Raw genomic sequence first — 144,179 nt, forward strand, 5'->3', positions numbered from 1 at the left:
CTGAGGATGTTAAAATGTGCACAGCTAACATAAACTGGGGAATTGTACGCCAATCAATATATATTGCTGATGTTATGCCAGTGCTGACATTTCAGAACACGGCGCTTCTATCTGCAAACTCTCTAAAGCACAATACATGTGCATCAGTTCTGTATCAGAAACCACCCTTCATCAGTGCTGTTTAAAAGTAGTAACTACATTCTATTTAGTTGCTGAATAATCTCGACTAGATATTTCTGTATTTTTACAAATTTCCAGTGCTTTCTAGAGTTCATTAATATTATAATCAACAGGGATTATTTGTCAGGTGCTGAGGGGCTCTAATCGGATTTTCATTTGACTTCAAGGCTTAAAAACACACCCGTTACAGCCAAAGGTGTGCACATTAGCAAGCTGTCTTTATGGACTTGTGAGAACAGCTAATACACGAATGAGGAAAATTTTATTTTACTTATTTGTTTATTTATTGAGGTACAGCACGGAATAGGCCCTTACTGCCCTTCGAGCTGTGCCACCCAGCGGTCTCCCAATTTACTCCTAGCCTAATCACAGTCACCAATTAACCTACCAACCGGCACGTCTTTGGACTGTGGGACGGAACTGGAGCACCCGGAGGAAACCCACCCCTTCACGGGGAGAACGTACAAACTCCTTACAGACAGCACTGGGAATTGAACCCGGGTCGCTGGTACTGTCAGGCACTGTGCACAGTAGAATAGTGGTTACAGTGCAGGCGACCCGGGTTCAATTCCCATCCCTATCTGGAAGGAGTTTGCACTTTCACCCCATGACCGCATTGGTTTCCTATGGGTGCTCCGGTTTCCACCCACAGGCCACAGACCTTCTGATTGGTCACCGTAAATTGTCCCGTGATTAGGCTTGGAGTAAATCCGGTCACAGCTGGGTTGTGTGGCTCGAAGGGCCAGACAGGCCTATTGCACGTTGCATCTCAATAAATAAGTCAGTATATTAAGGAGAAGGACAAGAAGGGCCATCTGCAACTTTCCTGTTTTGTGAAATTCCTGTTTTCCTTTTCCAATGTGTGAAAAGGAACAACAATTAACATTTAACCAGCTAATTGCCGGTGCCTAGTGGCGTTCTGCGGGAGTTTCTGTTGGGACTGCCTCTTCTTACATTATGCGTGAATGAGTTGGATGACGGAATTGATGGCCTTGTGACCAAATTTGTGTATGATATAAAGGCGGGTGGAGGGGCAAGTAGTCTTGAGGAAGCAAGGAGCCTGCAGAAGGACTTAGACCAGTGGTTCCCAACGTGGGGCGTACACCCCACAGGGGGGTAATTTGATTTTCAAGGGGGGCAATTCGAGAATGAGTTATTAACAGTGAATTTTTTCTAGTAAGTCTGTGTGAGTATGAGTGTGTGTGTGCAAGTTAATACATATGTGTATATACAGTATGCATACATAAAAATACTTGTGTGTATGTACATGTGTAATTGCGTATGTACTGTATATATAGTGTATCACCATCATTACAACCATCAAATGGCTTTCATAATTAAATTAATGAATTGACTGATGTAGGAAGGAACGAATGAACAAGTCCAAACGCGTGAGAAACTCGTACGAGGTCGCGCCAATGCTGCTTTTTGCAGTAGCTTTCGGTTCTTGGTGGTGTGAAGGTGTGTACATTGCGTCATCTCTTTTAAACGGTGTATCTGTCTTTGTATGCTGTAGAAACGAATCGGCATTGTTTTATTTATTTATTATTATTATTATTTTAATATCACTTAATGTTCTTTTTTTTACAATTTCTTAGTAATTTCTTCCTCAGAACTTTAACAGTCCTTTGGTTCTTTTATTTTTCTCTTTCATGAATGCCATGTTCTTTGGAAGCTTGTTTAAACCAAGTTAATGGTCTTTTAGGCTTCCTCCAGGTGAATAGGAGTTCACTTTTTGAATAATCACCACAGGGGGCATCAGGATTTTAGAGGTGATTAGGTGGGGCATGGCCAAAAAAAGGTTGGGAACCACTGACTTAGACAGATTAGGAGAATGGGCAAAGACATGGCAGATGGAATACGGTGTAGGAAAGTGTATGAAGGTCAAGGCACTGAGTATATTTAAAGCAGAGTTTGATAGATTCTTGATCAGTCAGAGCATCAAAGGTTACGGAAGGAAGGCAGGAGAATGGGTTGAGAGGGATAATAAATTCAATATGATGGAATGGCGGAACAGACTCGATGGGCTGAATAGCCTAATTCTGCTCCTTTGTCTTATGGTCTTACCTCGTATGCATTATGCTTCTATTGGAAACACATACCAATGTTTATTTAAAACTCCTATTATTGGCCCTCCATTATATCACGATTAATTTGCTACATTTGTAAAAGCATGATTGTTTAAATGAAGAAAAAATAATTATCTAATTTCTCTAGATAATGCAACTTGAAGATTAAAATATAAAATAAAACAAGTTATTTTACTCTTGTGGCTACATATATTGCAATGTATTGCAAAAATTCATTTTTTCTATCTGAATGCCGAAATTATGGACACCCTTATATATGAATGACCATTTGGAGGCCACAGGGATGGATGGGGATGGAATTTTCGGCTGCTGTGGGGCGACGGACATCTTCTGCCAGGTGGGAATGGAGCATTTCCACATAACTCCCCCCTCCCCCCACCCCACCACCCCTTGGCTGCAACAATTGGGAGCACTGAGCAGACTGATCGGGTCAGTGGTGGTCATTCCCATGCCAATTCCCTCGCCTGTTACAGCAGTTCAGTGATCCTCTCCCCCACACTGCTTCTGTTCCTTTATGACTGACAGAAATACTGTGTTGCAAACAGTCCTCAGTAACGGAACTTGGGGACTGTGTGTACAGCAAAATTATCTTGTACAATCTCTGACATCAGTAACATATCTGCTGCAGTTTATAAGCTGATATCACGATTAATTTGCTACATTTGTAAAAGCATGATTGTGTCAATGAAGAAAAAATAATTTATTTAATTTCTCTAGATAATGCAACTTGAAGATTAAAATATAAAATAAAAAAAGTTATTTCACTCTTGTGGCTACATGTATCGGAATGTATTGCAAAATTTCATTTTTTCTATCTAAATGAAATCATAACATTATTTGTACTGTAATAAGAAAATTCATTTATAAATGCATCTATTATGATTGGAAGGCTATATATGTCTCCTATTAAAATACATTTCTGATTACTTTGCTCCATTTTCTGGTCTAATGGAATACAGAGTGCACTCACAAAATGACAATGGCATGACAAACCTGAAGGAAGTCACCATTGCTTCTGTGGTGAGATTATGTTGACAGGTCCTATAAGTCTGGCATATCAAACATGTGTCTATACAGTTGAATTGGCCCAAGTGTAATTTGTTCAGACTGAAAGAGAGTACGTGTCAGGCTCACTGTCCCCTCGAAGCTATGCGGGTGCATGGCCACACTGTAACTGAAATGCTCCCACACAAGTAGCCTTTATTGCAGCGCAGCTGGAATTCACCTTTATATGATATGCCGCACAGTTTATAGACAGTGTAAAACAAAAAGTCCTGCTCAGAGCAATGTTTGGTCCCCTCAGCTGTAAAAAAAAACATTAAGTGCATCTTCGGTCAGGCTGCACTTAAAAGTTCTGGTCCTTGGCAACATGTAGGTCTAAAAGAACAGCCTGGAAAGATCAAGATCTCACTTAGCCAGTATTTCAAGAATAAGTTTCACCTTTCCCACAAATGCTTTTGAGACATTAACAATTGACAATTGTTTGGCTGCTTTATGCATCGTTCAAAGTTCAAAAGTTTATTACTAGCTAAGTATGTATGCAATATACAACTCTGTGATTGATTCTTCTCCAGGTGGCCACGAAACAAAGAGAACCATGGTAGTAAGTTCAAAGAGAAACAGCAAACCCACCACCCCCTACACACACAAGAAAGAATGACAGCGCGATATTAACCCCTTAAACTCTGTTCCCTGTACGGAAACGCAACGAGAACACTCCTCCTTCCACCACACTAGACACAATAAGAACGTCAACCCCCAAATACCCGTCCTGCACAAAAATCTAACAAAGGCGCAACAAGAACATCAGCCCCCAAAACCCTCTGTCCCCACACAAAAAAATGAGAAAGAACGGGCAACAACCAGAATGTAAAAACCATAAGGCTGAAAAAGTCCATAGTCCATAGTCCAGATCCATAAACACAGAATCTAGGTAACATTCTACAACATCATGGAGAGAGGCCTACCCTCCAGGTACAGTGATAGGCCACATAGGCTCCTCTGGCAGCAGAGGGATCAAAAGGCAGGTAGCCAGCGCTGAGCTCTCACTCGCCTTTCACATTCACCTCGATGTTTCAATCTTCCTCGTTGCTTTAATCAGTGAATAATGGAAGCTCATTGGCTCGCATCCCGAAGTTTCTTAAATAGATTATTAAATTGATTTGTAGGTATGTTAATGGCTTTATATAGAAATATAAATCATTAATATACTAGATGACCATATATGGGCGCCATGGTACATAGCAGTTAGCGTGACTCTATTACAGCTTGGTGCATTCCGAATTTTGGTGTTCACTTCTGTCAGGAGTCTATACGTACTTCACATGGAATGTGTGTTTTCCCCAGGCACTCCAGTTTCCTCCTACAGTCCAAAGACCTTTTGGGTAGGTTAATTATTCATTGTAAATTGTCCAGTGATTCGATTAGGGTTGGCTGGGTTTCTCAGTGGTTGTTAGGGCGGTGGGCCCACAGGTCCATAAGGACCTACACCATACTGTATCGCTGATTAAATAAATATTTTGCAAGAAGCTTGCTAGGTTCAATTCAGATCGTTGTCTGTTTCCAAATGTAGGCTTAAGCTGATTCCAGGACCGGACAGACTGTTTGAAATGGATCTGCCTATCACATCAATCCATTTTTAATGTCAAAGATGGAAAGGTTTACAAGGTTGATCTCGCAGAGCTCATAATCTTTAAGGGCAGATCGCGAACAAACCCCACATATGTAAAGTGCAAGCTCAGCAACCCTTCTTATCTCAGAGTTCAAAGCAGATTGAAATCCTCCTGCCCTGACCCGAGAAGCTCGCCCATTGGTCAACACCTGGCAGTATTTGGTAATATCACACTTGAAGAAAGTATCACTTATCATATTTATGCAGCGCTGACGTAAATCTGTTGTGACTTCCTCATTTCCAACAATTCTGTATTAAATTGTTTGGATGTACGTCCTCATCAGAATTGAAAACATTGAAGGAATTATGGAGCCAAAAATAGACAACAAACTGATGTATCAGTGGTTTATTTTTGTTGCAAATTCAATATCAGACTAAATATTCTGCTATTTAGCCTTCTGATAGTCCATTCGCAGGGTTTGAGCTTGTGTTGAAAATTTAAGAACTCAGACATTAGAAAAAGAGCTTTTTTCCACAATGCCTTGTGGACAATCCATGCTTGATTTTTCAAAAGCATAGAATACAACATTGCTTAAAAATGACTGATTCACGTCTTAAAATGGAAAGCAGTTTACAAACTTTAAGAACTATGAGTTAAACAAGGCTGAGTGGTGCAGTGATATACTTGATATCTTTTTTCATAAATAAAATATCTCATATGAAATATGTGTGGGTTCACATATGATAAAAATACTTGCATGTTGTGGCTAAAGATAAATTGCCTTTATCTTTACTTACAGTAAGACTATATACAGTATGTGATGTTTCATCAAAATTGTGTTTGGTTTCAAATCAAAAGGTAACAGCTCCTCTGGTAGATCAAGGCTGAGGTCCAGCAAAAAAAACTGATTGAAAGGAGATGGTGGGTGGAAGGAGTTCTGGAGGCTCAACTACTTTCCGATAGACAAGATATGAATTGATTTTCTGTGCCGTAAGCCAAAGCCCTATACAGCGTTGCCTCTATTTTTTTTACAGTCGAGTGGGCCAACTATTGCTCTGAGCTGGAAATTTTTACATGGCCTGAAAACAGCTTGGCACTTTAAATATTTTTAGTAATATGCATACTATGAATATTCAGAATGAAAATGAAAAAAAATCACATAATTTTGATTTTATTTATTAATTGAGGGGGATAACGAAATACAGTAGAACAAAGAAAATCTTTCCTGTTTGGTAAACATCTTCCAGCTGTGCAGCAACAAAGGCTGTGTGCGCAGGAGCATTTCAGCTATTGCATGGCCATGCAGCTTACGGGGAACAGTGACTCCACTAATGGAGCTGAAATGATCAGGGACAGGAAGGCAGTCAATGATTGCTTCAAGAAACACTTTGAAGGCCTCAACCACAACTTTGTCCTTGATTTGAACATCTCTTATTTTGGCCTACACTTGTTACTGGTCCCATAAAACCAAAGTTTGAAGATACCAAATCATATTCCAACTGAAAAATAAGAAAGCCTCAAGGTCAGACTTAGTAGTGGATAAGGCCCAGTCCATCATGGGTAAAGCCCTCCACTCTGTTGAGCACACCTACACAAAACACTGTCACAGGAAAGCATCAGGGACTCCCACCACACAGGTCATGCTCTCTTTTCACTACTGCCATCAGGAAGGAAGTACAGGAGCCTCAGGACTCACACCACCAGGTCTAGGATCAGTTATTACCCCTTAACCATCAGGTTCTTGAACCGAAGGGAGATAACCACTCAGCTTCACTTGCCCCATCATTGAAATGTTTCCAAAATCTATGGACTCACTTTCAAGGACTCTCACCTCATGTTCTCTATATTTATTTCTTATTTATTTATTTATTATTATTTCTTCCTTTTTGTATTTGCGCAAATTGTTGTCTTTTGCACACTGGTTGAATGCACAAGTTGGTGTAGTTTTTCATTGATTCTGTTATAGTTATTATTCTATGGATTTATTGCGTACACCCGCAAGAAGGTGAATCTCAGGATTGTATATGGTAACATATAAATTTACTTTGAACTAAGAAAGCTTCATGATCTGAGAGATTCCTGTTAAACTTCTGAAACTTGGTTGCTGAGCAGCTTCAGCCATGCATCTGGAGATCCATCAATCTCATGTCTACCTCTAAGAAGAGAGGGATAAGTAAAGGACCGTAGATTCTATAATTGTGACCATCTTCAAGACATGAACAAGTCTGAATGAGGTATCTGCACAAAGTAGGGTGCTCCATGCTATCTGCAGTTGTGAAAGGCATTGCCAGGGTCATTTCAGCTACTTCTTCCCAACTGCCAGAGTTATTCCTAACTGCAGTCCTGATTCTGCCTGCGCAGAGGCACACAGGACATTATTGGTGTAGTGGTGTATTGCTGTAGTGGTGGATAACTGTTTGTCAGGTTGGAGGCCGGTGACTAGTGGTGTGCCTCAGGGATCTGTACTGGGTCCAATGTTGTTTGTCATATACGTTAGTGATCTGGATGATGGAGTGGTAAATTGGATTAGTAAGTATGCAGATGATACTAAGATAGGTGGCGTTGTGGAAAATAAAGTAGGTTTTTAAAGCTTGCGGAGAGATTTAGGCCAGTTAGAAGAGTGGGCTGAAAGATGGCAGATGGAGTTTAATGCTGATAAGTGTGAGGTGCCACATTTTGGTAGGAATAATCCAAATAGGACATACATGGTAAATGGTAGGGCATTGAGGAATGCAGTAGAACAGAGTGATCTAGGAATAATGGTGCATAGTTCCCTGAAGGTGGAATCTCATATGGATAGGGTAGTGAAGAAAGCTTTTGGTATGCTGGCCTTTATAAATCAGAGCATTGAGTGTAGGAGTTGGGATGTAATGTTAAAATTGTACAAGGCATTGGTGAGGCCAAATTTGGAGTATTGTGTACAGTCCTGGTCACCGAATTATAGGAAAGATGTCAACAAAATAGAGAGAGTACAGAGGAGATTTACTAGAATGTTACCTGGGTTTCAGCACTTAAGTTACAGAGAAAGGTTGAACAAGTTAGGTCTTTATTCTTTGGAGCATAGAAGGTTGAGGGGGGACATGATAGAGGTATTTAAAATTATGAGGGGGATAGATAGAGTTAATGTGGATAGGCTTTTTCCATTGAGAGTAGGGGAGATTCAAACAAGAGGACATGAGTTGAGAGTTAGGGGACAAAAGTTTAGGGGTAACACGAGGGGGAGCTTCTTTACTCAGAGATTGATAGCTGTGTGGAACGAGCTTCCAGTAGACGTGGTAGAGGCAGGTTTGATATCATCATTTTTAAAAAAAATTGGATAGGTATATGGACAGGAAAGGAATGGAGGGTTATGGGCTGAGTGCAGGTAGGTGGGACTAGGTGAAAGCATTCAGCACGGACTAGAAGGGCCAAGATGGCCTGTTTCCATGCTGTAATTGTTATATGGTTATCCTCATTGTTGAAAAACTCAACAAAAAGTACAGCAACCAGCAATAGCTGTCTTTGATTCACTTACAAAAGCATATAAGAAGATAGGCCTTACACTCAACATGTAACTCTACCAACCTGCCTCCTCTGGAAAATGGTGCCTCTCTCAATAAAGATTCAAGAAGGAAATGCTCCCATATCTCAGACACTCCCTCTTGGTGAAGATGGGTGCTAGTGATGAAAGTCACTATCATCTTCAATGTTCCAACTGAGAAAAGCAGGACCTCAGATCTGAAGCATATCTCCTGGTCTACATCGCTCCCTTTGTCCATTTGTCCCTCCCCACTACTCTCCCTCCCAGCACTTAACCCTGCAGGCGGACGTAGTGCTACACTTGTCCATATATCTCGTCACTCATCTCCATTCAGGGCCCCAAACTGTACTTCCAGCTGAAGCAACACTTCATCTGTGAATCTGCTGGCGCTGTCTATTATATTCATTGCTCCCAATGCAGCCTCCTCTATATTGGAGAAACTAATTGTAAATTGGGGGAACCACTTCATCAAGCACCTCCATTCCATCCACCAAGCAGAGCTTCCCAGTGGTCAAACATTCTAATTCCCATTCCCATTCCTGTTCTAACATGTTGGATCATGGCCTCCTCTTGTGCCAAGATGAGGCCTCCCTCAAGGTGGAGAAGCAACACTTTATATTCTGTCTGGGTAGCCTCCAACCTGATGGTATGGATATTGATTTTTTTTCTATTCCCCACTCTGGCCTTTTACCGCTTCTCACCCACCTGGCTTCACCTATCACTTTCCAGCTAGTCTTCTTCCCTCTCCACACTTTCTCTTTTTTCTTTCTTTTTAAATCTTTTTATTAATTTTAAGAAAAACATAAGTGAAATATGAATACAAAACATTTGAGAGTACATAATTAATAGTTTAAATAGACAATCAGATATATAATAATCAATATATAAGGCCTCACAAACTCATAGTATTAATGTAAAAGAATCGAAAAAGAGAAAAAAAAACCCAAAAAAACTAAAAAAAACTTTTTAAAAAACTAACCAACATGGGCGATTGCATAATGTTAAATACATACAGTAGTGACGATAACTCCGAACCTCCATCCAAATACTTAAGGATAATAACAGTAAGGTTCAGGATCAGACCATTTAACTCATATGAAAATGTTGAATAAATGGTCTCCAAGTTTCCTCAAATTTAACTGAAGAATCAAAAACCACGCTTCTAATTTTTTCTAAACTCAAACAAGAGATAGTTTGAGAAAACCACTGAAATACAGTTGGAGGGTTAATTTCTTTCCAATTCAGTAAAATAGATCTTCTAGCCATTAATGTAACAAATGCAATCATTTGTTGAGATGAAGCGGATAGACGATTATTATCTATCATTGGTAAACCGAAAATTGCAGTACACACTTTCTTATTCTGACATCTTCCCCCTTCCTTTCCGGTCCTGAAGAAGGGTCTCAGCCTGAAACATTGACTGTTTATTCATTTCCATAGATGCTGCCTGACTGCTGGGTTTCTCCAGCATTTTGTGTGTGTTACTGGGCAGCAGTATCTCCAGAACTCCCATATGCTCTGAGACATAGACTGCCTACAACAGGCACCTCATGGAACTGCATCAAATGACAATTGCAACTAATTTAAAATATCAAGTGACCTTATGTTTATATGTAACTCTTATACACAAAAGAAGACAAAAGTGAAGGGAATTATGGTTTGTACCTGGTCAATTTTACTATCTTGGACAATATTCTCTGTGCTTTCCTAGTAATTTATCCCAATGCCTTAATGTTTCTATGTTACAGCATTGAGGGTTGGGTGTCTATTTTTCTCTGGGTAGTTGATCATAGGTCCATGTTGATATAACACATGGAATTCTATGTTCGGCGCACAGCTCTTGCTCTTTCAGTGGCATTCTGAATTGTGGCTGAGAATTCAACGATATTGACTGCTGGAGCAAGACTGCAAGCGCGAGTATTTAATAGTTTAAGCAATGGAGGCGAGTGTTCAGCTTGCTGCTAAGCGAGGATTACTCATCTATGCATGTAACTAAGGCTGTGGCCTGCAACTGACAGACTCCTGGATTGGCTGCAGTTGATGACTGGCTCCCTGCCTGTGAACTCACTTTCAGCCCGGAATGTTAATTGCTCACTTTTATTGTTTCCATGACTTGTTGTTTTTTATTCTCTGCACATTGGGTGTTTGATGTTTTTTTTTTAAATGGGTTCTTTCGGGTTTGTTTTGTAACTGCCTGTAAGGAGACGAATCTCAATGTTGTATATAATATACATACTTTGAATTTTGGATAAACTGTGTTTATATATTTGTATGTTCAGTGTCCAGTAAACTGGATAAATAATTTATTTTAGACTGTTTGACTATTATTTACTGATAAAGAGATCCCAGAAGTGGAAATCAAAATAGACAAGTTTCATGCATGAAACACTTGACTGTAAACAAAATGCAGTGTTGCATGTATAATTTGAGGACTCTGGAGGTTCTACAAGTAGTCACATTAACACATAGAAGAAAACTGTGTGGTGTTTCATTCAGGCAATGAACCGTGACTTGCATCTCTAATCACAACTGCATCATGGGTCTTTGAAACAGCTGTCCTGATGACAGCTGGTAAACAACAACAGTAATGTTAACATTTCAGTGTAATAGTTCTCATCATTGTAGTTAAAGTGATATGCCAATTTCTCTATTGTTGTGTGTATGCTAATAAAACCTCTATTTCACACATAATGAACAAAAGTACATTTCAATATCCAATTTTATCTTAAGCATGGTTGGATTTGGCCTCTAGTTATTTATTTATTTATCAAGACACAGCGTGGAATATGACCCTTTAAAGAATGCTGCCCAGCAATCCCTCGATTTAATCCTCGCTTAATCATGGGACAATTTACAATGACCAATTAACTTACCAACCAGTCCACCTTTGGACTATGGGAGGAAACCCACACAGCCATGGTGTAAACATACAAACTCTTTACAGCCAGAGACAGGACATCTGAAAACACAGGACTTTTCTAATACCCATGCTGAGCTTGTCAATTCCATCAACTTTGCCTCTTAACTTCCACCCTGCCCTTAAATTCACTTGGTCCATTTCTGACACTTCCTCCCCTTTCTTGATCTCTGGAGACAAACTGTTGACTGTCATTTTTTATAAACCTACTGATTCCCAGTTATCTTGATTATATCTCTTCCCACATTGTCTCCGGTTAAAATGTTTTTCCCTTTTCTCATTTCCTTCTTCTCCATCACATCTGTTCCCAGAATGAGGTTTTGTTTTCCAGGGCATCAGAGATGGAAAGGAAAACCTCATCTTGGGAACAGATGTCCTCCTTCTTCAAAGAAAGGGTTTTCCCTTCCTCCACCATTGATGCTGCCCTCTCTCGTATCTCCTACACTTCCTGGTCATCGGCACTCACCCCGTCTTCCCACTGCCTTAACAATGATTGAGTTCCTCTTCTCCCACCCCATGAGCCTCTACATCCAAAACATCATTCTCCACAACTTCCACCATCTCCAAAGGGATCCTACCACCAAACACATCTTTACCTCCTTCCCCTTCTACTTTCCACAAGAATCACTCCCTCTTTGATTCCCTTGACCATTTGTCACTCCCCACTTATCTCCTTCCTGGCACCTCCCTGAAAGTGACAGAAATGCTAAGCCTGCCCATTCACCTCCTCTATTCAAGGCCCAAACAGTCCTTCCAGATGAGGCAATAGTTCACCTGTGAATCTTTTGGCCAACCATTTTAATTCCTATTCCCATTTCTGTACCAACATGTCAGTCCATGGCCTCCTCTTTTGCAATGATGTGGTCACCCTCAGGGTGGAGGAGCAACACCTCATATTCTGTCAATAGCCACTAATCTGACGGCATGATTATCGATGTCTCCTTCTGGTATTTTTTTCCCTTCTTCCCCACCCGTTTCTTGCCTCTTCTCTTCACCAGCTTCCGCTGGGGACCCTCCTTTCCTCTCTCTCATGGTCCACTCTCCTCTCCAGATTTCTTCTGCTCTAGCCCTTTATCTTTCCCAACCAGCTGGCTTCATCTATCTCCTTCTAGCTATCCTTCTTAGCCTGCCACCACCATTTATTCTGTTGTCTTCCCCCTTCCTTTTATAGTGGAAAAGCTGTATGGTGTCCAGATTATATTAGAGATGATAAAAGAGAAAATGCATTAAAATGCAGAATATAATGTTACAGTTAGAGAAAATTCACTGCAGGCAGGCAATAAGGTGCAAGGCCATAATGAGGTAGATTGTGAAGTGAGGAATCCATTTTATTGTATATCCTGGTATTATAGGACTGTTAAATTGCCTTATTACACCAGAATAGAAGCTGTCCTTGAACCTGGTACATGATTTTGTATCTCATGCTAGGGAGGGAGGTGAACGACTATGTTAATAGGTGTTCCTGACTAGTATCAATAGAAATTAATAACTTGTCAACATTTCAAGCCAGGACCTGTCAACTATTTATTCATTTCCATAGATGCTGCCTGACCTGCTGAGTTCTTCCAGTATTTTGTGTGTGTTGCTCTGGATTTCCAGCATCTGCAGAATCTCTTGGTTATGTCCCGTGAGTGAGTTTCAAAACTCATACCCTTAGCATTATTTGAGTATTAATTCAGTACTTGACTTCCTGCTGCCTCAGAAAAGCATTCAACATAATTAAAAACACTATGCAACTTTTCCAATGTATATGACCATAGCAGAGGAGCAGAATAGGCCATTTGGCCCATTGAGTCTGTTCTGTTATTCCATTGTGTCTGATTTACTACTGTATCTCTCTCAACCCCATTCTCCTACCTTCTCCTTGTAACCTGTGACTCCCCTTACTAATCGAGAACCAATCAACCTCCACTTTTAAATGTAGCCAATGAATTGGCCTCCACACCCAGAGTAGCAGATGGATTAGTGCAGGGAAGTGTATGATCATGCACTTTGGGAGAAGGAATAAAGGCATAGACTATTTTCTAAACGGGGAGAAAATTCAGAAGTCAGATGTGCAAAGGGATTTATGAGTTATCAAGCAGGATTCGCTAAAGGTTAACTTGAAGGTCGAGTCTGTGGTGACTCGACATGTCTGAAGGCATATGTAATGTCAGCACTCATTTCAAGAGGACTAAAATACATAAGTCATGATGTAATGCTGAGACTTTATAAGGCATTGGTCAGAGCACACGGAGTATTGTGAGCAGTTTTGGGCCCATTATCAAAGAGCTGTGTTGGCATTGAGGGTTCATGAGAATGATTCAGGGAATGAAAGGGTTAATATGGGAGGTGTGTTTGATGGCTCTGTACTTGCTGGAGGTTAGAAGAATGGGGGGGGGGAGGAATCTTATTGAATATTGAAAAACTTAGAGTGGATATGGAGAGGGCATTTCCTATAGTAGGGAGTCTAGGACTAGAGGGCACAGCCTCAAAATAGAGTATCTGTTTAGAACAGAGATGAGGAGATGTCTTAATCAGAGGGTAATAAATCTGTGGAATTCATTGTCACAGTTAGCTGTGGAGGCCAAGTCCTTATATTTAAAGCAGAGGTTGATAGGTTCTTTGTTAGGTCATCAAAGGTTACAGGGAGAATGAGGTTGAGAGAGTTGATGGAATGTGGTGCAGAGTTGACGGGCCAAGTGGCCGAACCTTGCTCCCATGTTCTATGACCTTAAGATGAAAGTAAAAGCAGTTCTGCCTCATTTGCACATCTTCCTCCACTGTCTGCCTGTTTCAGGAATACAGGCCTCTTAAATCATTAAACTCAAGATTCTGCAGATGCTGGAAATCCAGAGCAGCAACACACAAAAAGCTGGAGGAACACAGTAGGTCAGGCAACATCTATGGAAAGGAATAGAGTCGTTGTTTTGGGCCAAGACCTTTCACCAGTACTGAAGTGTGTTACTCTTTAATTACTAGTGCATAAAGGTAAAAGGGAAGACAAGCCAATGATTTTACCCAACTATCTGACCACCCTACACCCTGAACTGCAACAGGGGAATTTTCTCTGAAAGTTTCAAAGATCTGAGTATTGATCTCATTCCTTTGTTCAAGATGAGTCACTTTTACACAAAATATTTAGACTTTTCCCACGCAAATATCTTTACCACAAATTCGTGATCTGACTGTGCAGTAACGGCTTTCCATCCATTCCATGTCTTTTCTAAGCGAATTTATCTGATAACAGCTAGCTCAGATAACCCACTGCATATTTTTGGTTAAAAAGTAATAATCCTTTACAGTCAAAAATTACATGACACATGCCATTTTTGCAAGGTACTAAAATGGAGAGAACTCCTCCATGGAATGTCCCAAGTCTGGCCGCAGGAGAGTCGAGCATGGGTCTAGCAACCCTATTCCGTAGAAACCTAGTCACAGAAATGCCAACAGAAGCTCCACATCATCCTGAGAGAAGAAGCTTGGCCTAGTAGGCCAAGAAGGTGGGTAACATCTGAGGACACAGGCCCAGGATAGAGGACTCTGGCGGGCTGCTGTTGGTGACCTATGCCCCTGAAGGGCTGATGACTACAGAAAATGGATTTAATCAGTATGTCATGGTAGTAAAGGGAAGAGAAACTAAAAAAAAAATCCTTCATTGAACCACTCCCACCAACTCACTTCCCATTCCTTTCCCAAAAGTTGGTGTTCATTTTAAACATCTTTCCTCCCTGTTTTTAGAAATTGCTTGCACAAAGGTCAATCACTACTTCTAAAGGCTAAGGAGCCACAGAACTGCACCTCGTCTAGCTGCACACTCTGAATTAGCATGGGAATCATTTTGTTGAAGCAAAACGAAAAACTTCAAATGCCTGTAAAGTTGTGATTTTTAAAAGTATTTCATAGCCAAAACAGACAGCAATAAGTAATAGTTAAAACCCAGTTGTGATTTTATTTTTCTTAGAAGGCATATTGTAAATCCAGTTTTCCAACTCACAAGTATGGCTAAACATTAGTAAACATTATGAAGAAACATGTAATCGTATTAAGGTAATCATACCACCATTAAGGCAGTTCTGTTTAGATAATATCTCAGTAAGATGAAGATAAAAAATTAACCGTGTTTATTTCCTACAATTGCAAATGAAATGTGCCATTTTATTAAGGCCACAAACTATTGCATGCCATGTTTTTCTTTCAGCTCTTGAACTTTTTCTATGTAACTCTTCATTGCATCTTCTTTAGTTGTACCTATTAAAGGATAATCAAAGAATTAAAATAATTACCTTCTATGCATGAAAAATAGCTTATTTATTTACAGCTAAGTTGCTGTTTTATAAATTACTGATGAGGCCTCACTTGGAGTACTGTGAGCAGTTTCGGGCCCCTGATCTATGAAAGATTGTGCTAATGTTAGAGAGGGTTCAAGGAGGTTCAGGAAAATGATTCCAGAAGAATGAGGGGTGACCTCATTGAAACCTATTGAATGTTGAAAGGCTTCAATAGAGTAGATGTGGAGAGATTGTTTCCTACGGTGGAAACGTCTACAACCAGAGGACACAGACTTAGAATAGAGGGGCATTCTTTTATAACCATATATAACCATATAACAATCACAGCACGGAAACAGGCCATTCCGGCCCTCCTAGTCCGTGCCGAACTCTTAATCTCACCTAGTCCCACCTACCCGCACTCAGCCCATAACCCTCCACTCCTTTCCTGTCCATATACCTATCCAATTTTACCTTAAATGACACAACTGAACTGGCCTCTACTACTTCTACAGGAAGCTCATTCCACACAGCTATCACTCTCTGAGTAAAGAAATACCCCCTCGTGTTTCCCTTAAACTTTTGCCCCCTAACTCTCAAATCATGTCCTCTCGTTTGAATCTCCCCTACTCTCAATGGAAACAGCCTATTCACGTCAACTCTATCTATCCCTCTCAACATTTTAAATACCTCGATCAAATCCCCCCTCAACCTTCTACGCTCCAATGAATAGAGACCTAACTTGTTCAACCTTTCTCTGTAACTTAAGTGCTGAAACCCAGGTAACAGCCTAGTAAATCGAGTAACAGAGATGACGAGGAATTTCTTTAGCCAGAGAGTGGTGAATCTGTGTAATTCACTGCCACAGGCAGCTGTGGAGGCCAAGTCATTGCGTATATTTAAGGCAGAGGCTGATAGACTCTTGACTAGTCAGGGCACGAAGGGATATGTGAAGAAGGCAGGAGACTGGGGGTGAGGGGGAAAATGGATCAGCCATGATGAAATGGTGGAACAGACTCGCTGGGCCAAATGGCCTAATTCTCCTGCATCTTATTGTCTTAAGTTTTAATTTTATAAATGGAACCTTCTTTTCAATGCAAATCTAAAAGAATGTCAGTAGCAACGTATTGTATTATAAAAGTTCAAATGGAAATGAGCTTGTTCTATTGAATTAAATCAACAATCAGAATCTCAATGCAAGAATCTCCAGTCATGATCACCAGGAAATTAGAAAAATATGTCCACCCCACATGAAAAGGCCCAACGCATTTCTGATTTCATCAACTTAGATAGGTGGTTCAAACATCCTGTTATAATTTGAGCTGTAACTTCCATCTACTCTCTAATGAAAGGTTCCCTCATGACTGCCCACCATGACAGCCTAGAAATTACAGCAGAAATTAATACAAAAACATTAAATTATTGGTTTACATATGATATACTTAATTATGTACACAGGGTAGTTCTAAATATTACTAGCTACTCTTAAGCGATTGTAATTTCAGTTTCCGATTAGTAATGTTAATCCAATTTAGAAAAAAAACTAGTGAAGTTGGATAGATGTTCTATGTACTCTACACTCACTATTAATTATACTAACTAGGAGGCTTTTGTTTAGCTGTACAATACGAACCCTTTTTTGCACTCCATGCATCCCATTTGGCTTTTCCTTTCAGGTCGAACATGCCTGGACGTTCTGGGAAAATAAAATAATTAAAAAAAACTGAACAGCAATCCCACTATAAACTACAAAACAACCCTCATCTGAAAACAGAATACACAATCAAGGTGGAAAACCATTTTCAATTGCTGCAGGATGAAGGAGGCAAATCCTCCTGAGACATAATGAAGGAATCCATGATTGAAGCTACAAAAGAAACCATCCCACAAAAAGAGCGGAAAAGTAAGAAGAAATGGATAACTGAAGATATAATACAATTGATGCAACAAAAACAGACCATCAAATCCAGAGACAGTGAAGAATACAATCAACTTGATAAGACAATAAAAAGAAAATGCAGAGAAGCTAAAGACAGATGGCTAAATGAGAAATGCTCAGAGATAGAAATACTACAAACCCATAACTCTGGAACAAAGATGATGCACAGTAAGATTAAAGAACTAACGGGGAAATTACCTTGCTCAGCAAGTGGATGCATCAAGGCAAAAGACGGCAACTTAATTATGAGCAAAGAGGAAATCCCAAACAGATGGACAGAATATATAACTTTTTGAAGACCAAAGAGGAGAAAAACCAAACATAAAGAAGACTCCTGAAGGATCTATCATTCTAAAATCAGAAAATTCAAACAGCCATAAGTAAAACAAAACATAACAGAGCAACTGGTCCAGACAACATTGCTGTTGAAATGATACTGGCCTTAGAAGATTTTGGAATAGAGAAAATAACAGAAATAGCAAATGAACTCTATGATCATGGTATACCTGATGATTTACGTAAATCAGTGTTCCTCACACTTCCAAAGAAAGAGGGAGCAACAGAATGTGAGTTACACCGTACAACAAGCCTGATGAGTCACGTGGCAAAAATTATTCTCAGAGTAATCTTGATGAGAGCAAGACGCTGTATAAACCAGAAATCAGTAAAGAACAATGCAGCTTTGTGGAAAACACTGGAACTAGAAATGCAATTTTCATGCTACGGATGATCTGTGAACGAGCCATCCAGGTACAAAAAGACATCTACCTATGTTTCATCGCCTATACAAAAGCTTTTGACACTGTCAGACACCAAGATCTCCTGGAAATGGTTCAAGATCTTGATATAGATGGAAAAGACATACGTTTCTTAAGAAATTTATACTGGGACCAGACAGCATCCATCAGAATAGAAGATGTGAGAGAGTATGTGAATATCATGAGAGGAGTCAGGCAGGGTTATGTCTTTTCACCCGACTTATTCAACCTGTATAATGAAAATATCTTGAGAAGTATCAAAGACAAACAATTGGAGGCCACAATATAAATAACATCAGATATGCTGATGACATCGTATTAACAACCGACTCAGAAGCAAAACTTCTGTAGTGGCAGCAGAAAGTAATCGCAGAGGCCTCTCAATCAATATCAAGAAGACAGGAAGCATGGTCATCTCCAGAAAGACAAGCATCCCACAATGTGTGATCAAGATAAACATCAAACAAGTCAACAAATTCAGATATCTTAGCAGCCAAATAACAAGTGATAGCAGCTGCAACACAGATATCAAATACAGAATAGCAATGGTGAAAGAAGCCTTCCAGAAAATGAAGACCATATTAACAGACAGAAAGATAAGCATGTACACTAAAAACAGAATACTGCAGTGCTACATTTATTCTGTCTGACTTATGGAAGTGGATGCTGGACCATTTCCCCAGCAATGGAAAAGAGACTAGAAGCAGCTGAATTATGGTTCTACAGGAGAATGTTGAAAATACCATGGACCACACACACATCAGATGAAAGAGTTCTCAGAAGAGCCCAAGCAGTTAGATCACTCATACCAACAATAAGAGAAAGACAACTCAGATTCCTAGGACACACCATGTGGAAAGATGAACTAGAAAACCTCATACTCTCTGGAAAGATCAAGGGGACCAAACCTAGGTGAAGACCTCGGTCTATGTACATCCAAAGCCTAGCCAGGTGGCTACACATCAAGGAAATGGAAGTCAACCAAAGAACAAGGGATAGATCTGTATGGAAAACCATGGTCACCAACATCCACATCGGATATGGTACCTAGACAGACAGATTGGTACTGAGTCTGATGACCACCTGACCTGTATTCACATCTCCGACAGTTGCCTGTTTGTAGAGACTATAGATGAGCAACATATCCTCATCAGATGGTTTAGTTTTGAGATTTTTGACTTCTTCTGCCGCCTTTTCAAAATCAGCCTAAAATGGAAGAAATAAGATCAGAATAGATCAAAAACATCCTTGGGACATGATTAAAATTTGTCATCCTGCTCAAGATATTTAGTTATGTGCACTCTACCAGTTCCAATTATACACCAGATAAACACAGGGTTAATGAAGGGAATAGTAAACTGCAGCAAATTTACTGTATCAATGTGATCTAACAACAACTGTAACCTTTTTGTGAATGTTACATTTGAAATTGGATGGTAGGGTGGAGATACATCCTTACCAAAAAGGGGTGTAAGGTATTCTTTCCCTTTGTTAGCCTATTAGTCACCCTTAGGCAAAGTGTAGCACCTGCTTAGCACACCCCCCATCCCCTGCCGTAGATCAAGGTCACATGAAGCCATGGGACCAGGTGGTGAATGGCCATATCAGTAGCTGGAGCATAAAAGTGGCACAGAAGTGTAGTGGTTAGCACAACGCTTTACAGTACAGGCAACCCAGGTTCAATTCCCGCCACTGCCTGTAAGGAGTTCGTATGTTCTCCCTGTGACCACTTACACTTACTCTCACAGTTGGTTGGTAGGTTGTTTGGTCATTGTAAATTGTCCCATGATTAGGTCAGGATCAAGTAGGAGGATTGTTGGGCAGCATGGCTCAAAGAGTGGGATGGGCCCATTCAGTGCTGAATCTCAAATAAAGAAATATTACAAATCCTGGTTATGTGACCACTGATGCCAGGCAGACAGTCTCTGAAGAGTTTTGATAATGGCTGGGGTCACCCATCTTGTACAGACACTGCCCAGAAGGCGGCAATGGCAAACCACTTCAGTAGAATGATCAGCCATGTCATACAATATGGCACACGATGATGAAATTTGTAACAGTGTTAGTGTGATCTCACGAGTCAAGTACAATGTTCTCCTAAGGGATTGTCTATTGGCGAGCCCTCAGCTGGCTGTAAAGGATGATCTGGGTTCCATGTATTCTGGTCCAGTGTGGCTGTGATTAGTGGTTAGGTCTGTTGGCTGTTCCTGGTCCTTAACATCAAGCATAGCAAATTCTCATATTAAATTGCTGCTCCCAATCATACATACCAAAACTAATACAATTAGCATTCCTTTTCCATCTGTCTGTAGATGTTCAGCTGCTGAACATTCTACATATTAAAATCAAGTCAAATCTACCTCTCTACAGGCATATCGAAGATCAATTACAGGAAGATGGTTCCTTTTGATGTTGTAGTGTTTGCTGAACTCGGCCATTAGCTTGCAGACGTTTCATCACCAGTTGATGCACGGTTCCTGGTCATTTCTCCCTGGGAGTTCTCACTATAGGACCCTGTTTGCTTGCCTTGGTCCTGATTGGCTACCCCTCCAGGTGACCTTTGAATTCTATTGGCTCACATTTCTTTGGCTGTTAGGGGCTTGTAGATGGCATCTATTTCAATATGTTTGTTCATGGAATTATTAGAAAAGAACCGTGCTTCCAAAAAATTTTGTGCCTACATTGTGTTTCTCTGAAATTGATAGGTTTTAATTTAGTATCCTAATAAGTTTTAGCCCATTAACTGATTGCCAGAAAAGCATTGCAAGTCATAATATTTTTGGCTTTCATCTCATAATATTTGATTATAAAGCTTCAACTACATAAAAGTTCCAACTCTATCTCAACATTAAATACACATAAAGATTAGGTGGTTTTAATTAAACTGCTTTAAGATTAACACAACTTTGGTGATGCCACACAAAGGCACATCAGGTTGTACATAGGTAATAATTAAATGCTGTTCACCTTCATCAACCACCTGTCCTCAAAACAGCTGTCCTCAAAACAGGAGTGTTTTCCTTCACTCTCAAGATGATCTGAAGACAGTACTTTTTTGTATCCATGTGTTACACTCAGAATGATCATAACCAATTGGCAGACGTAGCACAACTCATTCAGTGCTAGCAGTGGACACACACCTTGGCCATCCATTCATCAACTTTCTTGTTGTGTAATAAGATTTTTCAATAATCGACCGAAAACATAGTGCGATTATATTAAATAAGCAAATCTAGTTATTACATCTCTACAGACAAGCTCTGAAAATTAATTACTTTTCTCGATAATTTCAACAAATTATAGGCCAGGCTCTCGGTCATCTTACACGTTGCAAGGCAATTGGTGGGATTTCCGCCAGTGTAATTTCCTGAGTTAATGGTCTCAAGGTCGTTGGTCAATGTCCTTAAAAGGTTGCCAATCTTTCCAATTTATTTTACAGCACAAATGTTACGTCTGGCCTTAGCAAAACCGACTAGGAATGCCAAATCTGCCTCAGTACATTGTCCTTTCCGCCTGCCGGCACCGCATGCTTCCTCTGCAATCAATGGACACTTTACCGCCTCGCCCTTTTTATATCTCAGGAACAAAGGCAGACATTGGAGATTGCAATCTGTAATTAAACACCCAAACTTTCCCTCTCCCTGCCCTGTCCTGTGCTCAGCCGAGTGCGGCGGCCCAGACTCGGCCAGCGAACCGGCATCATTTCGGGGTACAGGTTCAACGCCGGCTCCCGTCCTGGTACCCAGCGCTGGGAGCTGAGTGCCGCGATCGGGGAAGGGTTGCGGTCACCCCGCTCACTCATTCAGAACTCCACCCACAGCGGCTGGTCCGCGGTTTGAGTCCCGGAACCCAGACTTGCCTCGGGACCGAACCGACCCCTCGGAGTATTTCACCCCACATTCAAATCCCCCGTCCCCACTGCAGACCCTTGCAGCGAGCACGTTACCTGAGCCATTGCTGCTGCTGCTGCCGCCGCCGCTGTAGTCGCTCCGCCCAGCCTGGCCTTCCGATGACGCCGCTTCGGGTACAAGGGGAGCGCGGACTCTGATTGGGCGCAGCCTCCCCGAGCCCCGTGCGGACCCTGCCCGGACGTCCCGGGAGCGGTGCCGGGGGGTGCACAGACCGCACACTGCTCGCTGCGCAAATGTCCTCCCAAAGCCACCATTACACGTGCACCCGAAAGCAAAGATCAATTCACAGTACGGCATAATGTATACTCCGCAGAGAATTCACCACGATGCACTATTTATCCAATCATTCGGACAATTTTGGATTCCACACAAAATCTCAGTACTTGATCGAATTCAACAATGTTAATTCAATCTGATTTAATCCCGATGTAAGGTCACGGTCAGAAACATCCACCATCTTAGTGCCTGCACATACGCGACTTGACTACCGGAATTTCACATGAGTGTTTGCTTCAAAATCCTGCATCTGAAGTTTCGGGTGTCTTTTGAGTTATTTGACATCGATTTCATTGTTGGCGTGATCTAGTTTCATCGCATTCAAAAATAGACATAATCGGATTGTAGCCCACACCGAATCATCCCCGGCACCGCTTTGAAATTTCCTCTGCAGAGCAGGAATCTCTTTAATTCATGTTAATATTTCGGGATATAAACTGTGAAGGCATTTACTTTTGTAAGACATCTTGGTTATCTGAGCACTCAGAGCAGAGTTAGTTTTTTAGGGAGTGTCACACCAAACATTAACGAGTGAGGGGGCAGGGGTTGTTATTAACTATATAAGCATATAACAATTACAGCACGGAAACAGGCCAACTCGGCCCTTCTTGTCCGTGCCGAACGCTTACTCTCACCTAGTCCCACCGGCCCGCACTCAGCCCATAACCCTCTATTCCTTTCCTGTCCATATACCTATCCAATTTTACTTTAAATGACAATACCGGACCTGCCTCTAACCATTTCTACTGGAAGCTCATTCCACACAGCTACCACTCTCTGAGTAAAGAAATTCCCCCTCGTGTTACCCTTAAAATTTTGCCCCCTAACTCTTAACTCATGTCCTCTTGTTTGAATTTCCCCTACTCTCAATAGAAAAAGCCTATCCACGTCAACTCTATCTATCCCCCTCAGAATTTTAAATACCTCTATCAAGTCCCCCTTCAGCCTTCTACGCTCCCTTTCCCTGTAACTTAGGTGCTGAAACCCAGGTAACATTCTAGTAAATCTTCTCTGTACTCTCCCTATTGTCTCTATTTTGTGGCTGTTTTTTCTGTGGGGAGGGGGTGGGGATTTAGGCGTCTGCGAGTTCTGTCTATTTTCTTTTTTCCATAAGATAATAAGACATAGGAGCAGAATTAGGCCATCTGGCCCATCGAGTCTGCTCTGCCATTAAATTATGGGGGATCCTTTGCTCAACCCCAGTTCCTGGCCTTCTCCCTGTAACCTTTGATACCATGTCCCATCAAGAACCCCCCTATCAATCTCTGCCTTAAATACACTCAACAACCTGGCCTCCACTGCTGCATGTGGCAACAAATTCACCACCCTTTAGCTAAAGAAATTTCTCTGCATCTCTGTTTATAAAGGGCGCTGCTCTATCCTGAGGCTATGCCCTTTTGTCCTAGACTCTTCCCACCATGAAGAACATCCTTTCCACATATACTCTGTCTAGGCCTTTCAACATTCGAAAAGTTTCAATGAGATCCCCCCCTCAATCCTTCTGAATTCCAGTGACTACAGACCCAGAGCCATCAAATGTTACTCATATGATAACCCTTTCATTCCTGAAATCATCCTTGTGAACCTGCTCTGGACCTTCTCCAATGCCAGCACATCTTTTATAAGATGAGGGGCCCAAAACTGTTCATAAAACTCAAGCTGAGGCCTCGCCAATGTCTTATAAAGCCTCAGCAACATCACATCCTTGCTCTTGTATTCCAGAACTCTTGAAATGAATGCTAACATTGCATTTACCTTCCTCACCACCAACTCAACCTGCAAGTTCACCTTCAGGGTGTTCTGCACAAGGACTCCCAAGTCCCTCTGCATTTCAGATTTCTGGATTTTCTTCCCGTTTAGAAAATAATCCGCACATTTAATTCTACTATGCTTATGGAGTGTTAGCTTTCATAAGTCGAGGGATAGAGTTTAAGAGTTGCGGGGTAATGATACGGCTCTATAAAACTCTGGTTAGGCTGCAGTTGGAGCACTGTTCTGGTCACCTCACTATAGGAAGGATGTGGAAGCATTGGAAAGGGTGCAGAGGAGATTTACCAGGATGCTGCCTGGTTTAGAGAGTATGGATTATGATCAGAGATTAAGGGAGCTCGGGCTTTACCCTCTGGAGAGAAGGAGAATGAGAGGAGACATGATAGAGATATACAAGATATTAAGAGGAATAGATAGAGTGGACAGCCAGCGCCTCTACCCCAGGGCATCACTGCTCAATAAAAGAGGACATGGCTTTAAGGTAAGGGGAGGAAAGTTCAAGGGGGATATTAGAGGAAGGGTTTTTACTCAGGGAGTGGTTAGTGCGTGGAATGCACTGCCCGAGTCAGTGTTGGAGGCAGATACAGTAGTGAAATTTAAGAGACTACTAGACAGGTATATGGAGGAATTTAAGGTTGAGGGTTATACGGGAGGCAGGGTTTAAGGGTCGGCACAACATTGTGGGCCAAATGGCCTGTACTGTGCTGTATTGTTCTTTGTTCTTTGTACATAACCATGCATTTTCCAACACTGTATTTCATTTGCCACTTTCTTGCCCATTCTCATAATCTGTCTAAATCCTTCTGCATCCTACCTGTTTCTTTAACACTACCAGCCCCTCCACCAATCTTTGTACCATCTGCAAACTTGGCAACAAAGCCATCTATCCTATCATCTAAATCATTTATATACAGCATAAAAAGAAGTGGTCCCAACATTGACCCCCTATGGAATACCACTAATCACTGGCAGTCAACCAGAAAAGGATTCTTCTATTCCCACTCGCTGCCTCCTACTAATCAGCCAATGCTCTAACATTGCTCTATCAGTAACATTCCTGTAATACCATGGGCTCTTAACTTGGTAAGCAGCCTCATGTGTGGCACCTTGTCAAAGACATTCTGAAAGTCCAGATATACAACATCCACTACAGCCCCCTTATCTAACCTACTTGTAATCTTCTTAAAGAATTCCAACAGGTTAGTCAGGCAGGATTTCCCTAAAGGAAACCATGCTGACTTTGTACTATCTTGTCCTGTGTCACCAAGTACTCCCACCTCATCCTTAGCAATTGACTCTGACATCTTCCCAACCACTGAGGTCAGGCTAACTGGTCTATAATTTCCTCTCTGCTGCCTTCATCCCTTCTTTAAGAGTGGAGTAACATTTGCAATTTTCCAGTCCTCTGGCACCATGTCAGAGTCCAACGATTTTTGAAAGATCATTTCTAATGCCACCACAATCTCTAATGCTACCTCTTTCAGAACCCTAGGGTGCAGTTCATCTGGTCCGGGTGACTTATGTACCTTTAGGTCTTTCAGCTTTTTGAGCATCTTCTCTCTTGTAATAGTAACTGCACCCACTTCTCTTCCTTCACACACTACAACATCAGGCACACTGCTAGTATCTTTCACAGTGAAGACTGACGCGAAATACTCATTTAGTTCATCAGCCATCTCCTTGTCCCCAGTTATTATTTTTCATGCAGGGATAGGGGTGTTGATGTCTTTTCTTTAATCAACACCCATGGTCTCTGCATTTTGTGGCTATCTGGAGAAGACAAATATCAGAGTTGTATTGTAGATGCATACTCTGAAAATAAAATGAAGTGTAGAACCTTCAATAGAGAATAGACAATAGGTGCAGGAGTAGGCCATTCGGCCCTTTGAGCCAGCACTGCCATTCACTGTGATGATGGCTAATCATCCACAATCAGAACCCCGTTCCTGCCTTTTTCCTTGAGTCCGCTATCTTTAAGAGCTCGATTTAACTCTTTTTTGAAAGCATCCAGAGAATTAGCCTCCACTGCCTGCTGAGGCAGTGCATGATGGAAAGGTAACAGCCAAGTCAGGAAGATATATGACTTGAGGTGGGAGAGTTTGCAGAAGGGGGGCACTTGAGTTGGTAAAGCTCCTTTACATTTGTTTCCTGTGTCCATGGAGGAAGGAGAATACTGGTGAATACTGACAAAGTTGCTTGTTTTCTCGAGGCCCAATGTTGGACATAGTCAATCATGCTTGTTGCATCCCAACTGTCTACGTGAAACGCAAGCCAGGGCAAAAAGATGTGGAAAGCAAGCTGTTATCCATGTAGCAGGCAGCTCCTCTCCATGCAGCTGATGAATCCAAAGGAACAGTGGAGACTGATATAGTTTAGCAAAAGTGGCATTGCAGGAATTGCCAGTCAGCATTGAACTCTGCATTTTTTCCTTGGGGTTTACTTCTAAAGTCTTCTCCATGGTATAGCTACAAGTGAGTGAAATTTTGAGTTCAGAGTTTTCCTTCTTGATGAGCTGCCAACTATGGCTGATTAGCCCCATCTGTCTGAAGCGACTGGTTTTAAGGTGCCAGTAACCCACCTTTGTCCCTTCACCTGTCAGTAGAAATGGTTCTGCTGGACTTACTAGTTAAGCCACATGTGAGGACCAGGAGCTGGACTTGGTTGTCAAAGGGTATCTGAGACACGCACCACTGGGTGTATTTAATAAATATTCCCACTACCACCTCCGGCTAGTTGAATAATATAACTAAATTATTTTAATTTATGAAGTTTTGAAAAGGTAAATGAGATTGTTCATATTAGCTCGCAATTAAATACTCCAATACAGGAAAAGAAGATCATTTAGTGTTTAGGACAGATGATAACGTTTCAACAGCTGCTTCATCTAGTGTGGTGTTGAGCCTCTTGAGAGATGTTGGCACTGTACTTATCTAAGTAAGGGTAAAATATTCCATCATGTTCATTGTTTATGCCTTGTACTGTTATGAGTGCTGAACAGACCTGATGGAAATGGGGTGCAGAGTTAACCACTCCCCCCCTTTAAGAACTATGAACTATTGCTATTGCTATGCTGCTAATGAGAGAGAGAGATGAAGCACAGAGGCAGGGACATCTGCTACAGATAAGAGAAAAAGAGAGAGACATTTGATTTATGTATTATGGCTTCTTCCTGGATTGTTTACCTTTCGCTACAAGGACGTTACTTTGCTCTTTAACATTCCTGAGGGGACAGCAGGAGTGGCCTAGTTTGATGGACATGGTCATTTTAAGTTGATGGATGGCTGATACCCCGTCAGTGGGGATAAAAGACAGGTGTGGGGAGACACCCTCAGACACACCAGTGGACACTGACTGAGTGTTGGGAACCCACAGAAAGGTGGGGGCTTCGAGGACCAAATCAGGAGATCGGTCAACAAAGCTCACAGTGTGACGGCAGGGCTGGTGGGGACTTGTGTGTGTGTCCACTCATGCCAGAGTGACGAGTCCACCACGGAAGAACGGTCTAGCCGAGGACGGAGGGGTCATAACCGAATGACCACAACGGTACGGCGGAATAAGAAGACAACGGAAGGTTTGCCTGCTGCAGCTGTTACATCTTGCTCGCTCTCTCTCTCTCTCTCTCTCTCTCTCTCGCTCTCTCTCTCTCTCCAACGATTGCAACACAACCACAACTACCTCAGCACACATGAACTGAACTGAACTTTATATTCTTCAGTGACAATTCATTTACCCCTAGACATTGATAGAGCTTGTTTATTATTGTTGATTATTATTCCTACACTTATAGGTTTATTGTTGCTAACCTGTTTTATATGTATATTTGCATTTTTGATACTGTATTGTGTAGTTTTACTAATAAACACCTTTAGTTTCAGTACCACCAGACTCCAACGGATTCTTCTATTTCTGCTGGTCTGTAAACCCAGTTACGGGGTACGGAACAGTACAAATACGTTAGGATTCAGAGTGTGTAATTTCTCACAGAATACCCAGCTTCAAACCTACTCTTGTAGATTGGTATGGCAATTGTGGTATTTGATCTAAATGAGTTTCAGGCCACTGATGACACTTGGGAAATTGCCTTGGAAGCTGGAGAGGAGAGGTGGTGGGGTAGGTTGGTGTAATGTGATTGGAAAGCAAGGGTATCGTGCTGCGACTGTGACTCCCGTCTCCCCTTCCCCCACCACCACTATGCAATCCCCTCTCCCTCAGATCCCATCGTCAGCTCCCGGGCCCTCAGAGGCTCCATCTTCCTCTCACCCCACCCCTTCCCTCTCCACTGACACTACCAGCCTCCCTCACCCCTCCGATCCCATCTCTCGTCTGTGCCGGGTCTTTACCATTCCCTCCGACCTTCAACTCTCTGAGGCAGAGTGCTCTGTCCTCAGTAAGGGCCTCAGCTTTGTCCCCCTTCGCCCACACCTCAGTGAGTTCCGCGTACACCATGACACTGAACTCTTCTTCTGCCGTCTCCGTCTCCGAGCTTACTTCTTTGACAAGGACTCTCCTACCCCCACCGATGACCCCTTCTCCCGTCTTCAACCCTCCTCCTCTTCATGGACACCCCGCTCTGGTCTTCTGCCAGCTCTGGATCTCTTTATTGCTAATTGCTGACGGGACATCAACTGTCTCGACTTCACCACACCCTGTTCCAATTCCAACCTCACTCCTTCCGAACGCTCTGCTCTCCCCTCCCGCCGCACCAATCCCAACCTCACTATAAAACCTGCTGATAAGGGGGGAGCCATTGTTGTCTGATGTACTGACCTCTACCTGGCCAAGGCACAGCAACAACTCTCTGATACCTCCTCTTATTTATCCCTTGATCATGACCCCACTAAGGAGCACCAGGCCATTGTCTCCTATACCATCACCAACCTTATCAGCTCTGGGGATCTTCCATCCACTGCCACCAACCTCATAGTTCCCACACCCCGCACTTCCCGTTTCTACCTCCTACCCAAGATCCACAAACCTGCCTGTCCAGGTAGACTTATTGTCTCAGCTTGCTCCTGCCCCACCGAACTCATTTCTGCATACCTTGACACTGTCTTATCCCCCCTTGTTCAATCTCTTCCCACCTATGTTCGTGACACTTCTCATGCTTTGAATTTTTTCAATGATTTTAAGTTCCCTGGCCCCCACCGTCTTATTTTCACCATGGACGTCCAGTCCCTATATACCTCCATCCCCCACCCGGACGGTCTCAAAGCTCTTCGCTTCTTTTTGGATTCCAGACCTAACCAATTCCCTCTACCACCACTCTCCTCCATCTGGCAGAATTGGTTCTTACTCTCAATAATTTCTCCTTTGGCTCCTCCCACTTCCTCCAAACCAAGGGTGTAGCCATGGGCACCCGTATGGGTCCCAGTTATGCCTGCCTTTTTGTTGGCTTTGTGGAACAGTCCATGTTCCAAGCCTATATGGGTATCCATCCCCCTCTTTTCCTTCGCTACATTGACGACTGCATTGGCGCTGCCTCCTGCACGCATGCTGAGCTCATTGATTTCATTAACTTTGCCTCCAACTTTCACCCTGCCCTCAAATTTACCTGGTCCATTTCCGACACCTCCCTCCCCTTTCTTGATCTTTCTGTCTCCATCTCTGGAGACGGCCTAACTACTGATATCTACTATAAGCCTACAGACTCTCACAGCTACCTGGACTATTCCATTTCCCACCCTCTCTCTTGCAAAAATGCTATCCCCTTCTCACAATTCCTCCGTCTCCACCACATCTGCTCTCAGGATGAGGCTTTTCATTCCAGGACAAAGGAGATGTCTTCCTTTTTTAAACAAAGGGGCTTCCCTTCATCCACCATCAACTCTGCTCTCAAACGCATCTCTCCCATTTCCCGCACATCTGCCCTCCACCCCATCCACCCGCCATCTCACTCAGGATAGGGTTCCCCTTGTCCTTACCTACCACCACACCAGCCTCCAGGTCCAACGTATAATTCTCTGTAACTTCCGCCACCTCCAATGGGATCCCACTACCAAGCACATTTTTCCCTCACCCCCCCTTCTGCTTTTCACAGGGATCGCTCCCTACACGACTCCCTTGTCCACTCGTCCCCCCCTATCCTTTCCCATTGATCTCCCTCCTGGTACTTAACCTTGTAAACAGAACAAGTGCTACACCTGCCCTTACACTTCCTCCCTCACCACCATTCAGGGCCCCAGACAGTCCTTCCAGGTGAGGCGACACTTCACCTGTGAGTCGGCTGGTGTGATATACTGTATCCAGTGCTCCCGGTGTGGCCTTTTATATATTGGTGAGACCCGACGCAGACTGGGAGACCGTTTCACTGAACACCTACGCTCGGTCCGCCAGAAAAAGCAAGATCTCCCAGTGGCCACACATTTTAATTCCATGTCCCATTCCCATTCTGATATGTCTATCCATGGCCTCCTCTATTGTCAAAATGAATCCAAACTCAGGTTGGAGGAACAACACCTTATATACTGGCTGGGTAGCCTCCAACCTGATGGCATGAACATTGACTTCTCTAACTTCCGTTAATGCCCCTCCTCCCCTTCTTACCCCATCCCTGACATATTTAGTTGTTTGCCTGTTCTCCATCTCCCTCTGGTGCTCCCCCCCCCTTTCTTTCTCCTGAGGCCTCCCGTCCCATGGTCCTTTCCCTTCTCCAGCTCTGTATCACTTTCACCAATCACCTTTCCAGCTCTTAGCTTCATCCCACCCCCTCCGGTCTTCTCCTATCATTTCACATTTCCCCCTCCCCCCACTAATTTCAAATCTCTTACTATCTTTCCTTTCGGTTAGTCCTGACGAAGGGTTTCGGCCCAAAACGTCGACAGCGCTTCTCCCTATAGATGCTGCCTGGCCTGCTGTGTTCCAACAGCATTTTGTGTGTGTTGTTGTTTGAATTTCCAGCATCTGCAGATTTCCTCGTGTTTGCTGGATGTCAGGGGTAAGTGGTTAGACTCTCAATTGTTGGAGATGATCATCGCTTGGTATCTCAATGACAGTAACATTGTTTGCTGTTTATAAGCTGATTCCTGATGTTGTTATTGCTCAAGCACGGGCTGCTTCATTATCTGAAGTTTCCAGTGGAACTGAATATTGCACAATCTCACTTCTGATATTAGAATCTTCCACAAGAACCACAACCTTGTGGTATGGGGGCTTGTGTGCCTCAATGACCCAGAAAGCTATGTTGGCTAGAGTCAGGGCTTTATACTTTGGCTCTTGGTAGGTGTTAGTAGGGTCATACGTATCAAAGATGTCAAAGGATAGAGGACAGACTAAGAGTGGTCCACCAGTTCTCCAGGTTCTGGGGTTCAGCTCAGGGCTAACAACCCTGACTGGTAAAACAAAATTTTTACGGAAGCAACAATGATGAATCCTTCTACATCGATGGCATTACTGAGTCTACAGGTGGGACTGCAAGACTGACAGTAGTGAAAACTGAGAGGAAGCTACCGACATGAAGGAAGCCCTGAATATCACTAGAGATAAAGGACCTTCATTGCTGCCCTAAATGCCTGCAGCATAATGGGCAGTAAGTAAGTAAGATTATTATAATAGAGGAGCTTAAGGTACATAACTAGGTCTATGCAGAATTGAACTGCTGCAGTGATGTTTTGTAGCTGGCATTCTTGACCTCTAACAACCACAGCCATTTTCCTCCAACCACTGGAGTGCTTTCCCTTGATGCACATAGATATTAATTTCACCATAGTGCCTTGTTGCCATTGTTGAATAAGTATTTCCTTGATGTCAGGACTGTCATTTTTATCTCACTCTGGAATTCAAACATTTGGTTCACATTTGCATTATATCTGTAATAAGGTCTGAAGACTAATGGAACTGGCAAAATCCAATTTGGTGAGAATAAATGCTATTTGATAGCTCTGTTGATGAGAGTATCCATCACTTGCAAATGATTGACTAAAGACTGATTGGACGGTAATTGATTGGATTAGATTTGTCCTGCTTTTTGTTTATGAGGCAAACCTACTTGGTAGATCAAAGCATTATGTTGCAACATACTGAAATAGCTTATAAGAAGGACAGCTAATTTGGAATCAGAATCAGGTTTAATGTCACTGGCATATGTTGTGAAATTTGTTGTCCTTGTTGCAGCAGTACAATGCAATATATAATAGAAAAATGTGAATTACAGTAAGATATATACAACTATGAGTTAAATAAGTACTGCAAAATTAGAAATAAAAACGTAGCAAGGTAGTGTTCATGAGTTCAATGTCCATTCAGAAATCAGATGGCAGAAGGTTCCTGCTGTTCCTGAATTGTTGTGTGCCTTTCGGCTCCTGTACCTCCTTCCTGACAGCAGCAATGAGAACAAGGCATGATGAGAGTCCTTAATTATGGATGCCACCTTTCTGAGGCAGCATTCCTTGAAGATGTCCTATATACCACGGAGGCTAGTGCCCATGATTCTGGAGTTCATGTCCAGCTTGGTGTTGTATGTTCCCATGGTATTCGCTGTATTTGGTGCTCCCAACCATTTCTTGCTATCACATGGAGTGAATTTATTTAGTGGTAACCGGTGATCTCTGTGATGGCCAGCATCTCAGCAGGAACTTGAAATGAATTAACTATTCTAGCTGAATGTGCTTGCACTGTATTTGCTTTGGCCTTTCTTTTAATACAAATGCTAAACCCAGCTATTGTAGAAATGAGGGCTGTTCTTGGAGCTTGCTCCTCCTGTTGGCTGTTCAATAATCCACCAGAATTCACGACTGAATGTGGTATGATTTTAAGAGCTTTGATCTGAGATAACCCAGCTCTATCCCATTTATTATTGGTTGTAGATTTAACAATTATTGCCAAAAGACCGCATTATGACATTCCATCGGTAATGAATAGGTTTTTACGTCTTTGCACTGTACTGCCCCTGGAAAACAACAAACTTTATGCCATATGTCAGTGATAATAATTAGGATTCTGCACACGACAGTCTCGATTTTGCTTGGAACCGCCGGAGCTGAACTTAAACACATACTTTCAATATCTGAGAATTAAATGAAGTAAGTAAAATTACAGGGTAAAAACCCGTCGTTAAGGATAAATTTCATTCCCATTATTACTGTACTTTCCGACCGCTCTCCTCTGCGATTAGACGTGCGGCCGAAGGATCGCGGTCACGAGGAATCTCGCGGGATTTGAAAGAAGCGAGCAGTGCGCAAGCGCAGAGTGCCGTTGGCGGCGGGCTAACATTAAAAATAAGGCTGAGCGGCGGCAGGTTTTCTCTCGTGTGTGGTGGAGAGTTTGTAGTGTGGAGTCTCAGGTGGGTCAGCGGTTCGTTTGCTATTCTGCTGAGGCCAGGGGCGGGCCTGCGGGCCGCAGAAGGCCCATCTCGGGACAGACAGCCGGAGAAAGTGCCGCTTGGTCCCGGGCACACAGATACATGGATCATTTGATATGATTGAAAATGTGTTTCCAGCAATGTCGGATAAACCGTGAGGCCTGTGTCCCGATGAAGGGTCTCAGCACGAAACGTCGACTGTTTATCATTCCCATAGATATTGCCTGTGACTTCCTCCAGCATTCTGTTTGTGTGTGCTGCTCTGGGTTTCCAGCATCTGCAGAATCTCCTGTGGAATATGGTGGATGCTGAGTAGGTAGAGACCAAAGCGTTGCATTTATAGTAGCTTGGAACATGTTCTTAATACATCCCGTGGCCATTTTCCTGGATTTGTTTTCTATGGAGTAAATATTCTTGAATTGAGTTCAAGAACGTTATTTTGGAAACATAGTCATCATGTTTGGAAAGCCTAAGTGGCTGAAGTTTCAAAAAATTACATGAAAAAGTTAATTAAGAGTTGAGCAATGTGATCAATTGACAATTATTTCCTATTGAGAAATAACGCTCTGAGTAAAGGATCCCTCAGTAGGTAATTAAAGAACTGAAGCAAAGGGTGTGTGAACAACATGGATTTGTAATGTTGATTGTAGGAAGCCTGGAAATTAGAAGCTTTAAGAATCATGACGACTACAAAATTTAGAGAAAGTTACTTCAAAAATGCAGAAAAAGTAGACTGAAATATTAAAAATGAAAACCTCAATTGAATTTTATAGAAAGAGAAAGTGGTGGAAGAAATGAAAATAGTCAATAAATGGCAGGGAAGGTTTAAAAAAAACTTATCACTTGGATTCAATTGATGTACAGGAAACAGTGGGAAATAAAGGTTTTAGTGAGTGAGCAAATTACAAATGAGAAAATCTGCAGATGCTGGAAATCCAAGCAACACACGCCAAATGCTGGAGTAACTCAGCAGGCCAGGCAACATCTATGGAAAAAAAGTAGTTGACGTTTCAGACGTTTTAGGAATTGGATGGCAGATGGGAAGAAGCTGTTCCTGAATCGCTGAGTGTGTGCTTCAGGCTTCTGTACCTCTTATCTGATGATAACAGTGAGAAAAAGGCATGCCCTGGGTGCTGGAGGTCCTTAATAATGGACGCTGCCTTTCTGAGACACCACTCCTTGAAGATGTCCTGGGTATTTTGTAGGCTAGTAACCAAGATGGAGCTGACTGAATTTACAACCCTCTGCAGCTTCTTTCGGTCCTGTGCAGTACACAGCTTGTCAGAATGCTCTCCATGGTACATCTGTAGAAGTTTTTGAATGTATTTGTTGACATGCCAAATCTCTTCAAACGCCTCATAAAGTATAGCTGCTGTCTTGCCTTCTTTATAACTACATTCATATGTTGGGACCAGGTTAGATCCTCAGAGATCTTGACACCCATTGAAACTACTCACTCTCTCCACATCTGAGCCCTCTAAGGATTGGTATGTGTTCCTTCGTCTTATCCTTCCTGAAGTCCACAATCAGCTCTTTCATCTTTGCTGCGGCACCACTCCACTAGTTGGCATATCTCACTTCTGTACACCCTCTCATCATCACCTGAGATTCTACTAACAATGATTGTATTGTCAACAAATTTATAGATGGTATTTGAGCTATGCCTGAGAGTAGAGCAGTGAGCTAAGCACACAGCCCTGAGCTGCACCAGTGTTGATCATCAGTGAGGAGGGTATGTTATCACCAATCCACACAGGTTGTGGTCTTCTGTTTCAGAAGTTAAAGAGGTGGAAGTACTGGTGCTTTTAAGAAATTTAAAAGTGGATAAATCTCTGGGTCCTGACAGGATATTCCCCAGGACCTTGAGGGAAGTTTGTGTAGAGATAGCAGGAGCTCTGACGGAGATCTTTCAGATGTCATTAGAAACGGGGATTGTGCCGGAGGATTGGCGTATTGCTCATGTGGTTCCATTGTTTAAAAAGGGTTCTAGAAGTAAGCCTAGCAATTATAGACCTGTCAGTTTGACATCAGTGGTGGGTAATTTAATGGAAAGTATTCTTAGAGATAGTATTTATAATTATCTGGATAGACAGGATCTGATTAGGAGTAGCCAGCATGGATTTGTGCGTGGAAGGTCATGTTTGACAAACCTTATTGAATTTTTTGAAGAAGTTATGAGGAATATTGACGAGGGTAAGGCAGTGAATGTAGTCTATATGGACTTCAGCAAGGCCTTTGACAAAGTTCCACATGGAAAGTTAGTTAAGAAGGTTCAGTCGTTAGGTATTAATGCTGAAGTAATAAAATGGATTCAACAGTGGCAAGATGGGAGATGCCAGAGAGTAGTAGTGGTGGATAATTGTTTTATCGGGATGGAGGCCGGTGACTAGCGGGGTGCCTCAGGGATCTGTTTTGGGCCCAATGTTGTTTGTAATATGTAATAAATGATCTGGATGATGGGGTGGTAAATTGGATTAGGAAGTATGCCGATGATACTAAAGTAGGAGGTGTTATGGATAATGAGGTGGGTTTTCAAAGCTTGCAGGGAGATTTATGCCGGTTAGAAGAATGGGCTGAACGTTGGCAGATGGAGTTTAATGCTGAGAAGTGTGAGGTTCTACATTTTGGCAGGAATAATCCAAATAGAACATACAGGGTAAATGGTAGGGCATTGAGGAATGCAGTGGAACAGAGAGATCTAGGAATAACAGTGCATAGTTCCCTGAAGGTGGAGTCTCATGTAGATAGGGTGATGAAGAAGGCTTTTGGGACGCTGGCCTTTATAAATCAGAGCATTGAGTACAGAAGTTGGGATGTAATGTTAAAATTGTACAAGGCATTGGTAAGGCCAAATTTGGAATATTGTGTACAGTTCTGGTCACCGAATTATAGGAAAGATATCAATAAATTAGAGAGTGCAGAGACGATTTACTAGGATGTTACCTGGGTTTCAGCACTTAAGTTACAGAGAAAGGTTGAACAAGTTAGGTCTCTATTCATTGGAGCGTAGAAGGTTGAGGGGGGGATTTGATCGAGGTATTTAAAATTTTGAGAGGGATAGATAGAGTTGACGTGAATAGGCTGTTTCCATTGAGAGTAGGGGAGATTCAAACGAGAGGACATGATTTGAGAGTTAGGGGGCAGAAGGTTAAGGGAAACATGAGGGGGTATTTCTTTACTCAGAGAGTGATAGCTGTGTGGAATGAGCTTCCTGTAGAAGTAGTAGAGTCCAGTTCAGTTGTGTCATTTAAGGTAAAATTGGATAGGTATATGGACAGGAAAGGAGTGGAGGGTTATGGGCTGAGTGCGGGTAGGTGGGACTAGGTGAGATTAAGAGTTCGGCACGGACTAGGAGGGCCGAGATGGCCTGTTTCCGTGCTGTGATTGTTATATGGTTATAAGTCGAGGATCCAATTGCAGAGGGAGATACAGAGGCCCAGGTTCTGCAACTTCTCAGTCAGGATTGTGGGAATGATGGTATTAAATGCTGAGCTATAGTTGATGAACTGCATCCTGACATAGGTGTTTGTGTTGTCCAGGTGGTCTAAAGCCGTGTGGGGAGCCATTGAGATTGTGTCTGCCATTGACCTATTGTGGCAATAGGCAAATTGCAGTGGGTCCAGATCCTTGCTGAGAGGAGTTCAGTCTAGTCATGGCCAACTTCTTAAAGCATTTCATCACTATAGATGTGAGTGCAACTGGGCGATAGTCATTAAGGCAGCTCACATTATTTTTCTTAGGCACTGTTATAATTGTTGCCACAGTACTGTCAATGGAAGAAACTAAATCGTTGAGTGTGTGCCTTCAGGCTTTTGTACCTCATTCCTGATGGTACCATTGTGAAGAGAGCATGTCCTGGGTGCTGGGGATCCTTAATGATGGACACTGCTCCCTGAAGAAGTCTTGGTTACTAGTATGGAGGCTAGTGCCCATGATGGAGCTGACTGATATTACAAGTTTCTGCAACTTATTTTAATCTTGTTGCATAGCCCCTCGCCCCCCCCCCCCCACTGATACCAGACAGTGATGCAGCCAGTTGCAGTGCTCACCACTGTACACTTGCAGAAGTTTTTAGCTGATAAACCAAATCTCCTCAAACTCTGAATGAAATATAGTCACTGTCTTGCCCCCTTTTTGCTGCATCGATATGCTGGGACCAGGTGAGGCCCTCAGAGATCTTGACACACAGGACATTAAACATTATGTACATTACACTTTTAAACAATGGACAAGAATGAGAACTGAACTAACTTTGTATAAAACATATGGACTATATTTGTAACTTATAAAAAATCTCCCCAATTTCTCTGGTAATTAGTGTTTTAATTACGCTGCCTTGCATTGCTATGTCTTCAAATCGAGGATGCATTAGAACTTGAGGCTCAGATTATTGTTTAGCTTCTCAGATCTTTACTAACAGTCTTTAGTATTGCACATCACCTTTATGACCTTGATGAGTCATTATTAGCCTTCAAGTCTTCTTGCTTTCTGTTCATGAGGTTTTTTTAAGTTAAATTAACATGAAGTACTTCTTTGAATTCAATCTGGCTAATTCTTTTGAGGAATTTTAATTATTTCAAAATATGCTTATTTCATTTTTTCAAATATTTTGTAAGTATAAAATGCATGCAACATTCCCTCTTTTTTAAATGGCTACATGGACTAACTATTGCACTAAGCAAGAAATTTCTACATAGCTTGAGAACTGCGCGGCACTTCAAATGTTATTTTGTGATTTGCATACTATGTATATTTAGAATGAAAATGGAAAAATCACACACCTTTGATTTTATTTATTAATTGAAGAGTATAATGGAATACAGTCCAACAAAGAAAATCTTTCCTGTTTCATAATTGTTTTCTAGCTGCAAGGCAACAAAGGTTATGTGAGCAGGAGCATTTCAGTTACTGTATGGCAGTACACCTGCGTAGCTTAGAGAAACAGTGATTGCATGTAAAAGTGTAACATTTTTAATTTGCAATGTAATCACAAATACCTCATTAAAAAGTGGAATTGATTTTATGCACACAATTTGGTTTATCATTAGTGATTTTTTTCCTTCAAGTTATAGGTTTAAAGTTAATGACTTCTGAAAATGACTTCTGAAAAAATAACTGTTACTGTTCGTCTGGTTCGTTCCTTTGAATATCGCAATTTCAAGCCAGTGGTTTATCATGATGTTAATGTAAACCAGTCTGTAAAGGAATTCCTTGCCTTTCTCCAGAATGGTGAGCTAAATATCTGTTCTGTGTTTTGTTATAATTATGCATTGCTCTTAGTTTTAAGATGATATGCATTCTACTATCAATGTACATTCAAATCTTTTTTAAGGAAAGATGTCTCATTTAAAATCTCTGTACCCAACTACAAAGTAAAATAAGGTTAGTTACCTCTTAACAGCTTGTGCGCTTTTGCACTAAAAGTTAGTGACTGCATGGTCAGTTGCCATGTTTTTTAACAGTGAATTTTTTTTCTCAGGATAAAAATGATAGTTATTGGGCTATGCAGATTGGACATTTTGACCCGGGAGGAAAAAGATAACCAGCTGTCTGCTCTGTCAGTGTTGCTCAGTCTTAAACTGCTATCAGATCTCCCCTCTGCTTCAGAGAAAGTTTGTCCAGCCTTGTAGCACATACCCTCTATCTCTGCATGCTCTCCAAAGTTTCCAAATAACTTCCTATAATGGGATGACCAGAACTGAATGCAATACTCCAAATGAAACCTGATTAAGTTTTATGTAGTTACAACATGAATCTTGAATGCAATCCTTTGACTAATAAAGGCAAGCATGCTATATACCTTCTGTACCACCCTATCAACTTGTGAAGACACTTTCAGGAAGCTATAGACTTGGACCCTAAAAATCCCTTTATACGTTAACACTGATGGGTCCTGTGACTAAAGTTCTGCCCATTTATAGAGCTGTCAGTTTAAACCTTTGGATCCAGAATCATCAGGTTCAAGGTTTGATGATGATGATACTCTTTGCAATAGCATGGCCTCCAGCATTGATCCTGATGGCAACCCATTAGGATCCGTGCAGCTAACACACAAAATGCTGGAGGAACTCAGCAGACCAGGCAGCATCTATGGGGGGGGGGGGGGGGGGGAAATGTATAGATGATATTTCGGGCCAAGACGTCGACTGTACTTTCTTCCGTAGATGCTGCCTGGCCTGCTGAGTTCCTCCAGCAGGTGTTACTTGAATTTCCAGCATCTGCAGATTTTCTCTTGTTTCTGATAGGATCAGTGCAGCCTTTGGGTCTCATTAACTTTAACCAGTGCTCACTTTGTGATCGTTAGTATTGTAGACTTGGTTTACTGCTTTCTCTGTAAGTTTTCAGTATCGTTTGTGAAAATGGATGCATTGTTTTTCTGCTATTTCCTTAATGCAAAATATTATTTCTCATGTCTTTGTAAGGGTCCATTACTAACTTCAGCTAATTTTTCCTTTCATATTTGTATGAATGTTTTTGTTTTATTTTGCTAATTCATTATCATATTTGGCTTTTTGAAACAAATTATTTTGGGCTTGACCTGGCTGCAGAGTTGATTTTATTCCCTCCGTGGGTTGGCGTCAGTCTCAAAATAAAGGGTCCGCCATTGATGACAGATGAGAATTTTTTTTCAGTTTTTAAAAAGGATAGTAAATCTTTAGAATTTTCACCTAAGAGTGCCATGAAGGCTTAATTGCTGAGTCTGGTCAAGATGGGAATGATTGGATATTTTAGTATGAAGCAAATCAAGTGATCTGAAGGTTAGTGCAGTAAAATGGCACTTTGATCTTATTGCATGGCAGAGGACATAAGAGGGATTGTATGGCTTACTCATCTATTTTTTTTTGTTTACTGTTCTTTGTTCCTCTCTTTCTGAATTGTGAAATATTCCCAAACCACAGGCTTTACTACTGTCTCTATTAATATGCTTTTCCTTCATAATACACCATTAGTTAACTTGATAGTCATGCCTAGGCTAGTTTTCCTGTTTTATTTTATCTTAAAGGGATAAGTTACTTATTTTAAATGTTAACCTTGCTTTTTTTTAAGCTGTTAAATCTGTTAAGGTAGTTTCCCAATCTACATAGCCAACCTTGTGACATTACTGTTTGCTTTATTTTGATTTCAGACCCTAGCATGATTAAGCTGCCAAAGGCCTTGAACAGACTGACCATCAATACTTCCTGTATACATTATCTAAAGGCATCTGTTCCCTCACTGGTTTATTGATATACTGATCATTTAACAAAAGGAATTCTTGTATACTTCTCCACACTATTCCTGCTCATTCTGTTTTACCAGTATGTATTAAATTCAATTTGTTTAATTGTCATTCACCCATAGATGAATACAGCCAAACCTGACAGCGTTACTCCAGGGCCACAGTTGCACAGCTCAATGCACACATAGCACATACACGATTTCAAGCACATAAAGATTTAAGTAAGATACAGCCACACAAAAATGATAGTCCAGACCCCAGCCACAATACAGCTTGTCTTCTGCCGAACAAATATGGGGGGGGGGGGGGGCAGATCGACTCTAGTGAGTGCACTGGCTCTGACGCCTCGCTCCTGGCTGCTGTAAATAGGTGACACTGTGGCTTGAGGCCTCATCCTCGCACATAGAAGATATCAGTAAAAATGTATGTAGATTAGTGTCCCAAGTTGCAGCTCTCAATTTTCTGATCTGTCTTGTGTACTGCATGATTGCTGTTGTTAGGGGTCCTGTATACAATCTTCAAATTATTTCTGCCTGTAGGGGCCATGCATCTATATTCCAGTTGCATTGTATTCTTTGTTGCATGTTTATTATAGTAGTTACTCACGTGTGGGGGCATGGTAAAAGCAAAGGGTTTCATTGCATAAGCATGCTGAGTTCTGGAATGTTTAGCGCTGGGGCCCATCGGGAGTCATATCTTTTTGCTGGCTGCTTAATTACATTTGAAATCACTTAACTCTACTTAACTTTGCTTAGGTATGTTTAATATTGCTGGTTTTAGTTTCCTAAGTTGCATCACTTTGAGATTGTAGGTTTTGCAAGTTGCTCATAAAGGATCAAATACATTTTTTCAACTTTTTGAATATATTATTGGATTGATTGGAGGAGGTGTCATACGGGATAACTCCGTGTGCTTGGTTTCTAGCAGCGGTATTGGTTTGTTCGAGTTGTTGCTACACTGTCTTTTGCTGTAGGCTCTACTTAAACTAGGGGTTCCCAGCCTTTTGTATGCCATGGACCAATACCATTAACTGATACTGTCCTTTTTTTAAAAAAAAAATGGGTGGATCCTTCCTCTTTAGATCTTTCATTTTGTTCATATTAAGATTATCCTACTTCCTTTTCCGTTTTGCCTAAAAGTAGCCTGGATTTTCCATGCAACTATGTCTTTGTAATGGTTGTTAGATAGTGCCCTTTCCTGATGATTTATTGCAAAGCTTTGAAATCCTTTGTACTTAAGTATGCAGGGGTTCCCAACTGTTTTTATTCCATGGAAGCCTACCATTAATTGAGGGGTCCATGGATCACAGATTGTGAATCCTCTTCTCTGTTAACTTCACTCATACCAAATTACGGTTGTGGCACTTTTGAGATAACTTCTGAATGGTTGCTATTGCTTGCTGTCACTTTTCTTTTTAGTAGTCTCTAACACTGCTTAAAATGCTTTGTTTTTGCTTTCTGTAGATATACCCTCAAAGCCTGGACTCCCGCCACCTTTTAAGAAGTATACTTATGGTATGTTATATTATAATTGAAGTCACTCAGTAGTTCTTATGAAGTTTGTGTGTGTTGGCTTTGGATTTTAAAGTTCAGGTTCAAAGTATATTTATCAATGTATGTATATATTTCATTCTACTCATTCGTGGTGATTGTTTACCATAATCTTTTACATAAAATGTTATTAGTAAAGTATTTAGTTGTATTTCTTGCTTTTGGAGCCGACAATAAGTAGTCCCTCGACTTCAGTAGCACCATCTTAAACTGGATGTATCTACAGATTTTGTTGTCTTATGAAGTTTGTTTTTTTTCCATAAAGCTGAATAGCTGATCATGCTCCTTAATCGGCCACATAGGATGCACATAACTAAATATGTCATTTGTAACTGATAGTTTTCTGAAATAAAGTATAGTAATATTTTGAATATCAATTTCCTATGAAATATGTCATGTTCCTGGCCTTGTGTGGCTCACTATTTTTCTCTGGTGTAAAGCTACTCATTTTATCTTCCCAACTATGAAAGAATTGTCATCATAAACACCCTTATTGTTGCTCTTGATTAACAGCTGCATCTTCCCACTCACTAGTTTGAGAAACAATGAGTGCTATATTAGCTTGCCTCTCCACCATTCTCCATCTTGACAGCCTTCTTTCTGGTTTTAAACATGAGAGAGGTTGTACAGTATCAGGTTTTTTCTACAGTGGTTTGTCCTTGGACTTCTTTCCGAAGAACTTGGGAGCATAATCAGTTATGAAAAATGAAATGGCTTTTTAAAAGGACATTTTAAGGTGGTCTCAGTTGCATCTTTTTAAAACTTTGAACTGCTAATGTAAGTATTTCATGAAATGTGATTGTTTGAGTGCCCCTTCTTCCTATTTTCTGCTTGTTTCTCCTATGCATGAGGAGAAAAACAGGCAATTTGTGGCTGAAAGGATTGATGTTCTAATACTGGTTATGGAATTAAATAGTGAAAAATTGGGACCATCAGAAATGGTGAGAAAATAGAAACAGATGTAATTTGCAAACAAAATTATGGTTTTATATGACTTATTTTTATCTTCTTTAGATACATTAAAGATTATTCACCAAGCACATGGGGCAAAGGTATGTTTAAATTTTGAAAACTTTAGAATTTTTTCTGCATTCAATCTTTTGATAACATTGCAGTGCACTAATAAGACTATATTGTTTAGTACATCATAAGCAGAGAACAAAAACTTTTTAAATAAAACAAGATGAATGGATAGTGGTATTCATTATCTCCTCCCCCTCACTACCCCATTTGAATGATCATATGCATTGTGTTGTCAAGTGAGGCGTAGTGTTTATTATTATTCTTGGGTTGTGTAGCATTTATTTAGTTTTAATTGAATTAACTACAGGAAAGTTTTGACATTGACCGAAACCATTTTTTGTTGACTGCCTATTTCAAGAGTGCTAAGAGGATTATGATTTATATTATTGAATGTTAGCTGTATCCTTGATAAATATTGTAACAATGAGATTGACCTAGAGCTGAGAATCTGCTTATCTCCAAAGCCAACTTCTAACTTTTTAAGTATTAATCTTGTGAGAATTAAGATACAATGTTACATTCAAAACTCTAATTATGAAGGTACTTAATTTCAAAATATATTGGTGATTTGTTTTTAAGGTCACATTTTTGCATGTTTAGACTGGACCATTCTCTTGATGACATTGGTGTAATCAAGGAAACTACTTGTATAGAAGCAAATGTTGTTTTGGTATATTTGGATTAGAAGGTTAATACTCGTGTAGTGAGTCAAATCTAATGGTCCATTTTTCCAAAGAAAAATAACTTTACCAGGTTTTTGAAATAGGAAAAGAATATAATGCACAGCCAACAATATGCTGAAGGAAGTCAATGTGTTGAGTAGCATCTATTGCAAGGGAACTAGGGGGAGAGGAAGGAAACAAATTTTGTTTCCCAAGATGATAGTGATGCAAAGCACGTAATTAAATACTGGGACTCCCAAAATATTCCACTTTAATGCAGATTAACCATAGTACAGTGCATTTCATTCTTTTACAGACAAATGACCTTGTTGTAAGTTTGGATAATGATGATCAACTTGTATTAAAGGAATTAAGCACACTAAAAGAAGCAGGAGTGGGTAAGTGCTTGCAAAATTTTTTTTCATTGGTTTGTACTTTTGGAGGTGATGATTAACGGTTAAGCGGCGTTGACTGAAGGGCAGTTGGCCTTCTCATAGTCATCTCATAGTACAGTTGACCAATGGCAGTCGGACCTGACTTGATGTCCCATTGGAATCACATGTCGAATCCATTGCATAGTACATGCACCTACAATTTCAAAGGAAACTACAGCTGATGAGTACCCCTCATCTGAAATTCCCAAAACCTTGGAAATCCAAATTTATTTATTTCTTTATTTTTGGAACCATGAGTGATGTTACAAATGGAAAATTCCACAAGGCGTGGGAAGGTTCCCAGGCGATATGCACAGGTGTCTGTGCATCACGCAGTTCTTGGGATAGGACCTCAGGCATGTAATGAGTGGAAGTTAATGAAAAATAGAAAAACAACAGCATAAAGCAAAAAGTGAAGATCTCAAATGCATTTGAAAGAGTGGATTCATCAGATTTGGAGTAATCATGTGCAGCTTAACAGTATGCTGATCATGAAACAAGCAAAGATCTATCACGGCAAACTGAAAATTTAAGGTAATTGTGAACATTCAGCAGGCTGGCTGCAGACATTTAAGAAAAGGCATAGTATAACATTTTTAAGATTTTAAAGATAGTGTTTGCTTATCATGAAGCAGCAGATAAATTCATTGATATAAGAAATTCTGCAGATGCTGGAAATCTAATGACACACACGAAATGCTGGAGGAATTCAGCAGATCAGGCAGCATCCATGGAAATTAATAAAGTAAAATATCGATGGTATACTCTAACCTATGTTTTTTCAAAACACGGCATTGTAGATGGAGACTGAAAGCCTGCCGTTGTTCAACAACTGATTCAGGTTTTCTCCTGATGCTGCTGTGCTGCTATTGTTGCCCTGCGCACTCTATATTTTCATTATGTTGATGGTATGTTATAATTTTTACTGTTAAGTACATGTGTGTCATGAACAGATATAAGACAAAGACTGCTTACCAGGAGCACATAAATTCAGAGATGGAAATGATGGTGATCACAAGCTATCTCATTATACAGTATATTCTAAAGTCTGAAACACTTCTGACCTCAAGTATTTTGGATAAGGGGTACTCAACCTGTAAAATCTCATCTGGACCATATAGTGAGATTTAAAAAGTAGGCATTGAGAACAGTGAAGAAAATTGTTTACCAACATTTCTTTTTGTTTACAAATTGTGTTATTTGGGCAAAGCTATATAGGAATATGTTGGGCCTGATTATGCTGGAGCAGCATGATTTGCAGTCTCAGTTATGGGGATTCAACATTTTTAAAAAATGTTTTCCATAAAATATCCAGAACTACAAATTGTGATAATCTAACTGAGCCAAAGGTGGAACCACTAAGTACATCTAACAATTACAGCACGGAAACAGGCCATCTCGGCCCTTCTAGTCCGTGCCGAACGCTTTCTCTCACCTAGTCCCACCTACCTGCACTTAGGCACTTAACCCTCCATTCCTTTCCTGTCCATATACCTATAACATATAGAATAGGGAAAAAATAAATATCACAATGCTCTTCTACCATTTAATACAATTATAACTGACCTGATTGTAACTTTGGCTTTGCATTGCAGTCTGCCTACAGTAACCTGTCAATTCCAAACAGAAATGGGCTCATCACCCCAACTAGTACATGCTGAGCAAGATGCCCATCTGAGCTAGTGCCCTTTGACCGTGTTTGCCCTATATTCCAAAAATCTTTCCTGTTCATGCATCTGTCCAATCCTCTTCCTCCTGAGGTTGACAAACAGCTCTAAGGTGCATTACTGCCACCTTCAAAACTGCAGTGTGGGTCAGGATATCTAAATCCTATATATTGTACCAAATTCTATTTTAAAAAAAGATGTGCAATATTAAGGAACTGTACTATATATTTAAAGCAATAGTTCTGTGATCCTTTTCTGAAAATATTGTTAATGTTAATTTGTATTTTATTCTGTGATAACTCTAAAACCAGCCATCCCCTCTCTTGATTATATCTTGGACACCTCGCCAGTCTATGCTGAACACTTTCTTGCTGATTACAATACTCACACCTCCTATTTTGTGTCTTCATTAAAAACAATATTATTTAACCCTGAGTGCCCAAACTTCAATCCCGATATTATCTCCTCCTCCCTCCTGCTCTTTACTGCATTCCTTGATCATCCCACTTCTTTCTGGATATGATAAAGATGTCTTCCTGTTCTCCCTTCATCCCATTGTTTTCTTCACATTTTTTGATTTCACTTAATGATGTTTTTCATTTCTCCTTTACTGTAATTTATTCGAATATCCACTTGTCATCTAGTTTCCTCCTTTGCTAATTTATCCACTTGCCCATTCACTCAAATACCAACATGTGCTGGAATCCACATAAAACATAGACAGAATCCCATTGTTTTCAGTTTAAATAAGATTTGTATTATCTCACATAATGTTTTGTCTTGCCTCTGAATGTAAGTCTTTTAGACTCCTGAGTGTTGTGCTTGAATCAGACTATATTACAACTCTCATCGGTCTCACTTCCTCCACCTACTGCAAAGCTAATAATCCAGCTGTCATTTCACCTGTCCACACTGAGAAATCATCATGCATCCTCACCTGCTTACTAACATAAAATTAGGCACTGTGAATCCTATCACTAATCTACTATTACCATTTTTAAAGCATCTGTATATATAGAAACATAGAAAACATACAGCACAATACAGGCCCTTTGGCAGACAAAGCTGTGCTGAACATGTCCTTACCTTAGAACTACCTAGGCTTTACCCATAGCCCTCTATTTTTCTAAGCTCCATGCAGCCATCCAGGAGTCTCTTAAAAGACCCTATCGTTTCTGCCTCCAACGCCGCCGGCAGCCCATTCCACACTCACCACTCTCTGCATTTTTTTTAAAAAAAAGTTAGCCCTTACATCTCCTCTGTACCTACTTCCAAGCACCTTAAAATTATGCCCTGTTGTGCTAGCCATTTCAGCCCTGGGGAAAAGCCTCTGACTATCCACACGATCAATGACTCTCATCATCTTGTACACCTCTATCAGGTCACCTCTCATCCTTCATTGCTCCCAAGGAGAAAAGTCCGGGTTCATTCAACCTATTCTCATAAGGCATGCTCCCCAATCCAGGCAACATCCTTGTAAATCTCCTCTGCACACTTTCTCTGGTTTCCATGTCCTTCCTGTAGTGAGGCGACCAGAATTGAGCACAGTACTCCAAGTGGGGTCTGACCAGGGTCCTATATAGCTGCAACATTACCTCTCGGCTCTTAAACTTAATCCCACAATTGATGAAGGCCAATGCACCATATGCCTTCTTAAGCACAGAGTCAACCAGCGTAGCAGCTTTGAGTGTCCTATGGACTCTGACCCCAAGATCCCTCTGATCTTCCACACTGCCGAGAGTCTTACCATTAATTCTATATTCTGCCATCATATTTGACCTACCAAAATGAACCACTTCACACTTACCTGCGTTGAACTCCATCTGCCACTTCTCAGCCCAGTTTTGCATCCCATCAATGTCCTGCTGTAACCTCTGACAGCCCTCCACACTATCCACAACACCTCCAACCTTTGTGTCATCAGCAAACTTACTAACCCATCCCTCCACTTCCTCATCCAGGTCATTTATAAAGATCACAGAGTAGGAGTCCCAGAACAGATCCTTGGGGCACACCACTGGTCACCGGCCTCCATGCAGATTTGTAAATATTCATAATAATTTTTGTTTACATAAGATTCAACCATATCTTGGTTTTAAAATCAATTCTCTATTTTTCTGTCTCCTGTCAAACAATTTAAGATACACCTCTGGTGCTCAACGCAGTCCAGTTTTTTTAAGTGTTGTACCTGCCACTACCACTTGCACTGGCAGTTCATTGTAAAAGTGGTCCACTTTCTGGGTGGAAGAATTCCCTTTTAATTCCTATTAAATCTCTCCCCTCTTAATAGACCCACTTGTTCCTGATTTCCCCAACCCTGGAGTAAAAAGACTGCATTCACACTCTTTATGCCCCTCACATTTTATTCATCTCTCATTCTTCTAAATTACAATTTTAAAACCCAACCTTACTTGCTCACTCATCCACTAAGTCATTCATGTTTTTTTACAATTTTTTTTTTCCAAATTTAAAAAAGAATCTACCTTTATTTATTTATTGATTGATTGAGATGCAGCACAGAAACGCCTCTTGCAGCCATTGGGGCAGTGCCATCCAGTAACACCAGATTTAACCCTCGCCTAATCATGAGGCAATTTACAATGACCAACTAACCTACCAACTGATACGTCTTTGGATTGTGGGAGGAAACCAGATCACCCGGAGGAAACCAACGTGGCACGGGGAGAACATACAAGCTCCTCACAGGCAGCGGTGGGAATTGAACCCTGGTCGCCGGTACTGTAAAGCATTGTGCCAACCACTATGCTACTGTGCCGCCCTCTGACCCTTGTGAAAGGACTTTCCAAACACTGATTCCTTCAAAGAAAATTGACGAGTCTGTCTTAAATGGACAAACCTCTACCACATGTTTTGGATCTGAAACATTAGTTCTATTTCTCTTCCTACAGTTCTGACTTGAATTGCTGAATATTTTCTGATTTTATTTTAGATTTCCACCATTTGCATGTTTTTTGATATCTTTTCCCCCATCTTATTTGTAAACACTCAACCCATAGTTCCCACAAGACAAGACATCCTCTCTGCATGCAGCTCGACAAGCCCTTCAGATACCTTGTGTCCTTAACTCTGGTGGATTATAAGCTCAGCCTGTCCAACCTTTCTTTCACAAGGCAACCTACCCATTTTGGGTATCAGTCACATAAACCTTCCCTGAGCTGTTTCCTTAAGAAAGGCCAATAGTGTACAGCTCTCCAGTGTGATCTTGACAACTAATGCACCACTTCTCCATCTTTGCATTGAATTCCCCTTATGGGTAAGTAATAGCTTTCCTGCGTTGCCGGATCTATAAATTCTTCAGCAGTCCATTCCTTTTTGTCTACTTCACAGGACTGCAGCCTCTACTATTTAGATAACATTTTCTTTCTTGCAGAAATGAACAATTTTATAACTTCTCATGTATTCCACCATTCAGTACATTGTCTTTGTAGTGTCCTTGTGACCTCTTCACAACTTGCATACCTACACTTTATGCTATCTACAAATTTAGCAGTATGCTTTGTATCTTCTTTGATTTCATTGATGCCCCTGTGCTGTTACTTGTGTAACTTGCCACACATTACATGTTTCCAACCAGGAAAAGACCCACTTCTGCCTGCTGTTTACTGTGAACCAGTCTTCTGCTCACATCAGCATAACTTTCTACACAGTGAGATTGATTTTTCTTCAATAACCTTTGATGCCAATCCTTATCAAATATCTTCTGGTAATCTATATTCTGCATTCACTGTTTTCCTGCATCCACAGTGGAGTGGGAAGGGGTTGGGAGCCAGAGAAGGAGCTGGACACTTGCAGGGTAGCAAGGTAGGGGTCTGAGCAAAAATGTGGGCAGGATCATGTATCTGGGTGCTCAAAGACAATTAAGATGTGTTTAGAATCCATTGACGTGAGCGTTGATGCCTGTGCATTCATGCCTGATCTTTGTTATCTTGGACATCCATGTTACTTGACCAAGATCCTTTAATAATGTGGGGTACTCTTATACACCACTTGGGTTTTTTCATATGGGGGTTGTTCTTCCTCTGTACTAGTCTGGAGGCAAGACTACATTACTCCCAAGGGACTGCCTAAGAGAGCAAAACACTGGCTCACTCTCCTCTCAGATTATTTTTTCTTTAGCCCTTGACCTTTCCCACCTGGCTTCACCTATCACTTTCCACCTAGTATCCTTCTGCCCACCCATCTTCCCCCTTAGTCCTGAAGAAGTTTCTCAGCCTGAAACATCGACTGTTTATTATAATTTCCATAGATGATGCCTGATCTGCTGAGTTCCTCCAGCATTTTGTTTGTAATGCTCTGGATTTCCAGCATCTGCAAACTTTCTTGTGTTTTAAGATTGGAAATCTGAAATAAAAGCATCTTAGAAGTTGTGATCAGGCAGCAGCTGTGCGGGGAGGAACTGGTAACACATTAGTGCAGGGATTCCCAACCTTTTCTATGCCATGGACCCCTAGCATTAACCGAGGGATCAGTGAACCCAGGTTGGGAAACCCTACTTTAGTTGAATAATCTTTCAACTAGGATTTTGATGAAAAATCATTCATTGACAGATGTTTTAAAACCAGATTCAAGATACCTGCAAGTCTGGTGTGGAACATCTGCCATGTTCCTCCTGTTAAAGTCACGAAATGACTTCTGAATGGTTTTATTTTGAATGGAAGTGGTTTGTACAGCATTTTATTTTTATTTTTTGTTTTGCAGCTCAAGAAACTGAAATGGCTTTTTTTAAGAAAGAAGATTATGAAACTTTCAAAAAGAATCCTGTAATGAACTGGTGACAATAATAAAAATGATTAAATAACCAGAAATATGACATTCTATGAATGTGTTGAGAGGATTGTACACATAAAAGAACTTTTTTCTTTCCTGTTTAAATATTATTTGTGAAAACATGCATTTTTATTTGTCTGGTTTATTTGTATTATTTCACTATCTTTACCAGTTGAGCAGTTGTTATGTACACTTTTGTAAAGATCAACTTTATTCACCATTTATGTAGATGTATTAGTAATTTGCTGTGGTGCAACAAAATTCAAATATTAAGAATAAAGTATTATATAAAAAGTTAAAGTACTGATATGGAATTAAAAAGTACACAAATAGCAGCATGCATTTAAGACCATAAGACACGAGCAGAATTAGCCTATTTGGCCTATTGAGTTTGCTGTGCCATTTCATCATGGCTCATCCATTTTCCCCCTCAGCTCCAATCTCCTGCCTTCTCCCTGTATCTCTTCATAATGTAAACAGCATAAGAAGTGGCTTCAAGTGGTCACGGTGCAGTGACTGAGGCTAATAGAGTGGGGGGGGGGGGGGGGGGCTCTCTAGAATGGTGAATCAGATTAACTACAAACACAAGAATATCAGCAGATGCTGGAAATCCAAAGCAACACACACAAAATTCCGGAGAAACTCTGCAAGCCAGGTAGCATATATGGCCCGAAATGTGAACTGCTCGCTCATTTCCGTAGATGCTGCCTGGCCCGCTGAGTTACTCCAGCATTTTGTGAGTGTCTTGAACTTGGGGGAAGAAACTTATAAGGTGGCATTAAGTTTTTGTTTTAATAATGCTATAGCGCTTTCCAAAAGTGAGCTTTTGGAAAAGACTATTTGCTAGGTGGGTAGTGTCTGCAATGATTCTTTTGCTCACTTCTCTGTCATGGACACATATGAGTCCTGCAGTGATGGTAGAGGCAAGAGCAGGAGTTTCTAACCTTTTTTCTGCCATGCAGACTTGCCATTAACTTAGGGGTTCATCGACCCCAGGTTAGGAATCCCTGGATTAGAGCCTTTTCTGCAGTCCTGACAGTTTGTTACAGTTTTTGTATATAATGAGAGGATGCTGCATAAAACCAGCCAGTAATAGCAAAGTTGAGAGATTCAGAAAGATCTTCAACAGGTTTTCAACATTTGTTCGTAGCCCAGTATCGAGGGGGAATGAGCAGATTTTCATGGAGAAGCGTAGGATAAACTTAAATAGCTGAACCAAAGTAAAACTTATTGCACATGGATACTAAATCGTTAACATTGTTTTAAATAAGCACATTTGTGGTTGTTGTTGTTCTCATGTAAAATCATTAGGTTGAGATTTACAGAAGTTACTGATAACATGCAATGAATTGGCTATTTTAATGCAGAGAAATTGACATTTTCTATGGCATTTTTTCACCATGTTGTAAAGACGATGACAATAGCAAACCAGTTCTGTATAAAAATTTGCCAAGAACAGTCATAGTCATGAAAAGATTGTGATTGCCTACATCATACAACACGGCACACAACAAAGGATATATTGTCGAGTTCCTGTCCGATAGTTCCAGTAACCCCATAGTTTGATGCTGACCTCCAATGCTGTACGGAATTTACAGGTTTTCCTTGTGGCCACGTGGCTTGTCTTTGTGCTCTGGTTTCTTCTACGTTCCAAAGATGTGTGTGTTGATAGGTTAATTGGCCACTGTTAACTGATCTAACCAAGTGGGCTGTGCAGTAGCCCAACGCTTTACGGTGTTAGCAATCAAGGTTCAATTCCTGCTGTTGTTCAAGGAGTTTTTGTTCTTGCCTGACCCTTTGGTTTTGTCCAGCTGCTCAGACTTCTCCCGCATTCCAAGGATACACAGGTTAGCAAGTTGTGGTCTTACTGTGTTTGCAAAAAAGCATGGTGATGCTTGCAAGCTGAACCCAGGATGTGCAATGCATTTCACGGTCTGTTTGTTGAGCTTTACAGGTGACAAAGCTAATCTATAAGTGAATGTTAAAATCTGGGGTGAGTTTGATAATCTGGGGAGAATAAAATAGTATTGGAATAAATCGGGTTCCCAACCTGGGGTGCGTAAACTTAATTAGTGGTATTGGTGCATGGAGTTTTTAAAAAAAGTTGGGAACTTCCCCCTCCCCACCCTCCCCCACTGTAAGTGAATGCTTGATTTTTGTCTGAACATTCTTTTTGCTGTTTAACTTCAAAATGTTTTGTGTATGACATTGTACCATTTGAAGCCTATTATTTAATACAAATAATGGTAGCAAATTGTTTAAAAACACAAATGACTTAGTGGATGAGTGAGCAAGTGAGGTTGGATTTTAATTTGAGCTTGACAAATCATTTGACATTCAGTTTAGATACTTGAAATAGAAAACAAATAGAACAGAATTATTTTAATTGGACAGACATTATTGGACTTGAAAAACAGATTTTAAAAATCCACTGTCTTAATTTGCAGTACAAATTCTTAAACAGTTTAAAAATGTAAACAGGAATCCCACCCAGCAACAAAATCAACTGATACTAAATATTACATCTAAAAATGCGTTGCAGTAGTTATTGCAATCTTGTGTGTTTCAGCTCATTTAAATATTTGAGGCTTCAGAAAACTTCCTGCCTTCAACAAGGACATTTTGACTTGGGATAATTCTACAGTGAGCAAGAACCTCTAGGCTAGAATTTGTGTGGGGAAAAAAAACCTGCCAAATTATCATGTGTTGAATGGATGTCTCATCATAAAATGAGAACTATGACAAGGGAATATTGGAAAAAAAAAACCTTAAGTTAGACCCTATCACTAAGTAATGAGGGATGCAGTTATCCCTAGGTTAACCATCACCCCTTGCCCTCTAATTAGTATTTTTAAACCCCAGTAGGTGGAGAAGTTGACCCCTCTATCAATTGTACACTGAAGTTGAGCAGTAATAGTCACAATATAGAGAGGTAAATGACTAGTTACATGGTCTTGCTCTCCCCATTTCATTCTGTGACTATTTATGCTGAATATTGTGATAATTGTGGATGGCATGGTAGCATTGTGGTTAACTCAACGCTTACAGTACAAGCGAACTGGGTTCAATTCCAGCCACTACCTATAAGCAGTTTGTATAGTCTTCCTGTGATTGTGTGGGCTTCCTCTCACAGTCCAGTTGGTAGGCTAATTGTAAATTGTCCTGTGCTTAGACTAGGGTTAAATTGGGGGATTGCTAGACAGCATGGCTCGGAGGTTTATGATCTCAATAACTAAAATCCAGGACAGTTTTCCACCAAATTAGTTAAACAAAAACCTGGAAATTAAATACTTGTCGAAGAGACAAAATGGACACAAATACCACACATTTTAATGCTTAAAGTTGTGGTTTAAAAGAAACAATACACTGCACAGTCTACAAAAGCTTAAGTTGTAGGTCTGGATGTTTATTTTAGCATGAAGTATAGATTTTGAAACATAATCCATGTATTTTCTGTCATGTTTATTTGCAATCAATCCTATTGATAACTGGAACAATACTTGATTTTATTTTGCTCTACAGGAATAACATTCTAGGGAATAGCAGGTTAGGAAAAATCAAGTTCTAAACTTGCACCTCATGTTAACTAGAATGCATCTAGCACTTCTGGCATTTTTAATTAAAATATTCTCTGAATTGCAAGTATGCTGAGAAGTTATGGTCCGTTTTAACTCCAGAAAATTATGAATTAGTTTGTTGCAAGGTTATACAATGCATGTTCAAATGCTCTTGTATAGTAAAAGCCAATGTTTGGTAATATTTTATGGTCCAGTCAGATCATAGTAAATGGCTACAGCAATTAATTGCCACTTCAAGTCAGAGTGAACTTGTGGGAACATAATTGGTAAGGATGCAGAGGGAGTGAGTGGCTGGGGTGTGGAATTATTTCTTCTCTACCTGTAGGATAACCTTACTAATTTATTAATATTCAGGATTATTTTTGCTTAAGTCAATAGACACTCCAGCTCTTTTTCCTAAGTAACCTTGCTCCATAATTAGTTAAGGATACACCAATGCAATCAATGTTATGCTTAAGTGTTCTATGACCATAACATGTCACCCTAAACATAGAAGCTCTAGTGTTTGTTTAAAGTCCATAACTATTATATTCTAAATTTGCCCTATTAAAATGTTCTTATCTTAACTGCACAGTCTTGGCATCTGTACAAAGCATCTGCAAAAATCAGTTGTAGGTAAAGGAATAACTAATCTTGAACAGTAACTCGACTTTTTTTTTACATACTGTATATATTAAAAAAAACTATAGAACATAATGAGGTACTTTTGAAGGTAGAAATCAAACCATGCTGGTGTTCTCCACAGTGAAATCTGATAAACGGCTTGCTTCACTAAGCTCACGGAACCTCACATGGTGATTGGTTTCCCAGCCTCGCCTGATCTGGATCAGCCTATGATTCACACAAGGAAGGAGAAGGTACACTTTGGCTAGAAGGACGATACAAGGCACAATGAGAGTAATTGCAAATGTAGGTGGTAGGTAGAACTTGTACTGGCTGGAGTCAAAGGCTTTACCCCATCCATAAGTTAGAACGTGTAGCGTGCTGATCACCAGAGCAACAAATCCAAGTCTGGACTGAAAAAAGAAAACATTTTATAATTGTGTACAGATTAAATATTTCTTACAGAATCCACATGAATAATGTGCATCATTAATGAGATTTTACACAAAACTATCAGAAATAAAAAAATGAAAGTTGTTTTCCTACCATTCTAATTCATAATTTTCAATTTACTTTTGTAGTAATAATAAGAACAGGGGTGAACATGTTTATATTTCAATAGTTTGTATCTTCATAGTGATGAATGAAAGTTCTAAATTTACATTGTGAATTGCCATTCTTAAAAATTGCAATAATGAAACAAATTGCTGATCCAAACCATTGTTAAATTGTATTTTAAAATATACCAATATATAATTTTAGTATCCTTATCGTTTTCCTGGCCAGTGGTACTGATGGACCGATACACACAGTGGTGGAGGAGCTCAGCTGGTCAGGCAGCATCTATGTATGGGACTCCCTACTTTCTGTCTGGGTAGGCTCCAACTTAACAGGATCACCTTTGATTTCTCAAGCTTTCAGTAAGTGTGTCCCCTTTCCTTCACCATTCCCCATTCTTGTTTCCCTCTCTCTCACCTCTTCTTACCAGCCCTATCACCTCCATCTAGTACTTCTCCCTCTTTCCTTTCTTTCATGCTACTCTATCAGATTGCCCTTCTCCGCCCTTTATCTCTTTCAATCAGCTTTCTAGCTCTTAAGCCGCTCCCCCCTCCTATTTTCTCCCTCCCCCACTTTATTCTGAATTCTTCCTCTTTCCTTTCTAATCCTTATGAAGGATGTCAGCCCGAAACATTGACTGTTATTGCCAGCCGTAGATGCTGCCTGATCTGCTGAGTTCTTCCAGAACATTGTGTATTATTCTAGACTTCCAGCAGCTGCGGTACCTTTCGTGTCTATGTTTTAGTACTAATGGACTTCTGATGTCAGATAGATCACCTTGTGATCACAGTCTACTGTACAGGAATCCTGTCAGTCTTCCCTTTGAGATGCTAAATATTGACAAGTGTGGTGTCTATTGATTACTTATCTTTGGCAAACCAGTATGAACTTGCATTTATCTAGCTTCCCCCTCCTCTGCAGTGCATTCACCTCTCAAGTCATAATTTTCTTACCATCACTGGCACACAGCGCAGGCAGCTATCCAGAGATTAATATCCTGGAAGGTCCCATTTCTTAGCTTGCTACCTACTCCTTAAAATCTCATCAGGTACTTGTCACCTTGTCTACCTATGTCATTGGTGCCGATATGTACCAAGACTTCCAGCTCCTCACCCTTGCCCTTCAGATTGCCGTGGACCTGATCCATATATATAACCATATAACAATTACAGCACGGAAACAGGCCATCTCGGCCCTTCTAGTCCGTGCTGAACGCTTACACTCACCTAGTCCCACTGGCCCGCACTCAGCCCATAACCCTCCATTCCTTTCCTGTCCATATACCTATCCAACTTCACTTTAAATGACAATACCGAACTTGCCTCTACCACTTCTACTGGAAGCTCATTCCACATAGCTACCACTCTGAGTAAAGAAATTCCTCCTCGTGTTACCCTTAAACTTTTGCCCCCTCTCAACTCATGTCCTCTTGTTTGAATCTCCCCTACTCTCAATGGAAAAAACCTATCCACGTCAACTCGATCTATCCCCCTCATTATTTAAAATACCTCTATCAAGTCCCCCCTCAATCTTCTACGCTCCAAAGAATAAAGACCTAACTTGTTCAACCTTTCCCTGTAACTTAGGTGCTGAAACCCAGCTAACACGCTAGTAAATCTCCTCTATACTCTCTCTATTTTGTTGATATCTTTCCTACAATTCGGTGACCAGAACTGTACAGAATACTTCAAATTTGGCCTTACCAATGCCTTGTACAATTTTAACATTACATCCCAACTTCTGTACTCAATGCTCTGATTTATAAAGGCCAACATACCAAAAGCTTTCTTCACCACCCTATCCACAGGAGATTCCACCTTCAGGGAACTATGCACCATTATTCCTAGATCACTCGGTTCTACTGCATTCTTCAATGCCCTACCATTTACCATATATGTCCTATTTGGATTATTCCTACCAAAATGTAGCACCTCACACTTATCAGCATTAAACTCCATCTGCCATCGTTCAGCCCACTCTTCTAACTGGCCTAAATCTCTCCGCAAGCTTTGAAAACCTACTTCATTATCAGAGGCATCTCTGACCCTGGTATAGTGAGGCAACATACCATTGAGGTGTCTCTATTGCACCCACAAAATCTCATCTCTGTTCCCCTGACTATGGAATCTTCTATCAACACTGCAGTCCTCTTCACCTCTTCGTGCCTCTGTACTGTATCTGGTGCTGTGGCTCAGAAGAGCAGTCAGTCACTGTGCCTCCCCCCCCCCCCCCCCCCCCCCCCCCCCCCCCCGTAGCTTGTCCCCCTCAATGATATCTAAAGTTGTATACTTATTGTTGAGGGGAATGGCAACTGGTATACTCTGCACTGGCTGTGTATTTCCTCTCCTCCTGACAATCACCCAGTTACCTGTCTCCTGCAATCTAGGGGTGACCACCTCTCTGTAGCTCCTGTCTATCACCTTCTCCTTCTCTCATCTGAGTCAAAGATCATGGAGCTACAGCTCACTGCACTCGCAGACTTCCCACATCCCACACACAGTATAGGACACTGCCCTGGGGCCATTCTCATGACACTACTGTACCCTAACAGAGAGCTTACAAATAAGAACACAATGTGAGAAACCTACCAAATACTTTCCGTCACCTAAGCCCGATAAGCCAAAGCCACTCTAAACACTGACGCACTCCATTTGAACCTGTGCTATTTTATCGGTCCTTCTTAATTAATCCCTCTTGCTAACTGGTCACTCAACTCAAACTGCCACAAAACTCTGCCTTTAAAATCTCGATTGCCATCCTTATCGAAAGCTAACTCTTTTTGCGCATCCCTGATGTAGCCCTATCTAAAATACTAAGAAAATAGAAACCCGTTGTTGATTTGCTAAGGTGAATTCCCAGTGACGTACCTTCCACCATTGCTAGGCTTACTGTAGTTTATCAGGTTTGTATTTACCCTTAAACAACTGCACAATATCAGTCACTCTCCAGTCTTCTGGCAGTTCACCTGTTGCTAATAGAATCTCAGCCAGAGCTCCCATCATTTCTGCTCCAGCTTCCCACTGTGTTCTTGGATATACCTGATCAGATCTTGGGATCAACCTTCATATTTTAAAATATACAATACCTTATCTGCTGTAATGCAGACTATTCCCAAGATCTCCCCATTAACCATCTCAAGGTCCAAAATCTTCTCGTCTCTCTCCATAATAAAAATGGAGGAGAAAAATCAGGACTTCGCCCATCTCCTGCGGCTCCAAAGATGTCCATTTTGATCTTCGGCTCTTTTTTCTCCCTAATGTAGTTAAAATCTCTTTGGAATCTTAATATAAAAAAAATTATACTTCATGATTTCATGTCGGAGAATGCTTCAGTGTGACAGACTGCTTAACCAATTTGATGAAAATTTGTTATTCTGAGGGATAATATATACAGCCTTTGGAAAGATAGTGGTTGATTGGGGATAGTCAGAAACAGAAGAGATTCTGCAGATGCCAGAAGTCCAAAGTAATGCACACAAAATGCTGGAGGAACACAGCAGGTTAAGCAGCATCAACAGAGAGGATTAAACAGTTGATTTTTTGGACCAAATTTCATCAACTTGTACCCTTGGTTCATCTCGGTCCATCTCTAACACCTCCCTCCCCTTTCTCAATCTCTCTGGAGACAGACTGTCTACTGATATCTTTTATAAACCTACTAACTCTCGTGACCATCTGGACTATACCTCTTCCCACCCATTCCCTCTTCTCAGTTCCTCTGTCTCTGCCACGAGCTCTCACAATGAGATTTACCATTCAGGACGTACAAAATATCCTCCATCCTCAAAGAATGAGGTTTCCCTTCCTCTACCACTGATGCTGCCTCAAGTGCATCTCTTCCATTTCCTGGACATCTCTCCTCAGCCCATCTTACTGCCACCATAACAGGGATAAAGTTCCTCTTGTTCCTGACTACCACCCTATGAGCCTCCACATCCAGTACAACATTCTCTGCAACTTCCCCCATCTTCACTGGGATACGCACCTTTACCTTTCCCCCACTCTCCACTTTCTGCAGGGATTCCTCTCTCTGTGATTCAGTCGTCTATTCATCCCTTCCCACTGATCTCCCTTCCTGCCACTTACTCCTGCAAGTGGCACAAGTGCTACACCTGCCTATTCACCTCCTTCCTCACCATCATTCAGGGCCCCAAACTCCCTCCAGGTGAGGCACCATTTCACCTGCAAATCTATCAGAGTCATCTACTGAATCCAGTTGCGGATTCCTCTACATTGCTGAGATGTGACGTAGATTGGGGGACTGCTTTGTATAGTAACTTGGTTCTGTTTACTACAAGCAGGATTTGCTGGTGGCCAACCATTTTAATTCTGCTCCCCATATACATTCTGTCAGGTTGGTTCAAGGCCTCCTTTACCACTACCATGAAGCTACCCTCGGCCTGGAGAGCAACACCTCATATTCCATTGGGTTAGTCTCCAACCTGATGGCATGAACATCAATTTCTCTAATTTCCAGTAATTTCTCCTCCTCCCCTCTTCTCCCTTCTTCCATTCTGGCTCCCCTTATCACTCATCATCTCATCTGCCTCCACCTCCCTGTTACCCTCCCCTTTTCTTTTCTCCCATAATCCACTTTCCTCTCCTATCAGATCCCTTCGCACCTATCACCTCCCAGCTTGCACACCTTCCTTTCTCCCCTCCTTCTTAATCTGCCTTCTCCCCCCCCTTACTTTCCAGTCCTGAAGGGTCTCATCCCAAATAAAGACTTGTTTTAATGTCAGTACTTACAAAATACCCATACTCCAGTTACTTAACATAAATCTAAATTAATATTGACATCCATTACAGTACTCACCAAAGATCCACACTAGAAATAATCAAGTATCATAGAAACATGCTAACTTCATGTTACAAAAACAAATGTCAAATTGTCTTACTTGAATGAAATTGAACTCCCGCCAGTTCAGAGAATTTGCCACTGAAGGCAATGATGTCACAGCAAGCAATGAAAGCACACCAATAGCCAAAATTCCAAAGGAGAGGTAAATTTCCATCCGCCACACTTGGTCTTCTTCCCAAACATTCTTATCACCTTTGGCCTGTTAAAACATTGGAAATTAACTTGTGTACAAATCTGGAACCAAATCAACTATACACAAAGAATCATTAACATTCCTTAATTGGTTTGCTGTGTTTTAACAATACACTACTTCAACTCTTAATCATTCTCGTATGCATGTTTTTAAACCTTGCTGTTGTGTATTTAATACTTCAGTGTGTGTATATATATTTATTTGATTAAGCATTCTTGTTTGTTTAAATAATTCATTACAGGTTATATGTAAAAATACGTGAATTGCACACGTCATCACATTACCATTTGGTACGTGCTTGCCTCATTTAAAGTCAACACAAAGTTAAACCTGCATTCCTGGATACTCTTGCCTTTCTTTGAATTAGTTAAATGTTTTGAAGTTATAAAATATAACACCTGCATCAATATCTTTTTTTTGGAGTTTTGATGAAAGATTCACACCCACAATGTCAGAACCTTTTTTTTTAAAAGCAATCTGATGAATCTGATAAATGATTGTCAGCATTAAAATACCAGTTGCTTTATTTCAATATGTTGTGGTGCGGGTCAGCTATATAATAATGCACAGAAGTCTGTATTAACACCTTATTAAATAATGCCAGAGTTCTATTACAGAGGCTTCACATTCAAATGATTTAATGAGATTTCAACACATTTATTTATTTAGAGATACAGTGTGGAATATGCCCTTCTGGCCCTTCAAGCTGTGCCATCCATCAACCCCTGATTTAATCCTAGCCTAATCACAGGACAATTTACAAATGACCAATTTATCTACTAACCGGTACATCTTTAGGCTGTGGGAGGAAACTGAGTTATACAGAGAAAACACACACATTCCACAAGGAGGATACACAGAGGATGATGGAATTGAACCCTTAACTCTGATGCCCAGAGCTATAATAGTGGGGCCCTAAGATTAACGTCCCTTAAAAATTAATATTTAAATTGTTCTGGAAATCTTTAACTGATTTATTTGGACTAGCTGAGATGCAAACTATGACATGATTGAATCTCTGTTTTAGTCTGGTCTCTAAGTCACTATAATCTTCACAGTTTCTCTGGCAGTATTATTTTAACAGTTAGATGGGTACTGTAAACCACATTTTTGATGCCTGATTATTGCAACCTCAGAGTCTAGATAGAATGCTATACAAAAGAATGTTTTTCAGTGACAAATCAAAATAATGTTCTCAATATTTATTACATTGTAGTAGAGATATTAGAATGTTCTATGAGAACATTCTATGAGAACATGTGAATGTTCTATGAGAAGATTTCATAAATGAATTATTAAAACCTAAATTTAATTTCTGGTAAATCCTATAGAATACAATTTTTCATTCCTTCCTATAAAGCCCACAGTAAGTTTTGAATTAAATGTGAAATATAGTATGTTGTTCAAAACCATAGGAAAATAATGATAGGGGTTAGATGATTTTTCAAGCCGTGGCTAAAAAAATGAATAAAATGCTGCAGAAATAGTAAAGGCTATCGGGACTGTAGGTTTACATGGATCTATAGATTACATGGAATAATCTATGGGAGATCAAGTAGATTAAAAATTTGTTATGACTCTTGTTATTAGTTGCTATATTTTTTGTCTGTGAACACCAAAATTTACTTTTGGAATGCTAGACATTTAGATACCAGTGATTATAGCCAATTCTTCCTTAGTTCAATGGCTGCTAGTCGTTTAATGTCGTCTGACACAGCTCAGGAAAGCTGCAGAACACATTGTCACCGTATTAAATATTACAATCTACAGTTAATTAGAAAGTCAGGTTAATAATTTTTACTAATTGTACTCTGTTCCTACTAATTTAGTCAGTTCAATTTTTGTTATAATTTGAATTGCACTTAAAGTGGTAATTTGCCATCTTAATGATATTACTTAATTGGAATTTCTAGGTAATTTGATAAATCAAAAAAATTTCTTTCTATCCCAACCCCCACCCATCCTACATCCCCACTCCAGGAAAAGATTTTAATTTGAGATTCTGTTCAAAAACTAAATTTGTTTATAAGAGCAAACACCTTGTTTGGCTTTTCTAAAATGCTCCAAAATTGTTCTCCAACAAAGCTGCCACTTGGTGGTGTGCTTACTGCATCTTTTGATATTAGCTAATAACACGTCAGTTGTAACATTGTATCTGAGTGTGACCAGTATTATATCTGAGAGTGATGATGTTTTGAAAAACGACAGTTCTCTTACCGAAGCTGAAGCTTCGCTCAGCAGCTGGTAGCGGGCCGATCTACGCATAGGGAGACACAGGCTGTACACAGCATGCAAGGCAGCACACAAAAAGCTCAGCAGGCCAAGTTGCTTCCTTTGCTGAAGCCACTGATCTAACCAGTGTGGAAAGCGTTTGTACTTTGTACCATTACGTAGTTGAAAGGCGGCTGCAAGAACACCAGGCAGGTAAACAAGGGACAGCATCTCAAATGAAACACATGGTAGAGTGGCATTAACAACATCAATTGGGATCTTATAAAATTTATTCTGCCCTTTCATTACTTTGGGGTGAATGACACTTCTAATAAAATTGTAAGCATAGAAAAATACAAATAAGACTACAGTCAGGAGAGCAGGTATTTTCCATGAAGGAAAAAGATGTAATGGGAGGTTCTCAATTTCTCTTGCAGATGATAATGATCCCATATCCACAGGAATGAATCCCATATTTCGTGTGATTTCACTCACTACACACCGAGCTTCTTGGCTGTCACTGCAGATCAGCACCTGTTGGAGACAAAGATATTCTTGTAAATACCTTGTCAGTTGAAATGGCCATGTGTGTTCTTCATGTCAGATGTTGGAGCATGGGTCCGTGGTGGAAAAGGGAAGGAGTGGACTGGTAGTGACAGATGAACAGACAGGAGATTCTGTGGACATGAACAGGACACCCGGATGGTATGCTGCCTCCCAGGTGCCAGGGTCAGGAACATCTCAGATCGCATCCACAGCATTTTGGAGAGGGAGGGAGGGAGGGAGAGCAGCCAGATGTTTTGGTATATACGGTAGCAATGACATAGAAGGAAAAGAAAGGAGGTCCTGAAGAGAGAATTTAGAGAGCTAGGCAGAAAGCGGAAGGGCAGGACCTCCAGGGTAGTAATTTCAGGATTGCTGCCTGTTCTATGTGCCAGTGAGGGTAGAAACAGGATGATTTGGTAGATAAATGCGTGGCTGAGAAGCTGGTGCAGGGGGCAGGGCTTTAGATCCTTGGATCACTGGGATCTCTACTGGGGGAGGGATGACCTGTTCAAAAGTGAGGGGTTGTACCTGAACCCAAGGGGGACCAATATTCTCATATTTGTTAAAGCTCTTGGGAAGGGTTTAAACTAATTTGACAGCAGGAGGGGAACCGGAATGAAGGGACTCAGGATAGGGCAGATGGTAAAAATGCAAAGGTAGCGTGTAGTCAGACTTTCAGAAAAGGCAGGCAGATGATAGGACATAATTGCAGCAGTATCAGTGCATTAGGGATGCAGATTCAAAAAGAGTGGCAAATACAGTACTCAACGTGTTACATCTCTTGCACAGAGTATAAGAAATAAGGTGGATGATCTTGTTGCATTTTTACAGATTGTCAGGTATGATGTTGTAACCATCATTGAATGATGGCTAAATGATGGTTGTAGTTGGGAGCTGAATGTCCAAGGTTACACGTTGTATCAGAGGGTTTTGAAGGTAGGCAGAGGGGGTGGTGTGGCTCTGCTGGTAAAGAATGGCATCAAATCATTAGAAAGATGTGACATATTGTATCCTTGTGGGTTGAGTTAAGAAACTGCAAAAGTAAAAGGACCCTAACGTCAGTTATATACAGGCCTCCAAACAGTAGCTGGGATGTGGACTACTGATTACAATGGAAAATAGAAAAACGTGTTAACAAGATAATGTTATGACAGTCATGGGAGACTTCATGCAATTCGATTGGGAAAATAAGGTGGGTAATCGATCTCAAGAGAATGAATTTCTTGAATGCCCATGAGATGACTTTTTAGAGCAGCTTGTTGTGGAGCCTACCGGGGATCAGCTGTACTGAACTGGGTTTTATGTAATGAACTGGAGGTGATTAGGAAGCTTAAGGTAAAAGGACCCTTAGGAGGCAGTGACCACAATATGATTGAGTTCAACTTGAAATTTCACTGGGAGAAAGTCTGATGTAGCAGTATTTCAGTAGAGTAAAGGAAATTACAGTGGTATGAGAGAGGAGTTGGCCAAAGTAAATTGGAAGGAGATGCCGCAGAAACGTGGAGAAATTTCTTTAGCCAGTGGGTGGTGAATTTGTGGAATTTGTTACCAAGGCAGCTGTGGAGGCCAGGTTGTTGGGTGTATTTAAGGCGAGATTGATAGGTTCTTGATTGGCCATGACAAAGGTTATGGGGAGAAGTCCGGGTTGTGGGGCTGAGGGAAAAAAGGATCAGCCATGATTGAATGGCAAAGCAGGCTCGTTGGGCCAAATGGCCTAATTTTGCCCCTATGTGTTATGGTCTTATGTAAATTAATGCCATGGAAACATGGTTCCAGGAATTCTATGGCTAAATAATGGACATGCAGTTATTCTATTAAAATACATATTTTTTAAATAATCGGGAATTAGTTATGGTCATGAAGTCAATAAAAAATACAAAGTTATATCAGTCAATAAATGATTGTAATCACTCACTTAAGTCATGATTTTTTTGTGTGGCAGCAGTACAGTGCAATACATAAAATTACTATAGTACTGAGCAAAATTCTTATGCGCACACACACACATATATATATAGACAGATAGCTCAGGTGCCTGAGACAGTACTGTAGTAATTTCATGTATTTCACTGTACTGCTGCTGCAAAAAATTAAACAAATTTCATGACATATGTGAGTGATGATAAACTTGATTCTGATATGGGTCTCTATTGTGGACTGAGAGCGGAAAGGGGACAGGAGAGGGGAATCATGGTTGGGAAAAGGGGAAGGGAGAAAGGAGCAGCAGAAAGACATTCTGTAATGATTAATAAACCAATTGTTTGGAATCAAATTACCGTGACTGGTGTCTCAGGACTGGGTATGTCTGCACCACCCCCTCACCTGTTGCACAATTCCTTCTCTGCCACCCGTCCCATGCCCCTCCTGTGACACTCCACCCTCACAATTCCCAATAATCTTTGTTCCCACCAGATTTACAAACTCACTCACCGCTCCGCATTGATAAATATATTACTGTGCAAGTCTTATGCCTCCAAGCTATATATATGTGCAATACAGGTTTTGCACAATACAGGTTTCCCCCACAATCCAAAGATAGACCATTCCTATGAAACCATTTGTAAATCAAAATGTCGTAAAGCAAAGAAACAATTACCATTAATTTATATGGGAAAAATTTTTGAGAGTTTTTGAGACCCAAAAAAATAACCTACCAAATCATACCAAATAACACATAAAACCTAAAATAACACTAACATATATTAAAAGCAGGAATGATATGATAAATATACACCCTATATAAAGTAGAAATATTATAGGTATAGTGTCGCTTCACTTATCAATATCGGGAAGACAGCGAGCCAAAATCGATTTGGAGAAAAAAAAATCAGCACGTACACGCATACGCACGTACATACGTATGCACATGCGTACGCACGTACACGCATACGCAAACAACTGCCCGCAGAAGACTTCACGGTCATTGTAGTCTTTCTCGGGGTGAACACATGTATAAAGCGGGCATTTTTTTTCATAAAAGCGAAAATTCTCTTTGGTTAGCGAAAACAGGTACTAATGTAGGTCTCTCGGAACAGCGAGTTGTTGTAAAGCGAATGTTCGAAAAACGGGGGACACCTGTGCTGTATGCACAAAATGTCCAGGACCCAACAGTACTACACCAGGCAATTTAATGGACTCTGAGGTGTTACAAGTTATTTTCAGTACATTGTGGAAACCCCAACATTAGTTTTGAGATAAACAATCTAATTGAAACATAGTACTGTATATTGCTTCTGAGAGATGAGATTGTATTCATGATCCATACATTTCTTCCAGGAGAAGGAAACCAGAGGTCCATGAGCCAGTCCTCACTGGAGGATGAAGTGAACAGGGTCAGCAACTTTAAGTTCCTCAGTGTTCAGAAGACCCAGGCTGGGCCCAGCACACAAGTACAATTATGAAGAAAGCACGGCAATGCCTCTACTTCCTTAGAAGATTGTGAAGATTCGGCATAATATCTAACACTTTGACAAACTCCTATAGGTGCACAGTGGAGAGTATATTGACTGGCTGCATTATGGCCTGGTATGAAAACACTAATGCCCTTGAACAGAAAATCCCACAAAGTAATAGTGGTTAGGGCCTAGTCCATTATGGATAAAGCCCGCCCTACCAATGAGCACATCTACATAGGGTGTTGTCACAGGAAAGTAGCATCCATCATTAGGGGCCCCCCACCACATCGGACATGCTGCTGCCATCAGGAAGGTGGTACAGGAGCCTCGAGACTCACACCAGCAGATTCTGGAACAGTTAATACTCAACTATCAGGCTCTTGAACCAAAGTGGATAACTCACTCAACTTCAATCACCCCATCACTGAAATATTCCCACAACAAATGGACTCACTTTCAAGGACTCTTCACCTCATGCTCTTGATATTTATCGTTTCTTTACTTTTTATCATTATTATTTCTTTCTTTTTGTATTCGAACAGTTTGTTGTCTTAGACTCACTGGTTGAATGCCCAAGTAGGTGCGGTCTTTCATTGATTCCACAATGGTTATTATTCTATTATATATTTATTGAGGATGCCCACAAGAAAATGAATCTCATCTCTATGGTGACATATGTACTTTGATAATAGATATACTTTGAACTTTTAAAAAAATTCATAATTCAGCTCATTGAAAAACAGCTGACTGCAATATACTGTTTGAAATTTACCACTAAAGAATTTTCTTTTTACATTATTGTAGTACCAAAAGGCATAAATATTCTAAGTTACTGAAAGGTTCAAATTGTTAAAAGGTACTTTATATACAGAGTCCAGCAGTAGTTCAAAGGTCAGAGTAAAGTTACTATCAAAGTACAGATACGTCACCACATGCAACTCTGAGACTTGTTTTCTTGCGGGCATACTCAGTAAATCCAAGAACCATAATAGCATCAATGAATGACCAACTAGGTCGACACTGAGTGTGCAAGATACATCAAACTGTGCAAGTACAAAAGAGAAAAGAAAAGCAAAAATTATCGAGAACATGAGATGACAAATCCTTGAAAGTGAATCCATAGATTGTGGGAACATTTCAGTGATGAGGCAAGTGAAATTGAGTGAAGTTAATCCCCTCAGGTTCAAGAGCCTGATAGTTGAGGGATAATAACTGTTCTTGTACCTGGTGGTGTGAGGCCTGAGTCTCCTGTACCTTCTTCCTGATGGTAGCAGCGAGAACAGGGCCTGGTTGGCGGGGGTTCCTGATGATGGATGCTTCTTTCCTGAGACAGCGCACCGTGTCGATATGCTGAATGGTGGGGAGGGCTTTGTGATCCCTTATCAATCAAAACTTGCGTGACATTAATAAAAGTTAGACAATTATATTGCATCAGTTTATGTTACTCATACATACCTGTTTACTTCCATCTCTAGCACCAGATTGTAAGGCCCAGGCTGAGATGACATTAAACCCTTTTACAACCATAGATTCTGGGAACAAAGAAGCGAGTCGTTCTGCATTTGATTCTTCACTTGCATTTACTTCTACGTTGTTGCTGACATCGACCACAATCTTGCCCGTCAGACAATCTCTTAGTTCGCTGAGTGTACTGTAATGTTCATGGTGCACCGCCACAAAGATGATGTTCACCCTGTCTATGGCTTGACGTTGACTAGTAACTTCAACGGTACTGGGAAACAAACCTCCACTGCGTTTAGGATATCGGCTTCCAACGATCACACCATAACCAGAACAGATGAGACGAGATGCCAATGAACGAGCAAAATCGCCAGTCCCCAAAATTCCAACCGTAACTGTCTGCAAGTTGTAATGATGAATGTCATTGTCCTTCCCCAGTAGTGGTCTTACCATCTCTTTCTTAGCCATTCTCTGCAGTGGAAAAAGAAAAGGCAAGATGTGATTTTCTGTGAGTAATGTGCCATGCAGCAAATTAACACTATGTGTGGCTCAACATCCTCTAAGGGGACCACTACCTTGTTGTGGTTTGGAGGCTTGCACGCCTCAATGACCCGGAGTCTGAGCCTTATGCTTTGGCTCTTGGTCAAAGGGTAGAGGACAGATGAAGAGGGGTCCACTGATCCTCCAGGTTCAGGGGTTCAGCTCAGGGCTAACAACCCTGACTGATAAAACAAAACTGTTTTGGGAACAGCAATGAAGAATCTGTCTACATCTGAGTGCAACAGTATTCCTGAATCTCCACCCAGGGCTTGCATGACTGACAGTGGTGAAAAACGAGCTATTCACATGAGGAAGTTAGTCCTGAACACTGCCAGAGATGGAGAACCTTCATTGCTACCCTAAACGCCAGCAGCACTACAGGCAGTGAGCAAGTCGCTCAACATATTGGAGTTGCTGTGGGGAAGGGAGAATGCCAGATCTCTTCATTAATATTAAATACCTGAGAGTTCTTACTTCCAAAAACACTTATTTACAAGAGGTGGGAACAACTGGTGATCAATACACTTGCACTGTTAGTTATTACCGATGAATTGCTACCCAATCTTTAAGGTTCAAAGTTCAAAGTACATATGCAGTATATAACTCTGAGATTACTCTTCCTACAGGCAGCCATGAAACAAACAAAACCAAAGAGACCGTTTACAGCAAAACATTAAACCCCCAACAAGCACAAAGAGTAAATAAAAGAACAAAAAAACAGAATATAAAACAAGAAACAACGAAGTCAACGAAACAGTTCAGGAATGTTCAGCTTCAGCTAAGTACATTTCAATGACTGCAGGCCGCCCAGCCAGTATGTCCAGTTCAAAATTGCACAAAATAGCAATGAGAAAAGGAGTAACTGGAAAGCAGAAACACATCATAACGTGAACTACAGAGTCCAGTCTCTAAACCACTTCAATTAACTTGCCCATGGACCAAAGACTCTGACATCATCCTGTGGCAGCAATGAGCGAGAGGCAGACCAATCAAACACAGGCACCTTCCTCAGGGAGCAGAGAGCAAGACAGACATTGGTCACTTGTAGGCAGATGGCACTGAACAACTGCTCGCTTACCTTGTCGATTTCAATTTTCCTTGATGCTTTAATCGGCAAGATATGGAATCGATCAGGTACCCGTGTCCTGCCTCCAGGTTGCACATCATTGAAAACCTGACTGAACCCCCTCAGAGACAGCAAAGTGCTAGATCGCCCAATCGGCCCAAAAACACAACACGAACTGCAGATGGCTGGCTTCAATAGCAGCTGAATCATTTTTGAAAGAAAAGGGCATTATTGGGCTAAATCATGGACTTGATGGGCTAAATGGCCTATTTCTGCTCCTATATCTTATGGTCTTATCATGTTGGTTATTGCTGTCAGTTCCAAGGAGTGTCTAATGCACGGATGAATGGTCAAATCTGGGGTGAAAGATAACAGGAGAAAGAAGAGAAATAAGATTTATGTACAGTACTGTGCAAAAGTCTTAGGCAGGTATATGTAGATAGGGAGCCTGAGAGTTTAGCACAGTACTGTAGTACTGAGAGTAGGAAGGGGGCAGGGAGAGGGGAATCATGGTTGAGAAAAGGGGGAAGGGAGAGGGGAGGGAGCAGGAAGCACCAGAGAGACTTTCTGTAATGATCAACAAACCAATTGTTTGGAATCAAGTTACCTTGACTGGTGTCTCAGGGCTGGGTGTGGCTGTACCTGCATCACCCCCTGCCCTGGCACACCTTCTCTGCCACCTGTCCCACACCCCTCCAGTGGCACTCCACTCTCAACATTCCCAACATCCTTTGCTCCCACCAGACTTACAAACTCACTCTCCACTCCACATTGACAAATACAGTACAGTGCAAAAGTCTTAGGCACCCTTGAGATAGATAGATATATATATATATATATACACACACCTAAGACTTTTGAACAGTACTATAGGGTTGGTGTATATGCACAAAGATTAGTCGATGTGGACTCAGTGGGTTGTAAGACCTATTTCTATTTGAGGAGAGCTACCAGTGTTCAGATGCTGTAACACAAGTTATTTCCTAAATTACCTGGATCCATTCAAAACATGGGATGTCACTAGTCAACCAACATTTTGAGTACAGGAGATGGGATGTTATGTTGAAGTTGTATAAGACATTGGTGAGGCCTAATTTGGTGTATTGGGTACAGTTGCCTATAGGAAAGATGTAAATAAGTTTGAATGAGTACAGAGAAAGTTTACAAGGATGTTGCTGGGTCTGGAGAACCTTCATAATATGGAAAGATTGAATAGGTTAGGACTTTATTCCTTGGAATGTAGAAGATTGAGAGGAGATTTGATAGAGGTATACAAAATTATGAGGGATATAGATCGGGTAAATGCAAGCAGGCTTTTTCGACAGGTTGGGTGGGACTACAACTGGAGGTCATGGGTTAAGGGTGGAAGGTGAAAAGTTTAAGGGGAACAAGAGGGGAAGCTTCTTCACTCAGAGGGTGATGAGAGTGTAGAATGAGCTGCCAGCACAAATGGTGCAAGTAAGCTCAATTTCAAAGAGAAGTTTGGATAGGTACACGGATGGTAGAGCTATGGTCCCGGTGCAGTTTAATGGGAGTGGGCAGTTTAAATGGCTCGGTACAGACTAGATGGGCCAAAGGGGCTGTTTCTTTGACTCTAGTGACAGGCAGGTGCTGGCACATGTTACTCCATTCTGTCACTGGAATTAATGAGGAATGCAGCAGCACAGCTGTGAATGCCCAGCTTCCCCAGTATCGTACAGAGATCTGTCACCTTGATTCTATGTCAATCAGACCATTGGTCCAAACTGTAAACTGGGAGGGTAATTTATTTTGTATATTATTTTGGTTTAACATTTTAATTTCCTTGTTCGACAGATATATCTTTTTCCAGTTGTTGTTAGGGCAGAACAGTAGTAGTGGTTAGCACAACACTTCGCAGCACAGGCAACCCGAGTTTCAATTCCCGCTGCTGCCCGTAAGGAGTTTGCACGTTCTCCCTGCGGGGTTTCCTCCAGCTGCTCTGCAGAGCAGCTGCTAGGTTAATGGATCATGGTAAAATGTCCTGTGATTCATCCGGGCGATTGTGGGGCAGTGTGGCTCGAAGGGCTGGAACGGCCTATTCCGCATTGTATCTCAATAAACAGAACAAATATATTTTAAATACCTCAATATTTTAAGGATGCCAAAGCTCCACTAACATCTCCTTTCAAAGATGCAAAGGGAAATCCAGAGATAGGCCTCCATGGAACCCTACCCAAGGACAGTTACTGCTGAGGCTGCCTGGTGTCTCACTGGCACCTTCAGGGTGTGGTTAATCAGCCAGCTACATCCAGCCCAGTTAACTGAAACGGGGTTGGGACTACGGATGGTGAGTTGAATTGCTTCTACTGTTTAAAATGCACACATCTACATAAAAACCACATTCTGAAAACACCGGAAATACAAGCAGTAATGGTTGGAAATGATTAACAGGTGATACGGGATTCATTGATGGAAACAAATTTGATTTTGAAAACATGGGCCTGCTCATACCATGCAAACCCTCCTGATCCAAATGTAGAATGCCAGCCTTACTGTTCAATGGATCCTGGAGTCATACGTCAAAGTGTTGAGCAGCACGGCTCATCGCAGCAACTGAGGCCCAACCCTCGAAAAATCTCTGACAGCTTTGACACCTGATCAAACCTTTCCTCCCGTCTTGCCCGCTGTCTGAAATGTCAAGTGTTATATTTATTTCTGAAACTATGAAAAATAAAATATTAAAATAGATATTAAAACTAACTTGGGGAAAAAATAACTGATAAATACAAAAATAAAATAGACCTCTTCTCTTAAACGCTGGCAGTTTCAGCTGGATAGGTTTCTAGTGCTAGGCAATCCTGGGTTGGAGTATACTCCATCATACAGTATCAGCTAATGATAAATTCATCTCTTCCATGGCTGATTATACATGCATGAAGTCCTGGAGTTGCTGCCGTTTACCGGAACATGTGGGCAATATTTCAGGTCCAAACTGTTTTATCAGGCTTGGAAGGATCTGTTCTGGTGAGTGAACTTAGCCTGAAGAAGAACAAAAGAGCACCACCAGCACTTTTACATCACGATCAGGTTGGATAAGGTCGTGCTATTATGAGTTAAGAAGGCAACCAATTTCCGACAACAAACACGAGAAGGTCTGCAGATGCTGGAAATCCACAGCAACACACAGAGTGCTGGAGGAACTCTGCAAGTCAGGCAGCATCTCTGGAAATGAATAAACACAAGGGATTCTGTAGCAGCCAGAATAAAAATTGGGGTGGGGGGGGGGTGGGAGGCCTCTTCCCCCTTCCTTCTCAATCCTGTAGAAAGATCTTGGCCTGAAATGTCTACTGGTTACTCTTTTCCATAGGTGCTGCCTGACCTGCTGAGCTCCAATTGCAGAGAAGTCTTAATTTCTGGATGAGCACCCAGCACCCCAAGCAGGTGGCTGTGAGGTGCTGTCACCTGTCACCAGTCCAACTGTCCGGGCGGGGTGCCACAGTAGTGTAATGGTTAGTGCAATCGCTTTACGGCACCAGTGACCACTGATCGCGGCTTGATTCCCACCACGGTCTGTAAGGAGTTTGTACTTTCTCTCACATTCCAAAGATGTACGGTCAGGATTAGAGAGTTGTGGGCATTCTGTTTTGGCACCGGAAGCGTGGCAACACTTTCGGGATGCCCAGCACGTTCCGCACTGATTTGATCTGATGCAATCAACTGCACGCTTTGATGTACATGTGACAAATAAAGCTAATCCTAATCTTCGCTTTATTCAGCAGTCTGAGAAGTAATTAAGTGCTTGTTCTATGGAGCGCCAAGGATTAAATACGGAATGAGTAGGTGGTGGGGTTGGGGGGGTACTGCATGTAAGGATTCCTTTTCATTGTTCCACAAGGCGCAATTTCCAAGACTTTAATCTTCGCAGGAATGCCTAAGGCCCTTGGCAATACAAGTGAAGAGGTATACCCCTGCATGAGAAATTACTGAATAATGTTTCGTTTCCAGCATCTTTCTGCTAATGCTGCACAAACAATTTCATGGGTACTCTCTTAAAACCCAAGTATTTGGACTCCTTCACCACCTCAGCTTCTTTTCCCAGAATGTATGCGGGACTCGGTCACAGACCTCTTCCTCCTAAAACCAATCACCATCTCCCTGGTTTTGGTCACATTCAGGAGCAGGTGATTCCTCCCACACCACTCCACAAACTTGTCCACCAGTCTTCTGAACTCCGACTCCTGCTCATCTCTGATACACCCAACCACCGCAGAGTCATCAGAGAACTTCGGCAAGTGACAAGACTCAGATTTGTACTGCAAGTCTGAGGTGTACAGTGTGAACAGGAACGGAGACAGGACAGTCCCTGGTGGTGCTCCACTGACACTCACCGCCATCTCAGACAGAGAACTACCCCGCCGTACAAACTGGAATCTGTCTGTCAGGTAGTCAGTAATCTAGGAGACAGTGGATTTCTCTACACCCATCCTTTGCAGTTTCACTTCTTGCTCAGAAGTGGTGGCTGGATTGTACTGAAGGCACAAGAGAAATCAAAAAAGTGATTCTCACAATGCCACCAGCATCATCCAGGTGGGAGTGAGCTTGCTGTAACAGGTAGATGATGGGATCATCCACTCCCACATGAGGTTGGTTTATTCCTAAATATATCGACTTTAAGTGTACATGAAGAGGCATTTTACTGATATTTGGAACCAATCAAAATTAGACTTAATGAAATGTAACATTTAAATTTATGCAAGCTACATTGAAGACTTACTCAAAATGAGCAGATGAGGAGGAATTTCTTTAGCCAGAGAGTGCTGAATCTGTGGAATTCGTTGCTGTGGAAGCCAAGGCATTGGGTATATTTAAGGCACAGGTTGAGAATTCTTGATTAGTCAGGGCATGAAAAGATACAGGAGAAGCCAGGAGATTGGGCTGGGAGGGAAAATGGATGCTATGATGAAATGGCGGAGCAGACTTGATGGGCCAAATGCCCTAATTCTTCTCCTCTTTCTTACGGTCTAAAATACCCCCAAACTATGGAACTGACATGTTCACTCCTATTGGATATACTTGTGAAAAGTATTTGAACTGTATGGCCATAGTAATATAAAGCTGAGAAATGGTGTGCTGGACAAATCCTTAACTTCAAAAAGCTATATTTAACCATAGCTGTAAAGACTAAATGTAGTAAGTCCAACATTCCAGACAATACATTTTTGAACTTCAGTCTCGTGTTTGATTTCAAAAGTTCACTCATTTATGTTTTCAGAGTAAATAGGACAGCTGGACAAGGACACTCGGTTAAAAGATATCACAGTCACAATACAGAAAAGTGGCGGCTGATTATTTTTTGCAACTGATCCATAATCTTTTGCAAACATTCAGCTGTAAACTTCTGATTTTCAACAGTCAGTTTCTACCCACTGGCTGAAATACATTCTTACTACATCTGAGTGTGTAGATAATATGAACAAGTCTGCATCCATTGCCCAGCCCAGCTTGTGAGATCTCATTGGGACTTCTAGTCGAATTTTGGTGAAAACTGAGCTTCAACAATGGTATTTAGTAGGAAGTAGAGGTTGCTGGAAGGGAAGCTAACTATTATCAAGCCATGATGTTGCACTATTTAGAAGGGCTACCTGGAACCTCCAACAGGGTCACAACCTTGTTGTGGTTTGGAGCCCTGAATGCCTCAATGACCTGGAAAGCTACGTTAGCAGGGGCAAGAGCTTTATGCTTCGGCTCTTGGTAGGGACACCCATGCCAAACTGGTAAAAGGGTAGAGGACAGATTAAGAGTGGCTATATCTGAGTGTGTTGGTCTTCCAGAGTCTCCACTCATGTATGACTGGCAGGAGTGAAAACCGATGGGAAGCTACTGACATGATGAAGGAAGCCCTGACCATCACTAGAGATGGAGGACCTTCATTCCTGCCCTGAACGCCAGCAGCACAATGGACAGTAAGTGTCTGAAGTTCCAGGTGGTGGGGTGGAGATGCGTCTCTGCCAAAGGAGCTGCAAGGCGCTTCTTCCCTCTGCTAGCCTGCAGGTCACTCTTGAGCACCTGCTTAGCCCCCCGATCAGGGTCACGTGAAGCCATGGGAGCAGGTGGTGGATGGTCAAATGACTACTTCACAAGTCCAGAAGAAGGCAAGTCACACTGCCTCGAAGGAGGCAATGGCAAAGCACTTCTGTAGAAAAATTTGCCAAGAACAATCATGGTCATGACATACGACACAGCACATAATGAATGAAACTGGATGCTATGGAGGTTCTGCAACATGACTGCTATAGTTTTTCCTGGGTGGTTAAGGGAAAAAACAGGGGAGTAATTTAAGTCTTTAAATAACTTATGTTGCTGCTTAACAAATGTTATTTGTCAGCCTTGTAGTCACTTGCATTACAATAGCATTAAGTTGTCAAGTATTATTGACAGCTATACACATATTTCACCGTACTCAACTGAATGTTGAGAATGCAAACAGTAAATAGGCAAGCGAACCCGAAAAAATCCCCACTGCCGTGTTGCTCTTTCAGTCATAATGCTGACGTGGTCACTATTGGTCAATTGTGGTCCATGGTGAGGAATTCACTGAGGATGGCCCTGTTTAAGATTAAAGCCAGAGAACAAAGCTCTCTCTCATTGTTGAAGTAATTGCCTAATATCTGCATGCAAATAATTTCTATCATGGGCTGGCAAGGGCAGCTTCATTATTAGCAGAACAGGAATGTTAGATGGCTGTGCGCAGTCGGGTCAAGAATGCTTCGCTGAGTAATTCTATTGAAGCTGTTCCACGGCTATGATGACTGACTGCTGATCACATCATATAGTACAGCACAGTACAGGCCCTTCGGTCCACAATGTTGTGCCGACAGGCTGACTCCAATCGGTGGATAATTTCTCATTCAATGCCCACCTGCTTTATTTCTGCACATTCTTTTAAAAATTGGGTTCTTTTGGGTTTTGTGTTTTGTGGCTGCCTGTGAGCAGACGAACCTCAAGGTTGTATAATTTATACATACCTTGGTAATAAATGTACTTTGAACTTATTTTAATCTTTTGTGCCAGGCTGGGTTACTTGTGCCCGCGTGACAATTTCAGCTACTATTTTTCCTAAAGCCCCAGTCAGCATCAAACAGTGGGAAGGTCTGAGGCAGACTTGTTCTAAAGAGAACATTGTGAAAGTGTGTTACTCGGTGAAATTATTTAACTACATGCATCTTTATTGGTGGCGATGAGAGGCAGAGTAAGATGGAAATAGTTGACAATACAGTTACTCTGTGTTTCTGTAAGCAGAAATCAAGTATTGAAAGACGCAAAGTACATTTATTATCAATGTACGTATGCAGTATACAACCCTGAGATTCATCTTCGCACAGATAGTCACGAAACAAAGAAAGAAAACCATGGTAACAATTCAAAGAAAAACATTTGCAAATGGCAAAAAGAAAACAAGCGCTAAACACACAATATAAAACAGCAAACAACAAATCGCCAAATGAGTCCGAGCATGTTCAGTTCAGCTCAGTTTAGAGTTGTTCATTAACTTCAGGCTGCACAGCCAGTTGGCTCTGATCAAAACTGCACAGAGTAGCAAAGATAACCACAGAACACATCTATTAAACCTTGCCCAGGACTCCAGCGGCCTTGGGGAGAGAGGGGGGGAGAGGGAGAGGGGGAGAGAGAGAGAGAGAGAGAGAGAGAGAGAGAGAGGGGGGAGAAGAGAGGGGGGAGAAGAGAGGGGGGAGAAGAGAGGGGGGAGAAGAGAGGGGGGAGAAGAGAGGGGGGAGAAGAGAGGGGGGAGAAGAGAGGGGGGAGAAGAGAGGGGGGAGAAGAGAGGGGGGAGAAGAGAGGGGGGAGAAGAGAGGGGGGAGAAGAGAGGGGGGGAAGAGAGGGGGGGAAGAGAGGGGGGGAAGAGAGGGGGGAAGAGAGGGGGGGAAGAGAGGGGGAAGAGAGGGGGGAAGAGAGGGGGAAGAGAGAGGGGGGAAGAGAGGGGGGAAGAGAGAGGGGGGAAGAGAGAGGGGGGAAGAGAGAGGGGGGAAGAGAGGGGGGAAGAGAGGGGGGGAAGAGAGGGGGGGAAGAGAGGGGGGGAAGAGAGGGGGGGAAGAGAGGGGGGAAGAGAGGGGGGGAAGAGAGGGGGAAGAGAGGGGGGAAGAGAGGGGGGAAGAGAGGGGGAAGAGAGAGGGGGGAAGAGAGAGGGGGGAAGAGAGAGGGGGGAAGAGAGGAAGGGGAAGAGGGGGGAAGAGGGGGGAAGAGGGGGGAAGAGGGGGGGAGGAGGGGGAGAGAGACAATTTGAACACAAGGACCTTACTCTATGAGCAGCAGATAAAAAAAGAGAGACTGTCACATGCAGACATCTTCCTGTGGCAGCAGCAAGTGATCCTCTACGTTGTCAAGCGTGAGTTGTGACTGATTTGCTTGGGAAACAGCTAACTGCAATGAACAGGCCTTGAAACACTATAGGCTGCATACTGTAACTCCAGAGGTCACTTTACTGGTTTCAGAGAACTAAGCTGCTGCTGAAGGCTATATAAACTTCACCAAGTAGCTAAACACCCCAGGTAATGGTGCTGACACTTGGGAAGAAGGTGAAGTGAACTTTCAGCAGAGGAAACCTGTAAGCACTTTAGCTTCATCTTGGGCACACCATCCATAAAAATGCTGGGTATTCATGGGCCATCCTCCAACTAAAACAGTGAGATACATATATTGCTTTTCTCCAGTTATCAGTGTCTTCTTGTGTCCATGTTACAGCTTAACAGATAAAACAGTGCAAGTTCTATAAATTAAGAAAAAAATTCAACCTTTGTAATTGTGAAAAGAGCAAGTTCACACCATCAGCTTCCCAAATCGTGAAACAGTGAAAGTTGTGACAAGTTATGTAAACCACCCTAATTTTGAGGAATCAGTTCAAAAATGGACCACATAAGTTCTTTCAAATGTTTCGTGTATATTATGGCTTCACATGCAAAGAAAAGGCTAATTAAAAGTAATATATGGAAAGATAAGTCTCATAACTAATAATCCTCAATTCCCTACTCTATCAAATATCTAATCAATTCTCCTGCATATTTTCCCCCGACTGTGTGCACCTGCATTGGGTAGTTCATTCCTCACATTCAGTACTCTCAGCAGAAAGTCTCCAAATGTGCACCTTTCCCTTAAACTTTACAATCTATTTCATTAAGACTAATGCATAGCATTAACCAAGAGAATTTTCTTTAGCAAGCTAAGCAATCTCAGATTCTTAATTTCGGAGTTTAAGGATAGTTGTTGTTTCAATTACTCACTCACAAACAGTATCCTGAAAGATTTTTTTTTTTAATTTTCAAGATTCAAAGCACATTTATTACCGACGTTGTATGCAGCGTACAACCAAAACTTGACAGACAGCTACTAGAAACACCAAGGAACCTATTCAAAGAAAACATCAAACACACAACGCGCAAAAAAGGAACAAATCACGTGAATGGCAAGAAACGAGCAAAGCACAAGGAATATAAAACATCAAACCAGAGAGACACTGAAACTGTCTCTTTAATATAACACTTCAATGAAAGTTCTTCCAAGAGGATCACACCCTTGTCATGGTTTGGAGGCTTATGGTCCTCAGTGAGCTGGAGAGTAATGGTGGCTGGAGTCAGGGCTTTACGCTTTGGCTCTTAGTAGGGTCACCCATGCCAAACTGGTCAAAGGGTAGAGGCCAGACTATGCCATCAGGTTGAAGGCTAACAACCCTCTCTGGTAAAACAAAATTGTTACAGAAATAGCAACAAATCCTTCTACATCTGAATGCGACAGTGTTCCCGAGTCTCCAGCTGGGTCGCGTGACGTGAAAGCTGAGAGGAAGCTGCTGACACAATGTAGGAAGCCAGAATACCATCAGAGATGGAGGGGCTTCATTGTTGCCCTAAATGCCAGCGGCATAACAGGCAGTAAGTAATAGATAGATAGATATTTTATTCATCCCCATGGGGATATATGTTGTACATTGTTCCCCTCGATTTATCATACAAGCACATTCACTTTCCTTTTTGTCGACTTTATTCTGCTACTCACTACAATTTCCACAACCAATCCTTCTTTCGGTCAATGGCCTGTAGCCTCTAAATTACATCATTTACTGTTGATATTTTCTGAATTCTATTCCATTTTCCTAGCTTCATGCTGTCCAACATGCCATTTCCCACCTTCTGAACTTAACAAATACTCTATGTGCTTCACCTTTTACTTGTTTGGAATCTGACTATCCCAGGATGATGACATTAACTTCTTCTTTTACCAAAGGTGCTCCTTCCCACCGCTCGCCTGCAGGTCACCTTGGACAAGGTGTAGCTCCTGCTTAATGCCCCACCCCCACATAACCAGGGTCACATGAAGCCTTGCGAGCAGGTGGTGGGCAGTCGTATGAGCAGCTGGTGCAGATCATAAGTCCTGGTTATGAGCCACTGACGCCAGGCAGACAATCTCTGAAGAACAGTGATAATGATTGGGATCACTTATCTTGTAAAGACATTGCCTAGAAGAAGGCAATGACAAACCATTTCTGTAGAAACATTTGCAAGAACAGTCATGGTCATTGATAGATCAACAGCGTGAGAGGGTGTGGGGGGGAAGGGGTGGTTCTTCCCCACAGGCAACGATCCCTTGCTCAGTAGACATATTAAGGACCATGATCGACCACATCATACAACATGGCACTTAATGATGATGATGGTGATGGTGCTTTTCCCTCCTCTGAAAGGAAAACAAACTGCCAAGCAGAACAGATATATCTGTTAAAGTGAAGATTTATTGAAATAGAGCCAGTCAATGTTGCGGGCCAAGATCCTTCTTCAGAACTAGAAAGGAAGGGGAGAAATCAGAGTAAGAGGGTGGGGGGTGGTGGTGGAAGAAGTAGAAGTTGATAGGTGATAGGTGAAACTGGGAGAGGAGGAGGGGTGAAGTAAAGAGCTGGGATGTTGATTGGTGAAAGAGATTAAGGCCTGGAGAAGGCAGAAGGCCATGGAAGAAAGGAAAAGGGGGGGAGTGCCAGGTGGAGGCGCTGGGCAGGTAAGGAGGTAGGGAGATGGAGGGAAACAGGAATGGGGACTAGTGAAGAAGTGGGCAGGCAATTACTGGAAGTTCGAGACATTGATGTTCATGCCATCAAGTTGAGGACTATCCAGATGAAATATAACCTGAGTGTGGCCTCATCCTGGCAGTAGAGGCAGCCATAGACTGACATGTTAGAACGGGAAATGGGAAGCAGAATTGAAATGGGCGGCAACTGGGCGATCTGCTTACCGTGACGGACAGAGTGTGGGTGCTCGGCGAGATGGTCTCCCAATCTATGTCGGGTCTCACTGAAATATACAAGGCCAGATCTAGGAGCACTGGCTACAGTAGATGACCTCAGCAGGTGAAGTATCGTCTCACATGGAAAGACTGTTTGGGGCCTTGATTAGTAGTGAGGGAGGAGGTGTGGGGGCAGGTGAGGCACTTGTTCTGCTCATATTTATTGAAATAAATTTATCCTTAGCTTGCCCTGAATGAATTTGAGCTCTCAAGTGCTGTGAACACGGTGCCATAGCCGACAAAAAGCTTTAGCCTTAACGCTATCTGCAAACTTAGGCAATTGTGATTGCAGCTGGAACTCCAAATTGCAGTCTCATCCCAGAGCAACTCCTGTGATAAACTCTGATAGCTTTTCTCTCGCATGTCTGTTCAACTGAAAGCCTCTTTCCACTAAGTCAGCAAATTTTCAACGTCTGATCTTTCTCCAACACTTAATTAGGCTTTTCATCTACACTCTTTTCGGATGCTTTTTAATACATTGCCCCCAGTGAATGTTAGGCTTGTTAACGAGAAATTCTCTGGGGAATCCTGGTGGCTCTGCTTCAACCACTTGCTTTCTAAACTTGAAAATGCAGGAAAAGACAAAACTGTTCTTCATTTTTTTTTAAATGCAGGGCTTTACTCTAACAATTGGCTAAGGCAAAATGGTTATTAGAAAACAAAGCACTCCATTTTTGGACCCATGGCTAATAGAATTGGAAATCTTCAACAAATAGCCATAACAAATTGATTTTAATCTTCCATGGGTCCTTGAAACAACTGAAAGCTATTTAGCAATTAGGCATAAGCAGATTTGAACAGAACATATGCGCACAATAGACAAAGCAAAATTCAAGCTTTCTGTGGAACATGTTCACAGTCTATGACATACATTCTTTTGGTCTACAATCTTTCCGGTTTGACAGAACATTCAGAAAATTTTCCTTTTTGTTTCCAAAAGCAAAGAAGAATAAGCACTTAGCAATGTAGTTTTGTCCTCAAGTAAAATATTCTGGTATAAGAGGGAAAAAACAATTTAATAATTAAAAACATGAGAAAATCTGCAGATGCTGGAAATCCAGAGCAATACACACAAAATGCTGGAGGAACTCAGCAGGTCAGGCAGCATCTTTGAAAAGGAGTAAACTGTCGATGTTTTGAGCCGAGACCTTTCAGCAGGACTGGAAAGTAAGAGAAGTCAGATTAAGAGGGTGGGAGGAGGGGAGAAAGTAGTACAAGGTGGTAGGTGAAACTGGGAGGGGAGAAGGGGGTGAAGCAAAGAGCTGAGAAGTTGATTGGCGGAAGAGATAACGAGCTGAAGAGATAATTTAACAATTAACTTTATGTATTCTCATCTGGTTTGAAAATCCTTAAACATATAAAACATTAAGTGTGAGTGTATTACATATGGTAATACACTGGTGTTTGTGTATTGTAATATTTAGCAATTTCCATGCTGGCATTCTGGTCAGTTTAAACTGAGGATCAGGTTTAATCCATCAAGGGAATGGATGTGGAAGCTGTCCAGCACCACAAACACCTGGGAACTCACCTGGACAACAAACTGGACTGGACTGAAAATACAGGGGCTCTGTTCAAGAAGTAACAGAGCTAACTGCACTTCCTGAGGAGGCTCTGGTCCTTCAACATCTGCGGTACTAAGCTGCAGATGTTTTACAACCCACTGGCTGCTAGCATTCTATTCTACGCTGCAGTCTGCTGGGGCAACAGGGTGAGAGCAGCTGATGCCAAGATGGATAAGCTCGTCAGGAAGGCTGGTTCTGTTCTGGGGTGGAACTGGATTCTCTGGGTGTTGTGTCTGAGGGGAGGATGCTTCAGAAGCTATGGAGCATTATGAACGATCCCTCTCACCCCCTCCATGACACACTGGACAAACAGAGGAGCACTTCTATTATCAGCCTGATTCTACTGAGGTGCCCCACTGAACGCCACAGGAGATCCTTCTCCCCGTGGCTGTAAGACTCTACAACTCCTCCTCCTTAAGCATATAAGTATACAGTTTCATTGCACGTCTGTATTTTGCACTATTACTTTATATAGCACATTTTGTATTCATTTTTGTACCTGATGCACCATCAATAACTCACTCTGAGACGTAAAAGCGAGGTATCGGCATTTATTGACTGGAAGAAGGAACGAGCAGTGAGTGACCACTATACTACATCCTGGAGACTGAGAGGCCGGGCTCAGACCTCCATCACCTTTATATAGGGGTCTGTGGGAGGAGCCACCGGAGCAGTCATCAGGGGGCGTGTCCAGACAGGTATATGTAGTTCACCACAGTACCTCAGTGCTTACATTATGTATTTTGAAGTATATGTTTCTGACTGAGCAACCTTACAACCATAATTTCCTTCAGGATGAATAAAGTTTTATTTTAACTTAACTGAATATTATCAGCATACATTGTGAGATTTATTAACTTTGCAGCAGCAGTACAATGTAATCCATAATAATAGAAAGAAAAACTGGAATACAGTAAGTGTGTGTGTATATATAAATATGATAAAAGTTAAATTAAATAAGTAGTACAAAAATAGAAATAAAAAAAGTAGGGAGGTAGTGTTCATGGGATCAATGTCCATTCAGAAACCAGATGACAGAGGGGGAGAAGTTGTTCCTGAATCATTGAGTGTGTGTCTTCCGGCTTCTGTACCTCCTTCCTGATGGTAACAGTGAGAACAAGGCATGATCAGGGCGATGGGGGTGGGGGTGTCCTTAACGATGGTCGTAGATTGTTTATTTCCCTGCAGAGCTGTCCCTCATCCCAATATCAACGTTACAGAAATGAAAATTATGATGTTTCATGCAAAGTGGATTTTAAACAAGGTTTTGATATATGGATGCAGAAAAATAAACACATTTCTTTCCCACATCGTACTGCTGCCAGAGAGAAGCAAACTCGTGTCATATGTTTGAAGAACTTCAATGTTAGTTTTGTTGACATCTGTTTAATTCCAAACAACATGTAATTCATTTTTGAAAACCATTACAAACAAATGCTTTGAATGCACTTGCAGGGAAAATACCGAATGAACGCAAACCAAGTGGATTCCTTCCATTTCCTCTTGACTAGCTCCAGTAGAAAAGTTGTTGTCATCTTTACAAATCATAATTATGTATGCTTCACAGAATGATCCACGCCAATTAAAATTATTTCTCTTTCTGGTAAAAAAAATTCCTTCTTCATCTATTTCCCATTCTGGCCTCTTACTTCATCTCATCTGCCTATCACCTCCTCTTGGTGACCCTCTTCCTCTCTTTCTCGTATGGTCCACTCTCCTCTCCTATCAGATCCCTCCTCTCCAGCCCTTTATCTTTCCTATCCACCTGGCTGCGTCTATCACCTTCTGGCCATCCTCCTTCCCCTCCCCCCACCTTTCTATTCTGGTATCTTCTCCCTTTCCAGTCGTGACGAAGGGTCCAGGTGTGAAATGTCATGTGTTTATTCATTTCCATAGAGGCTGCCTGCCCTGCCGAGTTCCTGCAGCATCTGCAGATGCTGAAAATCCAAGTAACACACACAGCCCAGGCAGCATCTGTGGAAAAGTGTACAGTTGACGTTTCGGGTTAGACCATCCTGCTGAAGGGTTCCCGCCCAAACGGTCGACTGTACTCTTTTCCATAGATGCTACTTGGACTGCTGAGTTCCTCCAGCATTTTGTGTGTGCTACTTTTGTTTATAATGACTGAGTCTGTTAGTGAGACACAAGCACCTGGTATTGATAAAGATCTTTATACTTGCTTTGTCCAACTACTTGCCGTTAGAACAAAATGACAATACTAACTTGTACCACTGTGAGAGGTGAAGAATTGTGAGTGTACAAAATATTTACTACAGCACTGGATTCACTAGGAGTATGTCTGCTTAATTTTCAAAGAATTCTACTAAATCTAAGAGAAAGCTTCTTTCCAACTGTGATAAGACTGCTGTACAGATCCTGACCCGGATCTGGGCCGTACCTTCCAAATATCCGGACCTGACTTGCACTACCTTACTTTCTCTTTTCTATTTTCTAATTATGATTAATAATTTAAATTTTTATTATATTTACTTCGATTTGTACTTCAGGAAGCGTGAAGCGCAGAATCAAATACCGCCGTGATGATTATATGCTCTAATATCAATTGTTTGGTGACAATAAAGTAAAGAAGTTAACTCAAAATTTAACTTTTACTATAAAACTTTATAAGTGACAGACACTTATAGAAGTTATCAGTCTTGTGGAAGGTAGAAGAGATATTTTAGAGTCATTATTTTGGTTGTGGCACAGTGCACAATCTGGATATTAAGATTGTTTGCCAGCAACTGTCGGAATTGTGCTGGTCTAAAAGTAGAAGATTCTGCTTTGAAGAATTAGCTTTGTACAGTATTGGAAAGACACATTTTAGTTTGTAGCAACACACACAAAATGCTGGAGGAACTCAGCAGGCCAGGCAGCATCTATGGAAAAAAAGTACAGTTGACATTTCAGGCCAAAATCCTTAGGTAGGATTGTACTGAAATGCTCCAGTATTTTGTGTGTGTTCCTCGGATTTCCAGTATCTGCAGGTTTTCTCTTCTTTCAGTTTGCAGTTCCTTTTTGGACTGATTTACTGTTCTGTGAGAAAGTAGAAAAGATTTATTTGGGAATTTAATATTGTGAAATGACGCTGTGATATTAGCAGTTGGACTAACTATGGTTGTGTAGCGTAGTTTGTGTAGCACTTGCATCCCGTTCCCCTACCTCTTGTGGTCAGCAACAACTATAGCGCTTGATGCAAAGAAAAAAGACCCAGTTATTTATCTGGTGCAGATTTTACCTTTGCCTGAAAGTCATTTAATTCTATAGTCAACTTGAAGAATCTCAGGTACAAAAATCAAGCAGGACTGACAGCCAATCACTTGGAAGAGTTCCCACTAGTAACAATGCAGTAAGTTTTACCTCTTATTTATTTCATTTCACTCTGTAAAATTATAAAAAGAGGTGCAGAGGAGAACAAAGAAAACTGAAATTTTAAAACTTTTAGAATATTGAGAGATTTATGGAAAACAGAGAATTTTGACCTTCCAGCCATCAGCTTGCATCACTTTCTAATGGGGAGGGCTTGATGTGAACCTATAGAGATGGGGTGTAGAGGTTTTGTTGGATGCTTGCTGTTTGGAATCTACTCTCTTCTTTGCATTTCAGGGGCTGCAAAGAAAAGAGCCATCAGGATCGTCACAGAGGCTGCGGAGCGAGCATCCAGATGGCTATAGATCAAGAGGTGTGACCCTTCTTCCAGAGCTGCTGGGGACACAAACTGGGTCCTGATCCACCCTGGCTGGGTCACCTGGGCAACAGGGTCTGATGCTGAAAACCCAAAACACCTGATAACCCAAGTTTATATCACTAATGATGTGTCCCAACACATCCTAGGATGTATCTCAGCATCACAAGATGCCAAGCAGAAATATTACCACATGAAGATTTGATATATTCAAAACAAAAACACATTTGATCAACAAAGACTTGGTCAATGAAAAGAATGGCTTGTTTCTGTCCCTTAATATTCAAACAGCTTTCAGAAAACCCCAGACTCCTGAGGCAATGAAGTGCATTGTAATTGTTGTTGTAACGTACTCTGTACAAAAATCAATTCACAGACAGCAAGCCCCCACAAACAGTAATGTAATCATGAATAGATTATCTTCTTTCTTATCATTATAGGAGGATCTATATATTGGTAAGGGCAATTGAACAGTACACTGGTTCTTTTTCAAGGCAGCACACCTACAGTACCTAAAAGGGAGAGCAGCTGTTGGCCTGACTAAGTACTCCTGGCTTTATTAGGTCAGCTTAGTCCCGAGTCATGAGGAAGGGTCTCAGCCAGAAATGTCGACTGTTTTTTTCATTTCCATAGATGCTACCTGATCTGCTGTGTACCTTCAGCATTTTGTGTGTGTTGGTTCAATGGTTCCATTTCATACCAGAGAATGTCTACAGTCTACAACTTGAACTTCTTACTCTCCAAACAGCCATGAAACGAAAAAAAAAAACAGGAATGAATGACAGAAAAACGTTAGAATGCCGAAGACCCGCCTCTCCCCTCCCATGCAGCAAAGCATCAACCCTCGCCCTCCCCACTTGTTCCAGCAGAAATTATCAGCAAACCCCCCCTCCCCGAGCAATAGTAAAGCCCCCAAGAGACAATGATCTGGAGTCCATCAGAAATTCCAGTTGATAACCCAGCACTTTGACATGCCAAAGGCTCTTTCTCATTAACGAGGGACAGAGAGGTATCACTCTTTCCACAGCAAGAGGGGAAACTAACAGTTCTGGATTCCCAGCGTCTGAACAACTTCTTGAGCCTAGATTTGTCTTTATTTGTCAAAACACTGAATGAAAATTGCAAAGAAGGAAATTTTGAGATGGAAAAGGAAGTGTATTCAATAACACAGGATTCATTTTTTGCAGCCAAAGCACTGGTAGTAACAATGACTTAGTACACCAAGAAAATTTAAAGCTGCATTTCATTCACAAAGCTTAACATTTGAGGGTTAATATAGGAACGACTACAGAAGTGGAAATTTATGCTGATTTATAATGACTTCCATCTGCACATATGTTTAACAGCTCACACTGAGCAGGAACAGGCCATCATTGCCAGCTACAACAAACCCGAAAAGTTGTCTTAAATTTCACAAAAAAAATCTGACCATTTTACCATTACTATAACTGACTAGAATTTAGGATTAATCATCGTCATTGTGTGCCATGTCTTATGATTTGGGTGATCATTGTGCAATGACCATAATTGATTTTGGAAAATGTTTCTACATAAGTGGTTTGCTATTGCCTTCTTCTGGGCAGTGTCTTTACAAGACAGGTGACCCCAGCCATTATCAATACTCTTCAGAGATTGTCTGCCTGGCATCAGTGGTCGCATAACCAGGACTTCTGATCTGCACCGGCTGTTCATATGACCATCCACCACCTGCTCCCATGGCTTCATGTGACCCTGATTAGGGGGCTAAGCAGATGCTACACCTTGACCAAGGGTGACCTGCAGGCTAGCAGAGAGAAGAAGTGCCTTACACCTCCTTTGACAGAGACACATCTCCACTGCCTGCAGTACACGATATAAAGGAGTAATAATAATATGTCCCAGATGACTAGAGTAAGATGTATTTATGTAGGTACCATGGAGAACTATATGTTGAGGATAAATGATGGAAGCAGTGTAAACATCTGCAATGTGGAGAAAGGACGGGGTTGAACAAATCTTTTCTGCGTTGAAATAGTTTAGATCTATGACCAGAAATTTCCTCATTTCTTCGGATTTTAGTTTGAACATGCAAGTAGGGCTTTTGCTTCTCTTTTTGAAAAGCAATGACAAGAAGGTAGAAAGAGGTTTCTAGAATTTAGACATAGAAGGAGCTGCAGGAACTCAAAAGGTCACACAGCATTGACAGTGAATGCTTTAGGAAACCCTCCATCAGGAATGAAAAGAAAGAGGTGAGGTTTTGAGGTTGAGAGGTGTCTAGTTAAAGAAAAAGCTGGTGGGAGAAAGGTAGATCCAGAGGTTGATAGGCAAGTGAGCGAGGGAGGAGAATAGGAACGATGGTGGTGATAGGTGATGGAAAATAGACTATGGAATCAAAGGAAAGAAAGAGGTAGAACAACGAGTGAGAGGAATGCGTGGGTGATGGAGAGGTAGAATAGAAGAAAGAAAGAGTGATCATGGGCTAGTAGGATCCAGAAAAAAAGGGAAAGGACAGGGGAAAGTGGTTATCAGAAGTTACAGAAATCCACATTCATGCTATCAGGCTGGAGGCTACCATGGAGGAATAAGAGGTGCTTTACTCTGTATCTCGACTTAATTCAAGAGTGGAGGGGTCCATGGACAGACGTATCGTTGTGAGAATGGGAAGTGGAATTAAAATGGCTGACCTGACCACTGGCTGTTATGGTGGACAGAGCAGAGATGTTTGAAGAAACAGCCACCAATGTACACCATTAGACACAGGAGCAGAATTAGGCTACTCGACCCATTGTCACTCTATCATGGCTGATTTATTATCCATCTGAACCCAATTTTCCTGCCTTCTCCCCATAACTTTTGATGCCCTGACACATATATGTCAAACTCAAGGCCCGCGGGCCAAATCCGGCCCGCGGTGGAATTATCTTTGGCCCGCGAGATAATATCTAATTACTATTAAAGCTGGCCCCAGTAATCGAAGCGCCTATGGCGTATGATATGGCTAATGCTGAGTTTTTTCAGGTACCAGGTTTTCAGGGTTTTTAGTGTTTATTCGGCAGTCTTCTTCATAAGAAACGGAATTTGTAAAGTGAAACACTTTGTAGTTATAGCAGAGACTGAGACACATGAGAGCAGGCTGAAAAAACGGAGGCAACGAAAGCTGCGTTCGCACGCGTCCGACTGATCCAGCCCGCATGAAGCTGCATTTTGCTCAATCCGGCCCGTGACCTAAAATGAGATTGACACCCCTGCCCTGACAAATCAAGAACCTATCAACCTCTACTTTTAATGTATCCAATCACTTGGCTTCCACAGCCATCTGTGGCAATGAAATCCACAGATTCACTACTTTCTAACTAAATAAATTCCTCCTCTTCTCTGTGCCAAATGGATATTCCTCTAATCTGAGGCTCTGCCCTTTGTTCCTAGACTCCCCAATGATAGAAAACATCCTCTCCACATCCACTCTTCAGAGACAGTTCAATATTTGAGAAGTTTCAGTGAGATTCCCCCTCATTCTAAACTCCAGCGAGTACAGGCCCAGAGTCATCAAATGCGTCTCATATGTTAACCCTTTTATTTCTGGAATCATTCTTGTCAACGTCCTTTGGACCTCTCCAAAGCCAGGACAACTTCTCTTAGATAAGGGGCCCGAAACTGCTCACAGTACTGCAAGTGAGGTCTGACCAATGCCTTAAAAAGCCTCAGCATTACATCCTTGCTTTTATATTCCAGTCCTCTTGAAATGAATGCCATTATCTTCCTCACCACAGACTCAACCTGAAAGTTAACCTTTAATGAACACTGCATGAAGATTCCTAAGTCCCCTTGCACCTCTGGTTTTTGAATTTACTTCCCATTGAGAAAACAGCCTATGCATTTTTTCCTTCTACCAAAGTGCATGACCATACACTTGCCTACTCTATATTCTATCTGCCACTTCATTGCTCATTTTCCCAATATCTTTAGATGCTTCTGCAGACTCCCTGCTTCCTCAACACTACCTGCTCCTCCAGCTACCTTTGTTTCACCTGCAAACTTGGCCACAAAGCATTCAGTTTCATTGTCCAAGTCTTTGATACATGGAAATCATTACATCTGGTTAAGATGGCACTACCAAACATATGTGTCAGCTTTTGGTCGTCAAAAATTAAGAAATCTGACTAAAAATACCTTTCCTGAGGTAAATTGTCAAGTCAAGTTTATTGTCATTTCGACCATAAACTGCTGGTACAGTACTCCAGGACCCTGGTGCTACATGAAACACAAAACTACACGAGACTATGTGAGACAGCACAAGGCTACACTAGACTACGTAAAAACAACATAAAAACTGCATTAGACTACAGACCTGCGCAGGACTACATAAAGTGCACAAAACAGTGCAGGGCAGTACAATAATTAATAACAAAACAATAAGCACAGAAGAGGAGAAATTATAATATAATAATAAATGGCGTAGATGTCAGTCTAGACTCTTGAGTATTGAGGAGTCTGATGGCTTGGGGGAAGAAACTGTTACATAGTCTGGTCGTGAGGGCCTGAATGTTTCGGTACCTTTTACCAGATGGCAGGAGGGAGAAGAGTTTGTGTGAGGGGTGCATGGGGTCCTTCACAATACTGTCGGCTTTGCGGGTGCAGCGTGTGGTGTAAATGTCTGTAATGGCGGGAAGAGAGACCCCGATGATTTTCTCAGCTGACCTCACTATCTGCTGCAGGGTCTTGCAATCTGAGACGGTGCAATTCCAGAACCAGGCAGTGATGCAGCTGCTCAGGATGCTCTCAATACAACCCCTGTAGAATGTGTTGAGGATGGGGGGTGTGGGAGATGGACTTTTCTCAGCCTTTGCAGGAAGTAGCGATGCTGCTGGGCTAAATTGTGTTAAAGTATTGCTGCAAACAGTGAAGGGTGAGCGATGGCAAGTCAAGTTCGGGGTAAGAGCTGAGATGGTGTTGCAGATGGAGTTCCAATGCCCATTTAGGTGGCCCTGGAGTGAGGCTGGATCACTCTGGGTGCTGAAAGGAGACGACGCGGCTTGGACTGAGAAGTTCCAATGCCCATTTAACTGGTCCAGGAGCGAAGTTGGATTGCTCTGGGCACTGAGCTGATCTGGAGGGCTTGACAGCATCTTCAGGCTTGACAACAGAATCCAGGCCTGGAACGATTCACTGGGTGGCATGGTCTTGGCTCCAAGTACATCACAGCAGCCGGGTCCATAAGATATAGGAGCAGAATTAGGCCATTTCACCCATCGAGACTGCTCCGCCATTTCATCATGGCTGATCCAATTTTTCCTCTCAGCTCCAATCTCCTGCCTTCCCTCTGTATCCCCTTATGTCCTGACCAATCAAGAACTATCAACCTCTGCCTTAAACCTACATAAAAACTTGGTCTCCACAGCTGCCTGTGGCAATGAGTTCCACAGATACACCACTCTCTGGCTAAAGAAATTCCTCCTCAAGGTTCCTAGTGTGAGGTACCATATGCTATTTAGACAATTTAAATGCCGGTCCAGATCAGAGGCGAGAATTGATTTCACTCAGTCTCCACGATCCTCATTTCACTCTCCAGAGCATGGAGCCTTCCTTTCGGTGTTTCGTTGTTGGGCCAATTTAAACTCCCGTCCAGACAGACTGATAAGGCAGGGTGTCAGTCTCTCATTCGCCGCCATGGTCACTCCTCTCTCCGTGGTGCTGAGGCTATGAAGACTGCCCTGGCTGCTGTGCTCTGTGCCCGCTAATATGGTGAACCGAGAAGCGAGGCTTTGGGCCTGCTCCGGGGTTTAGATCTGAGGACTCAGTTTTGCTTTGGAATGCTGTGATAGTTCGCTTCAATTATTTGCAGGATTTGTATTTTTCTTTCTCTAGCGCACTGAGTGTTGGTCTTGTATTTTTATTCTTTTTTTTCTTGAATTGGGCTCTTTTCGATTTCTTGCTTGGTGGCTGCCGGTGAGCAAGCAAATCTCAAGATTGTATGATTTATACTGTGTGTTCTTTGATAATAAGTGAATCCTGAATGAAAAGAATCAACACTGATCCAGTGGAACACCATTGATCACCGGCAGCCAATCAGAGAAGGCTCCCTTTATTCCCATTCTTTGCCTCCTGCAGCCAATCTTCTAGCCATGCTAGTATCTCTCCTGTAGTACCATGGACTCTTATTTGTAGGAAGTGGAGAAGGAGGAGAGGTGAGGGGAGAATATGGGTGGTGGTGGAATCCACATGGAGATGACAAAAGTTGTGGGATGCGTAGACTGGTTGCGTGGTAGCAGAGGACCAGGGGAACCTATTCCTGTTGTGCCTCAGAAGTGGGGAAATGAGCAAGGGCTGACATATGGAACTAGAAGTGATGAGGGTGAGGGCTTCACCAAAAGCAGTGAATAGTAGGGGTGGGGGGGGGGGGGGTAGAAGCCTGGTTTCTGAAAAAGGAGAGTATCTCGGATGCCCAAAGTGTAAAGCCTCGTCACAGAAACAAATATGGTGGAGATGAAGGAAATAGCATCCTTGCAAATGACAGGATGGGAAGAGTTGTATTTATGGGAAATGTGGGAGACAGTGGGATTGTAGGAGATCTCCCTCACCCTCTCCATCTGCCCACCACCACATACACACGCCTCACAATGGTTTCTGTTCTTGTACTCTTCACTTTATGTCAGATTCCATCATTTGTACTTAATGACTCCCAGACTCATGCTTCATTCCCTCTCCTCCCTCCCCTACCAGTCCATGCTTCCCCTCACCTTCTCCCTCCACTATGTCCATCCTCCCTCTCATCTCCTCCTCCCCTACCTGTCCATCCTACTCTTCCCCTACCAGTCTATCCTCCTCCACCTGTCCATCCCATTAGCCTTCACCAATCCCCTGCCAAATTTTGATCTAACCCTTCCCCCACCATTGTTTTTGCTGGTTATTTCCTCTCTTTCTTTCCTGTTCCGACGAAGAGTCTCAACCGGAAATATCTATTATATATTTCTCCCCATACACACGCTGCTTGATCTGCTGGGTTCTTCCTGCTCCTACCTGTGTGCTCCAGATGCCCTGGATCACCAACACTTTAGCCACCATTTGTATTTTTAACCCTCCAAGAGGACCACAGCTTTGTTGAGGTTTGGAAGCCTGTGTGCCTCAATGACCTGGAGAGCTAAGCTGGCTTTATGCTTTGGCTCTCAATAGGGTCACCCATGCCAAACAGGTCAAAGAGCAGAAGACAGTCTAAGAGTGGTCTACCAGTTGTCCAGGTTCGGGGGTTTAGCTCAGGGCTAACCCTGACTGATAAAAGCATATTTGTTACAGAAACAGCAATGAAGAATCCTTCTACATCTGAATGCCATGGTAGTCCCGAGTCTCCAACTGGGACTTGCTTGACTGCGAGTAGTGAAAACCACCAGGAAGCTACTAACACGATGGAGGAAGCCCTGAACACTGCCAGAATGCAAGAATTTCATTGCTGCCCTAAACGCCAGTGCAATGGGCAGTGAAAAATATACATTTAGCAGGAAACTCTGCTCTACAGACCACATTATAATTCCAGTTCGCAGAACAAATGCTGACATAGGACTGGCTTTGTGGTTTAGTGACACCAACAACAGTTTTGTGGAGACACCATCTTCTTTGCATTAGTCCATTCAAAATTAAATTTTCTCATGAAGCAGATGGTTTGTTCAAGGTAATAGCTTCAGCAGATCTCTTCTTAAACATCACAGTTCCAATGCTTTGAGTTCACGGCCAAAAGTTACTCTGTAAAGTCAGTCATTCTATATGCTTTAGCGGTCCAACGGACCCATTAGCACCTTTTTATTTGGAACTGAATATAATCACTGCTGAGATTTGAATTCACTTGTGCAAGTCTTACTCTACTTGTCTGTTCTAATCCTGTATTTTTAATATATTGTTGCAAAACGTAAAAAAAATTCTCAACAATAAAAAATATGCAACATATACATATCTGAGAAAATCAAATGATCCATAAGATAGCAAAGAACATATGAGAAATACAGGGGACACAGAAGTTATTCCCTTGTTTTCTCCTCCGCCTTTTTCATGTTCCACGTAGTCTGAAGTTGAAAAGACTTAAGTATTGTTAACAAAATTTTTAATACCATTCATTAACCAAACCACCAGGAAACAAGTTTTGCCCCAGTGAGAGAATTCAATCATCACCAATATAAGCAAAGTTTCCCTCAGTGATTACATGAAGTTCTCAGTCAAATCAATTATATGCGCTGCAAGCAAGATATCAAACGGAAAAGTTATACCACTAATTAACCAGAACCAAGATCTAGTACCATCTGCAAAAATGCTTTTTGAAATCTTCCTGCTAGCCATAGCCATAAACCAAAAATAAACCATTTCTAAGTGAAACACAAGTGAATCCAGAAAGGGACAGCTGAGAGGATCTTAGAGACTCCCTACCATCTATCCACTGGGGACATGCATCAGGAGCGCAGAGTATGCAGGGCCATAGTATTATTAAGGATCCCACCCATTCAGCATCCTCTTTGACTTTCTACCGTCATCTATGATCCATAAAGACAAGAACGGTCAGGATGGGAAACAGTTTCTTCCCTCAGGCCATTAGGCTTCTGAACTCCCTGCCGCATCGCATTCAAAGTGTCATCGGTTAATCTGTTCCAAACATTACAATATTTAATTTATGCACTTAAGTTTGATATTTATGCATGATTCATCTGTAGATTTTATCCTCACCTGCATAAGTTACTGTGTTTTATACCCTGGTTCAGAAAAACATTGTCTTATTTCTATATACATTATATGGTTATTATACATTCAATACATATATATAGTTAAATAACAATACACTTGAATTGACTTGAAAGTCCGTAGCAGAAACTATTCATTTTTTAAAATCACCAGAAATTTACTATGAAACTCAATGTACATGTTAACTCTCATTTACCCCATCAGTCAAGAAATCCATGATTCAAGTTACAAGGTGTTCAAATCTGACACATACTTTTCAATTTACAAACTGTCCTAGATTTCTTTCAGCCAACACAAGATATTCTTCACTTGATGATGTGACAACCAATATGCACAAAGCATGGTCAAGTAAAGCACAGTGTAAAAAGATCAGATCATTTGTTTCAGTGGTACAAATGAAGGAATACAAATAGGCCACAGAAAGACATCTCAGCTTTAAGTCTTTAATATACTTATTGTAATCCACATTTTTTCCTCTATTGTACTGCCACTGCTGCAAAGCTAACAAATTTCACTATTTATGCTGGTGATATTAACCCTGATTCTGAATTGTGAATTTAAAATCCCTCTAATGTTAAAAAATTCTTTGCCCAGTAACTGGTTAGAAGGAACACAAATAAAGGTTAGAGAATTTAACATTCCTAACTTCCCCTTCATTGAACATCAGAGACGGCACTAGAGATAACTCAGCAGGAAGGGTCTCGGCCTGAAACGTTGACTTTGAGTTTCTCTCCATAGTTGCTGCCTGACTTGCTGTGTTCTGCTCGCACTTCGTGTGTGTTGTCAAGATTTCCAGCATCTGCAAAATCTCGTGTTTTGAGATAATTTACTGGTTCAAAATTATATTCTTCAGAATTTCTTTCAAAGTTTCAGCATTACCCAGCAATTCACCCATTGTCAGGCATTAACCTATGAATTGCTGCAAAAACAGAGCCAGCAATAACATTGTTCATCTTGCTCCACTACTCATAAGCAAAAGCAGCGATGCTTTGCACAAGAACATTTATCAGAGTCTTTACATGAGCAGTAACATCTGAAAGCTGAGAATTCACAGGTGTAAAGTTGATTTTATTTCGAATGTATTGGACTTGCAACATCTCAACAATCCAAGGTTGTTCAATGTCAACAATGCTATTTTCACATTGAAAGGTTAACTACACATATCTCTCTTCAGGAGCCGATGCATGTTGTGCATTAGACTCAACTCCCTCTTTCCTTCAGTCCCACTTTCTTTCCAAAATAGTTATACATTTTTTCAGGTGGAAGTTTAACATAAAGACACTCAACGATTCAGGAACAGCTTCCCCTCTGCTATCCGATTTCTAAATGGACATTGCACCCATGAGCACCAGCTTACAAATTTTTTATTTTTATTTTTTGCACCACTTATATTTAAATATTTAATATATTATTGTAATTCAGTATTTTTTCTCCATTATTATGTATTACAATGTACTGCTGCTGCAAAGTAAACAAATTTCATGACATGTGCCGGTGATATTAAACCTGATTCTGATACAGTATGTTACAGAATTCCACCGTTCCAGAAAGCCTTTCAGATGTGCGGAAAAAATCCAATATATTTTCAGCAGAAATTAACAGAATTATTTGGAAAAACAATGTGGGCAGGAAAAGCCAACCTTGCTAGTGATACCCAGATCCCAGGAATTACCATAGAAAACAAAAAGGTACAATTTTCTGGGTGACAATTTCAGCTATGCCATCGTTTCTCTGAACAGGCAAATGCAAAGGATCTGTACTATTTTAACAAAAGCACAGGGTTACCTGCAGCTCCAGTATTGATCTCTTAATCCATAATGGAAAAGTAGATTATCTGGACATTATCATACTGCATTTTGTAGAGATCTGCACAAATTAGCAGTCACCTTTCCTACTTCATAAATCTCCATACTTTAAAAGTACTTCATAATCTTTACAGAACTTTGTTTGATCTTTAGCAGTGAAAGCTACTGTGTTAACATGAATATTATTAGAATAATCGCTAGCTTACCCTGTGATGTCCTATTGGCTTGCTGTACCTGCAAGTTAGTTTTCTGTTCATTATTACAGCTTCTACAGCAGCATGGCAACGTAGTGGTTAGTGCAACACCTTACAGTACACGTGACCCAGGTTCAATTCCTAACACCGCCCGTAAGGCACTTGTACATTCTCCCCGTGACTGCATGTGTTTCCTACCACAGTCCAAAGACGTGCCCGTTGGTAGATTAATTGGTCATTGTAAATTGTCCCATGATTAGGTTAGAATGAAATCGAGGTTTGCTGGCCAGAGTGGCTTAAGAGCCGGAAGGATTCAGACCACACTGTACCTCAATAAATAAATAAAATAACATATCCTATCACCAAGGAAGAATAAAAGCAGTATTACTGCTGCTGGAACCTTACTTATATCAATTTAAATGTTGCTGTGAAAATAACTGAAATTTCTTACTGATACAGTCTATTACTAACATTGCTGATTTAATCCACATGTACTGATCGTGTCAGACACTGCCACCTGTCATACACACTACTGCTCCTTCATCACTAAATTGATAAACTGGAATTCTTTAATCCATTGCCTTCTGGAGAGTACAATCCTCACCAGGAATGTAAAATGCCTGATATATTTAACACTAATTTTCAGGGTAAATAGGATCAGGTGATAAATACTACCATGCAAAGATTTCCTAAATTCCAGGAACAAAAAATGTAGTTTTGTTATACTGAGCCAGATTTTGAATCACGTGCTGTTTGAAAATACCTTTGTGGAATTGGCATCTTGCATGATTTGAGCAATTTTAATTACCTGGTAAACTGGATAGTGTTGTAATTTAAACAGTGCATTTACTCTTAGGGATGACTACCAATTAATTCCACTTGTGTAGAATGAGAGAGTGGAGAATTCTTTCAGGTTTTAGGACACTGCAATCTCTGTCTCTTTTCTGGGTTCTGCCGAACCTGCTCAACAAAAAGTGCTGGCATCTAATTAATTGGGGCAGCAAGGTAGCATCGTGGTTAGCACAACGTTTTATAGTACAGGTGATCCTGGTTCAATTCCCACCACTACCTGAAAGGAGTTTGTACATTCTCCCCATGACTGCATGGGTTTCTTCCGCATGCTCAGGGTTCCTTCCACAGTTCAAAGACCGTTGAGAGCTTAGTTGGTCAGTGTAAGTTTCCCATGATTAGGTTAGCATTCAAATTGTGCGGTATCTCAATAAATAAATAAATAACAGAATGATTGCATCACTGCTCCAGTGATGTGGGCTGGATTCCATCCTCAGGTGCTATCTATGTGCAGCTCAGATGTTTTCTTTGACTGCTCCAGTTTCCTCATACATGCTAGTCATTTTGAGACTCTGCTCACCTAGCTCTACAGTTCTCAGGCAAGAGAAACATTATTCTTGTCTCTATCATTTCAACTCCCTGAAAATTTTATACAATTTCATGAAGCCACCTCTCACTCTATTAAACTCTTCAGAATAGAGATTTGACCTACTCATTGTCTCATAATGACAGCCAAATAAGAAAGTTGGGTGGAGGGGAGATCCCTCTCTACCAAAGGAGGTGTAAGGTACTCCTTCCCTCCACTAGCCTGCAAATCACCCTTAGGCAAGGTGTAGTATCTGCTTAGCCCCCGATCAGTGTCATGTGAAGCCACGGGAGCGGGGGTGGATAGTCATATGAGCAGCCGGTGCATATCACAAGTCCTGGTTATGCGACCACTGATGCCAGGCAGACAATCTCTGGAGTATTGATAATGGCTGGGGTCACCCATCTTGTAAAGACACTGTCCAGAAGAAGGCAATGGCAAACCACTTCTGTGGAAGAAATTTCTAAAAACAATCACAGTCATGGAAAAGCCATGATCATCTATGTCATATGATGTCAGGAGAGCAAATTTGTGCACAATGAGTTATTTCACTAAAACCCTTTACAAAAATGGTAAAACATCTTTACATTTGCATTTATTTCAACCTGCAAACACCAATGTACCATTTACCTTACACACCTTCATGTTAACTATACGTATGACCATTATGGTTCCTTTGAGCATCAACACAATTATCATTTAAAAAAGTACATTCTACTTTTATTTTCTTCTGCTGGTGGATTACCTCACACTTTTCCACATTGTACGCCGCTTATCTACCAAATCAGTCTCCGTTCATTTAGTTTGCCTACATCCAATTAACTACTCTGGTTTACATGCTGTGTCATATGATGTGGGCGATCATGATATGGAGCGATGTGGTAGCATAGTGGTCAGCACAGCACTCTACAGTACAGGCTTCAATTCTAACCATGCCTGTAAGGAGTTTGTACGTTCTCCTCGTAACCCTCCAGGTGTTCCCCCCCCCCCACATTCCAAAGATGTACAGGTTGGTAGGATAATTGGACATGGTAAACTGGCCCATGATTAGGCTCAGATTAAAATCAGGGGACTGCTGGGTAGTGTGGTTCAAAGGGCCTATTCCATATTGTATCTCAATAAATAAATAAATTAAAGCTCCTTCACCTAATTGAGTACATCTCATCAGAAAACTTGTAAATACTATAACATTACACCAACTGCCGACAGCTCCCAGGAATGGGGGAATAAAAATGTTTAAAACACAGGGCAATGGTGTGGAAAGAGGAAGGTGTATGACAACGGATTCTCTCCCAGGAGGCAAGTTTCTTTCAATTCTATTAAGTGAAGAATAAGAAGGAACCACCAACTTCATTAAATTCTTTTCAGTTTATTAAATCTATTCATGTTCTTCTTTTTAATGCATATCATTTTACAATTATCTGTATGATTTACATCAGTAATAACTCTGCCCCTTGAACATGTCAGATATTCCCTGATCTCCCTTTATTGCTAACTTGATCTAATTGCACCCATGTTTCCAAATCTAGGTAATGTTAATTAAAAATAATGATTCCAAAACCACTCTGTAAATTTATACATTTTATTCTCTTTCTCATTCTGCTATCCTGATAAACGTCAGCTGTGAATTCTCACTCAGCCAAAATATGTAACCAATGAATCAAACTCCTTTAAGATTTTGTAGCAGCTTTTCATATGAGACCCATTTAATAACAAGGAAGAATGTACCCACTGATTCCATGGATCTATAGGTTTCCATTATTCTTGGATGTCTCAGGTGACGGTCAGGTATATTCTGTCAGGTGTATTTCTATGTATATTACAAGTACTTGGTAGCAGTTCCTCCATTTATGAAAAGCTCATGTACTGGGAAAGCAATGCACCTTGCAAAGGCTGGACTAAATGCATCAATATATTCCCATACGTGGAAAGTGGAACATTTTTGGGAAAATTAATGGCTTTGTAAGCCAAAGGTGCATACTCTGAAAAGTCTTAGAAAAGTACAGCACTGAAACAGGTCCTTCGGCCTGCCTTGACAATGCCAAACCATTTCAACTGCCTACTCCCATCGACCTGCACCCAGACCATATCCCTCCATACCCCTGCCTATCCAAACTTCCACACTTTGACGACCCTCTGAGTGAAGAAGTTTCCCCTCACGTTCCCCTTAAACTTTTCACCTTTCACCCTTAACCTCAAGTTGTCGTCCCCTCAACCTCAGTGGAAAAAAGTCTGCATTTACTCTGCCTATACCCCTCATAAATTTCTATACTATATCAAGTGGCATTACGGTGAAAATGTATAAATCAAACATCTGTAAACTGAAAAATGTCTATAAACGTTGTTTAGTTATCCCCATCTACGAGGCAACAATCCCTCCCATTCCTTCTCCCCTACACCCATAACTCATATTAACGGGTGCTAATCCCAATAGAAGAGTGCTCACCAACATTCTTTGCTCTGCAACCTATCACAATTGAATTGTTTATGGCTTAATTTGAACGGAAATGTTAAAACAAACTATTTCCTAACCCTCCACTCCACCCCCCGTCTACGTCGCAGAGAGCGCCTTATTTTAACTACAGAAACTTCCCAAGCTATCCGCTGCAATATGCCCAGTTTATATGTTACGGAATGAATCGTGTAGTTTTACACGTTCGTGCACGCGTCTTGCTTTGAAATCAGAGAAGTGACGTTCAACCAAGAACAGCGGCATTAAACTAACTCTGGCTCCCGACCTCTCGAATGCGGTTCTACTCCGCAATCATCGCGGTTTGCTGCCCTTAAATGTTGTCGAATTGCTTTTCGTTGATTTCATTTTAATGCAAAAGCAGCAATTAATAATAAAAGCGAGCCAAGAGGCTGAAAGCACTCGCACACAAGGAGCGCATACACTTCCTCAAAGTTAAGGTCAAAGCTATGTTACACCACCTGATCCTCCTCTGCCAAATTTAGCAACGTGTCGTGACTCTTCTGACAGAGAAACGAGAAGGAAACAACTCAGTTTAGAAACTCAACACAATTCACTGCAACATTACAACACTGCATTACCACAGCGCGCTCACAAATACATTCCCACTTCACAGTACTTACACGTTGTTCGTGCACTTGGTACAAGCCGAATGCAGATAAGCCATGTGACTAACCGCAGTCAATCTACCGAAAGCCCCTCCTTCCACACTGAACACTGCGATTAGATTAATCTAATCCTAATCAACAGCGAACCTTTCGCTTACTAGGTGTGTCATAATCAACCACTCCCATGGACAACAACCTCACGAAGTACTGTATTCATCGCAAGTTCAAAGCATTCTGAGTTTTCCTCACCAGTCCCAGGCAGGGTATATTGTACACATGGGCCACAAGTAATTACTTAAAATTCTTTGTGGTATTTTTGCCATTTGTATATTCTTTAGCATTTTGCAAAACCAAAGGGAAATATGAATTCATGTGGAGCTTTTTACAGAAAAAAATTGTAGAAACATAAGAAACACAAAAAATGCTGGAGGATCTCAGCAGGTCAGGCAGCATCTATAGAAAATGTATAAAACACAAGAGATTCTGCAGATGCTGGAAGTCCAGAGCAACACACGCAAAATACCAGAGGAACTCGGTAAGTCAGGCAGCATGTATTGAAATGGATAACCAATTGACACTTCAGGCCGAGACCCTTCATCAGGCCATAAGTATTAGAAGAAGGAGAAGACAATTTGTCCTTGAGTCTTTTCCACCGTTCTGCTCAGTTATAGCTGATGATCCACTCAGTGTCATTTGCTGGATATTCCCCAGACTCTTTGTTCTTCTGTATTGATCTCAGACCTCAATGCCTGAGCCACAGTTCTCTCGGGCAGAGAATTCATCACCTTGTTCATCGCTGCCTGCCAATCAAGAAGGGTCAGTTTACTTCCACTTTTTTGCTTTCTATCTGATAACTAATTCTCTCTAGAGGGGTACATTATTTCCAATTCTCAACCCGAAACGTCAACTGAATACACTTTCCCATAGATGCTGCCAGGCAGTAAGACTGCTACATAGCTGCTCTACCTGACTCTGCTTTGGACACTTTTAACTTGCACTGGACACTTATAACTTGTCTTTAACTGACATGTGGCTGTTGTGTTTTACTATTTATGGTTATGTTTATTATTTAGTGTTGCATTTGTTATGTTATGATTGCACTGCTCCTGGGAAACGCTGTCTCATTCTGCCCTGCAGAGCTGATGTACGGTTAGAATGACAATAAAGTTTTTGAATCTTGAATCTTGAATTCCTCCAGCAGGTTGCAAGGTCTAGGAGCTGATTATTGACTTAAAGAGGAGGTCCATGAGCCAGTCCTCACTGGGGGATCAGAGGTGGAGAGGGTCAGCAATTTTAAATGCCTTGATGTTATCATTTCAGAGGATCAGAATCAGAATTAGAATCAAGTTTATTATCACCGACATGCGTCATGAAATTCGTTAACTTGCCAATAGCAATTTAATGCAATACATGATAATATAGAAAGAAAAATTGAAAAATAAATAAATAAGTAAATCAATCACAGTAAGTATATATATATATATCTATATTGAATAGATTAAAAATAGTGCAAAAACAGAAATAATATATTTTTAAAAAGTGAGGTAGTATTCATGGGTTCAATGTCCATTTACAAATCATATGCCAGTGCAGAAGATATGGAGAGTCTGATAGGTTAAGTAAGTGGGCAAGGGTCTGGTAGATGGAGTACAATGTTAGTAAATGCAAAGTCATCCACTTTGGAAGGAAAAATGAAAGAGAAAATTATTATTCAAATGGTTAAAAAAAATTGCAGCATGCTGCTGTGCAGAGGGACCAGGGAGTGTTTGTCATGAACCACAAAAGGTTGGTTTGCAGGTACAGCAGGCTATCCAGAAGGCAAATGGGATGTTGACCTTCAGTGCTAGAGGGATTGAATTTAAGTGTACAGGGTACTGGTGAGGCCGCACCAGGAGTACTGTGTGTGATTCTGGTCTCATTACTTGAGGAAGGATATACTGGCTTTGGAGGTGGTGCAGAGGAGGTTCACCAAGTTGATTCTAGAGAAGAGGAGGTTAGAAATGAGAAGAGATTGAGTCACCTGGGACTGTACTTGCTCAAGTTCAGAAGAATGAGAGGAGATCTTAAAGAAAGATATAAATTTATGAAAGGGATAGATAAGGCAGAGGCAGGAAAATTTTTTCCAGTGGCAGGTGAGACTAGAACTAGGGGATATAGCCACAAGATTCGGGAAGTAGATTTAGGACAGAGATGAGGAGGAACTGCTTTTCCCAGAGGGTGGTGAATTTGTGCAATTCTCTGCCTAATAAAACAGTGGAGGCTACCTCAGTAAATATATTTAAGACCATGTTAGATAGATGTTTGCATTGTAGGGGAATTAATGGGGCAAATGCAGGTTGGTGGAGATGAGCCCATTGCCAGATCAGCCATCTTATGTTCTTATATACCAGATGGCACCAACCAAGCCTCCTGTTTGAGACCTAAGCTACTTATACCATGTATCTCAAAAAGATCACTAATGGTATCTCTGAAACTCTTCCATTTTAAGAAAAGGAGAAATATACCAATATCAATATCCTACCCCAGTACTGATTCCATTCAACCAGCTACACTCATTTGCATGTGCAGCACCAGAGTACTGAAATAGACATTTTATTTCAAACTCTGTTGTGGAGAGCGATACAAAGTGAAGCAGGGGAAACATTTCAAAGATATGCTTAAACAAATATCTGCATCAGGTCATTCCCTTCCTTGACAATTCCTCCTTTCACTTTTTAATCTCACCTCATGGTCCAGATGAGATTACAATTTCTTTGTGGACCAACACCAATATTTTAAAATGAGTTTCTGTGAACATGGTGCTGTGCAACACATAATGAGAACTTAGGTTTATATTAACCATTCCCCTTCAGTCAGCATCTGATCCCAAATGGCAGTTGTATTGTGAAATTAAACCAATACAACTATTTTTTTTAGTTGTGTGCTTTTATGTTAAGTAACCCCTATCTGCTCCATCAGATAGCTCCTGCTGACGAGAGGCTCACCCAGAAAGTCATGAGGCATGGGGTAAGTGGAACCTTGGCTCTTTGGATATAAAATTGGCTTAAAGGAAGAAAACAGAGGGTAGTTGTGGAAGTAAAGTATTCTGCTTGGAGGTTGGTGACTAGTGGAGTGCTGCAGGGATCTGTCCTGGGACCCCTGCTATTTGCGATTTTTATAAATGACCTGGATGTAGAGGTGGAAGGATGGGTGAGTAAGTTTGCGGATGACATGAAGATTGGAGGAGTTGTGGATGGAGCTGCAGGTTGTTGAAGGTTACAAGAGGATATAGACAGGCTGCAGAGTTGGGCAGAAAAATGGCAGATGGAGTTCAATCTGGATAAGTGTGAGGTGATGCATTTTGGAAGGACAAACCAGAAGACTGAGTACAGGATTAATGGTCAGTTACTTAAGAGTGTGGATGAACAAAGGGACCTTGGGGTTCAAATCCATACATCCCTCAAGGCCTCTGCGCAGATTGATAGGGTAGTTAAGAAGGCCTATGGGATGCTAGGCTTCATTAACAGGGGGATTGAGTTCAAGAGTAGAGAGGTCATGTTGCAACTCTAAAAATCTCTGGTGAGACCGCACTTAAGAGAATTGCGTTCAATTCTGGTCACCTCATTATAGGAAGGATGTGGAAGCTATGGAAAGGGTGCAGAGGAGATTTACCAGGATGTTGCCCGGTTTGGAGGACAAGTCACATGAAGCAAGGTTAGCAGAGCTAGGACTTTTCTCTTTGGAGCGTAGAAGAATGAAAGGGCACTTGATAGAGGTCTACAAGATTATGAGAGGTATAGATAGGGTAGATAGTCAGTACCTGTTTCCCAGGGCACCAATAGCAAACACCAGAGGGCATATGTACAAAATTAAGGGAGGGAAGTTTAGGGAAGACATCAGGGGTAAGTTTTTTAGAGAGAGGGTTGTGAGTGCCTGGAATGACTTGCCAGGGATGGTGGTGGAGGCTAAAACATTAGGGGTATTTAAGAGCCTCAGGCAAATGGATGAAAGAAAAATAGAGGGTTATGGGGTAGTGTGGGTTTAGTACTTTTTTTAAAGGATTATATGGGTCAGCACAACATGGAGGGCTGAAGGGCCTGTACTGTGCTGTAGTGTTCTATGGTTCTATATTGCAGTGCCAACATTGTCCTTGTAAACTGGAGTGGAAGTTCTTGATCCTGAGGGAGTATAAAAGAAGAAGATTTAATTAAAAACTGCTGTTCTTCAGGTTAATCAGAGAAAGGTAATGATAGGTCCTGTTGTTGATAGTCCTAATTAATGCCTATTGGGCTGTTTCATTCAGAAAAGCTTCAAGTGACACAACATGCACGTCCTAAAATGAACCTTACACTTGCAATAGACAATAGACAATAGACAGTAGGTGCAGGAGTAGGCCATTCGGCCCTTCTAGCCAGCACCGCCATTCACTGTGATCATGGCTGATCATACACAATCAGTACCCCGTTCCTGCCCTCTCCCCATATCCCTTGACCCCGCTATCTCCAAGAGCTCTATCTAACTCTCTCTTGAAAGCATCCAGAGACTTGGCCTCCACTGCCTTCTGGGGCAGAGCATTCCACATATCCACCACTCTCTGGGTGAAAAAGTTTTTCTGCATCTCTGTTCTAAATGGCTTACCCCTTATTCTTAAACTGCGGCTTCTAGTTCTGGACTCACCCATCAGCGGGAACATGCTTCCTGCCTCCAGTGTGTCCAATCCCTTAATAATCTTATATGTTTCAATCAGATCCCCTCTCATCCTTCTAAATTCCAGTGTATACAAGCCCAGTTGCTCCAATCTTTCAACATATGACAGTCCCGCCATTCCAGGAATTAACCTTGTGAACCTACGCTGCACTCCCTCAATAGCAAGAATGTCCTTCCTCAAATTTGGAGACCAAAACTGCACACAATACTCCAGGTGTGGTCTCACCAGGGCCTTGTACAGCTGCAGAAGGACCTCTTTACTCCTATACTCAATTCCTCTTGTTATAAAAGCCAGCATGCCATTAGCTTTCTTCACTGCCTGCTGTACCTGCATGCTTGCTTTCATTGACTGATGTACAAGAACACCTAGATCTCGTTGTACTTCCCCTTTTTCAAACTTGACTTCATTTAGATAGTAATCTGCCTTCCTGTTCTTGCCACCAAAGTGGATAACCTTACATTTATCCACATTAAACTGCATCTGCCATACATTTGCCCACTCACCTAACCTATCCAAGTCACCCTGCATTCTCATAACATCCTCCTGACATTTCACACTGCCACCCAGCTTTGTGTCATCAAATAGTCAAATAGTGCAAATAGTCAGTCCCTTCAGAAATTTGATAAAAATATGATCTTCAAGTGGTTTTGGTATTTTCAACTTGTTTAGCCTGTCTAGTTTTTTTTCTCTGGAGTTTAGTCTTTAAAGACTTCACTGACCTTGTTGAAATCCTCTCTCCCCAAAGTCCTTCTTATGCTTTCTTTTTTCCCCATCTGTTCCCATGCAGAGTTCAAAAGACTTAGTGTGGTGAGGTGTTTATTAATTAACCAGACATGCTAACAAACTTCTAATAGTTTATCCTTCAGGGATAAAATCACATGTGCATTTAACATATTTATAAACTTACATCCAGATCCGATAGTTATGAACTTGATAAGCCCTTCCCTTAATGCAATATAAAAAAAAATTCCTATTTAAAATTCTGGTGGAACACAGCAGGCCAGGCAGCATCTATAGGGAGAAGCACTGTCGACGTTTTGGGCCAAGACCCTTCGTCCTGATGCTGCCTGGCCTGCTGTGTTCCACCAGCATTTTGTGTGTGTTGCTTGAATTTCCAGCATCTGCAGATTTCCCCGTGTTTCCAATTTAAAATTATTTCTTAGGAAATCTTCAAAATATTACACTTTGGTAGATTTTGATTTAGTTTTAGCACACTGGGAACAATACCATGGAAATGTGATTTAGTATGATTGTATGGGGTGTATAAGGTGTCCAGGGAAGGTTAGCACCTCTGGTGAAGGGGCTCGTCAGAATCAGTATTAGAGTCAGGTTGAATATCACTGACGTATATCGTGAAATGTGTTAACTTTGTGGCAGCTGTATCATGCTGTAGTACAGTAGTACAATAATATTCAAGAGGATACCAAAAGTTTCTTCAGATACAAAAAGTGTGAAAGGGAGGTCAATGTGCGTATCAGACCACTGGAAAACAATGCAGGAGGGGTAGCAATGGGGGGGGGGGGGGAGCAAGGAAGTGGCAGTTGAACTGACTAAGTATTTTGCATCAGCCTTTACTGTGGAAGACACTAGCAGTATGGTGGATGTTACAGGCATCGGGGGTATGAAGTGTATGAAGTGTATAAATAGACAGAAGGTTCTTGGCAAACTGGAAGTCTGAAAGTAGATAAATCATCCAGACCAAATGGAGTACGCCCCAGAGTTCTGAAACAGGAGGCTGAAGAGATCGTGGAGGCATTAGTAATTATCTTTCAAGAATCACTTGATTCTGGATTGATTGCAGAAGACTGGACAATTGTCAAATATCATTCCACTCTTCAGGAAGGGACAGAGGCAGAAGAAAGGTATCTATAGGCCAAATTGTCTGACCTCAGTAGTTAGGAAGATGTTGGAGTCGATTATTAAGGATGAGATCTCAGGGTACTTGGAGGCAAACTTAATGGAGTTCTTTGAGGATATAATGAGCACAGTGGATAGAGGAGAACAGGTGGATGTTATTTACTTGGATTACCAGAAGGTGTTCGATAAGGTGCCACATGAAAGATTTATCCATAAGATAAAAATGCATAGAGTTGAGGGTGATGTATTAGCATGGGTAGAGGACTGGTTAACTAATAGAAAGCAGAGAGTTGGGATACATGGGTGTTACTCTGGTTGGCAATCAGTGGTGAGTGGTGTGCCACAGGGGTTGGTGCTGGGCCCGCAACTGTTCATGATATACATTAAAGATCTGGAAGAGGGGACCGAGTGTAGTATATCTAAGTTTGCTGGTGATACTAAATTGAATGGAAAAGCAAATTGTCCAGGAGTTAGGGAGAGTCTGCAGAGGGATATAGATAGGTTAAGTGAGTAGTCAAGGGTGTGGCAGATGATATACAATTGTTGGTAAATGCGAGGTCATCCACTTTGGAAGAAAAATGAAAGAGCAGATTATTATTTAAATGGTAAAAAATTGCAGCAGCTGCTGTGCAGAGGGACTTGGGAGTGCTTGTGCATGAATCACAAATGTTGGTTTGCAGGTGCCAGTAGGCTATAAGAAGGCAAATGGGATGTTGGCCTTCATTGCCAGAGAGATTGAATTCAAGAGCATGGGGGTTATACTGTTCAGGGAACTGGTGAAGCCACACCAGGAGTACTGTGTGCAGTTCTGGTCTCCTTACTTGAAGAAGGATATACTGGCTTTGGAGGTGGTGCAGAGGAGGTTCACCATGTTGATTCCAGAGATGAGGGGGTTAGAGTATGAGGAGAGATTGAGTCACCTGGGACTGTACTCACTGGAATTCAGAAGAATGAGAGGAGATCTTATAGAAAGATATAAAATTATGAAAGGGATAGATAAGATAGAGGCAGGAAAGTTATTTCCACTGATAGGTGAGACTAGAACTAGAGGATATAGCCTTAAAATTTGAGAAAGTGATTTAGGATGGACATGAGGAGGAACTGCTTTTCCTTGAGGGTAGTGGATGCTACCTCAGTGAATATATATTTTTAAGATAAGGTTGGGTAGATTTTTGCAGAGTAGGGGAATTAAGGGTTATGGGAAAAAGGCAGGTAGGTGGAGATGAGCCCATGGCCAAATCAGCCATGATCTTACTGAATTATGGAGCAGGCTTGACAGGCCAGATGGCCTACTCCTGCTCCTATTTCTTATGTTCTTATGTTTTTATGATAAAATAGACCGTAGTCAGCATGGTTTCCTCAAGGGAAAATCTTGCCTGACATATCTGTTGGAATTCTTTGAAGAAATGACAAGCAGGATAGACAAAGGAGAATTGCTTGAAGTTTTGTACTTGGACTTTCAGAAGGCCTTTGGCAAAGTACCACACACGAGGTTGCTTAACAAGCGACGAGCCCATGGTATTAGAGGAATGATGGTAGCATGCCTAAAGCAGTGTCTGATTGGCAGGAGACAAATTGTGGGAATAAAGGGAGACTTTTCTGGCTCGTTGCTGGTGACTAGTGGTGTTCCTCAGGAGTCTGTGTTGGGACCGATTCTTTTTACATTATATGTCAGTAATTTGGATGATGGAATTGATGGCTTTGTCGCAAAGTTTGCAAATGCTATGAAGATAGGTGGAGGGGCAAGTAGTTTTGAGGAAGTAGAGAGACTACAGAAGGATTTAAACAGATTAGAAGAATGGTCAGAAAAATGGCAGATGGAAAGCAGAGTCAGAAATGTATGGTCATGCACTTTGATTGAAGAAATGAAAGGGTTGACTATTTTCTAAATGGAGAGAAAATACAATAAAAACTGAGGTGTAGGGGGACTTAGGAGTCTTTGTGGAGGATTCCCTGAAGGTTAATTTGCAGGTAGAGTCCATGGTGAGGAAGGCAAATGCAATGTTAGCATTCATTTCAAGAGGACTAGAATATAAAGCAAGGATGTAATGTTGAGACTTTATAAAGCACTGGTGAGGCCTCACTTGGAGTATTGTGAGCATGTTTGATAGGTAGATAGATAGATAAATAGGTACTTTATTGATCCCAAAGGAAATTACATTGTCATAGTTGCACTATAAGAGCACAGATATAAATATTAGAAGAGAAATGGAAAGAATAAAAAGTAAGTTACCACAAACAGTTGAACAGGAAGGGTTCATCATTTCCCTGGCTATAGTTTGACTCCAAGGGGACCTTGCTTTGTGGATCCAGAATTGGCTTGCCCACAGAAGGCAGAGAATGGTTGTGGACGGGTCATATTCTGCATGGAGGTCAGTGACCAGTGATGTGCCTCAGGGATCTGTTCTGGGACCCCTACTCTTTGTGGTTGTTATAAATGATGTGGATGAGGAAGTGGAGGGATGGGTTAGTAAATTTGGTGATGACGCTAAGGTTGGGGGTGTTGTGGATAGTGTGGAGGGCTGTCAGAGGTTACAGCGGGACATCTGTAGAATGCCGAATTGGGCTGAGAAGTGAAAGATGGAGTTCAGCCCAAATAAGTGGGAGGTGGTTCATTTTGGTAGGTCAGATATAATGACAGATTGTAGTATTAATGGTAAGACTCCTGGCAGTGTTGAGGATCATGGGATCTTGGGGTCCAAGTCCATAGGACACTCAAAGCAGCTGCGCAGGTTGACTCTGTAGTTAAGAAAGCATACGATGCATTGGCCTTCATCAATCGTGGAATTGAGTTTAGGAGCCGATTGAGTTACAGCTATATAGGACCCTGGTCAGTCCCTACTTGGAGTACTGTGCTCAGTTCTGGTTGCCTCACTACAGGAAGGCTGTGGAAACTATAGAACGGGTGCAGAGGAGATTTATGAGGATGTTGCCTGGATTGGGGAGCATGACTTATGAGGATAGGTTGAGTGAACTTTGCCTTTTCTCCTTGGAGTGACAGAGGATGAGTGGTGACCTGATAGAGGTGTATAAGGTGATGAGAGGCATTGATCGTGTAAATAGTCAGAGGTCTTTCCCCCAGGCTGAAATGGCTAACATGAGAGGGCACAGTTTTAAGGTGCTTGGAGGTAGGTACAGAGGGGATGTCAGGGGTAAGTTTTTTAGCGTGATAGTGGTGAGTGTGTGGAATGGGCTGCTGGTGATGATGGTGGAGGCAGATACGATAGGGTCTTTTAAGAGACTCCTGGAGCTTAGAAAAATAGAGGGCTATGGGTAACCCTAGGTAATTTATAAGGACATATTCAGCACAGCATTGTGGGCCGAAGTGCTTGTATTATGCCATAGGTTTTCTATATTTAATGAACTTCCAGCTTCAAAAAAATTATCAGCTCACACAGAACCCTTTTCCTATTTTTCTAACTGAAGTGTACAAGTTTGATAATAAATGAACCTTGAACCTTTGAAGTTCATATTTAAAGGTTCCTTTATTATGCATGCAGAATACAGTTCTGAGATTCATCTTGACCAGATAGTCATGAAGCAAAGTAAACCACGGACATCATTCAAAGTAAACCAGAAGCCCCCTGCACAAAGAAAAACAAATTGCACAAACGGCACCATCAACCCAGCCCCATGCAGAAAAACTAATCGTACAAATAGCAAGAACATTAAACTCCAAACTTCGCTGCACAAAAAAACAACCAAATCGCACGAAATGGCATCCAGAGAGATCAGCCAACATGATCATCAGTCTCCTCCCCCACATGAAAAAAATATTGCACAAATGGAAACAAAAGCATTGTGCCCCCCCCATGCAGAAAACAAAAACTGGAAATGGCAAGAGCGTCAGACCTCAGCACTCCACCCGCCCCCCACAACACAATAAAAGCTAACAAGTTGTGCCAAACTGCAGCAAGAAAGAATGGGTGAAACACAGAATATAAGAGACATAAAACTGAAAGACGTATCCTGTATCTCACATCCTTGACCCTTCGATAAAGCTGATTTGAGGCTTTCCAACTTCTCTGTGATTCCTCACAACTTAATTTCACACTTTGGACCGCTCTGAGGCTCATTCAGTGTGAGAATAATTTCTTGTGACATTTTCATAATAGTACTCCTGTTTTGCTTTGAGATATTCATATATGAGATTCAGAATAATTTTAACGTTGAGATAAAGAAAAATTGTTCAAAATCAATAGACAGATCTTTACCCAAGTGGCAGTGCACCTGAAGGTTAATTTCCAGGTTGAGGCTGTGGTGAGGAAGGCAAATGTGAAATTAACATTCATTTCAAGAGGACTAGAATATAAAAAACAAGGATGTAATGTTGAGGCTTTATAAAGCACTGGTGAGGCATTGCAAACATTTTTGGGTCCCTTATCTAAGAAAGGATGTGCTGTCATTGGAAAGGGTTCACAGAAGGTTCACAGAAATGATTCCAGGATGGAAAGTCATCATATGAGGAGCACTTGACGACTTTGGGCCTGTACCCACTGGAATTCAGGAGGAATCTCATTGAATCCTATTGAATGTTGAAAGGTGTCAATACAGTGGATGTGGAAGGATGTTTTCTGTGGTATGGTAGTCTAGAACCAGAGGGCACAGCCTCAGAATGGAGGAACGTCCATTTAGAATGGAGACAAGGATTTCTTTAGCCAGAGAGTGGTGAGTCTGTGGATTTCGAATGCCACAGGTGGCTGTGGAGGCCAACTCATTGGGAATATTTAAGGCAGAAGTTGGTAGATTCTTGACTGGTCAGGGCATGAAGGGATATGGAGAGAAGGCAGGAGATTGGGGCTGAGAGGAAAATTGGATCAGCCATGATGAAATAATGGAGTGGACTGAATAGGTCAAATGGCCTAATTCTTCAGAATCAGAAACAGGTTTATTATCACTGGCATATGTCATGCAGTTCTACTCCTGTACTTTATGGTCTCATGAACTTCTGATTTTACCCAGGTTTCTCCTTGGAAGTCCAGCACAGCTTCAACCAAGAGCACAATCTTTTGCAGTGGGCTTTGTACTGCTGGGTTTCCTTGCAGTACTTTGGTGGAATCTGTCCAGCGTTTCATTACTAGTTCCACTTTGCAAGTTGGTAAATCTACTGTGAAGACTACACCAGACTGTACCTGATTAAGATCTGATGGGAAGAAGCAGCCGCTGGGAAGATAGTCGGTCATTGTTATTTGATTGAAAACAGCTAGTTTGCATTTAATTATTTTAAGGTGTTTGTGTTTTAAGGCCATAGTTTTTAAAAGTGAGTAAAAAATTTTGATAGTATTTTACTGTAAACCCTTCTGTCTCATTTTTAATGCCTGTTAATCCTGGGGTGGGATGTCATCAATTTCAAAGCCCTTCTTGTGAGGACAGTTGGCTGCTGCTGTTGGGAGAGTCCTTTCTACATTGCACTGTTCTGAGTCATGCCCAAAGGAGAATGGGGTCTGGGATTATGTTCAAAGGAGCAATTGAAGCATAGGCGGGATTGGGCTGCGGATAATGTTATTCTTTATTTTTCTAATTTGCCACTTTACATCCAAAGACGATGTTGCAACAGCAGAAACAAATGTCTTTAATTAACGTTTCTGCTGACAGCAGAATAAACACTGCTGAAGACAAACTTCAAATAATGAGTCCCACCCACTCATTTCCTGGCAGAGACCCCTTCCTATTCGTATTTCCAAACGAAGGGCACGGAAATCACATTGGGATGAACATATCTTGTTGCTGCCTCATCCTATGATTAAAAATGTAATTCTGGAAATGGATAAATTTAGTACATATTAATTAAATCACAGAGTGAGAATGAAGTGCTCCCATTGCAGGGGTTTATCATTTTTTTAATCTGTTGTGCTTTTTACTTGGAGTCGTTAAGCACAAGTGTGGGTGGGAGTTATGCAGAATGTTGCGAACAGTTGAGTTTTCAATGAAAACCACTACTGGCTTTCTGAGGTGGAGGATGAAGGCTAACCATGGGAGCTCTGGAGTAATGGTATTATTCAACACAGATGGCTTGAAACAGGACAGAGGCCTTATAAATCACTTTGGGAATGTGATTTACAAACTGCTGAAAGTGCTCATTTCCAATGGTGTTTATTTTTTATTAATGTGTTAACTTGTTATCAGAGTTTTGAGGTTAAGCTACTGAATTCAATCCTGGGTCAAACTGATAGTTTTGCATTCAATATCACTTTATGTCAGTACTAAAAATGATTCAATATAACAGAATATAAAATGATAGAAAATGGTCTAAAAGTTTACAGATATGGAGACATAAAATTTCTAGCCTTTATCAACACACAAACTCACACACAAACACACAGACATGTGCCTACACACACAAAAACACATACACATACACACGCTCACATACAGACATAAACATGCATGCACATACACACACACAAACATACATACACAGAAACACACACATGCCTACACACATGCAAAACACACAAAACACACACGCACACACACAAACACACACATACACAAACACACACACACACAAACACACACACACACACAAACACATACACACACATGCACACACACACACATGCACATGCCCGCACATACACATACACACAGACACATGCGCACACTCACATGCACACACACTCACAAACAGACACACATACACATGGTACAAGGCACATGTTAGCAAGCACATATAAAATGTCAGTAAAATACAATCACATGAAAAAAAAGGTTTGGGATGTTTTGTCTGTGTAATTGGTATTCGGTTCAACCGAAAGAAAAAGTAATATTTGCAGAAGGCGCATGTATGATGTTTCAAAAATGCATAAATCTTGCTTGCAAGGGCAAACAGTTTTTCCTCTTATGTATAAATATTGGTGCCAGACTGTGCCACGTTGTCTGATAATCCAAACTTTCTTTGTCTTAGATTAATAAGTCAATATTCAAAATATTACTAATAATATACCATATTTAATGTGCTTGTGATACCAGATTTCATGGAATTCTACTTCAATAGGAGTTTTTAACCCAGGTACTTTATTTCTAGGCAAAATAATAAGGCTTATAAAATAATTTAACTTTTATATTTGGTGTGGTTTGTTTCACGCTGTGTCCATATTTAGACTGAAAGTGATCATTCGTAATTCTATGATAAGCAGTATTTTAACTCAAGGCTAGTCAGTCAATTGTTTTTGTTCCTGTACCATTTGCTGCCAGGGAAACAAGGCCAGGTGGCTGGCAGCTGCATCCGATCTGTTCATATTTTCAATGACAGGCAAGACAGAGTCGTAGCAATGTTGCCTCCTATGAAATTTAACACGTCAACAAAGAGAATATCATATCGATATGCCAGAAAACCCATCAAGGGTTTCATGCCATGTTACAAATCATCATTTGAATTCCTGACATGATTTTGAAATGTAATTCCATTCACACATTTGTTATTTTTCGTCTTTAGTGTCATTTAGAAAAGGGCCTCAATTGGGTTTTGATTGTGTTCTGTGGCTCAGTTCTATTTGAAAGTTGTTACGAATGTGCCACAACTCTGAGGGGCCGAAGGGTACAAAGTCGCCCCCTCCTTTTTGAGAATCGCAAGATCGCTATTAATTCGGGTCTGGGACCCAGGAAATGAGAGAGAATCCACAAGGTTTGGAATGTGTCCTGGCCTCAGCGAGACAAAGCCACTGATAATGGCCATTGTCTCTTGGAGACGGAATTGTGTATTGAGTACTGTACTATTCATTGAAGCCCCTCAGGGGATGACCAGAGTGGTCTGATTGAGGGATTGCATCATCCCAACCTGATTGACATCTGAGACCCCGTGAGTAAGGATAAAAGAGGGTCTGGGGAACACCCCCTTTAGACGCACCAGGAGAAACACTGGAAAGCCAGTGACAGCGTTTTATAGCGAACGCCGGTGAGAGCTCGTGTGTGTCCTCTCTTGCCTGGGTGGCAGGCTCATCACGGAAGAACGGCTTAGCTAAAGGAGAGGCCACAAGTGAACGGCCACACTAACGAGACTCCGATGGATCGAAATCATAACAGGAATCGGCAAGTTTTTCTCCAAATCTCTCTCTCTCTCCAACCAAAGGCTGCAGCCTGCATGAACTGAGTGACTTTTATATTTCCATCGGACAATACATTATCCCCTAGACAACGATAGAGCTTATTTCTTATTGATTATTATTATACCCGCACTTTTAGATTTAGTATTGTGGTGAACTACATATACCTGTCTGGACTGCTCCTGTGGCTCCTCCCACAGACCCTGCTGACTGCTCCTGTGGCTCCTCCCACAGACCCCTGCTGACTGCTCCTGTGGCTCCTCCCACAGACCCCCTGTATAAAGGCGATTGAGGCCTGAGCCCAGCCTCATTCTCCAGGATGTAGTGTTGTTCATTCTTCCAGTCAATAAAAGCTGATATCTCGCTTCTTACGTCTCAGAGTGAGTTATTGATGGTGCATCAAGTATTGACGACGTATATTATCTGTATATTTGCATTGACATTACTTTTGTGTATTTTTACTAATAAATATTGTTAAAAATCGTATCATCAGACTTCAACGGACCTCTCCATTTTTGCTGGTAAGTAACCCAGTTACGGGGTTCGTAACAAAGTATAGTGGAAAAGCAGTTTGTATTATTTATTTAGCGATACAGCACAGAACAGGCCCTTCTGGCCTAACAAGCAGCAACCCATCTTTTTAACCCTAGCCTCATCACAGGACAATTTACAATCACCAATTAATCTACTAACTGGTAAGTCTTGGCACTGTGAGAGGAATCTGGAGCACCCAGAGGAAACTCACGTAGTCACAGTGAGAACGTACGAACTCCTTACAATCAGCAGTAGGAGACGGAGTATAGGGAGGAAGTGGAGCGACTGGTGGATTGGTCTGGGAAGAGTAACCTCAGCCGGAATGTGGAGAAGACAAAGGAAAACATTGTGGACTTTGAAAAGGTGCACATAAGCCATCCTCTTCTGCGAACGCATGGCTTTTCCAGAGAGAGAGTTAAGTGCACCAAGGTCCTGGGAGTTCACATCACAAATGACCTCACCTGGTCCCTTAATATCACCTCCCTGAACAAGAAGGCACAGCAGCGCCTCCACTTCCTGAGAAGATTGAGGCAAGCGAGGCTTCCACCTCCCATCTTAACTGTGTTTTACAGGAGCACCATTGAGAATGTCCTGACAAATTGTATCTCCATCTGGTTCGGGAGCAGTCGAGCATTGGACCAGAAGTCCCTACAAAGGACTGTGAGAACAGCCAAGAGAATCATAGGGATCTCCCTACCGTCCATCAGGGACACTTATCAGGAGCACTGCATACGCAGGGCCCTTAGTTTGTTTAAGGATCCCTCCCATCCATCCAGCATCCTCTTTGACCATCTACCATCAGGCAGGAGATGACAATGCATAAAAGCAAGAATGGTCAGGATAAGAAACAGTTTCTTTCCCCAGGTCGTTAGGCTTCTGAGCTTCTGGCTGTGTCATATTTGAAATGTCACTGGTTAACCTGTTCCATGCCTCATAATATTTAATATTAATGTACTTTAGTTTGTTGTTTATGTGTGATTCATCTGTAGATTTTATCCTCGCCTTCCTAAGTTATTGTGTGTTACGTGTGGCATGTGTTTTACACCCTGGTTTGAAGAAACGTTGTCTCATTTCCATATATATTATATAGGTTAAATACATGTATATAGCTAGATGACAATAAACCTCACTTGTCACTGGTTCTGTAACGTGCTGTGCTAACCACTTCTTTACCATGTCACCCCCAAACACAACTGCTGCTGTATGTTTCCTGTCACTTCACCAATTTTGTATCCAAGCTGCTAAAACATCTTTTATTCCACAGGATAATGACATGCGTGTGATGAGCTGCAGTCTCGGGGACAATGTACAAACTCCTTACGGATGGCGCTCGAACTGAACTCCGAACTCCAGAATATCCTGAGCTGTAATAGGGTCGCTGGAACTGCAGTGCTACTGTGCTGCCCTTTCTGGAAGTGTCTCCCTCCCATTAGCTGTTGAATTGTTCACCGAATCAACACGCACAGAGTGCTGGAGGAACTCAGGCAGCAGCATCTGTGGAAAAGAGCAGACAGACAACGCTGTGGGCCAAAACCCTTCAGCAGCATTCATGCCAAGAAGTAGCTGGTATTGGTCAAAGGACACGCAGGTTTTAACAGCATTTATCTTGCAATTTATTTCACATCGATCCATTTATTTTAACTCATTTTTCCTCATTGATCAAGGTATTTTCTACTGATGCCACAGTACATCTTTCACTCTAATATCAATACTTCCAAATTTCTTGGGTTGTTACTTGCATTTTTGACTCCCTCTATTTATTCAACAACTATTGTACAATATTTCTCATTAACAGGAGAAAGTCTGCAGATCCATTCTCCTCTCCTATCAGATTCCTTCTTCTCCAGCCCTTGACCTTTCCCACCCACCTGGTTTCACCTATCACTTTCCAGCCAGCCTCTCACCTCTCCCCTCACCTTCCAATTCTGGCATCTTTCCTTCTTTCTCAGTCCTGAAGAAGGGTCTTGGCCTGAAATATCAGCTGTTTACTTATTTGCACAGCTCCTGACCTGCTGAGTTCCTCTAGCTCTTTGTCTGTCTTACTTAATATTTCTCATTGATTTCCATCAAATCAAAATCAGAATCAGGTTTATTGGCACTGGCGTGAAATTTGTTAACTTAGCGGCAGCAGTTCAATGCAATGTGTGATAATATAGAAAGAAAAAATAAATAAGTAGATCAAATACAATAAGTATATTTATTAATATTAAACAGATTTAAAATAGTGCAAACACATAAATAGTATATATATTAAAAAAGTAGTGAGGTAGTGTTCATGGGTTCAATGTCCATTTAGGAATTGTATGGCAGAGGGGAAGAAGCTGTTCCTGAATCATTGAGTGTGTGCATTCAGATTTTTGTATGTTTCCTGATGGTAGCACGTTCTGGATGATGGGGGTCCTTAATGATGGATGCTGCCTTTCTGAGACATTGCTCCTTCAAGATGTCTCCGATTCTATGGCGGCTACTACCCAAGGTGGAGCTGACTAATTTTATAATGATATAATGATGTATATTTAATTACATAGTGCTGGCTTTGAACAAATATTCTGTACTCTCCTCAGGAATAATGGATCTCCAGTGGACATTCTTCCTACATTTTTCTGTTACAACACCGTATCATCAGAAAGTGAGCTAGATGTTTAATTTGTCCTAGACCCGAAGAACAATACTAAAGCTCAGCCAAGTCAGGTGTCGGAAGACCTTTAGGGTGTATTTGTGATGGTGTGTATTTCTGCTGCTTCTGAATGGAGGCCAGCAAAGACATCAGTAGGTGAATTCATGCCATGCTGCTTACCCTGTCAAATCTCTCCAGCCCCAGCTAGAGCAAAGTTTGTAAATCTCACAATGGGCTCTTCAGCAACTTCAGAAGTTCAAAGTACAGTACATATATGTCACCATATACTACCCTGAGAGCAAACTCAATAAATCTGAAGAATAATAACCATAACAGATTAAATGACTGCACCAACTTGGGCATTAAAATCAGTGTACAAAAGACAAAGAACTGTAAATACAAAAAGAAATAAATAAGTAATAAATATTGAGAACATGACATAAAAGGTTCTAGAAAGTGAGTCAACACGAGGAAATCTGCAGATGCTGGAAATTCAAACAACAACACACACAAAATGCTGGTAGAACACAGCAGGCTAGGCAGCATCTATAGGGAGAAGCGCTGTCGACGTTTCCGTCCTGACGAAGGGTCTCGGCCCGAAACGTCGACAGCGCTTCTCCCTATAGATGCTGCCTAGCCTGCTGTGTTCTACCAGCATTTTGTGTGTGTTGTTGTTTTCTAGAAAGTGAGTCCATTGGTTGTGGGAACAGTTCAGTGATGGGGCAAGTGAAGTTGAATGAAATTATCCCGTCCTGTTCAAGGGCCGAATGGTAGAAGGGTAATAACTGTTCCTGAACCTGGTGGTGAGAGTCCTGAGGCTCCTGTACCTTCTTCCTATTGGCAACAGTGGGAAAAGGGCGTGGCCTGGGTGGTGTGGGTCACGAATAATGGAGGCTGCTTTCCTGTGACAGCGCTCTCTGTAGATGTACTCAATGGTAGTCGAGGAGGTCATTAATAAGCTGGCCAACAAGAAAACAGTGAAATACTTAATTGACAATGTCACTTAGTTTGCAAGCTGATCATATTAATGTATGCGGGGTCATTGCACAGGATTGGCAAAAGCCACAGAAAGTTGTAAACTCAGCCAGCTCCATCATGGTCACTCGCCTCCCCTGTATCCAGGATACTTTCAAAAGGCGATGCCTCAGAAAGGCAGTGTCCATCAATAAGGACCCTCATCACCCAGGTCATGCCCTCTTCTCATTGCTACCATCAGGGAGAAGGTACAGGAGCCTGAAGAGATACACTCAAAGTTTCAGGAACAGCTTCTTCCCCTCCACCATCAGATTTCTGAATGGACAATGAACCCATGAACACTACCTCAAGTATTTTTTCCCTCTTTTTTGCACTACCAAATTAAACTTTTTATACTGTACAGGTATTCTTGTTATTGTAATTTTTAACAAAACAAGAAATTTCACGACATCTGCTGGTTATATTAAACCTGATTCTACTTCTTTTTAAAAAATTTTTTAATTGAGTTTTCAAATGATTACAGAAGGAAAGAAAAAAAATTATCAACCCTTCCCCCCTCCCCTTAACCCCTCTCCCCTAACATATCCCTATAGAAAGAAAGAAAAAAAAAGAGAAGAAAAAAAGAAAGAAAGAAAGAATGCCTGGATATCAGAAGATCCCCACATGCTCCATGGAGTTCATAATAGCTTTAGTATATATATTTATTTCTTTCCCCAAATAACCAGTAGTTTTATCTTTGGAGCACCTATATATTTAGTCCTATCTTTTGTAAATAAGGGTGCCAAATTTTCAGAAATGTTACATATTTATCTCTTAAATTATAAGTAATTTTTTCAAGTGGAATACAGCCAAAGATTTCGTTCTTCCAATGATCTATACTTAAGTATGAATCCGATTTCCAAGTAACTGCAATAGCCCTTTTGGCTACTACCAATGCAATTTTTATTAATTCTTTCTGATATTTATTCAATTTGGGTTTTGGTTTTATCCCTTCAATATCGCCTAGTAAAAATAATATTGGGTTATGTGGAAGTTGTGTTCCAATAATTTGCTCCAGTAAAACTCTTAAACTTGTTCAAAAAGGTTGAATTTTAAAACAAGACCAAGTAGAATGTAAAAAAGTACCAATTTCTTGATTACATCGGAAGCATTGATCAGATAAATTTGGGTTTAATTTATTTATTTTTTGTGGTGTAATACATAATTGATGTAAAAAATTATATTGCACTAATCTTGTAGTGTTCTCGCACAGGTGTAAAAGAACTCTGAACTAAACACTAAGCATAAACCAATCAATGAGCTGGTCCCAGTAAGATTAACTGTTTACTGTTCACTCTTCCACATTAATGTATGGTGAAAACTGTTGATAAAACAATACAAAATATATACAGTATTTGTTTCCTTCTTGACATCACATTTACATCATAAATACTTGCAAAAGTAAAACTACAACAACTATATTACATTAAAGTGCAACATACAGTCAGAATCTACTTACGCCATCGACTGGCTTTAAATACACTTCAACGCAAACTATCTGCAACTCTTTAAATAACAAAAAACATAAACTTTATCAACCGTCATTACTTTTAACAGAATCAGCGTTAACATTTTAAATTCAACATATCGATTATCTCATGAACTTACGACGTTGCTTCACTAATGTTTCTAGTGTGTAGAAAGAAAACTTTTCTCATGCTGATCCTGCACATACAAGCCCCCCCCCCCCCTTCCCGTTTCTCCAAACCGGTATTTTCCCACAAGACGCGGCGAAACCGGGTGTGATGTCATCACATGCCGCGATATAGCACAGACAACGAATTTACTTTAAACAATCTTAACTTTAACTAGAAAATGATAACAAACGAATTACTAAAGCGAAAATATAATAAACTAAACAAATGCCTTAAAGGCAACACAAATCTTAACCGGACATTTGTTGTATTTGTCATACTGTCAAGACATAGTCTTGACCAACTTGTTTCTTCAATTTTAATATTCGTCAGTTTCCCATTTTTGTCTTGACTTATGAATTCCTTGTTTAATTGCCTGTTTTTGAATTAAACCATACATACAAGAAATAATTTTTTTAATTTTTCCTTTTTGAATTAAAGTTTCCATTTCATTAGGTTTCGGCAATTACATTGTTTGACCCAGTTTATCCCTTAAATAAGCCCTTAATTGGAAATAACAAAAAAGAGTGTTGTTTGATATTTTGTATTTATTATTTAATTGATCAAATGACATTAATATACCTCCTTCAAAACACTCCTATATATCTAATCCCTTTTTGAAACCAGTTGTATAAAAGTTGGTTACCCATTGTAAAAGGAATAAGTTTATTTTCAATTAAAGGTCTCTTTGCTAATAAAGATTTCCTTATCTCATTGTCAACATTTATCTTATTCCATAAATCAATCAAATATAGGAGATTCTTTCTTTTCCCGTATCCATTTACATTCCCACTTATATATAAAATCTTCTGGTATATTTTCTCCTATTTTATCTAGTTTTATTCTAATCCATGCTGGCTTATCTTCATCAAAAAAAGATGCAATAAATCTAAATTGATTTGCTTTATAATAATTCTTAAAGTTTGGAAGTTGTAATCCCCCTAGATCAAATTTCCATGTCAATTTTTCCAACGATATTCTTGACATCTTACCTTTCCAAAGGAACTTCCTCACACATTCATTTAACTCTTGAAAAAACTTCTGGGGTAGTTGTATTGGTAGTGTTTGGAATAAATATTGTAATCTAGGGAATATATTCATTTTTACAGCATTTACTCTGCCTACCAATGTTATTGGTAACATCATCCATTTATCAAGATCTTCTTGAATTTTTTTCAATAATGATAAATAATTTAATTTATATAAATTCTTTATATCATTATCAACTCTTATACCTAAATATTTTATACCATTTATCGGCCATCTAAATTGAGTTATTAATCGACATTGACTATAATCTCCTATAGTAAGAGGTAGAATTTCACTTTTATCCCAATTTATTTTGTAGCCTGATATTTTCCCATATTCTTCCAATCTAGAAGAAAATTTACGTAGCGAATACAATGGGTTTGTTAAATAAAGCAGAACATAGTCAGCAAATAAGTTAATCTTGTATTCCTCCTGGTTAACTCTGAAACCCTTAATATCTGGGTCCGTTCTAATGAATTCAGCTAATTGTTCTATCGCCAACACAAATAAAGCAGGTGATAATGGACAACCTTGTCTAGTTGACCTTGTTAACTGAAATGATGTTGAAATTTGACCATTTGTCACTACTTTAGCTTTGGGATTAGTATTTAAGGTTTTAATCCATTTTATAAAGGATACTCCTAATCCATATTTTTCCAATACCTTAAATAAAAAATCCCATTCCAATGTATCAAATGCTTTTTCTGCATCTAAAGCAACTGCCACTCATTTCCTCCCTCTTTTGTGCCAAATGAATTATGCTAAGTAACCGAGTTACATTATCTGCCGATTGTCTATTTTTGATAAATCCTGTTTGATCCATATCTATTAATTTTGGTAAGTATTTAGATAATCTACTAGATAAAATTTTTGCTATTATTTTATAATCGGTGTTTAACAAAGAAATAGGTCTATATGATGTTGGCTTTAAAAGATCTCTATCTTTTTTTGGCAATACTATTAAAATAGCCGTCGAAAAAGATTCTGGAAGTTTATGCGTTCTTTCTGCTTGGTGTATTAACTCCATAAAAGGAGGAATTAGTAAATCTTTAAACTTTTTGTAAAATTCGGGCAGAAAACCATCTTCTCCTGGGGATTTATTACTCTGAAGTGATCCTAGAGCTTCTTCAACCTGTTTTAATGTAAAAAGCAAATCTAATCCCTTCTGTTCTTCTGAATCCAATTTTGGAAGAGTTATTTGTGATAGAAACCTTTCTGTCTCGATATTATCATTTTGTGATTCTGATTGATACAGCTCAGAATAAAAATTCTTAAAAGTTTCATTAATTTCTAAAGGTTTATAAGTAATTTTATTTACACTTGTTCTAATTGCATTTATCATTTTGGAAGTCTGGTCTGTTTTTAACTGCCAAGCAAGAATCTTGTGTGATCTTTCACCTAGTTCGTAATATCTCTGTTTAGTTCTCATAATTGCCTTTTCTGTTCAATATGTCTGAAGTGTATTATATTGTAACTTCTTGTTAACAAGTTGTCTTTGTTTTTCTTCTGTCATATATCTTTGAGATTCTTTTTCTAATTTTGTAATCTCTTTTTCCAATTGATCTATTTCTACCATATATTCCTTCTTAATTTTAGAAGTGTAACTTATTATCTGGCCTCTCAAATATGCCTTCATTGCTTCCCACAATCTAAATTTATCATCAACTGAATGTGAATTTGTATCTAAAAAAAACTGAATCTGCTTTTTCATAAAATCACAAAAATCTTGACGTTTTAATAATATTGGATTAAATCTCCATCTGTAAATCGATTCCTCTTTATCCATCATTATCATTGTCATTATCAAGGGGGAATGATCTGACAATATTCTTGCTTTATATTCCATATTTTTCACTCTATCTTGAATATTCGTTGTTAATAGGAAAAAATCTATCCTTGAATAAGTTTTGTGTCCATTTGAATAAAATGAATAATCTCTTTCTTTTGGATTAATTCTTCTCCATATATCAATCAAATTTAAATCTTTCATCAATGATAAAGTTAATTTTGCTACTTTTGATTTTGTAACAACCTTTGTTGATCTATCTAAAACTGGGTCTAGACAAAAGTTAAAATCTCCACCTATTAATATTTTGTCGTGTGCGTCAGCCAAATTCAAAAAGGCCTTTTGTATAAATTTTACATCATTTTCATTTGGTGCATAAATATTCATAAGAGTCCATAGTTCTGAAAAAATTTGACAATGTATAATTACATATCTCCCCGCTGAATCAATTAATACATCTTGTATTTTAATTGGTAAAGATTTATTAACCAAAATTGCAACTTCCCTTGCCTTTGAATTAAATGAAGCTGGAATAACATTTCTGACCCAATCTCTTTTTAATTTCTGATGTTCTATCTCTGTTAAGTGTGTTTCTTGTAAAAAAGCTATATCTATTTTCATTTTCTTAATGTATGTTAAAATTCTATTTCTTTTCACTGGTCCATTAAGCCCATTAACATTAAAACTTAAAAAATTCAGTAAATTAGTCATTATTTTTAATAGGGTTACTCCAGTCTATAATAATACCTAATCTTTCAACTTTCATAGCACCTTGGGGATTCTTTTTAAAATTCTCCATGTTGCTATGTGTCTCCCCCCCGATCATCCAGGCAAAGAAACAAAGATAGAAGAAAAATAGATTATAAAGAAAAAAGTAACAAAATACCCCCTACTAATGTTGTGGATAAAAAAAAACAAAACATCACCCCCCTACGTTGTACGGGTCATGGCAATCACCATGATTACACACGTGAATCCCATAGCAATCGATCCGAAGTTCCCCAGCTCCCTTGTAACATAAAAAAGTATATATACGAGAAGAAAAAAACATGTCACTACTCTCAATTAATATTTCTCAAATTTTTACCTTTCTCCCCCTGTATCATATAATTAAGAATATATTTAAATATTCTTCTGTCCTTAAACATCCATCAACTCCATTCACTGTCCCCATCTTCATCTTTAATCCGTATCACTTTTAAATCTTTGGCTGTGATTAGCGAATATTTGGGAGTTCCTGTGCAAATTCTTCCGCATCCTGATAATCAGTAAAAAATCTTCTTTTTCCATCATCCAAAAAAATTATCAGGGTTGCCGGGTGATGCATTATAAATTTATAACCCTTTTCCCATAAAACTTTTTTCGCTGGGTTAAATTCCTTCTTTCTCTTCAAAGGGTCATAACTTATATCAGGATGGAAAAGAACTGTTTTCCCTTCTATCATCAATGGCCTGTTTCTCTTTCTGGCATGTTGGGCAGCCACCTTCAGGATCTTTTCTTTATCTTGATATCTTAAACATCTTATCAAGATTGATCGTGGGTTTTGATCAACTTGAAATCTAGGTCTTAAGGCTCTGTGAGCCCTTTCAATTTCAATTAACTGAGTTCCTTCTTCCATTTCCAAATTTTCCGGGATCCATTTTTGAAAAAAATTTATTGGATCCTCTCTCTCTATACCTTCTTTAAGTCCAACAATCTTAATATTGTTTCGTCTGCTAAAATTTTCAAGCACATCCACTTTTTCCAACAACCATTTTCTTTCTGATGTCCAGGCAGAAATATTATCTTCCATTTTATTCATTCTTTCAACGATGTCTCCCGTTGTTTCTTCCAAGTCTTTGATTTTCTTATCCATTTTGTCCTGTTTTTTCATCATTTTGTCAAACATAATCTTCATATTTTTAATCTCTTTTTTATTATTTTTAATGCTTTTAATTCATGCATTATTTGCACCAAAGTTTTTCCTATGTCTCCAGAAAAACTTTTACCTTCATCTTCATCTGATTTATCCAGAGAATCTGAATCTACCTCAGATTCACTTTCACTTCCAGTTCTGATCGTAGCTGGGATTTGTAGTTTGGGTTGCTTGTGTTTGCGCATGCCCCGTCCTTGTCGCATGCGCAATTCTTGTTGCTCTTTTTCTTTGGAGACGGTTGATGTTGCCGCAGCTTCCTGTTCTGTATCGCCGGAGGTAAAATGCACTTGAGCCCGAGGTTCTTTCATGGCGCCGGGCCCCGATTCTTTTCCAACTTGTGCTGTCTTCAAGGTAGTAGTTTTCTTCTGCTTCTGCTCATGAAACATATTTTGGAACAATCCTGAGTAGTTTATAAGTAACTTTTAGAAAGTATTTACTAACTTTTCTTCACTTAAACATTAATTTACTGATTTTTTACGGGAGAGCTGGATTTCCACGTCTCGATCCTACATCATCACGTGACGTTCCCCCACCTGATTCTAATTCTGATTCAGTTTTGTAATTCTAAATTTTAAAATAGAATTTAAAAAATGCAAACTTCACCAGTTGGTTTCTGTTGTAATGATTCCAAATGAAAACACAAATTAAAATGCATTTTAGAATTAGATTGTATATCTCATGTGACATTAATTGATGTGACTGTCAGATATATATCTGTCACATCATTCTGTGATGTGAATAGGTATCAAAGGATTTAAAAAGCATTTTGGCACGGAATTCAGATCTGCAACATTGTGAAAATGTTTTCTATGGAAAAGGACCACAATTAAGAGAAATTTTAAACTTGATATGGTTTCCTTATGTTCTACAATAGATGATTTTCCACTGGATCATGCCTATGTGCATCTGATCATGGGAAAATGAGAATGCATGTCTGAACAAAGGACTGTTAGCTTGTGCCTCTGCATTGTTAATGCAGAAACCATACAGTACTTTGTAAAAGCCTTAGGCACAAATGTGTGTGTGTGTGTGTGTGTGTGTGTGTGTGTGTGTGTGTGTGTGTGTGTGTGTGTGTGTGTGTGTGTGTGTGTGTGAGTGAGTGTGCGTGTGAGTGTGTGTGTGAGTGAGTGAGTGTGTGTGTGAGTGTGAGTGTGTGTCTGAGTGTGTGTGAGTGTGTGTGAGTGAGTGTGCATGTGAGTGTGTGTGAGTGTGTGTGAGTGAGTGTGCATGTGAGTGTGTGTGAGTGTGTCTGAGTGTGAGTGTGTGTGAGTGTGAGTGTGTGTGTGTGAGTGTGTGTGTCTGACTGTGTGTGTATGTGTGTGTGTGAGTGTGTGTGTGTGTGTCTGAGTGTGTGCATGTGAGTGTGTGTGTGAGTGTGAGTGTGTGTCTGAGTGTGTGTGAGTGTGTGTGAGTGAGTGTGCATGTGAGTGTGTGTGAGTGTGTCTGAGTGTGAGTGTGTGTGAGTGTGAGTGTGTGTGTGAGTGTGTGTGTCTGACTGTGTGTGTATGTGTGTGTGTGAGTGTGTGTGTGTGTGTCTGAGTGTGTGCATGTGAGTGTGTGTGTGAGTGTGTGTGTGTGTGTGTGTACAGAATATATAACTAGGGTGTCTTAGTCTTCTACACAGTGCTGCATTTGTCAATGTGGAATGGAGAGTGAGTTTGTAAAGGGAGCAAAGGATGTTGGGAATGGTGAGAATGGAGCGTCACAGGAGAGGTGTAGGACAAGTAGCCGAGAAGGAATGCCAGAGGAGCAGGGGACTGTGGCATGGGTGCAGACACACCACTGAGGTACCAGGAAATTTGATTCTAAACAACAGGTTTATTGATCATTACAGACTGTCTCTCTGGTGCTTCCTACTCTCTCCCCTCTCCCTTTCCCTTTTCCCAACCATGATTCCCCTCTCCCTGTCCCCTTTCCACTCTCAGTCCACAACAGAGACCCATATCAGAATCATCAATAACATATGCCATGGAATTTGTTTTTTTTTGCAGCAGTAGTACAGTACAATATATAAAATTACTCCAGTACTGTGCAAAAGTCTTTGGAGCTCTAGCTATATATAGTGGCTAAGACTTCTGCACAGTACTGTATTTTGGTGGTTCTGGAGACAGGTGCAGAAGGTTCCCTGCTGTAACAGACCAAGCATCCAACAGCTGCTCCTGGTGTCATCGGAAATGTGTGCCAGGTATAAAAAGACAGGAGATTCATTAAACTATTCAAATCAATGGCCCATTATAGACAATAGACAATAGGTGCCGAAGTAGACCATTCGGCCCTTCGAGCCTGCACCGCCATTTTGAGATCATGGCTGATCATCTACTATCAATACCCGGTTCCTGCCTTGTCCCCATATCCCTTGATTCCCCTATCCATAAGATAACTATCTAGCTCCTTCTTGAAAGCATCCAGAGAATTGGCCTCCACTATCTTCCGAGGCAGTGCATTCCAGACCCCCACAACTCTCTGGCAGAAGAAATTTTTCCTTAACTCTGTCCTAAATGACCTACCCCTTATTCTCAAACCATGCCCTCTGGTACTGGACTCTCCCAGCATCTGAAACATATTTCCTGCCTCTATCTTGTCCAATCCCTTAATAATCTTATATCTTTCAATCAGATCCCCTCTCAATCTCCTTAATTCCAGCATGTACAAGCCCAGTCTCTCTAACCTTTCTGCGTAAGACAGTCCAGACATCCCAGGAATGAACCTTGTGAATCCACGCTGCACTTCCTCTACGGCCAGGATGTCCATTCCCTAACCCTGGAGACCAAAACTGTACACAATACTCCAGGTGTGGTCTCACCAGGGCTCTGTACAAATGCAAGAGGATTTCCTTGCTCTTGTACTCAATTCCCTTTGTAATAAAGGCCAACATTCCATTAGCCTTCTTCACTGCCTGCTGCACTTGCTCATTCACCTTCAGTGACTGATGAACAAGGACTCCGAGATCTCTTTGTATTTCTCCCTTACCCAACTCTATACCGTTCAGATAATAATCTGCCTTCCTGTTCTTACTCTCAAAGTGGATAACCTCACACTTATTCACATTAAACGCCATCTGCCAAGTATCTGCCCACTCACCCAGCCTATCCAAGTCACCCTGAATTCTCCTAACATCCTCATCCCCAGCAGAACAACAGTAACAACCATAGCCACCCATAAGTGCTTTCAGCACTTAAGTTACAGAGAAAGGTTGAACAAGTTAGGTCTCTATTCATTGGAGCGTAGAAGGTTGAGGGGGGATTTGATCGAGGTATTTAAAATGTTGAGAGGGATAGATAGAGTTGACGTGAATAGGCTGTTTCCATTGAGAGTAGGGGAGATTCAAACGAGAGGACATGATTTGAGAGTTAGGGGGCAAAAGTTTAAGGGAAACACGAGGGGGTATTTCTTTACTCAGAGAGTGATAGCTGTGTGGAATGAGCTTCCTGTAGAAGTAGTAGAGGCCAGATCAGTTGTGTCATTTAAGGTAAAATTGGATAGGTATATGGATAGGAAAGGAGTGGAGGGTTATGGGCTGAGTGCGGGTAGGTGGGACTAGGTGAGATTAAGAGTTCGGCACGGACTAGGAGGGCCGGAATGGCCTGTTTCCGTGCTGTGATTGTTATATGGTTATATGGTTATAATAGATACCAATGGGAGCAAGCTGCGACAAAATTTCATTTACTGGAAACAAAAAGAAAAATAAATATGAAATTAAAGTAATATCATTAGCAATGTTTTTGATTTTTTCCCCCAAGTTTCAATTATTTCTACTTAGTCTTCAGAAATTGTTTTCTACTTAGCTTTTCACACTGGGGGTGAAAGCTGACCATCTGATATAGTGACGGTGGCAGATACAATTATATCTTTTAAAAGTCATGTGGATAGAAAGTTGTTGAGGGATATGGGCCTAATGTGGATAAATGGGATTAGTGTAGATAGACAAGTCAAGACACGGTGGGCTGAAAGAGCCGATTTCTGTGCAGTAATTATTTGTTTAGAGATATAGGACAGAAAGGGGGAGGAAACTGGAACACCCGGAGGAATCCCATGCATTCGCAGGGAGGATATACAAATCATCTCTTACAGACGGCACTGGAATTGAACCCCGAACTCTGGCAGTTTGAGCTGTAATGGCAAATGTCTTAGGCACCCTCGATATATACATGTACCTAAGACCTTTGCAGTGTAAGTTGCAGAGGGAAGAGGGAAGAAAGGATGAAGAGAAGAGAAGGAATGTCTGTCATAAGGTGTGGACCAAATGATCAAGTTAATAATTACTTTAAAAAGTATATGTATGTATGTATATATAACCAGTGTCAAGGTTATGAATAATAGGCTGCACAACATGTTTGACTGAGAGTAACTCAGTGCTGGAATTGGCCTGATGGAGGATATTAATGATGATTTGCTTTACCTCAGTAAATTTGGAGGTCTTTGTGGAGGTAGCGTAGGTAGTATTTCTCTAGGGCTTTGATATCTGCTGTCATTGGACCACGTGATAGAGACATGTAAGAGGATGGTGATTGCTGATCAGAATGTCCAAGTCTTTTCCATTAAAGCTATGGGCTCTCTTCTTCCTTGCAGACTCTTCTTTATGGCAACCATAGATTCTTTGCTGTTGCTACCTGGTTACCATGGAAATGCAAACAGGAAGTGCTGGAAATTCTCAATGGACCAGGCAGCTTCTGTGGAAAGAGAATTACATAGAGTTACTGTTTTCAGATTAAAGATTCCTTGTCAGAACTAAAAGCTAAACAGTTTGGTAAGTTGCAGAGAGCAGCTGGACATAGAGGGTATCTGTGGTAGATCAGTAAGTGTTGTTGTTAGGGCAGCACAGCAGCATAGCGGTTAGCACAACACTTTACAGTACAGACCACATGGGTTCAATTCCCACCTCTGCCTGTAAGGACTTCGTAAGTTCTTCCCATGACCACGTGGGCTTCCTCTGGGTGCCCAGTTTCCTCCCATGATCCAAAAACCTACCGGTTCGTAGGTTGATTGTGCCATGATTAGGCTAGGAATAAATCCCGGGGGATGGCTGGGCGGCATGTCTCGAAGGGCCGGAAGGGCCTATTCTGCACTATAAGTCAATAACTTAATAAATAAATGTCACTTTGAGGGAGGCAAAGAAGTGTGATGTGCTGCAAAGACAAGATCAGGGTATACTACTGGATAAGGAAAAAGATGTGATCCAATATCAGATGCATTACTTACAGCAAAAATAGTCACGCCTGAATTAAACAGAGAAAGGCAGTTATCAGAGGTTGGAGAAATTGCCCTGACTCAAACTCATTGTAGCAGTGCTGGAGGCTCCAGGATTGAGTGGAAGGTGGATCAAGAATTAAAGTGGCAGGTAAGAGGAAACGTAATCTCACCCATGTGGATTGAGCTCAAATGTTCTGCAATGTGATCACTGTAATGTTGTGTAACTCCGGAAACTAACTGAAAGAAACACATGGAGTCAAGATATGTTTTATCTACTTAGTTTTTCTTTAGAGAGACACTCACTTATGACGCGGAGGCATAATATCGTATGCCATTCACGTACTTTTACATATACACCATAATGAACTATGTAAAGGAACAAAGAATGCAGAACTTCTCTTGTTTGTGAAAGAATTCTTAATGCAATTAACATATTTAGAACATTACTCAAATATTACCAAAATATTAAATACTCAACACCTCTCCCAGCTTAGCTATAAACCCCAACTCAGTATAGGGCAGGTCCTGTTTGACAACTTACTGGTGTTCTTTGAGGACATAATGAGTGCAGTGGATAGAGGGGAACAGGTGGATGTCGTATACTTGGATTTCCAGAAGGCGTACGATAAGGTGCTGCACAAGAGACTCATAAATAAGATACGAATGCATGGAGTCGGAGGAAGTGATTTAGCATGGATAGTGCATTGGTTAACCGATAGAAGGCAGAGAGTTGGTATAAATGGGGTGTTTCTCCAGTTGGCAGTCTGTGGTAAGTGGGGTGCCACAGGGGTTGGTGCTGGGCCCACAGCTGTTTACCATTTACATTGATAATTTGGAAGAGGGGGCTGAGTGTAGTGTAGCAAAATTTGCTGATGACACTAAACTGAGTGGAAAAGCAAATTGCACAGAGGATGTGAAAAGTCTGCAGAGGGATATAGATAGGTTAAGTGAGTGGGCCAAGGTCTGGCAGGTGGAATACAATGTTGGTAAATACGAGATCATCCACTTTAGAAGGAATAATTGAAGAACAGATTATCATTTAAATGGCATAAGTTTGCAGCATGCTGTTGTGCAGAGGGATTTGGGAGTGCTTGTTCATGAAGGTTGGCTTGCAGGTACAACAAGTTATTAAGAAGGCAAACAGAATGTTGGCCTTCATCGCTAGAGGGATTGAATTGAAGAGCAGGGAGGTCATGCTGCAACTACACAGGGTACTGGTGAGGCTGCACCTGGAGTACTGTGTGATATTCTGGTCTCCATACTTGAGGAAGGATATACTGGCTTTGGAGGCAGTGCAGAGGAGGTTCACCAGGTTGATTTCAGGGATGAAGGGGTTAACCTATGAGGAGAGATTGAGTCGCCTGGGACTATACTCTCTGGAATTCAGAGGAATGAGAGGGGATCTTATAGAAACATACAAAATTTTGAAAGCGATAGGTAAGATAGAAGTAGGAAAGTTGTTTCCATTGGTAGGTGAAACTAGAACTAGGGAACATTGCCTCAAGATTCAGGGGAGAAGATTTAGGACGGAGATGAGGAGAAACTGTTTTTCCCAGAGAGTGGTGAATCTGTGGAATTCTCTGCCCAGGGAACCAGTTGAGGCTTCCTCACTAAATATATTTAAGATACAGTTAGCCTAATCTAAGATACAGGTTTTTACATAGTAGGGGAATTAAGGGTTATGGGGAAAAGGCAGGTAGATGGAGCTGAGTTTATGGACAGATCAGCCATGATCTTATAGAATGATGGGACAGGCTCGATGGGCCGGATGGCCTACTCCTTCTCCTATTTCTTATGTTCTTTTATGTAACATTTTGCTCTCCACTCATCTTATATACGTAGTATACTGTGTATTATAAATACTATATAGATAGCCACAACATAGTAAATATTAAATTGTCCCATTGAAGCCTAAAGATTTAATTGCTGTGGAGCATTTCTTACTCTTGTGGGATATCATCTTTCCTGACAAGGAGAATTTCTCTGCTTGGCGGGTGAGACTTGCCAAGCAATCTCAGGTTTTGGGTCCTCCTCTGCGGTGGTTCTAAGAGTTGGTTCTGGGACTTCAAGAAGAGGTTCTGACAGCTCTGGACATCTTTCTTCCATAACAATTAACTCTGCTCTCCTTAACTGCTTGTCCCTTGTTAGTTTTCACATTGTAAAGCTCAAGGCTACCCATTCCTGTATCATTCACATCATTATCCGATTTTTCATCAACAGCATGCAGATTACTGTTCTTTTTGAAACTGCAACTTGGCTTTTTATCTTTATCTCTTCCTTACACAGTACTTCTGTTTTTGTCTGCCTGATATGCTCATTGCCATTCCTTTGGATTCATCAGATGTGTGGAGAGGGGAACTTGCTGTATGAGCAACAGCTTGTTCTCCATACTGTACTGCCCTGGCTTGTGTATCTAGACAGCTAGGACATAACCTCCATGGTTGCCCCTAACTAATGGAGGTCCCACACAGGCTTCCCTCAAGCTTTTTTTTTAATACTCTAAATCCATCTCTTCCATCAAAGTTTGGGCCACTGGTTTATCATTTCCAAGCATGACATCCATTCTCTATGAGGGATTTTAGTATGCTTAATAATTATTGTCGGCATTATTTTAAAACAATCGAAAACCACCCAGAGACTGATAACGGAGGTTGACACTGTATGACGCAATTCTAAAGTAATGAATTTCCAAATCAGAAAAAGTACATTTGATCCTTTATTACAAAACCAACAAAGACGAACGATCTTGTAACAATAAAAAAACTAATGAAACTGAATTAGTGGTATAGTAATCGTAGCGTTCAAATCAGTACAACTAAGCATTCTAATTAGCAAAATAACTAAACGATTCAAAGTGTAATTAGCGGTCAAACTAAATTAGCATTCCAATTAGCAAAGTCAACATATTTAAGTGGGCAAATAACATTTCAATTAGCATAACTAGCATATTTGAATAATATCAGAATTAATGTTCTGTACGCATTTAAACGGTCAACAAAAAAAATATCCTTCCCTGTGGCTCACTCCCTCTGGCTAATAACTACCTAACCCCAAGCATAAATACATCACTATATTCATTTGCTTCCACCACGCTCCAACCCATGTGACAAATTACCATAATAAATGCACTACAAAATACAATACAGACAGAAAATAGATACATAGCTCCCACAAATTATAAATCTATATGAAAGTAGTTTGTTTACACTTGTTCAGTTTGGAACTGTAATTTAAAAAAAATTTTCTTTCCTGAATGAATGATTTTATTCAGTATTTGTTTTCATACTAAGCTGATGGTACCAGTACTGCATAAATTAACCTTGTAGATCTTATCTTTTCCCACGTATTATATTGAACACAAACCATTTATCTACAGACATAATAATAAACACTGAGATATAACAAAAAAATCCACTGCATCAGAGTTTCAGTTCCATGAAAAGATGCTTTTATTCTTCCTGCTATACAGATCAGTGAATATATAAACTAAGACCAAGTCTACAGCACACGTGATACCTCTAGCATACAGATTGTCTCCTCAGGAAGTGAACCGTTGAAAGGTATGAACATTAAGCACAGGAGACTCGCCAGTTTATATTAATAGAAGATGAAACTTACCAAACTGAGAACCCACTTAATTTTTTTTCAATAAAATTGATTACTTTCATTCAAAATGAAACATGATTATTATATAACAGATGAACACGGTAACATTCATACCTTCATTTCACCGAGAAAATGCAAAACCTCTTGTTTTGTAGGTTGCAAACTTAGGGAAGAGTAACAGCAGGAGGGATGAAAGCTGAAGAGTGATAACAAAGAGAGATACAGCTTGCATTGGGAGAGAAATTGTACAAACCAAATTATTGGTGAAACAATTCATTGAGACAGTTGCCAGTCCAATCTGATTAAATTCAGCTGCTTTTCCATTTGTACACTAGAGGTCACTTAGGAGTCAAGTCTCAATACCAACAGGAAAGAGCAGCGTTTTCAATGTTTAAAATCATATCATTCAGGTGTGAACATATTAGGCCACAACTGTCAGGCACTATGACATTAGAAGATAACATCTGGCTTTGCTTTATTTGCATTGATGGAATGTATATAACATTCTCCCCTGAAGAATAAAGGCATGCAAAAATGTGTGACTGAATTTTGTCAAGTCTAGTAGTAGCCTGAGGGCATCATGAAAAATAATGGAAATATATGAATAAATGTAATAAGCTAGAACTACTTGCCAAAAGAAGGCACTATTGAACAGATCATGACGAGGTCAGCGTGTTCTCAGTCTGTATTTCAAAGCAAATATGCACAAGACATTTTCCCTGTGTGATTCTAAAGGAATAAATGACAGATCGGTACAATATTCTGCAAGTACTCAAAATATAAAAATGTAAGAAATAGGAGCAGGGGTCAGCCATCTGGCCCATCGAGCCTGCTCCACCATTCAATAAGATCATGGCTGATCTGACCATGGACTCATCTCCACCTACCTGCCTTTTCCCCATAACCCTTAATTCCCCTAATAAGCAAAAATCTGTCCAAGCATGTCTTAAATATATCTACTGAGATAGTCTCTACTGCTTAATTGGGCAGAGAATTCCACAGATTCACCATTCTCTGGTAAAAGCAGTTCCGCATCTCTGTCCTAAATCTACTCTCCTGAATCTTGAGGCTATGCCCCTAGTTTGAGTCTCACCTACCAGTGGAACCAACTTTTCTGCCTCTATCTTATCTATTCCTTTAATAATTTTATATCCTTCTACAGGATCTCCTCTCATTCTTCTGAATTCCAGCAAATACATTCCCGGATTAGTCAATCTTTCCTCATAGTCTAGCCCCTCATCTCTGGAAGCAACCTGGTGAATCTCCTCTGCACCACATCCAATATCTTTCCTCAAGTAATGAGACCACAACTGCACACAGTACTCCAGGTGTGGCCTCACCAGTAACCTGTATAGTTGCAGCATATCGTCCTTGCTCTTAAATTCAATCTCTCTGGCAATGAATGCCAACATCCCATTTGCCTACTTGATAGCCTGCTGCACCTGCAAACCAACCTTTTGTGATTCATGCACAAGCACTCTCAAGTCCCTCTGCACAGCAGCTGCTGCAAATTTTTACCATTTAAATAATAATCTGCTCTTTCATTTTTCCTTCCAAAGAGGATGACCCTGCATTTACCAACAATTTTATACCATCTGCCACACCCTTGCCTACTCACTTAACCTATCTATATCCCTCTGTAGACTCTCTGTATCTTCTGGCCAATTTGCCTTTCCACTCAATTTAATATCATCAGCAAACTTCGATACATTAAACTCGGTTTCCTCTTCTTGATTGTTAATATATCTTGTGAACAGTTGCGGGCCCAGCACCAATCCCTGCAGCATGTCGCTCGCCACTGCTCTGATTGCCAACCAGAGTAACCTTCATGTACCCAACCCTCTGCTTTCTATTAGTTAACCAATCCTCTATCCATGCTAATACATCACCCCCAACTCCATGCATCCTTATCTTATGGATAAGTCTTTTATGTGGCACCTTATCGTATGCCTTCTGAAAATCCAAGTAAGTAACGCCCATCTGTTCCCCTCTATCCACTATGCTCATTATATCCTCAAAGAACTCCAGTAAGTTTGTCAACCAGGACCTGCCTTTGCTGAATCCATGCTGCATCTGCCTGATGGATCCATTTCTTTCCAGATGCTTTGCTATTTCTTTTTTAATGATAGCTTCAAGCATTTTCCCAACTATAGATTTTAAACTAACTGGCCTATAGTTACCTGCCTTTTGCCGACATCCTTTTTTAAACAGTGGTGTGACAATCACCATCTTCTAATTCGCCGGGACCTGCCCAGAGTCCAGAGAATTTTGGTAAATCATTATCAAAGCCTCTCCTATAATTTCTGCCATTTCTTTCAGTACCCTGGGATGTATTCCATCAGGACCAGGGGACTTGTCTATCTTCAGGCCCACAAGTTTGCTCAGCACCACCTCTTTAGTGATAGCTGTTGTATCGAGGTCCTCACCTCCCATCGCATCCATAACATCTCTCTTTGGCATGTCAGATGTGTCCTCCACCGTGAAGTCTGACACAAAATCATCATTCAAAGCTTCGGCCATTTCCTCATTACTCAATATCAATTCTCACTTCTTGTCCTCCAAAGGACCTACATTCACTTTAGCCATCCTTTTCCGCTTTATATAATTATAAAAACTTTTACTGTCTGTTTCTATATTTTGTGCTAGTTTATTTTCATAATCCATCTTTTCTTTCTTTATTGCTCACTTAGTGGTTCATTGTTGCTTTTTAAAGTTTTCCCAATCTTCCAGTTTCCCACTACTCTGGTGACTTTGTATGCACAAGCATATAGTTTGATGCCTTCCTTTATTTCCTTAGTTATCCGAGGCTGGCTCTCCCCACCCTTACTGTCCTTGCTTTTAACTGGAATATACTTTTGTTGAGCACCGTGAAATATCTCTGTAAGCCTTCCACTGTTCCTCAACTGTCCCACCATATAGCCTGTGTTCCCAGTCTACACTAGTCAAATCCTCCCTCATCCCATCGTAGTCTCTATTGTTTAGGCATAATACACTGGTTTCAGATTGAACTATTACACACTCCATTTGCATCAATCATACTGTGATCACTCTTTCCAAGAGGATCCCTAACTACAAGATCACTAATTTTACCTGTCTCTTTGCACAGGACCAGATCTAAGATAACACGTTCCCTTGTAGGTTCAGTAACATGCTGTTCCAGAAAGCCATCACGGATGCATTCTATGAAGTCCTCCTCAAGACTGTCTCGACCAACTTGATTCACCCAGTCTCTGCAAGTTAAAGTCCCCCATGACAACTGCTGTTCCATTCTTGTATGCCTCAGATATTTCTGTGTTTATTGCCTGTGTCACTGTAATGTTATTATTCGGTGGCCAATAGACAACTCCCACCAGTAATTTTCTCTCTTTACTATTCCTAATCTCTACCCAGATGGATTCAACATTCTGCTCCTTAGATCTTATATCGTCTCTCACTATCGCCCGGAGCTCATCTTTAATTAAGAGTGCTACCCCACCTCCCTTACCTTCCTGCCTATCCTTCCATATTACCTGATTTGCTTGGATATTAATTCCCAATCTTCTCCACCCTCCATCATGTCTCTGTAATGGTCACTCAATCATACCCCTTTGTACTGATTTGTGCCACAAGTTCACTGATCTTGTTTTGAATACTACAGTCATTCAGATAGAGTGCCCTAACATTCATTGTGTTTTTAAAATCTTGTAATCTTTTACTCTTTTGCACTTGACTTTTCTTCACTCCACTCTTACTTATTTCTTTTTGTCTTTTGCTTTTCCTTTATCTTTATTCACTCTTTTTATTTTTACTTTATCCATATTTCTCCAATCTATTGAACCCGCCCCTCTACTATTTAGTTTAAAGCTCTATCCACAGCCCTAGTTATGTGATTCGTTAGGATCCAGGTCCCATCACGGTTCGGGTGGAGTCTGTCCCATTGATACAGCTCCCTTCTTCCCCAATACTGGTGCCAATTTCCCATGAATTCAAACCTACTTCTCCCACACCAATCCTTGAGCCATGCAGTTAACTCTCTAATCTTCTTGACCCTATGCCAATTTGCACGTGGCTCAGTTTGCATATGGTTCTGCTCTTTAATTTAGTCCCTAGCTGCTCAAACTCCCTCAGCAGAACCTCTTTCCTCATTCTACCTACGCCGTCGGTGCCCACATGTACCACGACAACTGGATCTTTTCCCTCCCACTGCAAATTGTTCTGCAGGTCAGATAAGATGTCCCAAACCCGGGAACCAGGCAAGCAACACGGCCTTCAGAACGCTCTATCCTCACGACAGAAAACTCTGCCTATTCCCCTGACTGTACTATCCCCAATTACCACTACATTTCTCTTCTCTCCCCCTCTTAAATGGCTCCCTGAACTACGGTGCCACAGTCAGGTTGCTCATCCTTCCTACAGCCCCTGCTGTCATCCACACAAGGAGTAAGAATCTCGGCCCTGTTGGACAAGCTCAAGGGCTGAGACTCCCCCAGCACTGTCTCTTGGATCCCACTACCCACCTCACTCGCAGTCACACCCTCTTGTCTCAGACCACTGACTAAGTCTGAGGGAGCTAATCTAATGGGTGTGACTACTTCCTGAAACAGACAATGCAGGTGACTCTCCCCGTCCCTGATGTGCCGCAGTGTTTGAAGCTCAGATTCCAAGTCATCAACTTTTGAGGCTAAATTCCTTGAGCAGCCAACACTTGCTGCAGCTGTGGTCACCAGGAAACTCAAGGGGGTCCACCAGCTCCCACATCATGCAGCTACAGCACATCACCTGATCCTGCATCATCCCTACTTTATTTAATTAGATGTAATATAGTGACTTTTTATTCAACCACTATAAAAGCCTTACATGCTACGTACGTGACCCTCCTCTCCAAAGCCTCAAGTTCCCACTCCTACACTGGTCCGCTCACACAGTGGATTGACCCTGCTTTACTTTTATTTACTCCTGCTAATGAATCGCAAATCGACTGGTCTGCAACTAATGTGCCAAGCCTTGTGAAATGCTCCTTTTTTAAACTCTTCTCCCTGACCTGTGAAAAGCTCTCTCTTTCTTTTTGAATCAATTGGTCCGCTGCTAATCATTTGAACTGATCTGAAGGAGGGTTGCAGAAGGTGAGGAAGTGAAGACTTTAAAGGAGAAGAGACCTGGGGCAGAAAAAATTGAGGGTGAAAAGGTGATAGCTCTAGGTCTGTACTCACTGGAATTCAAAAGAATGAGGGATGAGCTCATTGAAGCCCATTGATTGTTGAAAGGCCTCGATAGAGTGGGTGTGGAGAAGGTGATTCTTATGGTGGAGGAGTCTAAAACTAGAGGACATATCCTCAGAATAGAGGGATGTCCATTTAGAACAGAAAGAAGGAGGAATTTCTTTCACTAGAGAGAGGTGAATCTGTGGAATTTGTTGCCACGGGGGCTATGGAGGCCAAAACATTGGGTATATTTAAAGTAGAGGCCGACAGATTCTTTTTTTTAGTCTGGGCTTGAGGAGAAGACAGGAGATTGGGGCTGAGAGGGAAATGGATCAGCCATGATGAAATGGTGGAACAGACACGATGGACCAAATAGCTGAATTCTGCTCCTATGTCTCATTTTTGCGGGTTTTATGGACCCCAAAAGGAAAGCATTTCTCTGACAGTGCCTGACAAGCAACCTGACAGCCCCCAACTAATAGAAAAAGCAGCATATTGATTGATCTGAAGTTCTCCTTTATTGCACCAGTGAAGAAGACCTTGACTTCTCTACAAAAAAAAAACACTGGACTCTGAAGGTAATTGTCCACAAATGAAAGTTGTTCTTGGATTGGAAATTTTACCACACCTCAGTGGAAATGAACAGCTCCACAAACATCTGCCCATCAAGGTCCAAAAGAAAACACATCTTAAAGAACAGATGGTGGATGGAAGGAGCATAGGGGGTCCAGAAACTCTTTGATAATCATGATCTGCATACATTTCTCAGAGTTGTCAAGGCCCCAAATATCCAAGGGCCATGCTGCTTAGAGCCAAACATTGACACAACCTTATCCGAGAAAGGGAAGCAGATAGTGCCCATGGTGGGACTTTGAAGAACTCTTTTATTGCTGATGCACAGTGGTATCTTGAAGTCCAAGTCCATTGCTCCCTAAATGTGGCCATATAAGTCAATGGGGTGGTTAAGAAGGCTTTTGATTTTATTAGCTAAGGCACTGAGTTCAAAAGTCAGGAAGTTACGTTACAACTTTATATAATTCTGGTTAGGCTGCCTCTGGAGCATTGCCTTCAGTACTGGTTGATAGAACGATGCAGAGGCTATGGAGAGACTGCAGATGATAGTTCACCAGGCTGCTGCCTGGATTAGAGGGCATGTGCTATAAGGAGAGGTTGGACAAATTAGGGTTGTTTTATCTGAACTGATGGAGGCTAAGGGGATATCTAATAGCATTTTTAAAAATTATGAGGAGACATAGATAGACCCTACCTTTCTCCCCAAGGTCAAAATGTCTAATACCAGAGGGCACACTTTTAAGATGGGAGGGGGGGAGTTCAAAGGAGATGTATGAGCCAAAATCTTTACACAGAAAATGGTGAGTGCTTAGCGTATGCTGCCAGGATTTGTGATGGACACAGATATGACAGCACTATTTAAGAGACCTTTAGGTGGGCTCAAGAAAATACAGAGAACATGGACCAAGTACAGGCAGAAGGTTCAACCTCATCACTACTCCTGGCTGAAAACACCATATGTTAACTGTAACATAACTATGAATCAGCAACAGGTGCTATCACATCTGAAGGCATAAAATATTATGGGAAGAAACTTCAGTCACAAATCTACAACTTCAATTTCAAGGTCTGAAATTGCAGGAGACCTCAGACACAGTCTTCATGAAGCGAGACAAATTTGAGTGAAGTAATCCAGAAGATTACACCTGCTGTTGCCCACAAGATGTGTTGTTGACTATTTGGCCTTAATGCCTTCATTCTTTTAGAGGCTGAAGAGCTTTATTCCATGAGGCAAATGGATGCTATCCATCAGGATGCACAATGGACATAACCTTTTCCATTGATGAACCTAGGGTAAATTCAGATATCGTCACTAACCACAATGTGCAACTTTTGCTTATTTCTAAGTACCCTTTAACTCTGTCAGAGGGATTATGGAGCATCTTCCTCAAATATGGATCCCTTCAGAAATTTGCACTTATACTGTATCTGCTCTATGTCAGCATGTAAGCTATGGAACTAATGAGTCCACAGCAAAACTCAACACAGTGCCAAGGAAGCACTGGTCCCTCTCTGCTGCACAGGTGCACGGAATGCTCCAACACACAGCAGAAATTTAAAATGTTAGTACAACTTTGAAATTATCTTAATATAATTTTGAAATCTATGTGAATATAATTGTGAAATAGCTATAATTAATTATGCATTAATTAATATAATCCATTAATTTTCTAATAAATACACATACCACAACAGTTAATTAGAAACATTTTAGAGCATCAATGTACTTACATTGTCTGTGTTTCAAGTTACAATACTGTTACAAATTGTAACAATAAATGCAGAATGGAAGTCAGGAGCTCATTGTTAATAAACCATCAGTCTGCTGAATACTGACGGCAACTAGTCAAAACATTTTACTTTTGCCACTATGCCTGTTGATTGTTTTGACTGCCTGACATCGTTTTATTGAGTTGTGAGTTGTGGTTTGTGTTTGTTTTGATGTGAAAAATTCTATACTTTGACTTTTCTGATAAATAATCTCTGAAAAAATAATAATCTAATAAGAATTTATAGTATGCACATTTCAAAAGTATTTAAGGTGCTGCACAGTTTTCAGACTATGTAAAAATTGTTCAGAGCAATGTTGGTCTGCGCAGCTGTGTTAAAACACCAGATGGAACTTTGCAAGGAAGGCTGCATCATCAAAACATTAATTTTTCTCAGTCCTCCTTGCTATAATGATTCACCGTTCCTCAAGCAAACATGTTGCTAGAATGGAGTTGATCCACAATAGAAACGGGAACTGTTTAACCTTTATCATCTCCACTCCAAAACCAAGGTCACCTCAATTTTAGTCATTTCAACTACTGTTGACACCTGCATATGTAAGGACCAAGGTCCATAACATTGTTGACATGTTCAATGAGAGAATGGGTCTTACACTTAATAGCTCCCAGAACAAATGTCCTTTATTAACCTATGCCCACTGGACATCACCACCTCCTGGCAGTAATGTTCTACCATGACGAGAAGCTAGACTGGACTGCCAACACAGATGCCTTGTGCAGGAAGGCACAGAGTCGACTGTACTTCCTAAGAAGGTTGGCGTCATTCAATGTCTGTAGTGAGATGCTGAAGATGTTCTATAGGTCAGTTGTGGAGAGCGCCCTCTTCTTTGTGGTGGCGTGTTGGGGAGGAAGCATTAAGAAGAGGGACGCCTCACGTCTTAATAAGATGGTAAGGAAGGCGGGCTCTGTCGTGGGCAAAGTACTCAAGAGTTTAACATCGGTAGCTGAGCGAAGGGCGCTGAGTAGGCTACGGTCGGTAGCTGAGCGAAGGGCGCTGAGTAGGCTACGGTCAATTATAGAAAACTCTGAACATCCTCTACATAGCACCATCCAGAGACAGAGAAGCAGTTTCAGCGACAGGTTACTATCGATGCAATGCTCCTCAGACAGGATGAAGAGGTCAGTACTCCCCAATGCCATTAGGCTTTAC

At 41.0% G+C, this 144,179-nt stretch overlaps 3 protein-coding genes across 8 annotated transcripts; 1 reads left to right on the plus strand and 2 right to left on the minus strand.

The window, feature by feature from the left end:
* Positions 1-15,224: 15,224 nt before the first annotated feature.
* dbi (diazepam binding inhibitor (GABA receptor modulator, acyl-CoA binding protein)) lies at positions 15,225-22,357 on the minus strand. Its single transcript, XM_073047566.1, has 4 exons — positions 22,213-22,357; positions 19,355-19,472; positions 17,203-17,265; positions 15,225-15,549 (listed from the first exon to the last, which is right to left on the minus strand). The coding sequence occupies exons 1-4, from the start codon at positions 22,219-22,221 to the stop codon at positions 15,473-15,475; spliced, it is 267 nt and encodes an 88-aa protein (XP_072903667.1). The 5' UTR covers positions 22,222-22,357; the 3' UTR covers positions 15,225-15,472.
* An 11,011-nt stretch (positions 22,358-33,368) lies between these two features.
* On the plus strand, positions 33,369-50,983 carry c5h2orf76 (chromosome 5 C2orf76 homolog). 2 transcript variants are annotated; one of them, XM_073047573.1, is made up of 6 exons: positions 33,369-33,500; positions 38,591-38,747; positions 42,201-42,251; positions 43,302-43,339; positions 44,289-44,370; positions 50,793-50,983. In XM_073047573.1, the coding sequence occupies exons 2-6, from the start codon at positions 38,615-38,617 to the stop codon at positions 50,867-50,869; spliced, it is 381 nt and encodes a 126-aa protein (XP_072903674.1). In that variant the 5' UTR covers positions 33,369-33,500; positions 38,591-38,614; the 3' UTR covers positions 50,870-50,983. The 2 variants fall into 2 exon arrangements, with proteins under 2 accessions (XP_072903674.1, XP_072903675.1); XM_073047574.1 differs by having other exon boundaries at positions 33,384-33,500; positions 38,585-38,747.
* Positions 50,984-53,144: 2,161 nt separating this feature from the next.
* steap3 (STEAP family member 3, metalloreductase) lies at positions 53,145-101,673 on the minus strand. Of its 5 annotated transcripts, none has more exons than XM_073047568.1 (5): positions 101,588-101,673; positions 68,261-68,737; positions 62,871-63,398; positions 60,498-60,659; positions 53,145-55,455 (listed from the first exon to the last, which is right to left on the minus strand). In XM_073047568.1, exons 2-5 carry the CDS (start codon positions 68,732-68,734, stop codon positions 55,159-55,161), a joined length of 1,461 nt encoding a protein of 486 aa, XP_072903669.1. In that variant the 5' UTR covers positions 68,735-68,737; positions 101,588-101,673; the 3' UTR covers positions 53,145-55,158. The 5 variants fall into 5 exon arrangements, with proteins under 5 accessions (XP_072903669.1, XP_072903668.1, XP_072903670.1 ...); XM_073047567.1 differs by lacking the exon at positions 101,588-101,673 and adding an exon at positions 97,132-97,216; XM_073047569.1 differs by lacking the exon at positions 101,588-101,673 and adding an exon at positions 78,148-78,228.
* Positions 101,674-144,179: the final 42,506 nt, after the last annotated feature.

Source organism: Hemitrygon akajei, chromosome 5 (assembly GCF_048418815.1).
Source record: "Hemitrygon akajei chromosome 5, sHemAka1.3, whole genome shotgun sequence".
NCBI classification, from domain to species: domain Eukaryota; kingdom Metazoa; phylum Chordata; class Chondrichthyes; order Myliobatiformes; family Dasyatidae; genus Hemitrygon; species Hemitrygon akajei.

Coding starts and splice junctions, on each gene's coding strand:
- c5h2orf76 (XM_073047573.1), top strand. CDS start 38,615: ATGACTTCTGAAAAAATAACTGTTACTGTTCGTCTGGTTCGTTCCTTT. Junction 42,252..43,301: donor TTTTAAGAAGTATACTTATG/GTATGTTATATT, acceptor TATCTTCTTTAG/ATACATTAAAGATTATTCAC. Junction 44,371..50,792: donor ACTAAAAGAAGCAGGAGTGG/GTAAGTGCTTGC, acceptor TTTGTTTTGCAG/CTCAAGAAACTGAAATGGCT.
- steap3 (XM_073047567.1), bottom strand. CDS start 97,182: ATGAACAGAAAACTAACTTGCAGGTACAGCAAGCCAATAGGACATCAC. Junction 68,738..97,131: donor AGCCAATAGGACATCACAGG/GTAAGCTAGCGA, acceptor TTTCCACTGCAG/AGAATGGCTAAGAAAGAGAT. Junction 55,456..60,497: donor GGGAGTTCAATTTCATTCAA/GTAAGACAATTT, acceptor TTCTTTTTTCAG/TCCAGACTTGGATTTGTTGC.
- dbi (XM_073047566.1), bottom strand. Junction 17,266..19,354: donor TGTCGGAGATGTGAATACAG/GTCAGGTGGTCA, acceptor TTATTTTCCCAG/AACGTCCAGGCATGTTCGAC. Junction 15,550..17,202: donor TGCATGGAGTGCAAAAAAGG/GTTCGTATTGTA, acceptor ATCCTTTAATAG/GTACAACTAAAGAAGATGCA.